The sequence below is a fragment of the Vipera ursinii genome (genome assembly GCF_947247035.1).
Source record: "Vipera ursinii genome assembly, chromosome: 2".
Lineage (NCBI taxonomy): Eukaryota > Metazoa > Chordata > Lepidosauria > Squamata > Viperidae > Vipera > Vipera ursinii.
Genome location: NC_139513.1, coordinates 106,872,323 through 106,994,439, shown reverse-complemented (window position 1 = coordinate 106,994,439; position 122,117 = coordinate 106,872,323). Strand labels below are relative to the sequence as shown.

The 122,117-nt window shown below is 41.6% G+C and overlaps 5 protein-coding genes and 1 long non-coding RNA gene across 10 annotated transcripts; 3 read left to right on the top strand and 3 right to left on the bottom strand.

Moving 5' to 3' along the window:
• The first annotated feature begins 2,003 nt into the window (after positions 1-2,003).
• LOC310633839 (RING finger protein 11-like) lies at positions 2,004-11,700 on the top strand. Its single transcript, XM_083351753.1, has 3 exons — positions 2,004-2,196; positions 6,356-6,525; positions 11,463-11,700. Exons 1-3 carry the CDS (start codon positions 2,071-2,073, stop codon positions 11,632-11,634), a joined length of 468 nt encoding a protein of 155 aa, XP_083207879.1. The 5' UTR covers positions 2,004-2,070; the 3' UTR covers positions 11,635-11,700.
• A 5,341-nt stretch (positions 11,701-17,041) lies between these two features.
• TRIR (telomerase RNA component interacting RNase) lies at positions 17,042-20,820 on the bottom strand. 2 transcript variants are annotated; one of them, XM_083351755.1, is made up of 3 exons: positions 20,443-20,820; positions 17,855-17,978; positions 17,042-17,275 (listed from the first exon to the last, which is right to left on the bottom strand). In XM_083351755.1, the coding sequence occupies exons 1-3, from the start codon at positions 20,701-20,703 to the stop codon at positions 17,262-17,264; spliced, it is 399 nt and encodes a 132-aa protein (XP_083207881.1). In that variant the 5' UTR covers positions 20,704-20,820; the 3' UTR covers positions 17,042-17,261. The 2 variants fall into 2 exon arrangements, with proteins under 2 accessions (XP_083207881.1, XP_083207880.1); XM_083351754.1 differs by having other exon boundaries at positions 17,855-17,932.
• A 21-nt stretch (positions 20,821-20,841) lies between these two features.
• GET3 (guided entry of tail-anchored proteins factor 3, ATPase) lies at positions 20,842-33,552 on the top strand. Of its 2 annotated transcripts, none has more exons than XM_083351751.1 (8): positions 20,842-21,004; positions 21,295-21,455; positions 24,774-24,921; positions 26,454-26,602; positions 28,539-28,689; positions 29,023-29,130; positions 30,900-31,097; positions 32,591-33,552. In XM_083351751.1, exons 1-8 carry the CDS (start codon positions 20,948-20,950, stop codon positions 32,720-32,722), a joined length of 1,104 nt encoding a protein of 367 aa, XP_083207877.1. In that variant the 5' UTR covers positions 20,842-20,947; the 3' UTR covers positions 32,723-33,552. The 2 variants fall into 2 exon arrangements, with proteins under 2 accessions (XP_083207877.1, XP_083207878.1); XM_083351752.1 differs by lacking the exon at positions 20,842-21,004 and adding an exon at positions 21,074-21,078.
• Positions 33,553-53,091: 19,539 nt separating this feature from the next.
• Positions 53,092-69,038, top strand: BEST2 (bestrophin 2; the record flags this gene model as incomplete). Its single annotated transcript, XM_083351575.1, has 9 exons — positions 53,092-53,243; positions 53,823-53,917; positions 54,746-54,979; positions 55,353-55,507; positions 56,600-56,677; positions 65,064-65,216; positions 67,212-67,292; positions 67,527-67,681; positions 67,987-69,038. The coding sequence occupies 9 exons, from the start codon at positions 53,092-53,094 to the stop codon at positions 68,582-68,584; spliced, it is 1,701 nt and encodes a 566-aa protein (XP_083207701.1). The 3' UTR covers positions 68,585-69,038.
• On the bottom strand, positions 54,836-66,821 carry LOC310633710. Of its 2 annotated transcripts, none has more exons than XR_014491080.1 (3): positions 66,441-66,821; positions 65,072-65,280; positions 54,836-55,039 (listed from the first exon to the last, which is right to left on the bottom strand). It is a non-coding gene; the product is annotated as an uncharacterized lncRNA (long non-coding RNA). The 2 variants fall into 2 exon arrangements; XR_014491081.1 differs by having other exon boundaries at positions 65,072-65,276.
• A 3,359-nt stretch (positions 69,039-72,397) lies between the features above and the next one.
• HOOK2 (hook microtubule tethering protein 2) lies at positions 72,398-107,809 on the bottom strand. 2 transcript variants are annotated; one of them, XM_083351317.1, is made up of 22 exons: positions 107,699-107,809; positions 97,796-97,881; positions 96,332-96,404; positions 95,439-95,489; positions 94,640-94,772; positions 94,078-94,145; positions 93,741-93,803; positions 93,186-93,266; positions 90,401-90,558; positions 90,164-90,304; positions 86,471-86,672; positions 85,071-85,181; positions 84,797-84,884; positions 83,446-83,515; positions 82,454-82,621; positions 81,171-81,258; positions 79,651-79,685; positions 79,344-79,429; positions 78,909-79,012; positions 78,080-78,187; positions 75,251-75,322; positions 72,398-74,532 (listed from the first exon to the last, which is right to left on the bottom strand). In XM_083351317.1, the coding sequence occupies exons 1-22, from the start codon at positions 107,744-107,746 to the stop codon at positions 74,395-74,397; spliced, it is 2,172 nt and encodes a 723-aa protein (XP_083207443.1). In that variant the 5' UTR covers positions 107,747-107,809; the 3' UTR covers positions 72,398-74,394. The 2 variants fall into 2 exon arrangements, with proteins under 2 accessions (XP_083207443.1, XP_083207444.1); XM_083351318.1 differs by having other exon boundaries at positions 82,454-82,591; positions 107,699-107,807.
• Positions 107,810-122,117: the final 14,308 nt, after the last annotated feature.

Here is a 122,117-nt window from a genome sequence, read left to right as displayed (position 1 = left end):
CTGTACTCTTTCTAGAGTCTCGACATATTTTTTACATCGTGGTGACCAAAACTGGATGCAATATTCCAGGTGTGGCCTTACCAAGGCATTGTAAAGTGGTATTAGTACTTCACGTGATCTCGATTCTATCCCTCTGTTAATGCAGCCTAGCACTGTGTTGGCTTTTTTTGGCAGCTGCAGCACACTGCTGGCTCATATTTAAGTGATTGTCCACTAGGACTTCAAGATCCCTCTCACAGTTACTACTATTGAGCAAGGTACCCCGTATACTATACCTGTTTATTTGTTTTTTGTTGCCTAAATGTAGAACCTTACTTTTTTCACCATTGAATTTCATTTTGTTAGATAGCGCCCAGTGTTCAAGTCTGTCCAGATCCTCCTGTATCTTAAGACTGTCTTCTGGAGTGTTGGCTATTCCTGCCAGCTTGGTGTCATTGCAAATTTAATGAGTTCCCCATCTATCCCCTCATCCAAATCGTTGATGATGTTGAAGAGCACTGGGCCCAGAACAGAGCCCTGGGGCACCCTACTACACACTTCCTTCCATGTAGATGCAGTTCCATTGAGGACCACACGCTGAGTACAGCCGGTCAGCCAGCTATGAATCCATCTGGTGGTGATGCTATCTAACCCACATTTTTCTATCTTACCAAGTAGTAGGTTGTGATCTACTTTATCAAATGCCTTACTGAAGTCCAAGTAAATTATATCTACAGCATCCCTCTGGTCCACTAGTTTTGTCACTTGGTCAAAGAATGCAATAAGATTTGTCTGGCATGATCTGTTTTTGACAAACCCATGTTGGCTTTTAGTGATAACTTTGTCTGCATCAAGGTGTTCGCTGATTTGTTGTTTGAGTATCTTTTCCAGAATCTTCCCAGGTATTAAGGTCAGGCTGATAGGTCTGTAGTTTCCTGGATCTATTTTTTCCCCTTTTTTGAAGATGGGAACTACATCAGCTCTCTTCCAGTCCTCTGGTAGTTCCCCAGTGCTCCAGGATCTTTGAAAAATATAGTTCAGTGGTTCTGAGATCATGTCTGCCAGTTCCTTGAGAACCTTGGGGTGTAATCCATCTGGTCCTGGTGATTTGAACTCGTCTAGGCTGGACAGGTGTTCACTTACCATTTTCCTGCCTATCTTAACTTGTGTTTCTATTCTGTTTTTTATGGCACTATTTTTGATAGGTTGGTCTGTTTTTTCCCTTTGTGTAAAGACAAATGTAAAAATCGAGTTAAATAGTTCTGCTTTCTCCCTGTTGCTTGTCACCTTCTTGCCACTTTCACCCACTAATAGTCCAATCATTTCCTTCACTTTTTCTTGTTTTTTACATGTTGAAAGAAGCTTTTTTTTGTTATTTTTGACTTTGGTCGCAAGCCTTAGTACATTTTGAGTCTTAGCTTTCCTCATTTTGTCTTTGCAGGCTCGGGCTATTTGTTGATATTCTGACTTAGTTACGTGCCCCTCTTTCCACTTTCTATACTTGTCCTTTTTATCTTTCAATTTATCAGAGAATTCTTTATACTGGTTTCTTTTGAGAGCTGTTATTTTTCCTCTTCGTTGGTATTGTGCTAGACTGGGCTTTTATTATCTCACTTTTCAAAATTTCCCAAGCTTCTTGCGTTGTTTTCCCCTTCCCAAGCTCTAAGTTTATTGAAATTAGCTCTCTAGTTTGACTACATCTAAAAAAATCAGAGAGATGGGGGCTGTTCAGTAGCTTTATCACTACTACGCATAAAACTACATATTTTAAACACCATACAGTAAGAGCAGATTATTTATTGTAGGGCGGTTCCTGTCTTATTCAGCATCAGCTTGAAAGGAAAGGAGGCAGTAGCGTACAGAACAGTACTACGCCTCCCTCTCTACCCTCCCTCTCTCCGTCTCCCTCTCTACCCTCAAGAGAAAGAGGTCTTTATCGCAAGCGCAGACTTCCGCGGAGCTGAGAACTACATTTCCCGTCATGCTAAGCGAGGTCCCCCCCTTTCCCCTGCCGCCACTCCCCCCTCCCTCTAGAGCTGGTAGACGGAGGTTGGCTGGGCCGGTCCCGGCAGTGGCCCGGAGCGGGCGGGCATGGGGGGCTGCCTCTCCTCGCAGGCAGCTGATGATCTGTCGCTACTCAACGATTCTACCGGTGATGGGGCGAGTCTTGGGCCTGGAGACCCAGCACCCCTCCCTGACCCGCCGCCCCCCTACCAGGTACCGCGTGGGGTGGGGAAGGGAGCCACGAAGCCCTGGGGCTGATGATGCTCCCATGCTCTCGCCAGTTGGGGTCAGCTTTGAGTAACCCGCGAGGGGCTGGCGTGCAGACGAGAGGGAGGAATTCGGGTGACATTCGGGAACGTCGCGACTCGGGGGCAAGTAACGCGAGATGGACTGGGGGGTGGCCGGAGCCATGATGGAGAACTTGACTCGGTCCATGAACTAGACCACAGGTAGGCAACCTCGGCTCTTTTATGACTCATGGACTTCAACTCCCAGAATTCCTGAGCCAGCTTGGCTGGCTCAGGAATTCTGGGAGTTGAAGTCCATGAGTCATAAAAGAGCCGAGGTTGCCTACCCCTGAACTAGACCGTAGAACATAAGGACAGAGGTTCCTGCAGTGTTGACCCTCTGCTCATTCCGCAGATGCTACAAGGATGAGTTCATTTAGTGAGGACCGGCTTTGTTGCACAGCATTGACCATGGCTTGGAAACATGGTTTTAAACTTGGGGTGGCTCTTAGAGGAGGCTTTTCTTATGCAGTTGTGGTTCTACCTTGTTTGGGAAAATTTAGACTCCAGAAAATGACGTCGGCTTGTTGTAACCTTCCTGTGTTTTCTCATTACTTCCTGTTTTACCCCCTTATTATTAGGGTGTACCTTTTAAGGAGAAAAATATAAAATATCACCTGCACAATACTGTTTTTGTGCTATGAACCATCAGTGTGGAAGCTCCCTTGGGTGAAGAGAAAACTATTGCCTTGTTAACACTTGGGCCGCTGTGAGTATAGGCCAGTCTATATTTGGACTCCTGTAATTACTCTTCCTGATCAGAAAAAGAAATCCTATGAAACATAAATTAATGGAATTAAGCTAGGTAATGGTCAATATTCTAAATAAAGAACTGGGAACTGTCATTCAGCTATGGAAAAACACTAACTTATTACAAGAAATGGAAAGCTGTTGGAGTAATTTTTTAGACAATGTAATGGACCTTTGCGGTGGGGGCTTCCAGATAAAGACCACCTAGTACCAGCTAGTAGGAACTGTGCAATCATTTTGTCTTTTATTTTTTTTTTAATATATTGTATGTATAGGGGAAAAAGGAAGTAGAAAACACAGGAAACCCAAAGGTGATTTTTCAAAAGGCAAATGGACTTTGTTTTTCCTTGAACATGTTTCCCTTCTCATCCAAGAAACTTCTTCAGTTCTGTTCAGTTTCAAAGAAAAACACAAGTCCAGTAGCCTTTTGGAAAAGCACTTTTGGAACAACCGTGACCTGGACGACTGAGACTTTCTGCATACAAAACACAGAAAAGTTACAAAAGAAAGCTGCTACTGGATTTCCTGTAACATGAACGAGACAGGAAGAAAGACAACAAATACACACACACACACACACACACGTTCATCAAAGAATCAGGCGTGACTGCAACTGCATGAATATATATTGCTAGCAAACCTAGGTTAACATATCGAATGGTCTGCACTGAACTCATAATCAGCATAAAATACTCAACATGCAGGCTGTTTATGGACTAAGGGATATTGTGGAAGTATAAAACACAATAAAAAATCTGTTTGGAGGAAGAAGGGAACAGCTACACTAACTTTACTGTCTTGTTGAGTGAAAGCATTTGATCTTTTTCATCTATGGAGAGACAGCTTTTTACTTAAAATTATATGTGGAGATGTAGGTGTCTAGGGTATGAGGAAGAATGGGAATAGATTAGGTCATTTCATTCAAATTAAGATACACCTTTCTGTCACCATTATTCCCTTATACGTGGTATTTGGAGGCATGATGCCTCTGACCCACATGTAATGTTGAATTTTCATAAAAACTGTCCTCCATGAATTTAGTCAATCCCCTTTAAAAAGTGTCAAAGCTAGTGGTTGTGTCACCTTCTACAAATTATATATTGTATGAAATATTTGTTTTTTCTGTCTAAATCTCTTTCATGTCAGCAGCATTGGATGACATGGTATTGGTAAGGCCACACCTGAAATACTGCATCCAGTTTTGGTCACCACGATATAGGGAACGGTTGCTGGAATTGGGTATGTCTAGTTGAATGAAGAGAAGGGTGAGGGGTGACATGATAGCAGTGTTCCAATATCTCAGAGGCTGCCACAAAGAAGAGGGAGCCAAGCTATTCTCCAAAGCACCTGAAAGCAGGTCAAGAAGCAACGGATGGAAACTAGTCAAGGAGAGAAGCAACCTAGAACTAAGGAGAAACTTCCTGACAGAACAATTAACCAGTGGAACAACCTGCCTCCAGAAGTGGTGAATGCTCCAACACTGGAAGTTTTTAAGAAGAGACTGGACAGCCATTTGTCTGAAATGGTATAGGGTTTCCTGCCTTAGCAGGGGGTTGGACTAGATGACCTCCAAGGTCCCTTCCAACTTATTATTATTATTATTACTCCTAAATGGTGTCTCAAAGATGCTTTTTTCACGAGGCACCTGGACTTCCTTGTTTTTTCTTTGAAGACCTTTCACTTCTCATCCAACTCAGAGCTGAAGAAGCTTCTTGGATGAGAAACGAAACATCTTCAAAGAAAAAGATGCGGGTTGTGATATCTGAAATTAATCAGAAAGAAATGGATAGTTGTCGACTATTGTTGATTCAGGGTTTGAAGCTATGAAGAAGGTTAAAATTTAATGGCTACAACAGTGGTTCTCAACCTTTTCTTCCCCACAGACTCCCTTTAAATGCCTTTTGTGGCCACAGACCATGACCACGGACCACCAAGACTTAAAATTCAAATCATAACATTTCTTCAAGCTTTCACAGACCTACTGCAATGACATTGTGGTCCCCTACAATGTACTGGGTTACAGTACATGTTAATTCATGGTTACTTGATTCACAGCTTACTCAATTGACTGGATTCATACAATACACTAAACCATCCATTTAATTATGGGTCATGTTCATATTACATCTTATGCCAAAAACTAACCATTCCCTTTAAGCAAGGCATGAACAATTTGTGCAGTAAGTAGCAGGGAATGGAATAATGCAATAACTCCCTTTACATTGTTTATAGTGGATGTTTAAAAAGAGACTGTACATGTGAGTAAGGATTTACAAGGACAATTCAACATTCAGCTGAAATAAATAGGCAGAGATTAATAAAGACTGATGTTTAAAAAGACGAAACCCAAGCCAGTTCTGTGGAATTCATTACTGCATAATTGTACAGCACAGATTCCTTTTTTTAAAAAATACATTTTATGATCCCGAGGGTTCAAATGCAGCGGTTGTGTATGTCAGCCTTTTCCAGCTTGTTACCTTCCATAATTATTAGGCTGTGTCTCCCATGATTCCCCAAGCCATGCTGACTAGTATTTGTGGAAGCTGTGTTCCCATATGTTGAGAAGACATCAAGTTACGTGTACCACATGTTGACTGCTAGTGTATAGTTGCTTTTGATATTCTTACTGTGTAAATTTTAATTAGTAATTATTGGACCAACTACAAAATTAAGCTGAATGTTGACTTCAACCAGCATTGTAATTCTTGTGTCCTCCTGAAATTTTGAATGGAGTAGTGCTACTTAGGATTTCTGTGTACGATATAGAACATTTTGTGCTTGTTTGTTACCTAATTTGCCTCATAAGTTCAAAATAAAGTGATTCAGGAAAAATGCACTTATTAATACCAGAAAGAAATTGGGAAATTATCTTTGTATGCTAATAAAATCAAAATGTTTGCTCTAAATGCAAGACTAGAAAACAAGTAGGGGATCCACTCATTAGTGGTGAATTAATGGCTTGCATGGTTCATAACAGATGTGTGTACTATAGAAAAAAAGGAGCTTTTCTGACATTTGAAACAGCTGACTGTCTGAAAAGCTTCAGACAGTCATTAGAAAACTTATTTTAGCCCATCTGGCATACCACAATATTATCTTACAGTCCAGCCCTCTTGTGTCAAAACGATAAATAGCTGTATGTGTCCGTGTAGGATTTCTCTGGATTATTTTCATTTGTTACCGTGGGAGCATGTTAAAGGAGTATTTTAAATTTTTTAGCAATCTGAGAGAAAAGGGAATTGTTGCTTGTATTATGACGTGTAATTATGAATCCATGTAACAAGTTACTTATGAGAATAGTAAATGTTCAGCCACACTGTTGTCTGACTTTCTAGGATCACACTCCAATTCCAGTGTATCATCCAACGCCTAGCCAGGCACGTCTTGCCACACAACTAACAGAAGAGGAGCAGATCCGGATAGCTCAAAGGATTGGACTAATTCAGCACCTTCCTAAAGGAATATTTGATCCAGGCTCAGAGCCATCAGAAAAGAAAATCAAAGAGTATGTTTCCATGCACAATGCTTTAAATGTATCTTGTAAAGTCAGAACAAACCTTGAAAATATTATAGTAATTAATTGCTAATGAATGCAATAATATCCTTTAGAATTTACTGACTTTATGCAGAAATGGCCCTCCCAAATGCGACAGAAATATGCTGTGCTTTGTTTTTATTAATTTATTTACAATATTTATATAGCTGTTCATCTCACCCAAAGTAACTTTGGGCAGCTTACAAACTTTTCCTGCTTTGTTTCTTTTAAGAAAACAGATTACTGCTTCCCTAAAGAAAAACTGCACTTAATATAGGCATTCTGCTAGATAACAGAGGATGTGATGCGTTGTGAATCTTTCCAGAAATTGTACTTAAGCTCTTTATTCCCAAAGTCATCAACACAGCAGTGCTTCATTATAGGTCTTATGCTAAACTCTTAATAAATTATTAATTACAGGTAATTCTCAATTAGTGACCACAATTGGGAGTAGCAACTCCATAAGTAAGCTTACAGTCGCTAAGAGTAAAATCATGTGACTGTGATGGGCTTACATTACTTTTCATTTGGTCATTAAGCAAATCACCCCAGTCTTAAGCAAGACATCACATGACCACAACTTCCAATTTTACCTGCGTATTCTCCATTAACTACTTGTGAGAAGCCAGTACTGAAGCAAGTCAATGCTGATCATGTGATCACTGTACATTGTAATGGTCAATAATGCATGCCGATTAGAAAGTGCCCCAATGGTGATTGTGTCACCATGGACATTGCAACAGTTATAAATACAAGGATTGATCAAAAAGCTGTTTTTTATATCATCATCATTTTGAATGGTGACTATACAAGGCAGGTAAGGTAAGTGACAACCACCTGTAATGAGCTGCATGTTTCTGAACTTTCTCTGTTAAATTTGTTGGAGTATAATTCTCATCACGGACAGTCAAAATGATCCAGAAATTTGAACTGTGCTTTTTTTGCAGAACAGTATTTATTTCAGAATCTGAAAACGTGAAGGAAAATTTGATGATGGTATATTTGAAGTGGGGGAAAAAAGCCATTACTACTATTATATATACGTTAGCTTTGATTTCTTAGATATGAGTATACAGTAAGGCATTTTTTAAAAAAGGTAGAATATATTAACTATGGTAATAGGGACTGGGACTGGACATTGTCAAGTGATGTCATAAGGCATGACTTCATGTGACTTAACAATTGTCAGCTGCCAAATCCTGCATAGTCACAGCATCCCATGGTCATGGGAACATCATTTGTGATCTCCTGACAACTTTCCCATTGACTTTGCTTGAATTGTGATCACATGACCAGGGGGACACTGCAATGGCTGCAATTATGAGGCTCCATTGAAAGTCCCCCTTGTTCAGCAAAGTCATAATTTTGAACACTCACTGAGTGGCTATTCAGTGAAGATTATAAAGCAACAAGTTTTGTTCTTAGTTGCTGAAGGTGATGCCCATAGCATAGGCAAAGCAAGTAGTCCTCACTTACTGACTGCCTCATTCATGGTTACACCACGATGAAAAAGTAATGTACAACTTTTGTGGGTCTGTAAAACAAAGGAAAGCTGAAGCAATGTCATAAGCATAGTTGTGGTTTCACTCATTTAATGCCTGAGTTGCCAGCCCTAATTGTTTTTTATCTTACGTTAGAAGATTTCCTAACATATAAGGACCTGTTGTAGAATTACTTACACTTCCCAGTCAGGCTATCCCATTGGAAATGCCTCAGACTGTATACAGGAAGAACAAATTCAAGTTCAAAGTACTATTCTTGGGAGTGGCCTTGGTATCCAGGGTATTTACTAGAGAGATGGCAATGATGGTCCCTCATTTTATCTTAGAATGAATTGTTTATCAGAGTACCTTTTGTAGAGAAACCAATTAACAGCCTGATATTGATGCTTTGATACCTCCACGAGCATGATTTCATGGTGAATTTCACTAAGAGCTCATTCATATTATTAAAGCAGATCACAATCACCAGGAGGGAGAGAAAATACTTGTCTCAGGAGAACACCCTCAAGGTTTGAAAAGTGTAAGGGCTAACCTATAGAAGGCCAACCCTCAGGATGCTGGCGAGATTACAAGGATAATAAACTCTCGATTCAGTACCGTAGGCCCAATTCCATTCCAGATCACTCCAGTTGTTCCTTCCAGCCTAGACCCAATTCCATCTGCACAAGACAATGCCAAGCAAGGTAACCCAATCATTGCATTGGTGGCTAATCATAAATTGGCAGAGGGAAAGCCATTTGGCTTTCTGATCAAATCATCAACAGAAGCTATCCTAATGAGGTGGGGAGCCTAATTCTCAAATAGGTTAATGCAGAAATTATGGTCCCATCATAGTTTAGTATTGTTTACTAACAAATGGAATAAGATTATAGGAATGCCTCTGAAGGCATTTTCACACTAGATAAATTGGTGTCATATGGACAACGTTATGACCAAAGCCTATATGGGATGGCTAGAAATCATGGGGCTTCTGAGGAAGATGTACAGCTACTGTAATTTATTATTTATTTATTATTTATTAATTCCATTTATATCCCGCCCTTCTCCGAAGACTCAGGGCGGCTTACAAGCTTAGCAGTAGCCTTCATTCTATGTATATGCCTGCTTATTAGAGCTTTCACACACACCCCAAGCGGCATTATTACAAAGTCAGCTTAATTGCCCCCAACAATCTGGGTCCTCATTTTACCTACCTCAGGAGGATGGAAGGCTGAGTCAACCTTGAGCCTGGTGGGATGCGAACCTGCACTAATTGCAGGCAACTGGTGTTACTTAAGGAGGCATTAGCCCACTGCTCCACCAAGGCAACAAATATATATCTATGCTCTATATCAGCAGAGATTACTAAACAGTATAACCAATTCATCAGTGCTTGAATTAAGGGGAGTGGATCCTTTACTGAGATGTTTCACTACAATTTACATGAAAATCCCCCTTAGGTGACCTGTTCATAACAGTGAACAACACACAAGTGAAATGTTCTTCCCAATTTTCAGAAAATAGAGCAGGGGATCAGTTTCCTAATGGCCTCTTGATCAGAAAGGCTACCTATGTTTGATTGATATTGACCCAAATTATCTAGAGTGATATTCAAGGTGAATATGCACAAGGTATTGGGTAATTTTTATTCCATTCTGGCCCAGGAGATGCAGTTCTCCACCCAAAAGGGGACTAGTAATGATTGCATATGACATCTCTTGAAAGCACGCTAGCATTTGAAGTTGATTGCCTAGTTACAAACTAGCTACAATTTTGCATCAAGAAATTTAATGAGAATCCAGTTACGACTAAATCTGTCAACTGATTTGGTCTGCTTTTAATAGGTGGTGTAAAATAGTTGTAGTAGTAACACAAATCATAGAAGTATAGAAATTCATACAAAGGGGGCCGAGAGAGGTTTTGCGTATACTCTGTTAATTCAAAGTGTGCTAAAACTGGGTTCCTGTTTCATGGCTAAAGTCAGTTCCAAGTTTCACCAGGCATAAAAAACTACCTGTTTTTCTGCCCCAGACCTTTCCACTCCTAGAGGACTAACCAACACTAAACATCAATAGAAAAATATATATATATATATGTACCTCAGTGTTGAACTGTTGAATCCTTTTCTTGCAGACATTTCATTACTTGACTATGTAATATCAGTGCTAGTGAGACTGGGGTTTCCTCCTGTTCATATACAGTAGCAGCCCTGCCAATGTTGGCGGGATGTATGATGGTAGGTAGGACAGACAGGCAAAAAACTAGCAGAGCACATCTGTGAACACCAACCAGAGCAGTCAGAAGACACAATGAAAATTCCTTAATCTCACAACACATTACCAAACTCAACCATAGCTTCAATTGAGAAGCACAGCATTCTAGATCAAAAACTAAGGAATTCCTGGAAGTTTGGTATTCTGATAAATTTCTGGAACCTTGGTATTCAGCCATCAGTAGACACGTAGAGATAAACCACTTTTACACACCAATCAAAAGAGGCATTAAAAAGGAAACAGAAAGATTAGAACATATCCTCTCCAGCAACCAATACCCAAATAAACAGAGATTAACTCCAGACAAACAAGCAGAAAATAATACTCTAATTGAGGAACTACCAAGGGAAAAAACCAACAACCCCACTAACAGTGGCAGGGCAAGCTATTGCATATAAATAAGGCAAACCCTACACTCGCTAGCACTGATGATTTTACCTAGCGGGGTAGTGAAATATTTGGAAGTAAACAACCAAACTCAAGTCAGCAAACACAACAAAAGTAGCTGTGTGCAGGAAAAGGCACTAAAAATATATCAAACATACTTTACTAGTATGGAAGATTAATAACCAATTTGCTTCCTATAGAGTAGGAATTCTGGAGAGACAAGTTAAACAGTCCATCAGCTAGTAAGCTAGAGTATATTGATTGCTCTGGCATTTAAGCCAGAGTTGGGTGATACCTGCATCAACAGTGTTAATTGCTGTTTTGGATAGTACATTTGTGGTTATTGTGACACTGATATGGAGAATGGGATGGGAGTGGATTAAACCAGTGATGTTCTGATCTCCTGGCTAACAGAGTAAACTAGAAATATAGAACCCTAATGACGTTAAAAATCTTCATTCTTTGTAATTTTTTGTGAGTCTAGAATATGTTGCTTTTACATGGAAGAAAGCAGCATAGATCTTGCAAGTTTCCACCTGGGAAAAATAACAGGGGAACTTTGAAATATCATAAATTAAATTCAGTGCAGGAGGTTGATGTTATACTTTAAAGCTGAATGTATGGCAAAACAATATAGCAGCTAGTCTTTTACAGTTGTATTGAAATTTACCAAGCAGCAAATTGGGCAGGAAATAGAAGCAAGATGGCTGGGGAACCATCTTGCAACCTTTGTATTAGCATTCAGTTTCTCTTTTTACTTCTCTAGGTGTGTAATCTGTATGCTGGATTTTGTATATGGAGATCCCATCCGATTCCTGCCTTGTCTACACATCTACCACGTAAACTGCATTGATGACTGGCTGATGCGCTCATTCACATGTCCTTCTTGCATGGAGCCAGTGGATGCTGCTCTGCTCTCCTCCTATGAGACTAACTGAGGTGGCTTTGGGCCCTGCTCTTGTTCATGCTTCCAGGCTGTTGCTATATTGGGGGCCTGGGATGTGGGACATTATTTGCACAATTCTGGGTACACCAAAGAAACCGGTCCCAGCCCCTACGGACACATGCAGCCAGGCTGGCTGTATTAAAGGATGATTTGTGCCATATTTTGAGTGTTCTATCCAGGTTATGGGGGGGGGGGGAAAGGTTGGAAGGAAACAGGGAACGGCAGAACTAACACTTTCCTTCCACTCTACTCACAATTTAGTTTTGTAGAAAATCAAGATTCTTCTTTGACCCAATTATCGACCCTCATACCACTGTAAGTCCCTGTTTAAGCTATTGAGTACAGTTGTAGGAAACTGTAGTGGAATTCTTACGTGTTTGTGATGCTGAAGATGATCTCTTAAGGTTTTACAAATTAAGAGAAATTCTAAGGCTATTATACCAGCTCTGGTCAGTTCATGGGGAAAAACCTGGGCATTTTATGTTTGGGCCACTATTGAAAATTCATCTATCAGTACCAGTACGCAATGCAGAAAACAAGGCTTAGAATCTAGTTAGCTACTTACCTAGGGTAGCTTGAAGCTGCAACATTTGCTAGGGAAGGAGACTGAACCTGTTCTTGTTGCTTTCGGAAGTGCTTCGTTTTAAAGATTGGTGTTTTAGTTAAGAGAAAAGGATACTATTTCCTTGCTCTTTTCTCCTCCATCAAGTAAGAGTTTTATCTATTTTGAAGAATTGTATGGTGCCTCTTCTCAAACCCCTGTAGGGCAAGCAGATACTCCACCTAATGCTCATTCACCAGACTAGGAGAGTGTGACATAGATATGACAGATTTTGAAAGCAATAATTTCACTCAATCTTCATTAGGGTGAAGTTCACTGGAAGGAGCAGGGATGGGCTAAGTGCAGATTATTTGTCACCATGTGAAATTTCTGCCTTTCTACTATTTGGAAAGTGTTGACATTTAGATATATATGTATATAGCTTGTTTAAAGTGAGAAATATTTTTATGGAAAGTTTACGATTCAGTATGGCAAGATCCTTTTAGATACTGGTTGTGAGTTAAAGCATCCATATATTCTGAAGAGTGAAGAAATGTTTATTTGTAGGCAATCTACTATTTGCTTAAAGGTTTTGTCCGATAAGAACCCATTAAGGCAGGCTGTTATGATGATGCAGCAAAGCCAACATATGAAAAGGCTTTCCTAAATCACATTGTTTATTGCCTTGCAAGTACAGAAATGTGAAAGTGCTTTTCTGATTATGTATTGTCCATAACAAAAACAGATGTACATTGCATTGAAATGGAAAATAAATAAGATTGTCAGCAGTGCCTTCTAAAAGTACATACATTGGCCAAAATGACTGTAGAAATCTTTTCTATTAGTGAAAGTGAGTAGAACCAGAGAATGAGGTACTCTGAATCAATTTATCACCGATTCAGTTTTCTCTTTTACCTTTAATAAATTAGAAATTAGTTGCCATTTTTCCAATCAAAGCACAATTCTGATATTGCTATTGTATGGTCCTTCAGAAGTTTCTGAACGGACTACCCAGCAGACCTATGATATTGTGTAAGGAATCTTGGAAATTGCTATTTGGCAACAAGAAAGTCACATTGGGTTCGGTAATGAAATCATATCTGCTTTCTAAGCTATACTACAAATCTTTTATTTGTAATTCCAAAACTGGCAGGGAAGAAACAACTCAATGCCCCAAATGATGATTTGGTCTTAAAATTTAAGGGACAAATAGGGGCAGCCTAGAAATCAGTTTAAGGTAAAAATTATTAATTTGGAGGTTCCTTTGGATGATAGTAAGGGGCTACATGTCACTATCTTACCCTTCCCTTTGATTCTGTTTTCTCAATCATGCAGCCATGACCCCCTCTCCCCCCAAGAAGCACACAGTGAAAGACCACAATAATCTCAAAGCAATGTAGGCTTTCTTTTCAAATCGAACTGCTGTTGCTAATGAGTTATGTGGTTTGTGTTTTCAAATAACAGTGCTTTGAAAGGGCAAGTCCCATTAAGACATTAGCCCTCAGTGGATGCCTCTTCATCTGCTCAGAGGGAGAAGAGGTAAGGTTTTCCTTGGCCATGATACCATTTCTATGATTGAAGTGAATAGAATCCATATTTTGAAGGCAACGGTCTCCGACCTTTCTGGCTTCGTGGACCAGCAGTGGTATGGGGCTGATGGTTTCGCACGTGCTCGCCCACCGCTTGCATGGTCCAGTTGCCAGTGGGCCATGAACTAGTAGCAATCTGTGGGATAGGGGGTTGGGGACCCCTGTTTTAAAGTACATTGCTTTGTCTAAAAGCCCTTGCCCCATGTTATCTCATTCCTTGGTATCGCCTGTATCTTCATTTTCAAGTTCACCACAAAAAAAGTGGCAGAAGTAAAGATGGAGCACACTTGTTCTGTTACTAGTATACTCTAGCCAGCAAGTTCTGCTGCCTATTGTCTTACTGCTGTTTAGAGATACTAGGATTGCTTCATGCAGACCACCGAAATCTGTATTTAATAAATCATAATACTGAAAAAATTGGAAAATAACATGGCATATCTTTCAGGCCAAGCAGACTCCTATAGAGTACAATATTGTGCCCAACATTTCACTTCATCTATGAATTCTCTGAAGCCACTTAGAACATTGGAGCAGGAAATATACAAATGTCTTAAAAAGTGGCATAGCCACTTTTAAGACATTGGATTACTATCGAGTGTTGCGTGTAAGGATATTTTTTCCTTACTGGTTTGGAAAATCAGAAAGAAAAAGGGGGGAAAAATATAAGTACAGGAAGATGGGTGCCTACAATAAGGGACTATCACTTGAAGTATCAATTACAACTTCTATTTTACATCCCAAAGAATCACTTGGCAAGGAAATTGCTCTTATTTAATTCATAAAAAGATAAAATCCACAGAACAGAGGCACCTTCAATTCCATGTGGCTAATATGACTGATTAAGCCTAATAATATAACCCTAAATTGTAACTTTGATATGAAAATACCTTGGGCAGTAGAAATGAACTCATTTATGAATAGCAGTAATCATTTAGTAAAAGATATGACATTTCAAAATACAAAGTACATGCAATAGTCAAAGTACGTCTGGAAAATATGAGCAGTTGCTTGTGTACTGTGAAAGGAACTGTTCTCATACTCCACTTATGGTTTTTACCTGCTCCATTAACTGTTTATTTTTTTCAAAATATAACTCAGAAAAGGGCAAATGCATTTTGTTTTTTCACTGGTAGCTATATAATTATAGCTGTTTATGCAACGTGGTAAGCTTTAACATGGATTGTCTCATTTGGTCTTAGCACAGTTCATGAACCTAGTAGTTGCTATGCATGTGCAAACCATGACAATTTAGAAATAAACAACTTTATGGATGTTGTGCACAATTGCAATAAGAAAATTAATCCATTTTTCTTTTTACCATGCATATTTAGGAAAATAATTCTAATCAATTTAAGTGCAGACAACTCTTCATTTATCTTTCAACCTCCTGATAACTCTTGATGATTATCACGTGTATTTAAAGAATTCTTATTACCCCATAAGCAAAAGGAAATCTGGATGCTATGGTTGTACCTGCAGTAAACAGTTTTAATGATTGTATAATGTATAAATAATGCCATTTAGAAAAAAAATATATGGGAAACATATATCAATAAATATCCACAACAAAATTTTACTATTTAAAAAGCTATTACTGTATTAGGGATGATTATTAGTACTGTAATCTAGGCTGTGGAAGTTAAAAGCAATAAAGTAGAAAGCCTGATCAAGCGTGTAACAAAGAAGAAAATTGCCACCACTTTACAGGAGACTCGAAATAAAATACCAAACCTTTATTTATTTTTTTCTGACGTTTTAACAGCAATCTCTCATGATATTATGAGAGGCAAAGACAGAATATTTGTCTAACCACTCCCTTACCATATTCAGAAGTAGCTCCTACATGCTCATTGTGCATGTGCATGAAAAAACCTGTTATGTAATGAGAATTCTTAGTTACACGAAAGAACACTCAGATGTTTTATGTGAAATTCCGGCAAAAAATGCTTAAAGAACCCCAATATAAAGAAAGCATTGTTCTTCAGATGCATTACACAAAGGCCCAAGATATATTGGAAACCAATGGCCTTTTCGCGGCAGAAACCTATTTAATAGATCTGGTCCAGTGATGAACAGGGTTGATTGAAGAAAAAAAAAATAGACCCAAACAGTAAGATCAAACCTCAGTTTGTTTTGCTCCAGAGTACGAATCCATCTTTGTGAATATCGCATTAATAAGAGCAGCTCAAAAATCAGCCCAATCTGTTAAAAGGAAATGGCACAAACTGCATAACATTTAGAAGTGAAACCCAATTCCAGCATAACAAAAAACAGCTTCTCCCTGCCAGCCAGAAAACAGAAGATCTCATTAACATTTCCTGACTTGAAATCGATTGCTGGGAATGCACCGTAAGCCCTTATATCAAATTGTCATGCCCAGTTTCAGGACCATGTTAGGTGCTTTCCATTTTAACAGTATTTTATGGAAAGAAATCAAACTCAGCGTAAGTAAACAAGTGATGAAAGAGCATAGGTCCCATCCATGCAACAAACCATTATCAATACAATGGCTATAGACCCAAGTTCTTACTTTCAGAGCCAAGGACCTCTGGTCATAACACCTAGGAGCAGTCGAACGTTAAAATTATAGTATCTAAAATCAAATTCATCGCAGAGAGCACCTATGGTAATTTTAGTGATTTTTCTCAAATATGTAACACTCGGTACAAAAACAGACCAAGTGTTTTTCTTCTTAGATAATAAGACAGGCACAGGATATCCCCCCCAGTATTTGATTGGAGCATGCATAGCAAAAGGCTAGGAAAAAGCTTAAGCAACAGCTGGAATTAAATACAAAACTCCATAATTCACTGCAATATGCAGTGAAATTGGAGTAGGGAAAAGAACAACATGGGCAAAAATGCAGCTACAGAACTGTCAGACATTAAGTGAATCGAGATGCAGATTCATTTGTCTTTCATAGTGAATAGAGAGGGATTACTTCAAGCTCTGGAATTATTACAGTCTGCAGTACAGATTGACTATTTGCAACCACATTTTAAATTTATCTTCATCAGTAAGAGGTATTTGATAAAGAGAACTTCTTAGCATGTCCTATAGTAGAAAGTTCAGGTGAAGCAAGGACTCAATGCTGAAAGTTTTATCAGCAAAGGTATGTTTTTGCCTGATGATTCTGGGAAAGAAATGTCAGACCAATTCCACTATTTAGAAAGAGGGTGTTACAAATTAAAAATCTGGCAATTAAGTCAAAGTTCTTAGCTCTCAGAAGAAGGGGGAAACAATAAATGAATCAGTGAAGGAGGCTCTAAATTTTCAAATATAAAAGTATGGCAAGTCTGCTGCCATGGCAGCATTCAGTCTTGTGGGACAGCACTACTCCTTTGATATTTTAAATAATTATGTACATCACAGACAGTCCAGGCTGGAGATAAAAGTTATTTCACTAAAGGCCGGGTTTTATCATCATCACTGCACTGGTGGGCTTTGTACTTTTTCACTTCAGCCATATATTTCGCCCATGCATCTCCTTTATTTGTCAAAACCTATAACAGAAAAAAAAGGGAACCAGTTATGGAATAATACACATTTAAACAATTGAACTTAAAAACATTCTTAGGGTACCGGTTCTCATGAACATCAGTCTACATATAAATCTAGGGAAGCCATTCAATTGAAACACAGAGATCATCGTAATTTTACTGGCGAAGTCAGCTACAATACTTACAGTCAGCTATAATACTTCAATTACCCTGTTCCATTCTAATTTGCTACACAAAGTGCAGTTAGAACAACAGGATATATACATTGCTGCTCTGATCTTTTTGGAGCTAAATTCATTTTATACACCAAAAATAACCTTCAAACCTTACAACAGATTTAGGAGATGAATCCGAAACACTCTTTTTACAAATGAACAAGAAAGAAGTCACTTTTTTCCCAAGCCCACAAGGACACACCCAGCCGTCCATTTTAAACTAGGGTAGCACGAAGGCAGAACTCAATTTCACTTTCTAGAATGCTGAAATGGAGACCACAGTGCTACTTTCTTCACAGAAACTTTTAGGAAGCTCCATGCTGCCCCTCTTCTCTCAATTTATTATTCCTGATGTATCCCAGCTTACCTCCTCCTCTGTCTTTTGTTTCTTGGCTACCACTCCTGTCTTCAGGGCTAGCTTGCTGCCCCCTCTCCGCTTGCCCACCTGGGTGAAGGGATAGAAGACTGCAACCGTTATACGAGCCTGGGAGCTGCAAGGGGAATGTTGCCCACTACATAACGGTATAGGGAGTCCTTCAATTAGATCATCTTAGCTCGCCATCACACCTGTCAGTCTGTACAGAGCTGCCGAGCGTTACCTACACCGCTGTGCTAGGAGGGTAAAAGGGCACCTTAGCAGTGTTCACCAATACATCTGTACAGTTAAGCCCAAACATTAAAAGACATTAACAAGCAACAAGAAATGGAAGTATTCCAATTTCTTTTCAGGTTTGCTGCCTGGTGGGAAATAGGAACACCATTCTATTTTTACTTTTATTTCCCTTCAATATAACAATCTGGAATACATTATGTGAAGAACTTTTATTTCCTCAAAATCATGAAAGCAATAAAGTTAGCAGAACCAATACAACATTAATTCAAAATAAATAATTATTTTTATGGACTTGGGAAGTGTGTGTGCTAATATAATAATCTTAGATACAACTGCAAAGGCCTGCTGCATACATTTAAAAATGGTATTTCCAATACCATATAAGCATGTATGTGATTCAGTTTTTATGCTGAAAAACAGAATTTTTGATCTTCAGTTGAAGAGGACAGTTTAAAATAGAAAATGTCGATTTCAGTTAGCAACAGACAAAACAGGGATTCCAATTACCACTTTTAGATGGTATAGCACTCCCTCCCCAATCCGTTTTTAGAGCAATGCCACATGCATTGCAAGTACAAATTGTTTTATATATGGTGATGGAAACATACATGTTGGAAAACAGTTTATACTTAAAAACTTCCACCCAACATTTTAAAGACTGGAAATAAAACATTTTTATTTGTCATGTTTAGGCTACAATGCCTACAGATACCTAGGAGTAAATTCCATTGAACTCAATTAGAATTACAGGTCAATAAATATGGCCAGGATTATCATATTTCATTGTAATGCAGAACAGACTTTATTCCTCATGTTCAAATTTATAATTAATGGATGGACGAAGTCATACTTGCAATATTCCCTAGCCAATGCAAATAAAAATGATTCAGTATATTTCAGACTTATTGTATCACATTAACAAAAACAAAAAAGATTTCATTTGGGTCCCAAGAGTCACACTGATGACTTTTAAACTGTGAATACAAAAAAACAATGTGCCAAGAAATATTTGTTACGACTCACTAGCAACAAATGTGTAAGAGAGCAGGAAGCAATTTCATTTCAAAAACATTTTTATAGAGTTTTAATGCATTCCACTTCATTTACTTGTGCCTCAATAAAAGGCTGAATCAGCCTAAAATGAAGTTTTCCAAAAGACAACTAAAAGCAAAGCATATTGTATTAGGTACTAGCAGATCAAAGTGTTTCCATTTCTATTGCTTCCATTTTAAAAAATATCTGCATTATATGCATGTCAAGAATGGCAGCTTCACGTTCACAAAAGGCAAACTCAGTTGGGACATCTGTTACCAGAGACTCTTATCAAATCAAGGTTTCGATTATGGCACAGAGCAGAGGTCCCCAACCTTTTGGGCACCAGGGACCGGTTCCACGGAGAGGTTTTTCCATGGACCGGAGGGGTGTGTGTGTGCAGATTTGCAAGCTGCTTGCATCCTGCAGATGGGGGCTTCTTTGTTTTCGGTGGACCGGCTTCTGGCATATCGCGGACCAGTACCGGTCTACGGACCTGGGGTTGAGGACCCCTGGCATAAGAGTAAAATTATTCAGCCAATATTACGAAGCCCACAAACCATTAAACCTGCCCAGGAGCGAATGGTGTCAAACCATAGCATCGCAGTCCTGTGAACAACTGTGGGATAAGTTCATTTTCTATTCGTTTTTTTTGGGGGGGGGGAAACCTGACATAGTGAGGAACTGGGAGAAATGTACTAAATAACTACAGGGCCCCCAGACATGCTTAGAAAAACGGGGTCCAATATAATGCCTTTCAAAACAGAGGAGGGGGAGGAGGGAGGGGGCAAGGAGTTCAGAAGGAAGAAGAAAATGTAACATTGCTCCTGCTAACGTCATATTGCTTTAGTAAAAAAATAAATAACCTCTTTTATAAGGGGGAGCAGGGATGCAAGTAACCGGGGGGGGGGTGTGTGCGGGGGGGGGGAAGGAAAAAGAAAGGGAAGCGTATAATAGTCTAGATCAGGGGTCTTCAAACTTGGCCCTTTTATGACTTGTGGACTTCAACTCCCAGAATTCCTCAGCCAGACAAGCTGGCTGAGGAATTCTGGGAATTGAAGTCCACAAGTCATAAAAGGGCCAAGTTTGAAGACCCCTGGTCTAGATAGGCGGCTAAGATGCGGCACCTGGAGAACTACTGCCTGTGAAGCTATTTATTAAAAGACATCCTACGGTTGCGAGAAAGCAAACTGACAAAAGGGTTCTGCGCCTCGGTCCTTCGAAGAAGGCCCAGGAAAAAGGAGAAACAAGGGGAAGAAGAAGAAGAACCAAAAAAAAGAAAAGAAAAGGTCAGTGCCCAGATCCCTTACGAAGCTGAGGGCGCTCCCGCTCCGCTTCTTTCCCGGTGGCTCTTGGTCCCCGGGCGGCTCTGGCCGCGGTTCGATCTCTTTCCGTTTCTCGGCCCCGGCGGCCGCCGTTTCTGATCCGCTCTTTCCTCCCGACCTAGCGGCTTCCTCCATGCGCCGCTTGAACAGCTCAAGGAAGGAACCGTCGTTGGCGAACACGTTCACGCCGCCCGATCCGGCCGCCTCGGAAGCCGGGCCTTCTTCCCCGCCTGGCACCCCGGCCATCTCTCTCTCTCTCTCGACTCGCTCCCTTGCCCAGTCCGCGCGGCCCGGAGAATGACGGGAAACGATTACGAAGTCAGTCCGCCGCAAAGCACGGCGGGAAAGCCTCTCGTTTGTTAGGTTGGCCGCGCGGATCGAAGGGGGAAAAAGGTTTGCGGACCTAGGGGGTCTTAGGCGCTCCGACGGCCAAGAATTGACAGCTCTTCCGACCAATCAAAACAGGCTGTTTTTTGCGTCGCCGCTTAAGATGACTCGACTTTTGCCAATCGGAGGAAAGGAGAGATTTGAGTCTTCTTCCGCTCAGGTGAGGCCAATCAGGAAAGGAAGCTAGCGACCAATCGGGCGAAATGTTAAGATAGGAATATACCAGCCGTTCAGGTAGGGGTGTTGTTGTTTTTTCTGGCGTCAGATCTGTTTATGACGCCAGTGATTTGAGACGAAGGTGTTAAGCATTAAGTTCAAGAGGAGGCCGCAGGAGGGAGCGGAGCGCCGTTTCTTCTCCCTGTGTAAATGCTGATACGCCGGTTGTTAAAATTAAGAGCCTCACTTTAAAATGGTGTAGCCTAGCGTCTTGTCACGTGACTTTGTTCCAAGATGGCAGCGGTGGCGTCTGGGCTGTCGGCCGAAGCGGACGAGTTCGAGGACGCGCCTGATGTGGAGCCGCTGGAGCCGACGCTGAGCAACATTATCGAGCAGCGGAGCCTGAAGTGGATTTTCGTTGGCGGGAAGGGCGGTGTGGGCAAAACGACTTGCAGGTGAGCCAGGAGGCGTACGTAGGATGGCGGTCGCCGGTTTTCTCTTTTACGCGGTGGGTGGTGGTCGTCTCCTGCCCTCGTGAGTTGTTGAAGGGTCAAGATGAAAAAAAGCGCTGCCGCGATGCTTGCTGTTGAGAATCCCACTTTTTTTTTAATTGCTGCCTCGTATTCAGCTGGCAGAAGAAGCCGGACGGCGGTGAGTGGTGTGGGACCTTGCAGTAAATGAAAATGTGAAATTCTTGCAGACGAGAGAGCGGCTGAAGAAACCGGAGGGTTAAGGAAGCAAGGGGCTTGAGAATAATATATGCCGGGTAGCAGGGTTGGCGTCATTTCCTCCCAAAAGAGCGTTGGCTGCATTTGAAATCGGAAATAAAATTAGGGATTTGAAATTTCTTTTTAAAGTCAAGATTTAAACTGTTTTTACTTAGGTTTCTGTAGCTCTGGGTTTCCTTCCTCGATGGCCTTGAATGTTTAGCGCAGGGGTCTTCAAACTTGGCCCTTTTATGACTTGTGGACTTCCACTCCCAAAATTCCTCAGCCAGGCACGCTGGGTGAGGAATTCTGGGAGTTGAAGTCCACAAGTCATAAAAGGGCCAAGTTTGAAGACCCCTGGTTTAGCGGCTCCTGATTGGAAGTTTCTGTTAGAGCAGGTTGAAAATATTTTCTGACGTGTATATAAAAGTTTTCAAATTGTAACTTAGAAAATGCCCTTTTTTTAAAAAAAAATCCAAGATTAATTAAGTTAAGACCTGGCATTCTCTCTCCTTCGTTCTTCATCCATTTGTTGAACTCTGCCAACAGAGTTTTTATACTTTCAGGGACAAGCAGTGTGATTTGAGCCTTGGTGGAGCAGTGGGCTAATGCCTCCTTAAGTAACACCAGCTGCCTGCAATTAGTGCAGGTTCGCATCCCACCAGGCTCAAGGTTGACTCAACCTTCCATCCTTCCGAGGTAGGTAAAATGAGGACCCAGATTGTTGGGGGCAATAAGCTGACTTTGTAATAATGCCGCTTGGGGTGTGTGTGAAAGCCCTAATAAGCAGGCATATACATAGAATGAAGGCTACTGCTAAGCTTGTAAGCCGCCCTGAGTCTTCGGAGAAGGGCGGGATATAAATGGAATAAAAATAAAAATAAATAAATAAAAATAAAATAAATTTGCAGTAGATTTGCTATTGTGGAATATTTCTGTTCCAAGTTGTCTTGGAATCATAAAACAGAATTTGTGATGGAAACATTGAAAGGCATTGGCATGTAGTGTTAGATTTAAATGTGGGTTTTTAATTAGTCTAACTGTACAGCAGTAATTGATAATTGTTACATGCTGCACATAAATTATGTACTGTATGGCTCATAGTCAATTGTTAAATGTACTGTTTCTCATAATTAATTTATCTTGAGATTGGTATGTGATAGGTGATATATGTGATGTTTAGAAGTGAGTTTAAGAGGACTGTTTTTATCTTAAATGATTAAAGTTGCATTCTTTCAACACTGAAAGTTTTCCAGTGAATTTGCCAAAGCACTGTTTTGACTTAACGTAAGATTATTTTACAATATAAAACAAGTGTCCATAGGATAATAACTTATTGAAATCAAAATGCCATCAAAGGTAAATAAACAGATGTTTCACAATTACAATATAGGCAGTCCTTGATTTAATGTTCATTCAAAATTACGATGTCGTTGGAAACAGTGATCCATCCTTGAAGTTATGAACATTGCACCATCTCTACAGTCACATGATTATAATTTGGGCACTTTGCAACTGCCTCACATTTATGACAGTTGCAGTGTCTTGTCATGTGATCGTGATTTGTGACCTTTCTAGCTGTCAGGTGCAGACAACCAAAATGGCTCTGAGGCTTAGCTTTCTTTATCGTTGACTCAATTGTACGTAAGAGTCATGCCAGACTGCCTACTTTCCCCTGGAAAAGCCAGAAATATATCTTAGTGCCTTACCTCAGATGCTTCCTCAGATCTGTGGAGTCCAAAATGGAATGTTTCTTAACTACCCAAAAGGGACTTCTTTCCTTTCAGCTGTTGATTCCACCATATTAGCAGGCTGTAGGAATTATTTAATGATCATGTGATTTGCTTAATGATGTGGTAAAAATGATCATAAAATCAGGTCTGGTTGCATGATGACTTGCTTGAGACTATTGCTTAGTGGCAGAAATTTTGGTCCAATTATAGTTGCAAGTCAAAGACTATCTGTTTTGATCTGATAATTTTAGACTGTTAATGTGTGCCATAATGACTTAACAGTGTGTTTACTGAGTTAGTCTTGGATACTAATAAATCTTTAAATCTTTTTACAAGGTTAACATACATATGAGGTACGGACACGCTTTTTAATATTTTATTGAAATCTTGTTTTCCTGCATTTCCTATCTTTCTGATTGGTAAAATTCAAATTGTCTTGTTAAGATTATGAACTTGCAAACTGCAGGCAAATGTATTGAAAACGTATACAGGTAGCCTTCGACTTATTTAGTGACAGTTCAAAGTTACAGTGGCACTGAAAAATGTAACATGACTCTTCACGGTTAGAACTTTGCAGCATCCCCATGATCATGTGATCACAATTCAGTTGCTTGCAACTGGTTTATACTTATGACCGTTGCTGTGTCTCAAGACCATGTAATCATCTTTTATGAGCTTCTGACAAGCAAAGTCAATGTGAACGCCAGATTTACTTAACAACTAGGTTACTAACTTACCAACTGCAGTGATTCACTTAACAACTGTGGCAAGAAAGGTTGTAAAAGAACTTAATAAATGTCTCCATTAACAACAGAAATTTTGGGCCCACTTGTAAGTTGAAGACTACCTGAATAGCAGAAAAAAATTAATCTCAAATACAAATAGAACAAAATATTGCAGTATTTATGTTCTGAACTATAGCACTGTATTATATAGAAACATCCACAACTTTTGTAGCAGAAAAAAAGCTTAAACTCAAACTTATGTGCATAGTAAAATGTTTCAGATTATTTCTAATATATAATCCTATTTTTGCAAATTGCCTTGTTCAAAATCTCAACTGTTTGTTTTAAATAAAATAATTCACAAGCATAATATCTATTACAGTATTATCTTTTTCTTTCAGATTAGTTTCTTCATTTAAAAAAAGCATGAAGTAATCACTTGCAATTTGTTAGTTTACGTTTCTATTTACTAAATAGTTTAGATAAATCTTAAAAGTCTTGCATATAGTTCTTCAGTACAGGGAGATCTGAATTTTAGAAGCTTGTCCTATTTGTTAGTTTGTGTGCGTGTATTAATAACTGCTTCTTGCTTTTATTTTGTGGTCCAGTTGTAGCTTAGCTGTACAGCTCTCCAAAGTACGTGAGAGTGTCCTCATCATCTCTACTGATCCTGCTCACAACATCTCAGATGCCTTTGACCAGAAATTTTCCAAGGTTCCCACCAAAGTAAAGGGTTATGATAATCTTTTTGCCATGGTGAGCAGAGAGGATAAATAACTTAAGATGTTTTCATATGTTAAAATTGTGCATATGTTTCGTAGAAAGAAAGATCTGGACCAAATTTGTTTTTCCTTAGTTCTTTTATCTTAAATAGTACGCTAATACTGAGAAATTATTTGAAGAAAATGCTATTCCAGTTACTTCATCTCCTTATTAGAAAAGGCTTTTCCTCCTAAAAGTTTTGTAAGTGGGTATTCTCTTAAAAAATGGACTCCCTTATTGCAATTATTTTATTAATCACAAAGTATTACTCTGGACAGTGTACAATAAGCAGTAAAAAGGCATTTAAAATATAAACATCAATGTTAAAAATAAAGTTTAAAACTGAAACATATACAGATCTCGAACAGAGAATAAGTACCTCCAACCTCAACAGTGGATATATGATTCCTATTCAGTCATATGAAACAGGGCATCCCGTTGAAATTTTTGACTCTTGCAACATATTTCAGCATATATTTTATCTTTGTTTCAACAATATTGATAAAGGAAATCTAACACTACTATTTACATGTAGTAGTCCTTTGTGTAATAAATATAAATGCAAATTTATCATATGGAAAAAATACGTGCACATCTACATTTATTTCTGCCTCAGTGCCTTAAAATGAGAATCAGATTCAAATGATTAGAACATCGATCATATGTTCAAAAAGATAATTTCCAAGTGGAGAAGATTTCAAATACCGTAACTGCCAGCTTGTTCAGGCCAGGCTATCCTACAAATTCAGCCTGAGAGCAGAATGCAAGTTGCTGAAAGAAAAGTCTAAGTACCCCAAAGTTTCATCACATGACCTACAGATAGTTTTTGTCACTACATATGTAAAAGAGTGTGAGTATCATTAGGAAGAAGTTGCACAAAAATATCTTCATGGGAGGTGTGTGAGAAGGTGTGTTTGCTTTCTAGAAAGAACATCGGGGCAACACTAAATTTTATTTCAGAACCTGTAGACAAAGATCAAGACTTCTGCAACATTGTGCTCTGGACAAACAGGGCAAAGATAATCATTTGTCCATAATACTAAGGGACATAATTGGCAAAAACCAAAAACAGCATTTGAACAGAATAACCTGATATCAGCTGTAGTGGAAATGTTATGCTAGGGGGCTGCTTTGCTGCAGCAGAGTTTGGGCAGCTCACTATCATTGAATCCAGTGTGAATTCTTCATTGCACCAGAGAGTGCTTGAGGCATGTATTTGTGTTGGTTGCAGTGTTCTGGGGTCATGTGATCACATTTTGCAACCTCCTGACAAGCAAAGTCAAGGCGAAAGCCAAATTTACTTGACATCCATGTTACTAACTTAACAACTGCAGTGATTCACTTAACAACTGTGGCAAGAGAGGTCGTAAAATGAGGCAAAACTTAACGAAGTTGAGGACTAAGTGCAGGTTATTTTCATATGGTAAATTTTGTTGTTTCACTCGAAGCATTCACATTGAGTGGCTTAATGATGCAGCTTCTACATGCTGGTGTTGAATTCTATTCTATCCGTAATTTATTATTAGGAGATTGATCCTAGCTTGGGTGTGGCTGAGCTTCCAGATGAATTTTTTGAGGAAGATAACATGCTAAGTATGGGCAAGAAGATGATGCAAGAGGCCATGAGTGCCTTTCCTGGTATCGATGAAGCAATGAGTTATGCTGAAGTGATGAGGTGAGAATTGTGAACTGAAGTATCGGGCTAATCATTCCCCTGCTATGTATTTGAAACTGCACTTTGGAAGCAAAGGCTGAACTTTTTTTTTTTATTGAAAAGTTTTACAATACATTTTTTTAACAAAACAAAACCCCTCCCAACCCCCTCCCCTCTCCCCAACCCTCCCCAACACCTCCCTCCCTTCCCCCTCCCCGACTTCCCAGAGCCAAATACAGGGTATAAAAATACAAACAATCATAATCTACCTTATGCAAACAACAATAAACTATTAAATCTATCGCACTTTAACTCTTATAAAATAACTACAAGCAATATAAATATCACATCAATACTTATTCAAATGCTAGATGAAACTTTTTAGTCCCATATTTATTCTGGATATAATCAATCCATTTTTTCCACTCCACAATATATCTCTGTTGCGAATGGTCTTTCAAGTACGCTGAGATCTTTGCCATTTCCGCCAGGTCGGAAACCTTTAGAGTCCACTCTTCTATAGTCAGCAGTTCTTCCTTCTTCCAATATTGCCCTACTAAAAGTCTTGCTGCCGTGATTAAATTCATAAGGCTGAACTTTTTTTGCCTGCATTTGGCAATGTAACATGTAATAACAGTTTTCCTTAGCAGTAGTCCGATGTGGATGTGGAGTTCTCATTTGTGATGCTAATTTCATTTATGTTACAGACTTATGGCCTGCTGTGAATATACAGGGCAAAAAAAAAGTCACTACTATAACTGAAAAGGTCATATGTGTTGCAGACTGTGGGCCTGATAATACGTACGGATAGTTCCCGTTTACTGGTGGTCTTTGGGATTGGGAACTCTTGAGCGATGCTCATAAGATATTACCTCGTATGTCCACACCAGCTTACAGCAGCAATTCTTGCAGTCCCATTGATGTCATTTGGTGAAGCTTTCATTGTCGCAGTTGTCTTATGGTCACATGATTACCATTGTGGCCTCCTAGTAGCCCCCCTGTTGATTTTGCTTGTCAGAAATTGGCAGTGAAGATCGCAAATAACAATCGTGGCTGCGGGATGCCGCAATGTTATAATTATGACCCAGTTGCCAAGCACCTGAATTGCAGTCAAGCGACCCCAGGGATGTTGTGACAGCCACACCTGCACGGACCTATTGTAAGTACAGGTAGTCCTTGACTTACAGCCATTCATTTAGTGACCCTTTGAAGTTACACAGGCAGTGTTAAAAAAAAGCAACTTGACAATCATCCTCACAGTTAAAACCATCACAGCATCCCCAGGGCCATACGATAAAAATTCAGGCACTTGGTAACCTGCGTGTATTTACAAAGGTTGCAGCGAGTGTCCTGGGGTTACGCGATCGCCAACTGCGATTTTTCCCGGCTGGCTTTCGACAAGCAAAGTCAGTGGAGGAAGCTGTATTCGCTTAACAGCTGCTTAATCCACTTGGCTTAACACCAGGTGATAAAATCCGGCACAACTCACTTAGCAACTGCCCTGGTTAGCAATGGAAATGTTGGTCCCAACTGTGGTTGTAAGGTCATGGACTGCCTGAACCCTCCTTCCTTCAGGGATATCTTTGAACAGTCACCGGACTAGCAGATGATAAGCCAGGACCATCGGGATGCTGCAAAATGAACAGAGGCCAATACCATATTTTACAAAACACCCAAGAGCCTTTATAAAATACAGCATTGATTCTTGTATGTATCTTGTGTTTGTCTAGTGACCAGAACTCAAATTGATAAGATGCTGCTGCAGCCCTTAAAAGAACACAAGGATTATTTCCTTTGATGGAATGAAAAAACAAAGATTCATATTTATGGATCTCATTCAATTTGTGAGAGAAAGATTTGTAATGTATTTTAATTGGTGGCCATATCAGTAGGAATTAGCAGTCTAGGAATGCTGTTTTGGAGGATGCTGATAGTGTTCTCTCTCTGGCCTGAACAGGTTGGTGAAAGGAATGAATTTTTCCGTGGTGGTGTTCGACACAGCACCCACAGGACACACATTACGGCTGCTCAATTTCCCCACAATAGTGGAGCGGGGGCTGGGTCGACTGATGCAAATAAAGAACCAGATCAGTCCCTTCATATCCCAGGTAAAGGAGAATCGTCAGCAACATAAAAGCATGAGATTTTATTGTTAAAAAGTATTATGCTATTATCTGACTTGAATTCTACCCGTGCTCTGTAGGAAACAGTATATAATTATTAGCTTTGGTATGTGACATTGCTTGTATGATGGAGTAGAAATCAAAATATTCTGCTGGCAGCCAGCAAGATGCAGTAGCAGCCAAGTATATTGATGTGCTTGATCATTCTGCCCTGAGTTGGTTAGCCTATTCAGTTTCTCTTTACTTGCCATACACTATAATTATGATTTGCCCTCTGTTGGATGTTACCCATCATTGTAACTTTTTGTTCTTCACTAGATGTGTAACATGCTTGGCCTAGGAGACATGAATGCTGACCAGCTGGCTTCCAAACTGGAAGAAACACTTCCTGTCATCCGCTCGGTCAGTGAACAGTTCAAAGATCCAGTAAGTATATGGCAAAAGGAGAGGGAATAGTGAAAATGTATTCTCTAGGCATAAGCAGGTCTTAAAAGAGATTCACCTCTTCCTGGAAATTGCAGAAACATATACATTTTAGAGGTAGTGAGGGAAGGTAGATGAACTTTCCTGCATCTAGATTCTCAAAGAATAATTGTTATTTAAACCAGAACCGTTTTTATTTACAAATGTTTCACTAGGTTAAATACAGAATGCAGAATATCAGAGTTGGACGGGACCTGGGAGGTCTGCTTGCATTAAAGACAAAATATTTCGGAAGGAATAGAACTTGTCAATATTTCTCCTCCTTTTGGAGAAAAATTGATAATTCTGGTCAAATTTGAAAATGTTCAATTTATGGTTAATAGAGACCTTCAAAACGGTGAGCTTAGTTTGACACCTCGTGAGATTTACCTTCTTTTGATTTATTTATTTTTTTAAATTATACAAGAATTTAAAACAATACACAATTGGCAAAAAGCAAAAAAAATATTTTGATTTATGAAAGTTTTAAACAGAGACTATTTGATATGTTGATTAATTTTGCGGTAAGATTTGAAAAAGAAGTATATAATTAAATAACATGCTAGTAGAAAATGACTGAAACACAACTAAACCCATGTTAGGAACTGAGGCTTGAAGGTTGCAAATGGACACTAGAGGGAACTAAAGGACCAGGCAGAAAAGAGTTAAAATGGCCAAGCAAGCTATAATCTTTTGGAGTGAAGTATTAATAGCTAATATCTCAAAAAGTATACAGATGTCAGTGGATAAATTTTTAGAAGATAAAAAAGTAGACATTATAGTGTTTGAAGGCATAGAAGACAACATTGAGATAACTAACATGAGAATACGAAAGACAAATCAAGAAAAGGGTCTAGATGTGGAATAACTGACAAATTCTGGATAATGCCTCTATGGGAACAATAATAATAATAATAATAATAATAATAATAATAATAATAATAATAATAATAATAATAATAATAATAAAGTTGGAAGGGACCCTGGTGGTCATCTAGTCCAACCCCCTGCTCAGGCAGGAAACCCTATACCATTTCAGACAAATGGCTGTCCAGTCTCTTCTTAAAAACTTCCAGTGTTGGAGCATTCACCGCTTCTGGAGGCAGGTTGTTCCACTGGTTAGTTGTTCTAACTGTCAGGAAGTTTCTCCTTAGTTCTAGGTTGCTAGATTTATAAAGTTGAATAAAGCTGGTGAAAGATTTGAAAACTCGAATGATTGATGAAAGATAAAATCCTACGATGCCACTGGAATGACTCAAACGTCAAGATTGTGAAGAGCAAAAAGAAGAACTATAAAGCAGGACCATTTGCTTAGGGATAAATTACTTGTTCAATATTTTTCACTACTCCTAATAGACTTTTTGCTGAATCAGTACTGAAAAGATGACAATTAGGCTCTGGGAGAAGAGTGTTTTATTTGTCATTTTGTTTTTCTTCCACGCCTTCTGAACTTTCCTTTTTTCTTTTGGTTTGCATTAGTTTTCCCTACGTTTATTAAAAGTACAATAAAACTTAGAGTGCTTAGGAGAAGTTTTTTCTGCTCTGTTTCTGTTCTTCAGGTTTGATTTCTGGCATTGACTCTTCTTTTCTAAAACATGACGTAAGACATGAGAGGGAATGGAAACAGAGGCAGCTGCACTGACATTGGGTTCTGGGAAGAGCGAGTGAAGCAAAACTATAACGTGCGCTTCTTTTCACATCACTGAAGTAACTGTATCTTGTCTGTGTTACAGGAACAAACCACTTTCATCTGTGTTTGCATTGCGGAATTCCTATCACTGTATGAAACGGAACGGCTTATCCAGGAGTTGGCCAAATGCAAAATCGATACCCACAATATCATAGTCAATCAATTGGTCTTTCCTGACCCTGACAAGCCTTGCAAGATGTGTGAAGCTCGGCATAAAATCCAGTCTAAATACCTTGACCAGGTATGATTACAAGCACTGCAAATTCCCTGATAAGCTGGGAACATATTAATATATATCAGGCCTGCATAGTCTTCCAGGCAGCCTTATGTGATAATAAATTTGCTGCCCCTGCGCCAAAAGACACTGCCAAGCACCTCGGTTTTTCTAGGCCAGCACTAGTTCTAGTACTGCTGCTGCTGCTGCTGCTGTGGAATCAGCACTCCAGGTATTTCTGCAGCGTGTTGTGATTTTAAATTTGTCAGTGCAGCCCTTTCCCCTCTACAGGTTGTGCAGGCCTGATCTGTAGAATAGGAGTTTGCTTTATATTAGGAATGATTGAATAGCCAGGAGTTAGCAATTCTATCTCAGCCTTCAAGCCTTACGTATCATGCTTTAGAACATTCTCAGCATTTGTTTCACAGTGAACATTGGATGATAGGTTTTTGTCATATTTAAATAAGGGTCGAGTTGCCTATATTTGTCAAACTGTTCACTGTTTCTATTCTTTTTTCTTGACCTTCTGTCTTTTTTCTTTAACTTAGCGTCATCATTCTGTATTTTTTCTTTTTTATTCTTTGATTTCTTCACAGCTTTCAAGGGATGTTTTCTATCTCTTTTAATCCCAGACCACTTTCCCTTCAAGTGTTTCTCTAATTTAACATTTTTTTTTCATAATTTCATCCCTACTTTATATGACTTATTTCACTAAATATTGCTCTGAGGATGACTGACTTGAATTTCCTTGAACCCAGCATTTAAAGCCCAGTTTTACTCTGAAAGGTATAATAATCATCTAAACCTCTGGCTAACCTAATAATAACTGATTTGACAATGCCTGAGGATAGTAGAATACAGCACAAAGAATTGGAGAAAATCACAAAGTATCAACATCTATAAATTCAAGTTGAAAGATTATGGTATAAAATGGCTGTGGTAGCCCCAGTGGTATGGCCCAGCGGATGACATACCAAAACATATTGGACAGCACTTAAAAAAGTTGCGCATTGGCAAAATTTCCGTCAGTCAATTCCAAAAGGCCACACTGTTTGGATCCACGTATATTTTCACCGATAATTATGATATCCTAGTTTCTGGGAAGAATTCAGTGTGTATGAAGGCCTAATCAACAAAATGAATAGCAGCTGTGACTTCACATTGTTGCAAATAAATAGTAATAATACAAAGAATCATCTGCTTGAATTAGTTGTATAAGTGGAATTGCACTAGGCTACAAACTTTAGTTCCACAGAATAACTTGCACAAAAAAAATAATCTGCTATAAAAATTGTAGCAAAGCTCAAATTTAGCATGCTTAATGTATTAAAATGCAAATTATATTTAGAATTTAAACCTACTATTGAATTAAGATGATAAAGGATACAAAGGATTATAAAGAATAAACAGTAAAACTTTCTAATCTAACGGGATAAATTGAAATTGAAAATGCTGCAATTCTTAATCCTGATTTCTAGGTTCTTAGGATTGTTTGACTGTGTTTTTTTTCTTTTATCCAGATGGAGGACCTTTATGAAGACTTTCATATTGTAAAGTTGCCACTTTTACCCCATGAAGTGCGAGGAGCTGATAAAGTCAATACCTTTTCAAGTCTTCTACTGGAGCCCTATAAACCACCCAGTGCAAAATGAACACCTATGGACAGACTCCCCCAATTGCCCCCTCTACCATTCCATGCCTGCTCTTCCCTGTTCTTTTCCTGATGGAATTCCATCTTTTCCATTGACTTCTCATCTGTTGAAATCGTACGACTGACGAAGCTAGAAGAAGTAGAATTGGCACTCTCACGTAACTTGTGTTCTAATACGCTGATTATGTAACTCCTTGGGACACCTCGAAAGAAACTACAACGTTGAATCCTTTCCCTTCCTGGACCAACTACCTAAGTTAAATGTGTGTCACTTTTTTTGTTTATTTCTCTGTCACTTGGTTTCTCTTTGGTTCATGTCACCTGGGATTAATGTCATTCTGACTGAGGTGCCAGTCAGGTACTATGATGATGATACAGAAGCTGTCAGTTCATTTACAACATCAGGGTCATCAGCGCTAATGGGAAGTATGTAAATAAATTGTAAGAGAAATAATTTCAGTGCTTCTTGTCACTCAAACTGTCAGATTGATTTTTATTGGGTATTGTCAAGAACTGGAGGCAAAACATGGAAGTTATTTGACAAGGGGATGCTTTAGGGGAGTATAAAACCACTGAGCTTAAATTATTTGTTTCCTTAAGGTTGCAAAAGTATTGATGATGAGGTTGTTTTATCTTTCTTACTGGCTTTCTGACGCTGTAAATCATAAGTGTGGAAAATGGGTGTAAAAATGGGGAAGGGAATAGAGGTTTGGAGTTTAACAAATTATAGGTCTTTGAAATATTTGGATATATGAACAGTTCATTTTCTAGTCCCCAGTTCCTTCACTCAAAGAAAACTCTTGGTATTAAAATGTCAATGTATGCACTGTTTATGAAGTTCATATGTGTTTGTGTGCTTGAATATAAAAGGAAAGAGAGTGTAAATTGGAACAAAGCAGTTCATGGTAGAGCTGGACTTATTGCTATGAATTATAATGGAGCTTTTCCAGAGTTCTGAAGTGTTCTGATACTGTAGCTATGGAATAATTTAATTCTATGAAAATTAGAAGGGAAATTACCACATCACTTTGGAATCTTTCTCTGGGTACAATGTAAAATGGGGGGAGTGGGAGAGGCTAGGTATTTGTAGTCCATGGCTTTAATTGGGCACATCCCTTCACTTGGAGATTTGGGATATGGTCTTGATGACTTAGTTAAGCATGAGTTGCCAGTACAGGTAGTCCTTGACTTGCAGCACTTTGTTTAGTGACCATTTAAAATTACGGCACTGAAAAAAATGACTTACAACCATTTTTCATACTTATATCCATTGCAGCATCCCCAGGGTCACATGATTTACATTTGGATGCTTGATAACTGGTTCATATTTATGACAGTTGCAATGTCCCTGGGTCATGTGATCATGTTTTATGACTTTCTGACAAGCAAACTCAATGGGCAAAGTAGATTCACTTAACCGTGTTACTAATGTAATTTAGTGTTAAGTGATACACTTAACAAATGTGGCAAGAAAAGTCAAAAAAGGGGTAAAACTTAACAAATTTCTAGCAACAATTGTAGTCAAAAGTCAAGTACCAGCTATACTTTGCAACTCTGAATCATGGAAATTTCCTTTTGTAAAATAAAGTAGATTCTTTTGCAAGCTTTCATTCATTTGTAGACAAAGGAACTTGTGTATTTGCCCCCACAGTACACTGATTTTCCAAAGACATTGAATTTACGAACGTAGAACAGATCTTTAAGTATATTGTATTTTCTTTGATAATAGGCTTCACCTTTAGAAAGCAAGGAATTGTGGAATCTTTTTCTGGCTTTTTTAAGAAGAATGGGTGAATTAAAGTGAAAATGTGTGTGGCAAAGTCTGAATTTTCTCACTGTGGGGAAGAAAAATTTTCTGTTGCAGAAACAAGTGGGGATACCTTTATTTTTAAGTTGCAGGCTTTAAATTGTATAAAACATAGTACAACAAATGGACGGATAAGTAGTACTTACAGAGAAGATATCTGTAGAATAACATTACTAACCTCAGTTAATAGATAAAGATAGTCAAACTACTGTAATTTTGAAAGCCTTCCTAATAAATCTTTTCTCTCTCCTTTAACAGTTTTATAATGTTATTATGAAAAACAATGAATCTTGAGCAATGTTTGTGCTCAACTCTGCATCAGAAATGTTTTTTTAGAGTTAATGCAGCTGTGAAAAGAATTGCCAGAAGTGTGTCAACTGCAATTTGTTGTATATAAACATTTTTCTGATGGGAGGAAATAATTGCTTTTTCGTGGACCAAAATTCAGAGGTTTTTATTTGGGGGTGGACCAAAGCTTTGAAGTTCCGAAATTCTCTCCCTGGCATTCCTACTTAGAAGAATTAAGTAGATGGTGAATGAAAGATCTCTCAAGACCCTGTCAAATTGAAGTTGATCGTTTTCATTCCAAGGAGCTAAAAGTCTGGCTTGGGCTAAGGCAAGCCAGACTTTTAGTTCATTTATTTTTTTCATCCACATACAGATATTTTGGAATTACTGGATGTAAGTTCCCACAATCCTACTTTCCAAAACACAGTTTACATATTTTGCCGATATAAATACTAAACTGTACAGGTATATCAAAAAGTATAATTTTAGAGGCTGAACCTCTTAAAATGGTATCTGAAGTTCGAATAAGTCTAATGTTAAATACTATGCACATTGCTGGATGTGGAGTAACTCCATTCAATGCCCAGTTCTATAGTCTGAAATACCTACGTGAACTTTACAGATGGAAGCCATAGGTGGCAGCTTGCCAGGAGTTCCACTGAAGAGATTTAGTCTGTCATACTTGTGCTTGTTTTTGGTATTTCAGGGTTCTATATTCCCCCAATTAATGGCAGAATACAGTGGTAAAAGTTTGTGAACCCATTGAAAATTTGTGAACCCTTTGAAAGTATCCATAACCCTGCAGTATTGTGGCCTATAATGTGATTTGAGCTTCATCTAATCTCTATTAGTAGATAAAGAGGTTCTGGTAAAATAATCTCTGTTGCGTGTCATGTTTTTTGGACCCATTACTTTTTGTTGGAGATGGCGTGTGAAGCTTTAGGTATAATTTATGGCATCTCGTTGACCATTAATAACTTCAGACAAATGTTTCTGGTATCTTTTGATCAGTGCTGCATATCAGCTTGGCAGTAGCTCAGCCCATTCCTTTTTACAACCTATTTCTTTTTATACCCAGCTGAAGTAAAAAGCCAGCTTTAGTGGTCTGATATGGTACACCTTATCCTCTCATAGGTTAAACTGAGGGGCTCCAGTGATGTTAGGGGTCACCAATGTTGCTGACTCAGTGGGTTCAGGAAGTCCAGAGGAGATTCCAGCTGCAGGGCTATTTGTGATCAATCACTTTGGGAGTCAGGCAAAGTGGGATGGCCATTTGCAGCGAGAAAGTTTGGGATGACTGGTTTTGTGGTCACAGAGGGAGGATGCCCATTGCTATGGATGTTGATTGTAATAGAGGGTGCTGTTATTTAGCTTGAGTGGTTCTGCTAGCTGACCATTTGGTTGGTTGGTGGGGAAGTTGGGAGGAAGTCATGATGGGTTAATGATGGAAAGGGCCTGGAGCTACAAGAATACAAAGGAAATCAGGTCTTGTTTGTGTTAGACAGGGACAGAGTTGAAGGAGCTCCCTACAGTCCAAGTTTTAGAATAAAGGAAACCATTTCATTGATAATCTCATTTTCACTCTAGTGAACCTGGCCTCAAATTGCTGATCCCAAACAAATTCATTTGCTATATATTTTGGTCATTTTCTGAGCGTTTCATGGACAAATAGGCAGACATAATACTCATTGGCAAATCTTGGATGAGCAGAGGTGGCAATATTGTCAGAAATTTGCCCTTCTTAGTTTCAAAGCCTCAATGTAAAGGTCAAGTGGGGCTGGGGTTGAGATGATAATTGACCTTTAAAGATACTTCAGCTTGACTAGGGACTTTGCTTCTGCAGTGATGGAGTATGAATGCTGGGGGATAAGGACAAGACAGGAAACTTACCGGTGTAACCATCCTGCCCAACTGTTGGCTAGGAGAACTGAGGAATTCATGACTTATATAAAGGTTTGTCACACATAGGAATACACGTTAGACTTCATATTTTCCTTGGAGCAGTTTTATGAAAGTCATATGGAAGGTATCAGCCCTTTCCCTAGTCGTATTATGTCCTGGTCCAGTTCGTTGCGACCCACGTCTTTTAAGATGAAAGAGCTCATTCCAATACTCTCTGGTGTCTATTGGATCCAAATGCTTTTCAGCAGATGCTTGCAGTGCCTCTCAGTTATCTGGGCATTTCTGCCTTGTCGATAAAGACAAGTAAGAGGCTTCCTTGGCACTTTAATTGCTCTCAAACAATCTTTTTCTATTAGCTGATCTTGGAAGTCACCTTTACTTAGGGCAGGGGTCGGCAACCTCGGCTCTTTTATGACTCGTGGACTTCAACTCCCAGAATTCCTGAGCCAGCATAGCTGGCTCAGGAATTCTGGGAGTTGAAGTCCACGAGTCATAAAAGAGCCGAGGTTGCCGACCCCTGACTTAGGGGCTCCAGGAGAAGGTGGCAGTAAAAATCCCCGGAGCACTGGTATGAAATGACTCTTGACTGGTCACTAGGCACAAGCACAAACCAAATTCAGGCCTACATTGTGGGAACAAGGGGGGTGTCAAAGTTTCTTCAATTCTCTTCATTGAATTAGCAGGATATTTTCCAGCAATCTTGATAGGAAATGGGAAATTCCATTTTAGCAAATGGAATAACACGTAGATCTGCTTGGCCCAGGATTTTGCTGATCATATCACACAGATAAGTGGCTACTTACAGAGGGAAATCTTAAAGCAGATAAGAGGGAAGAAGAGAAGGGTGTTCAATGAGAATTTGATTCCTTTGCAAATGTTTATATTCCCTCACATTTGTTAAATCAACTCTGCTTATTATTATTATTATTATTATTATTATTATTATTATTATTATTATTATTATTATTATTATTTTTGCTTAGTGAACAAGAACAGGTCTTAAGGGTTGTTTTTCAGGCTTCCTATCAAGAGGAAAACTTCCCTCCCTACATGGATAGTTTAAGTGTCTGGCTACCACTTCATTTCTTGTTCGCCTTCCATGCAGATTGCTAGCTTAGGCCTTTCGCTCCCAGAACTGCCACTAGCATACAAGCCACACGGTTATGAAACGGCATCCTGTGGGCTCAGACGGGTGCCTGGGGTGGTGGTGGCAGCAGCAGCTGTTGCGCTGTTATGTAAGTGGCGCTCAGGCGATGTCTGGAACAGTCTGCCTCAACCAGAGGCTGTGGAGCTCATTAGCAGCCGCTCAGCCAAGCATCTGAAACCAGTCCAGCATGACTGCAGCTGCACGCTACAGCAGCAGCTCCAAAACAAAGTTGGGGTGTGTGTGTTTTTTTTTGTGTGAGAAAGTTTTTGGCTTCCATGGTCCAAACATGTCCTCCTAATCCTGCAGCTGCCTCTTCCAAAATGTTCTCATGCCATGTGATGCTTATATGGAAGCTTTCGTTAAACTCTAAATAGCGTAACTATAAATAATCCTTTAGATGTGCATACTGAGGGGAACATTTTTTAAAAAAACACAGGTAGTCCTCAGTTTATGATCCCAACTGAGCCCAAAATTTTTATTGCTAAGAGAGAAATTTGTTGGGTGGGTTTTGCCCTGTTTTTATGAGTATTATTTATTTATTTATTTATTGCTGAATTTGTTAAGTGAATCACTGCAGTTTTTAAATTAGCAACACGGTTGTTAAGTGAATCTGGCTTCCCCATTGACTTTGCTTGTCAGAAGGTTGCAAAAGGGGATCACATGACCCCAGGACACTTCAACCGTCATAAATGTGAGCCAGTTGTCAAGCTTCTGAATGTAAATCATGTGACCCTTCGGATGCTGCAACGGTCAGAAGTGTGAAAAATGGTCATAAGTTACTTTTTTCAGTGCTGCTGTAACTTCGGTCGCTAAGTGAACTGTTGTAAATTGTGGGCTACCTGCATATAGTACAGGTGAAAAACTTTGTGGAATAATATGGGTAAGTTTCTTGACCTCCAAAATTGCCAAAGGGTGGAACTGTTTCTCTGGCCCTTAAAGTAAAGACACCTTCAGGATCCCTGTTTGTGCTGAACTAATTATATTAGACTGGGATTGTGGAAATGTCAGCATAGATACTTCCTTAGCTATGAAATCAATAGCACTGCTGTGGGAAAACTAATTCAGCTCAAGCTTCTACAGACCTTCATTGTAGGATAAAATGGAAGTCATCCTAAAGTGATTGGAAAAACTTTAGAACACATATTAGAATACATCATATGTAAATATGTAACAGTTATTGCACCAAATCCCTCTTGTATGGTGCTGGGCTTCCTTGGTCATTCAATCATAAGTCCTCTGTTAACCTATAGAATCATCACTGTTTAACATTATCTAGAGCAGGGGTGTCAAACTCAATTTCATTGAGGGCCGCATCAGCATTGCAGTTGCCCTCAAGGGGCTGGGTGGGCGTGGCCTACTGGGTGGGCATGGCCTACTGGGTGGGCGTGGCTACAGTGCGTATGGCATACTGGGTGGGCGTGGCTACAGTGCGTATGGCCTACTGGGTGGGCATGGCCAGCTCTATATCGTTCGCATCAAGGGTGCCTAGGGGGGCCTGGGCAGGAGTGGGACAGATCTGAGGGTCTCTGGCAGAAGGAGGGTCTCTGGGCCAGGGCCAAGGCAGTGGGGGCCGTTCCCTCACTGTTTCCAGGGTGGCTTTGCGGGCCACATGAAACCACTTCGCGGGCCGGATCCAGCCCCCGGGCCTTGTGTTGACATGTCTGATCTAGAGATACTGTTTTTTAAAGTACAGGTTCAGAAAATTTGCATCTGAAGGAAAGTAAAAGATAGAAATCTCATGCATTCCAGAGAGTCATTTGGTCTTAATTCTAGAATGCCCCTCTGCCACCAATCTGAGGTCACCGCTTGAGGAAGGATCATTGTAATCCTGTGGTTTTTTTGAAACATTCTTTCTGAAGGTTTACAATCAGTTGCTTATAAATATATATTTGCCACCAAAGATACATATGCATGTGCTGTACAAAACGCGCACTAGATAAGTAGCTTGAGAAAACTTTAGAACTTGAAACATGCTCGATAACATTCCTAGAATATATTAGAGGCATGGCAAAAAAAGTAGATTTGGAATGACAGCTGTATACAGTGTATATTTTATATACTGATTTGATGTATGCTGATAGAGTGGTATGTCTGGGCATTTCAACATGAGGGCTGAAAGCAATTCTGAGCTGCTGTGATCTCACAGGGTCAGCTAAATTCAGTGGCTGAATCCACTGGAGTCAGGTAATCCCAAATGCAAACAAACTCAAACCTTATTCATTCATTCATTCTCTCTGCAACAGTGTAATTCTGCAGAGCAAGTGGGTAGTCTCAGGTCTGTAACCCTGATGGAAGATCTTGATGAAGACCCTTGCCTCATCATTCCCCACCTGAGCTTCAGCCACCCTTAATTGTCAGCAGACTTATTAATACTAAGTTTATACTTTTAAAGCAAAAGGATAAAGGTGGGTATCTTTATGCATGGTTGAAAAAACATAATTATTCTCCCATTATTCTGTCCAAGTAAGTAAAATATAATAGATAAGAACCCAAATACAGGATGGAATGCAAGGTTCAATATAACATACAGAGCAAGAAGCAATTACAATAAGGGTCAGGGTATATGAACTGCATTTGTGCATATAAACATTTCAACTGAAGAATAAAAACTGGCAAAATTCATTCAGAAAATAAGTCAAATTATACCATCAGATTAATATTCTGTAAATATTTTGCTATGAACATAAAATCTTAATTTTTTCAGCTTTATCTAAGATTCTGTAAGTTACTGACACGGATACATTACTAGGCATGAGAATTTAATCTTATCAAAGGTTCTTTTAATTCAACCATCGATATCTCTGCTTTCTACTCTTCTGAATATTTTGTATTCAGCATTAGCACTCCTTAGAAACATACACACCCATGGACATTTCCACATATGTTCTGTCATATAACTACAAATATACATTGTTGATATTTTGGGAGGTTGCCTAGTTTTGAGCCAATGTACAAATCACAAAAAACATTCAAGTGGAGCTAGTAATGACAGATTATAGCATCATATTGTGAAACAGAAAGTTCTGGCACTGAATCCAAGTAATGTTTGTTGCAGAACAGTGGGCAGAAAAGCTTACATAAGCAGAGGTTAAGGCTGTTCAGCTCAAAGGCAGACATTGTATGAAAAGCAATGTTAAAGATGGGGTTAGAGTTGGTAACCAACCTTCCCCAATCTGAACAGACTACAAGCTCCAGAATTCCTACCTGTCCAAAATATCTAGAAAGCACCCAACTGGGGAAGAGAGGTCTAGCCAGTACTCTAGCACAGCCAGAATTTATAAGCCAGGAGGAGCATGTCAGTCTTAATATATAACATTTAAGCATAATTTATTACTAGTAAACATAAGTTGATGCAATGAGTATAAACTATGACTTATAACCAAAGTGGTTATTTTCATCCTACATGTTAAGCCAGTAGTAAGTAAGCCACATTATGGCTTGTTGCAATGTGTGAAGCCTCCCACAGGTTTAATACAAATTAAATAAGATTTAAGAGTGGATTCTGTCATGCATTGACACAAGGAATGCTCAGTTACGATGGTAATTGGGACTGGGAGTTCTGTCACTGAACAATGCATCCTTAAAGGGTGATGTCACCTAACTGCATCGCTTACCAACAGCAGTCCCAGCACTCCCAGTTGCCACTGTAATCCTGGGACTGCGTGACTGGTTTAGCAAGGGTCTCACCTGATAGTAATGTAGGAAGAGGTAAGAGTCTCAGGCAAGCAGGTGGGCAGGCAGGATGACACAGGCAGGTCTGTAGAGTGGCAGATGTGATTTGCAAGCTCCTATGGCTTTCCCATTGATTTTGCTTGTGGGAAGCTGGCAGGGAAGGTCGCAAATGACAATCCAATTACTATGGGATACTGCAACAGTCATAAGTGCAATCCAGTTGCCAAGCACCCTGATCATCATCACATGACTGGAAGGAGGTACTGGGATTAGTGGTGGGATTCAAATATGTGAACAGCCGGTTCTCTGTGTGGATGATGGTTCCAGGAGTCCATTCTGGGCCTGGGCAACAAAAAATTAGCTGCCGGTTCTGCCGAAGTGGTGCAAACCGGCTGAAGCCCACCACTGACTGGGATGGCTGGAGTTTCAAGGACTAGTCATAAGTCCCACTTGTTCAGCACCATAGTAACTTTGAATAGTCGCTGAATGAGTAGTCATACCTATAATTGCAAAACAGGGACTTTTCTCACCACTGTTTTCTCCCTGTCACATAAAGCATTTTAAAATCAATTCCTTGATGTCTTCACTATATATATGACCAATAGGAGGGTGGAACAAATATTGCATAATCTGTTTCCTGTCACCTGAACTACCATGCTGTTTCTTCCCCCTTTTTTAGTACAGTAGTCCTTGACTTACAACAGTTCATTTAATGACCATTCAAAGTTACAACGGCACTGAAAAAAGTTACTTATGACCATTTTTCGCACTTGTGATTGATGCAGCATCCCTATGGTAATGTGACCAAAATTCAGACACTTGGCAACTGACTCAGATTTATGACTGTTGCAGTGTCCCTGGGTCATGTGATCACCTTTTGAGACCTTCTCACAAGCAAAGTCAATGGGGAAGCCGGATTCACATAACAGCAATGGCAGTGATTTACTTAACAACTGTGGCAAGAAAGCTCATAAAATGAGGCAAAATTCACTTAATAAATGTCTCACTTAGCAACAAAAATTTTGGTTGCACATCGAGGACTACCTGTACATTAATGTTTATCTAGTAGTTTACAAAAAACATTCATTTAGTTGCTATGATAGCAATCTATACCTGCAGAAGAGACAGTGGAATATGAAAAACGTAAGCAAAATCTCCTGAAGGTTTTCTTTGATGCACTTGTAAGTCTCTGAATTGGAAAGATGCAATAATTCATACATTTGGCAATTTGCAATTTGGGTGCTTTTTTTAATAACTGTGGCCATGTTTGCATATCACTGCAGCAGTTGGGGAGAAAGAGAGAAGTAAACTACAATGCACGCAGGCAAACTTGTGTTTGTATGTGGAAGGATAGATGAAGCAAATGTTCCTGCCAAAGGAAAAATGGATTATGATAAGGTCTGCAGAGAAACAGTAAGTCAAAATAAAATAGCTTTGCTGAAGTTCCAATAAATCAAATAATTCGATTCAGCTCTGCTAACAGACATTTAGAGATTGCTCCGGTCCAGAGCCAATCCTAGAATTTTGCACAATCCTGATATACAGTGCTCTTATTTTACTGATAAGGCCTGTATACTAGGTAAAATGCTAAGCAGTGCAGTCTAATTCCCTTAAACCAATTAAATCAATTATATTCTACAGGGAGTGCAGAATTATTAGGCAAGTTGTATTTTTGAGGATTAATTTTATTATTGAACAACAACCATGTTCTCAATGAACCCAAAAAACTCATTAATATCAAAGCTGAATATTTTTGGAAGTAGTTTGTAGTTTGTTTTTAGTTATAGCTATTTTAGGGGGATATCTGTGTGTGCAGGTGACTATTACTGTGCATAATTATTAGGCAACTTAACAAAAAACAAATATATACCCATTTCAATTATTTATTTTTACCAGTGAAACCAATATAACATCTCAACATTCACAAATATACATTTCTGACATTCAAAAACATAACAAAAACAAATCAGTGACCAATATAGCCACCTTTCTTTGCAAGGACACTCAAAAGCCTGCCATCCATGGATTCTGTCAGTGTTTTGATCTGTTCACCATCAACATTGTGTGCAGCAGCAACCACAGCCTCCCAGACACTGTTCAGAGAGGTGTACTGTTTTCCCTCCTTGTAAATCTCACATTTGATGATGGACCACAGGTTCTCAATGGGGTTCAGATCAGGTGAACAAGGAGGCCATGTCATTAGATTTCCTTCTTTTATACCCTTTCTTGCCAGCCACGCTGTGGAGTACTTGGACGCGTGTGATGGAGCATTGTCCTGCATGAAAATCATGTTTTTCTTGAAGGATGCAGACTTCTTCCTGTACCACTGCTTGAAGAAGGTGTCTTCCAGAAACTGGCAGTAGGACTGGGAGTTGAGCTTGACTCCATCCTCAACCCGAAAAGGCCCCACAAGCTCATCTTTGATGATACCAGCCCAAACCAGTACTCCACCTCCACCTTGCTGGCGTCTGAGTCGGACTGGAGCTCTCTGCCCTTTACCAATCCAGCCACGGGCCCATCCATCTGGCCCATCAAGACTCACTCTCATTTCATCAGTCCATAAAACCTTAGAAAAATCAGTCTTGAGATATTTCTTGGCCCAGTCTTGACGTTTCAGCTTGTGTGTCTTGTTCAGTGGTGGTCGTCTTTCAGCCTTTCTTACCTTGGCCATGTCTCTGAGTATTGCACACCTTGTGCTTTTGGGCACTCCAGTGATGTTGCAGCTCTGAAATATGGCCAAACTGGTGGCAAGTGGCATCTTGGCAGCTGCACGCTTGACTTTTCTCAGTTCATGGGCAGTTATTTTGCGCCTTGGTTTCTCCACACGCTTCTTGCGACCCTGTTGACTATTTTGAATGAAACGCTTGATTGTTCGATGATCACGCTTCAGAAGCTTTCCAATTTTAAGAGTGCTGCATCCCTCTGCAAGATATCTCACTATTTTTGACTTTTCTGAGCCTGTCAAGTCCTTCTTTTGACCCATTTTGCCAAAGGAAAGGAAGTTGCCTAATAATTATGCACACCTGATACAGGGTGTTGATGTCATTAGACCACACCCCTTCTCATTACAGAGATGCACATCACCTAATATGCTTAATTGGTAGTAGGCTTTCGAGCCTATACAGCTTGGAGTAAGACAACATGCATAAAGAGGATGATGTGGTCAAAATACTCATTTGCCTAATAATTCTGCACTCCCTGTAGATATTATCAGTGATACTCTAGATAAGAAAAATAAGTTGTCTGGATTACATAATTGTATGTTACTCATCTCCCTCTTTCCCAACTTCTAAATTTTATTCAACTACTATTTCTTTACTAGGTGGCTTCGATCAAAATTCTATCTTGCTATGAGAAAGAATTATTTCTTTACAATAAATTATGTGATGGAGTATCATAATCACAGAACGTATTGTATATTTCTACCTTACGTGCCTTAAACGAGTCATATCCCAGTGTGCGGCTTTGAAATTAGAGGTTGCCATGCTAGTTCAATCACTTAAGAGTATTTATCTGGAGTTTGCATCCATTCAATTGCTAGGGTTGGGCTTTAGCAGGTACCTGCCCAGTTTATTTTACAACCAGCTAAGCTTCCCATACCACACTGAATACAGGAGCTGTTGAATGCAGATGATGCATCTCTGGAAATTTCTGTAAGGTTTGTAATGGGCATTGGGCATGGATTAGGCCATAGACTGTGAATGGCTGGCAAAGCAAGGCTTGCTTCTCATTATTGTCTTGTTGCTGGGTAGAGAATGCTGTTTTTTTTTTCTATCCATAGGTTTACTTAGGTCAGTTCAGATAGATTGGCCTTTGACTCTCTAACTCTCAGGCAGTACAGCCTTGAAGTCCGATGTATCTAGTGGGCATCACTGGGGACAAAGCCTTCTAGAGCAAAACAGTAGCTGTAAGAAGAGAGTTCATGTCATTTCTAGAAAAAAAATCATGTAATTGGTATTTGACAAAAAAAAGGCTTTATATGGGATATAGAACACAAATTGTACCTCAGTGACAAAGTTTAGATATGATTCCTTTTAAAACTCAGTTCCTCATTTATAACATGGAAAGAATTGTGATTTAAGGCTAAGAGCTGGGAGATTAATATTTTAATTGTTAGCTTGCCCCTAGAGTCGAACACGACTGGATAGGGGAAACCTGTACTTTTTAAATATGTATTTGACTGTATGATTTTACTTTTTACTCCTCGCATAGAGTTTAAAGTACTTTTATTGTTGTGTTTGTTATTAATTTACATTAAAATTGATCCCTGAGTTTGGAGATGATAAATTCTGTAGCAAGCCAAGAAAATATAGTTAGAATAGCTGTTCAGCCTGATTCAAAACAAGGAACTTTATAGGTTTGAACTTGCATGTAACAGAAACATGTCTTTTTGAATTAACCCATTTGCCTGGTTCTCACAATATACCGAACTATTAAACAAGCCATACTGGTTGGGCTTGCACAATATATTGAATGACGTACTACATCATAGTGTAACCTAGTATATTATGCAAATTCTATGAGTAATACTTCTTGGTTGACTAAAATGCTGTCTATTTTGCTATAAAAGACTGAGAACAGTCTCATTCTGATAGGCTCTAATGATCTTTTTAAAGGGTTAGTCTATCACTGGCATGTCTTCCAAGAAAGAAAACTAGGCTACACTGATTTTGTGGTGTTTGCATTCTTCTATCAGACTCACAAACCATATGGCTATGGCAGTCTGCTTCTTTGAAGGCCTACTGAGGGAGCCAGTATAGTATGGTAACTATGGTAAGACTAGGATTTGGGAGAACCAGGCTCAAGTCTACTTTCAGCCATGAAAACTGAATTGCTGACTTTGGCCTATCACTCACTCTCAGCTCCATTTATCTCATAGATACGTTGTGACGATGAAACTAAGGAAGATTCCTCTATCAGTGTTTTTCCTGGAAGAAAAGCTTGATATGAATCTAGTAAATAAACTCAGCAACCTGATGCACACCAGAATGCAGCTGTAATGAACTATCTAATAGTATCAGGTGGAATGGGCAAAGCCAACCACACAGATATAAGAAATACGTATGGCAGCTTCAGTCATCAAGGAGATAACACATCACCAGAATCACTACAGCTGGCATACAGCTCTAACTAGAAATGTTTTGAGAGAACGTAGGCATGATAATTTCCATCTTCCTATTCAATATCTAAATCCTATCGTAAAGATGGAAAAAATGCAAAAGAGATGGGAGGAAGTATATGCAAACGCAAGGACTTAAATGTGCTTGTGAGAAAGTAATTCCTTTGCCTCGCCTCTTTATTTTTCTGTCCTACTTTCCATGGCAATGTAGCTGTCTGCATGGTTCATCTTTGCTCTACAAACCAAACCCTGAAGGTATTGACTTGTTAAACACTGAAGGAGAAAAAGGCCCAAAGGGAAGAATGATTCCATCAGGTTTCAAGCAGAAAAAAAAGGATTATATATTCTTTCACAAGCCTATTATTGGCTGTTTTTAAAACAGCCTGAGATTGTTTATAGAGATCCAACTTCCATATGTAGCTCATTCCCAAACTAAATCATCAGTGCAGAAAACCAATTTAAAATACTGTAACCGATGAGGTTAGAGAGCTGAATGGTAAGGATTCAAGGTCATGTCAAGTTTTCCTTCCTCCAACTGAACTCTTTTTCCCAGATAATTTTCAGACTATCATAACATTTATTGCTGAGCACAGTGTGAGAAATTGCATGTACTAGGGATGGGTTTAGTACATTTAAGAGTTGGTCTTCCATCTTATAAATTTACCCATCCTGTAGCTGTCTTTAAAGTTGCAACTGATACTACTTAATTAGCAGTGCAGGTTTTGGAATTTCCTTTCTTGGGATTTGGTTTTCACCTTTGAAGTGTTTGTATGTAGGGTTTTTTTTTTGTTTTTGGTCATACTGAGGGTTTGACTGAAATAGATATTCCTTATACCTTGCTTGGTTTTACTGTATACTACCATGCATCTTTTTGTTGTTCGGCTCTGTTTTTTTACATCGGTTTAAATGCATCAAATGTATTTCATGTTATATATTATAAATATTCATATTGTTTCCTAATGACTGTCTCTCTTCACTCATCCTAAAATTTTTGCCATTCTGCAGTTCTTTCCCCTTCCTCTTAAAACTGACTGAAAACTAAATGCAGGCCTTTTTGTGCCTGCAACAACTCTTGGAGGCTTTCAGTTCCCATTTCTGACCTCTCTCCTCTCAATCCAGGTTCAGATGCCTAGCAATCAAAGAGTTTACCTGTGGGTGGGTTGTAAAAGGTCAATTCACATTTCAAAGGGTTAGATGTGTAAGCATTTAAAAACCTGTAAGGGTTGCCTGAGCTGTTCCCTTTTTGGCACCTTATCTTTAACACTTGCATCGTCTAGTGAAGTTTGGATCTGAAAATCATTGTCAGGGAAGTTTGCAAACCAGTCTGTTCCTGCAGGTACCCTGGTTGAAGGCAACTGCAAAACAGCAACAATTTTTTTTGCACAGGTTACTATTGAAATGGTTTGTTTGGGGTTCCCTGTTCCTGCAAGGAGCTGGTTCTTTTTCCTTGCTTTATAAATTTTGAATCCTGTCAATGTTGTTACAAGCTGATGGCTTCTTTAACAGCTATTGCATGCTGAGATAATTTATAAAATTTACCTACAGATGTTTTTAGTTGGCCTTCATGTGGTTTGGGATTGGAGGCTGTAAGGTTTAAGTGCTTGCCTTCTCCTCTTTCATCAGTATACCGGTAGGGTCAGAGTGATAAACCTAGAAAGACTTCTCCTTGGAGGCATGTATATTTATTCCAGTACTGAATTTTGGCCTGAAAACTGGAGATAAGTCCTGTCTCTTCTTTGTAAATTGTCAAACTCCAAGCTAATTGTCAATTAGCTTGGAGTTGTTACATTTTTCTAGTACACTGTTTCTCAACCTTGGCAACTTGAAGATGGATAGAAATCATCTCCCACTAACCCCCAGGTATCACGCTTGCCAAGAAAGAGAAACAGTGCTTTAGCCTAGTGAGTCTGTGACCCTGAAAGTTTGAATTTTATAGGAACTGTATTAACTCAGTACTGATACCCATTCTAAAGATGCTTTAAGCAATAAGGATGGGTGAAATTATCAGACTGTTTGTAGTCTAATCTACACATATCTAGCATGACAATATATTTAAGATCATTCTAAAATTATTTTTGCAGTCCTTTAATGTCACCTTCAGAGTCTGGTGCTACATTTGCAATGACAGGCTAAGGACAGTACTTATTGCCTGAATTGTTCACACTCACACACACACACACTCCACCTCCTTGGAACTGGTAGAAACTGTGTTCAATGTTTCTCTTGAGGCCATTTTCCAAGGGCGAATTACACTGCAGTAGATTCAGTAAAGAATATACTATATCCTTTGGTCTATCAACAGCTATGAGAGTCTTTGTGCTTTCCTGTAGGGACTTAGACAATATAAATCTCAAAGGAATGAAATGTTTCCATTTCCTGAGTTTTCCCATTAATTGATGCAGCCTGCAGAAAACTTACCTGTGCCTGAGGTGATTCCAGACATTAGGATCATTTAGACTTTCTGACTCTGAGAAAGAACTTTCGGCAAGTACTGTATGGGCTCTAGCATAGTTGCATGCAGACCAAACTTGCTAACCAAAATGCTATTGCATTATCTCCATTTTCAAGACATTAAGACTCATCTCACCTAAGAGCAATGTTTTGGTTTGAAGAGTCAGTCTTCTCTTACTCATATTTTCTGTTCTTACATCCCCCAACTGCTCCTGGGGGGAAAAAAGGAAGGAAAGAAAGAAAGAAAGGAAGAAGGAAGGAAGGAAGAAAGAACACTCCGGGTTTTTTGGTATTTGTTTATGGGTTGAATCTCAGTAAGTGGTCAGTTGTACCACAGCCAGACTTTAGCTAAGGAAAAAAAAATTGGCTAGCATTTACTCATTAATGAAGAACTCATTTAGATAGTCTGGGAAGTTGCCCTCCTTCAAAGGCTTTACCTTCCACTGTTAATCCAAGAAGATTTGATTGTTGTCCCCTCAGGGGAAGGCATCTGATTTCTCAATTCTTCTTGGGATAGCAAGTAGGGAGGGGAAATCTCTGAAAAGAATGTACCAGATGAGAGAAGCATTGCTGGATCTGGACAAGGTAAGGTTGTGCATGTGAAAGATTAAATCAGACGCCCTTTAAGGTATATTTAGAGGTCTCTTCTTAGAGTTCGAGGGCTTGCTCTATTGGCTTGAAGGAGCAACTAATTAACTCAAGATAAAAAGGGAAAGGGCTACAGCTGTGCCCCAAGGTTTTGCAAGAGAAGATCTTCTGATGAATGCTACATATTTTGCCAAATGCAGAACTCCTACCAATAAAAATGTCAATAATCCAGCTAAATTGCTGTACTGCCATATGACCGAAGATCTTTTATTAGATTTGTAGCCTGCATTTTCTTGAGGAGCATAAAGTGGCATATCCTGCAATCCTACATCTTGTTTTCTCCCCTGCAATAGTCTGGGTTGGGCTTGGAAGGAGTGATTGGTACAAAGTTGCCTAGCAGATGTTTAGTACTTTGATCCACCATCTGTAAACCAAACTGCTTTAAACAAAAAGCTGAGGTATTGGCAAGGTTATCTCGGTCCAACAAAAGAGTGCTGTGGGAATCCTTGCAGGTTTTGTTTTACATCTCTCCTTGCTATTGTATATGGCCAATAACTTGTAAAGGACTGCTTTTTACTCTTTTGAATTATTGTGTATTAATGTATAATGTATTAATTGTGGGAACGTTGCATATTTTCCTCCCATCTTGGGACCTTTACTTGATTGAGATTTGATTATAACACTTATTAAAATGTTTGTATTTGAATGCTGTACTTACTGTACGTTTTTCCATTATCCACAAATTTTCTGTTGGGAATAGCAGCCCTTCTTTCTCTTGCCCACAAGAAGGATGCCAGCAGGAAATGCTCAGCTAACAACACCTGCAGAGAGATAAAGCTGTTCAGTTGTGGGAGGGCCAAACTTAGCATGTGGCACCGGATTCAAGAAGTGATGGTCATTGGGTCAGTCACTGTTTCTCAGCCCAGCGTGCCTACTTCGTAGGATGGTTAGGAAGAAAAGGGAGTAACAAGGCAATCAATCATTGTAGGTAAAGAAAAAAATATTTTAAAATGAAACAAATAAGACAACTTATTCCAACATAAGGGACGCGGTGGCTCAGTGGGTTAGGACACTGAGCTTGTCAATCAGAAGATCGGCAGTTTGGTGGGTCGAATCCCGAGTGCCGCGTAGCAGAGTGAGTGCCTGTTACTCATCCCAGCTTCTGCCAACCTAGCAGTTCGAAAGCACGTAAAAATGCAAGTAGAAAAATAGGGACCACTACGGTGGGAAGGTAACAGCATTCCGTGCGCCTTTGGCATCTAGTCATGCCGGCCACATGACCACGGAGACGTCTTCGGACATGCGCTGGCTCTTCGGCTTTGAAACGGAGATGAACACCGGCCCCTAGAGTCGGAAACGACTAGCACGCATGTGCGGGGGAACCTTTACCTTTACCTTATTCCAACATATGGACAGTGCAGAGAGAAACTCCCGATAGCGCCATTTGAATAAAAATTGCTATAAATAAAGCAATATATTCAAATGAACACAGTTTATAGTATCTATAGTATCTATAACACCGTCAATACGCATAGCAGTATAAGAAGATGTGCTTCTGCCTTGGGAAGCACATCATGCAGTATTTGATACAGAGAAAACCACATAGACTATGCAAGAGAGGGCGGCATATTATGCAGCAATATAAGATTGTTTCCAATTGCATCTAACAAGGCTAATGCACTAAGGCATAAAAACTATCAAGCTTAGAATAATCATTCTGAATTTTTTTTTAAAAAAAATGACAGACCCACATTTGATGCATAAAAATGATTAGTACTTTTTGATCAGGTATTCTGTGCTTCCCATTATCCCGGGGTTCCCAACCAGGGGTGCTCGCACCCCCTGGGGGTATGAGACGATATTCCAGGAGGTGCGAAAACCTGGGTTTTCAAAATTATAGTGAGTATGCATAATTCATTGCCATTATTTTGAACTTTTGTAAGGGGTACGAGAATATATCAGAAGCTTTCTAGGGGTGCGGGGATATAGAGAAGGTTGGGAACCATTGCATTATACAGTAATGTCTGATGCTGAAAGCTTTTAAGCTATTTCAGTGAGGATTGTTTAAATTCAAAGCAGTGGTCATTCCAATAGTGGTTATTCCAACTGGTAGAGCAGGACTGATATGCCTGCTATTCTTTGAGGAACCTTCAGTAGATCAAAAGGTGCCACTTGATGTGTTGATGAAGGTGATGGTGTTGCCTACCTGAATCTGTAACCTTATTAACACCAACTTTATACACAGCAGAATTTGATCAGCAATGTGGGAATAAACGTTCATCTTTAAGATGACATAAACTTTCCTTGCTTTTGTCTATCTGTTGTAACAAATAATTGTGCTTCCAGAGGTCATTTTCTAGGATGTGCTCACACAAGTTGTTAATCCAGACTACACTTTACTGAATTAACCCTCAACCATAAAGTAGCCAACCACATCTTAGCCTAAGGTGTTCTATGTACCCTTTATTATACAATCTTCTGCAAATGCTGGTACAACTTTACACGATCATTTCAGCGTTCAGATAATGTTATCTTCCACTTGCAATCTTGTCTTTCCCTGCCATTTTTAATGTTCAGTGTTATTTTAAAAGGAATATATATATATATATATATATATATATATATATATATATATATATATATATATATATATATATATATAATTGTTGCTTGTCTTTTGATTTGCTAGGTATTGCTAGGAACATTTTTGATTGCAAGGTGGAATCGATTTCTCTGTGCCATTGTAGAGGACATAAAAGAAGAAAGGAAGATGCAAATCAGAGCTATTCTTTTTAGCTGATAGCTGAACTACCATGGAAAAATGGCTTGAGGGCCTGACTCTCCTACCCAGTTAAAACCAGCAGTTTTGTAAAAGGGAGGAGGTTTTTTTTTAATCTTCTCATTGTAACAAGTATTCTTCCTTGTATGACAATTAGCAGTTTGGATGTTGTAATAACTCCTCCCCGGTGATGCTACTCCCTGTTCATAGCTATCACTTTTTCCAATGGAAAAGCACTTTTGACAGGGGCTGAGGCAAGAAAAGCTCTTTTACAAACACACCCATTTGAAAGTCAAGGGAGTGATCTCAACAGAGTATCCTACGAGTTTTTCAGCAAGCGATTCTCCCCCGCAGGGTTTCTCCTTGTCATTGTGGGAAAGTGTTGAGGCAAAAGGAATCAATCTGGAAGGCATCAGGTTGGGGAAGGCAACTTAAGTTCTCAAAGGTGAGGCGGCGGCTGTGTCCAAAATGAATGAATGGCTCTGAAAGAATCTAACATTTTCTTTGCTGTAAGTCCCGTTGTGAGAAACAGAGAAGGTGAGGGAGGTTTGTATGTACTAAGATCTAATTCTGTGTCTCCTTCATTTGCAGGGTCACTGAGCTGCCTTCTGCCTAGCATGACTGTTACATACACAGCTCGGGTGGCCAATGCCCGCTTTGGTGGCTTCTACAAATTGCTGAGCCTCTGGCGTGGGAGCATCTACAAACTGCTGTACAAGGAGTTCCTGGTCTTCTCGGTTTCCTATTTGGGATTAAGCCTTACTTATCGGTAAACCAGGATATTAGTAGGCGTCCTTTTCCTCCTGTTTTCTCAGGACAGCCCAAGAGCTTGGATTTGTCATTAATATTCCACCTGCACATTCGGGGTTTTATGCAATTCCTTTTCTAATTTGAAGAGTTACTATACAATACCATACTAAATTCCCAAGGACATTGTTCATTCAGGAAAGTGTATTTTGGCATGAGGATATATATTGTTAAAATAATTCTTGTAAAAGTTTGCTATTAAATAAGGTGTTGCCCATTTTCAACAACAGTGTAATTAACCTGATTCATGAAATTTCATGTGTCAATTATAGCCTATTTGAGCAAAAGAGATTTCACTTTCTCCTGTTTGGGGCGCTGTGTGAATAGGTCTGTATTTTTCTTCCTAAGTGAACTGTGTTGAGACTGAAACGTGAGTAAGCCAAAGGTAGATAATTAAGAAATGTGTGAAAACTGTCCCTCATGATGTGTTATGGTGGATACATGGTGCCTTCAATTATTCCAATTTTCAAGCCAGGTCCATGGAAGCCAGCCACTGCCAAATAATAATCTTCCTTAATCTGGGTCTTCTTTCTATTTCTAGGTTCGTCTTAAAAGAAGATCAGAAACGGGTCTTCGAAAAGGTGGTCATTTACTGCAACAAGTATGCCAATCTCATTCCTGTCTCCTTTGTTTTGGGTGAGATGCTTGATTTCTCAACCTCCTCGTTTGGCTATTTCCATTCCAACCCTTTATCTACTCCTCATCTGCTTCAAGGATAATGGGCAAAATGCAGTGATTTTTTTTTTACATATGAAATTTTCCCAACTCTCTAGTTTTAGACTCGAATATGAACCTCCGTTGTTCATTTTCCTGTTCTGCCAAGGGAATGGCACAGTAAAGGATACCGGTTATTAAGCAAATTACAGTTATCTCTAAAAGCAAAAAGCAAAACCTTGGGCAAGATATTGGAATTTTCTTAATTCCAAAATCTTGGCCTTTGCTCGGTAGTTAGAGGAAAACACAGGGCATCTACTCAGGGAAATGTACATTAGCAATGAATTTTATTGCAGGATACGGATTCTTATGAAATTATAAGAATGCAGTAGGAATTCTTGGATTCCTAATGAGTAAAAGGAGTAAAAGGAATTACAAATAGAAACTTTAAAAGGAATGGGATCTAAGAGAGTTCAGTAAAAGCTGAGAATGCTAAGTGGGCATGAAATGCTGAACTGACTATTGAAAAGAGAAATCAGCAATGTGGAATACAAATAATGCAGTGGCTAAAAAACTGAATAAAAACACTTCACACATTTTGTTATAACACATTTGTTATAATTTGTTGTTTACATCTTTGGATGGCTGAGTTTTGGCTTTTAGAACCTGTTTTGGGTTTTATAATAAAATAATCCTACCTCCTGTGAGACTTGGAATGTGGAAGTAATATTCTAATGTAATTTGAGAAGAAAGGCAGAATATAGTTTTAATAAATGAATAAATAACTTCCTATCTCTTGGATTCACTCAGGCTTCTATGTAACACTGGTAGTAAACCGCTGGTGGAGCCAGTATACCAGCATGCCTATGCCAGATCGCTTGATGTGTGCCATTTCTGGAAATGTGCATGGTGCAGATGAGAAGGGACGGCTTTATCGACGGACACTCATGCGCTATTGCAGTCTGTCAGCAGTCTTGATCTTGCGCTCAGTCAGCATTGCTGTTTTCAAGCGCTTTCCCACCATGGACCATGTGGTAGAAGCAGGTAAGTGTAACAGCAGAGGCCCATCTTCTTGTTGACCTAAAGCAATTACATGGGAACATTCTGAAAAATGGAGAAAATAAAAGTAAGCTCTGTTTAGGATATCCTTTAATTTGGAAAGTGTTGCCAGTAAATGCTATTGTAATGCACTGTTTTCAGCTTTACTCAGCCTGGTACAATCCAGATATATTGGGCTACATGGCCATTAACCATAATCGGTAGAGCCAATGGAGACAATGATATTATAGACCCATACACCCTCAATATCTTAGGGTATGAAAGTCTGCATGAGAATTGATGTTGTGTCTCCTAAAGAATTCCACCAATTGTGTGAGTGGCATTATATATAAATCTGCTTTTTTGCATCTGTTTCAAGGGTTTATGACTCGTGAGGAACGCAAGAAATTTGAAAATCTCAACTCTTCCTACAATCGATACTGGGTCCCCTGCATATGGTTTACCAACTTAGCTGCACAGGCACGTAAAGAAGGCCGCATACGTGACAACTGTGCTCTCAAATTGCTCATGGAGGTGAGGTTGGGAATCTTAGCATTTGGATTATAAACTTAAATTAAGTTTAATAGTTATTTCCACTTCCCAGAAACTTCAGGTTTCTGAAGTTCTGACATTTGTGAGCGCCTTCTCAGCCATCCATAATGCTTAAAATTCTTCTATAACAGTAGAGACCTGGCATTTTAGAAGGATCGCATCAGTCCCCTTCAAGATGGCCAGCAGCATGGAATTGTTGGAATTGTAGTCCAAAAACATCTAGAGAGCACCAGGCTGTCTGTTTCTGTTCTATAGAACTAGTGTTGCAAAGCAGGGCCAGGAGAAGTTTTCTTTGAGATGCATTGATAACCGTCACTGAGCCATCATCACCAATTCTCATCCTAGCCATCATTTGCTTTGTCTCAGATGAGGAGAGTGACATCCAAAGTAGAATATACATGTTCATCTGGAACAAACAGTAGATCTTGCATCCAGGTTCCAATTAGATTTTAAATGGACCAAAAGGTAGGAATGTTATTTAAGTTCCAAGTCTATATAATCTTAGTACTTGGGAAAAACACAGAGTAGATTATAAAAAGGGAACTATGTGAGAACCTTGAAAACAATGTGGTAATCACCAGAAATTATGGATTTGTCAAGGTTACTCCTGTAAGATATTTATTCTTATTACATCTTTCTACTTGATAGTGGTAGTGCTATACATATATATAATTAATTTAATTAAGCAAAGCATTCAACTAAGGACTCAAAACTAGGTCCTCTCTTGACCCCTCCTTCCAGCCTAACAGGCAGTTCCCAACATCTACAATTTAACTACCACAAGACTGCTGAACAATATCTTAATGCCACTTTCCAGAATTAGATGATGGAGCTACTGAAACACCAATGCTTCCAAGTTAGAAGATATATAGCCAATTTTTTTTCTGAAGTCGCTGAGAAGTCCAGGAGAATCAGCGGATCACATTTCTCTGTCTCATTCCAGAAAAAGTCATAGTCATTTTATGTATTTGAGTAAAGCTACTCATATGCCTGAAGGCATTGTGGAAAGCCATATGTAGTTGTAGAAAGTTCTCATGCCTCACACAAGTAGTGATGATTGCACTCTCCCCCCAGGAACTGAATCAATTTCGTGGCAACTGCAGCATGCTTTACCACTATGACTGGATCAGTGTACCATTGGTATACACTCAGGTAAGCTGTCAGATACTGAGTACACAAATGTTATTTCACTGGTGAATGATTAAGCATATCCTATTGTTGGCATTTCTGGTTTGTGTGAACTTTTCCTCTTGTTTAAGGTATTTTTAAAGGCTTATGACCAGACTTAAAAGAAAATTGGTAATGGGAAGGTTTACCATGTCTTGCATCTAGCAGTTCTGTTTTGTCGCTCTCTAGACTATCACACGTTTGTATCCTAGGCAACCAATTGTTTGTCCAGGTTTCAGAGAGCAGTTGGAAAGAACATTCTTATAAATGTAAGGGATTGCATTTTTAAGAGAAAATCAGTAGACGGGAGAAAAACAATTAAGCTTATCTTCTACTCTCTCTTTGCTAATGCTCTCATTATATATACTGGGACCGGAATGTTGGGAATTCCCAATGTATATGGTCATTGGTTAGGAATTCTGGGAGTTGTAGTCCATATCTAAGAAAACAGCATCAGAGTCTCTGCAGCAATGTATAGAGTAGAAATCAAAGGTTACTATCAGATTAATGAACAATAGAGATGGAATCTCTGTAGAATTCTGTTCCACACAAATAGTTTTTGTACATAGCATTGATGTTTAATTGACTGACAGCCATACCAAATAGTGTTTGTGAATGATTCTGTATCATTCTGAAAGGAAGTGTTAAGTGGCATCCCCAGAACTCGTATCATCAGCTCAGTTCTACTTTACAAATTTGATTTGAAGAATGAGATGGAAAGGATGCTTGTACATTTTGTGAATGACACCAAGCTAAAATGATTGGCCAATTAAGAGTACAAAATCATAAAAATTACCTCAACAGATAGGAGTATGTACAACTGTGATAACTAGGATAGTGAAAACTATACAGTATAATGGATCTAGGACTGGAGAAATGAAAATTGACAGTAGGGCACAAAAGAAGAATTTAGGTATAAGCAGGGCTTTTTTTCTCATAGAACGCTCAGAATGGAGTTCCGGCACCTTTTTTAGATGGAACCTTGTAGGGTAGGCAAGGTGGTTTGTATGACATGTGTGAGTTCCGGCACCTTTTTCTTTTACAAAAAAAGCATTGGGTATAAGAGTACCCCGATGTTTGAACATGAGCAAATAACTTAAGGTAGCAGCTAAAAAACCAATGCGCTGTGCCTAAATAATAGGAAATAACAGTTCCCTTATACCTTGTTGCTGCTTAGATTGCATTTGGAGTTCTGTATTAAGAGCTGATGCTTTAAAGGGGATATGGATAAGCTGGAACATATTCAGAAAGAAGTGACCTGGATGATAAAATATCTAGAAGGGAAGCCCCATGAAGGAGAGTTACTGGAGCCAGGAATAGTCAGCTTCTAAAAGAGAAGCTCAACCGGAGCTTAAGGGAGGAGAACTGGGGGAGTCCCGGTTGGAACAGAGGGATGTACGAATGACCTGCAAGAACCCTTCTAACTCATACATCCTATGCTACTAGTATCATTATTGTTGTATATATTATTATATGTTCACAACAATGTCAAATCACAGCTGCTGGTTCTTTAGCTATGTTGGCTTTCATATGCGTCGAATTGAGGATCTTGTAACGTATTATGTAATATATGTGCGGATCCAAGCAATGGATGGACAGATGGATGGACAGATGGACATTTTGTCAACACACACATTCTCTAAGTGCCGTCCAAGATTTTTTGGTATGGCATCCAGTCTGCAGATAATTTAATTTTAATTTAATTTAATAATATTTATATACCGCCCTTCTCCCTGAGGACTCAGGGCGGTTCACAGGGCAGAATAAAATACTAAATACAAACGTTAAAACAAGATTAAATAATTGCCCATATTAAAACAGTTGGAATCAAATTCTAAAGTACCAAGTTAAAATTAAAACACAAGAATAAAAACCCCACCAATCCCCATCAGGCTAGGCCGGCTTGAACAAACAGAAACGTCTTGAGATCGCGACGAAAGGAGCGAAGATCGGGCGCCATCCGGAGCTCTACCGGTAGCTGATTCCACAGCTCCGGAGCGCCCACAGAGAAGGATCTCCCCCTGGGGACCACCAATCGACATTCTCTGATCGGTGGCACCCTGAGGAGGCCCTCTCTGTGGGAACGCACAGGGCGCAGGGAGCTTGATGCCGGCAGCAGATGTTCCCTAAGGTACTCCGGCCCCATGCCATGAAGGGCTTTAAACACTGTTACCAGTACCTTGAATCTCACCCGGAAGACAACTGGCAACCAATGCAGCTCACGGAGCAGCGGTGTAACGTGGGAGTATCGGGAGACTCCCAACACAACTCTCGCGGCTGCATTCTGTACCAGTTGGAGCTTCCGGGTGGTCCTCAAGGGCAGCCCCATGTAGAGAGCGTTGCAGTAGTCTAGACGAGAGGACACGAGCGCATGAGTGACCGTGCACAAATCATCCCGGCTAAGATAGGGCCGCAACTGGCGCACCAGGCGAACCTGGGCGAAGGCCCCCCTAGTCACAGCTCCTATATGGTCTTCCAGGGTGAGCCGTGAATCTAGAAGGACACCCAAGTTGCGAGCCCTATCTACGGGGGGTAATAGTTCACCCCCCATAGCCAAAGGTGGAACATCCGAATAAACCCGGGATGAAGGTATGCAAAGCCACTCAGTCTTGTCGGGGTTGAGCTGGAGTCTGTTCCTCCCCATCCAGACCCGAACCGCCTCCAGGCACCGGGACATCACGTTGAGGGCATCACTGGGGTGGTTTGGGGTCGAAAGGAAAAGTTGGGTATCATCAGCGTACTGATGATACCCAACTCCAAAGCCACGAATGATCTCACCCAGCGGTTTCATGTAGATGTTGAACAGGAGAGGCGAGAGGACCGACCCCTGAGGAACTCCACAAATGAGAGACCTCGCGGTCGACCTCTGTCCTCCTGCCAACACCGACTGCGAACGTCCCCGGAGATAGGAGGAGAACCACTGTAAAACCGTGCCTCCCACTCCCAATCCCCTGAGACGCCGCAGCAAGATACCATGGTCGATGGTATCGAAAGCCGCCGAGAGGTCTAATAGGACTAGAACAGAGGAATATCCCCTGTCCCGAGCCCTCCAGAGATCATTCACCAGCGCGACCAATGCCGTCTCCGTGCTGTGCCCGGGCCTGAAACCCGATTGGTACGGGTCTAGATAATCCGCTTCATCCAGGACCAGAGGGAGCTGATGCGCCACCACACTCTCAACAACCTTCGCAAGAAAGCGAAGGTTGGAGACAGGACGAAAGTTGTTTAATACAGCTGGGTCCAAGGCAGGCTTCTTGAGGAGAGGCCTCACCACCGCCTCTTTCAAGACAGCAGGGAAGCAACCCTCACTCAGAGAAGCCGATATAACTGCCTGGAACCAGCTGCGTGTCCTCTCCCGGGCTGCATAGACCAGCCAGGAAGGGCACGGGTCCAATAAACATGTGGTGGTGCTCAGCCTCCCCATGATCCTGTCCACTTCCTCCGGAGTCACAGAATCAAACTCCTCCCAGATGATATCGACAAGACCGCCAGTGTCCTGATCGTCAGACTCTGCCCAGTCAGAGTCCAGACCGGTCCGAATCCGAGCGATTTTGTCCGACAGATGTTGGTTAAACTCCTCGGCACGACCCTGCAAGGGATCCTCCCTCACCTCCTGATTTAGGAGGGAGCGAGTCACCCTAAACAGGGCGGCCGGGCGATTATCTGCGGACGCGATAAGGGTGGCGAAGTGGTTAGACCTCGCCTCCCTTATCGCAGCGAGATAAGACCTAATATAGGCTCTTAGTCGCAATCGGTCGGATTCGGATCGGCTGGACCTCCAACCGCTCTCTAGGCCCCGTCTCCGACGCTTCATCTCCCGAAGCTCCGCAGAGAACCATGGAGCTCGACGGGATCTGCACCGGGTCAGGGGCCGCAGGGGTACAACTCGGTCAAGAGCCTCAGTGGCCGTCCTTTCCCAGGCTTCCACTAAGGCATCTGCCGAGCTGTGAGCAAGGGAGGCAGGTGGGGACCCCAGCGCTGCCTGGAACCTCTGGGGATCCATTAAGCGTCTGGGGCGGTACCATTTAATTGGTTCCAAACACCCACGGCGGGGGGTGGCAAAACGGAAGACCAGCCGCAGGAGATGATGATCGGTCCATGACAGGGGCATAATAATTGGAGAGCCCCCACCAACATCATCTAACCACCGTCCAGATAAAAAAACTAGGTCAAGGGTGTGGCCTCCCTCATGAGTCGGTCCCGAAATTACTTGCGTCAGGTCCATGGCCGTCATGGAAGCCATGAACTCCCGAGCCAACTCAGATGACCCTCCCAGCGATGGTAGATTGAAGTCCCCCAAAACTATAAGTTTCGGGAACTCAACCACCAGCCCAGAGAGGACATCGAGCAGCTCAGGCAGGGCTGCTGCTGCGTGACTAGGAGAAAGGTACACCAGCAGCAAGCCCAACTGCGCACCAGGGCCGCATCTCAAAAAGAGAGACTCACACCCGACTATCTGAGGAACAGTGGCCTCCCGCGGACACAAGGTCTCCCTCATAACAACAGCCACACCCCCACCCCTACCCTGAGCCCGAGGCCGGTGCAGCACCCGGAAACCTGGTGGGCAAAGGTCAACCAGAGGAATCCCGCCCTCTGGGCCCAACCAAGTCTCCGTGATGCAAGCCAGGTCCGCCTGCTCACCCTCGACCAGATCACGAACGAGAGGAGCCTTATTAGAGACGGACCTGGCATTCAAATACACCAGCCGGAGCTCAGGGGGCTGCACACCCTCACTCCCGGGACCTTGGGGTAGAGCCAGAGGGTCGGAGTGCCTCACCGCTTGTAAGCAGCGGAGAGGCCTTCCCTGAAATCGATACGGCCCTCTGCTCCTACATCTGCTGCCATTCCCTGATGTCGTGGGAATAGGTAGCCCCACGACCAGCCCTGGAGCCCCGGAGGTGACCGACCCCCGCTCCTCCCCCCTGCGATCTCCATCGGCCCTAGCCAGAACAGCGGTAGTTGGATAGCCCCCCTTATCCAAACAACCAAAAGAACCCTCCCGCCTCCCTAACCCCCTAAAAAATTTTGAAAGAAAAATAATCAGGGGCCTCTTATTAGGTCTACGTCGAAGGCCCCTACCCGTGCCCAGCCAACTCTCAGGGTCCCAATAAATGGGCCCTTCCTCGAGGTTATAATCGGCTGGCAAGGCGGGTCGCACCCAGGAGGGGGGAGCACCCCTGAGGGCGCACAAGTCCGTGGAAGAATATTTAAAGGAAGGCATAAATAGCAGTCCGGATCGCAGGCAGTCCATAGATAATAGTCCATAAGGAGGATCTATTCAGAGAGGGAGTCCCAGGCCTCCGTCCAGCCGCTGCCACTCAGCTGGATAAACCCCCCGGGCAGGCCTGCCACCGTCCTCTCACTACGGCCACAGAGCCAGTTCTCGGGGGGGATGGAAGTCTGGAGCAACCGCACTGGGTATGGCCTGCCCCATAGAGCTCTCACCTCTAGGGGCAGCAGATGTAAATTCGGCCATCCTCTCACAATGGCTAATACCCAGAGTTCTCTGTCCTTTGGGGTATAAGGGGCAATGCGCAATCGATTGTGAAAACAAAAACAAGCCATCATAGTCAATTCTGGTAAAAGCCAAGTCCCCCGTTGTCCCGTCATTCCTAGAGGTTGTAACTGACCACCAGTCCATAGGCCCTCAGTTCCATAATTATTGGGGCCTTCCAGACTGTGGTCAACAAAGATTGGCTCCCCCAGGTCCATTAAATTCCCCGCCGGTCTTCCAAAGTCCTTCAAAATGGCCCAAGTCCACAAGGCTCCGCTGGGCTCCACCGGAATCCACCGGCTAGCCCAGGAACCTTCAGGGCCATCAGAAGCCGTGGGGGTGCCAACCCATCTGGGATATGCAGAACCAACCGGGGGGCTGGCAAACCGGCCATAACGCCATCGCTGAATCATCGAAGCTGCTGCCGCTGGGCCGCTATGGACACCGCCGCCGCCATCACCGTAGCCACCGTAGCCACCGTAGCCACCGGAACGCCACCAAGGTCGGAAACAATCCGGGGAAAGCCACCGCCTCCGCCGATGAAAAACGGGCCAAAAAGGCCCAGGGGGCAGCGGGACAAACGGTTCGGTGAAAGCAGGCCAGACCACAATAGTCGATGGTAAAGTGGCCCGCAAACGGCCCGGGAACAACGCCGTCGCTGCCGCCGCCGCCGCCGCCGCCATTAGGATATCCCAAAGCGTCGTTGATGCAAGCAAAAAGCAGGCAGAAGGCAGAGGCAGACCGGTTAAAAGGAAAACGATAGAAAAGGCGGGCCAAGCAGCTCGCAAACAGCTCCGTCGCCGCCGCCGCCGCCGCCGCAGCACCGCCGCCGCCAGCCGCCGGGAACTCCAAACGCCGCCGAAGAAGCCAAGACCGCCCGACATAGCCGGAAACTCCCGACGACCAGCTGAGCAGCTGAGCAGCTGAACAGATAACAAAACCGGCAGCCCTGCGAAACGCTGGTAAAAAAACCCTAGACAATTGCAAAGTTCATCGCTGCCACCCTTCCCCCAACCCAGGGCATAAAGGAAAAAGCCCTGAGGGGCTCCTAAGACGCCTATCTTCTCGGACCTGCAGAGCTCAACCTCACACGGCCGCCCGCACGTCCGCCATCTTAGAACGATAAGCAGTGGGACCAGCAAAGTCGGTTTCAATTTTAATTTTCACATTTTGATTCTTTCTGATCTTTTCCAATTCTCTACTCTACTGTCCCCTGGTATTGCCACATCAATTACCCACACTTTCTTTTCTTTTTTTCAACCATAGTTATATCTGGTGCGTTATGAGCCAAGACATTGTATTTGGAAATCCCACAATATTTTAACCTGCCCATTTTTACTACTTTTTTCAAGTCTATGTTCCCACCAATTTTTCATTATTGGTACACGGTCATTTTTATAGAAGCTCTGTGAATCATTTTCCTGAATATGTTATGTTGTGTTTATAATCCGTTTGTGTGATCTTGTATGAGCTGAGCATATGATCCACTGTTTCTTCTTTGTACAATCTGCACTTTGAATCATTTGACAATTTTTCAGTTCTGGCCTTGATTTTATTATACCGTAGCTTATTCTTGGGTAACCAAAATCATTACCATTGTTTTAAGCATAATTAGTTTGTTGCTGTTATTTTAAAAATAGACTGCTTTAACCTTAGTCAAGTTTGAATTGTGAATTATTGACACAATGATTACATATGTAAAGTAGTATTGCTTTATTTTATTTTATTTGATGTAACTGCCTAAGGAAGCTTTTGCCTTGAAAGATAGTGTATAAAATCTAAAACCAGCAAGCCACAAAAGCCACAGCTAAAATTGGCCATAGGGCAGAGTTGGTACATTTAGAACATTTTAAAACTCTCACACTTTAAGATGTGAAACAACAGGTGTGTCATGAGTTCTGCGGATAATATATTCTCTGTGTCAGAGTACTTGGCTGCACAATAACTTTATCAGAGCAGATGTTCCCTTATGGCCGACAATTCTTTCTGTGGTATGTTTATCAGGACACTTAATTTTGGTCTGCGTACTGGTTAATTACATCCAGCCAGTGGCGTAGCGTGGGCGGTGCAGGGGGGGCCGGCCGCACCGGGCGCAACATCTGGGGGGGCGCGCTCGCACTCGCAGCTCTCTGCGCCTGCCTGGCTCACTCACTCTCTCTCACTGCAGTGCTGGCTGTGCGAATCCGATCTGAGCCGCCGGGTCGCCGCCCACTGTGGAGGGGGGGGTGCCAGGCGTGCGGTGCGGTTAGGGGGCGCAAATTACTTGCCTCGCCCCGGGTGCTGACAACCCACGCTACGCCACTGCATCCAGCAACCTAACATCTTATCTACAATGCTGTCCTTTACAACCTAGTAATCCAGGATATTTAGTTACTCTAGAATAGCCATACTTTAACTGTTTGTTCGCAATCACTGCCTTAAGAAATGTACTCAGGATGATAAAAAAAAGTAACTAATGGTACTTAAATTAGTGCCTTTCTGCATTAAATTATTGGTGGATAACAAGTGGTGGTGGTGGTGGGGAAACTTTACTGTTCTATTTTTCAATGTTACATGAGATATAGTCCTAATTCCCACTGGTAACTAAATAGGGAATGGTAAATTATCTTAGGGTTTTTAAATGATCACGGAATTAAATGTACAACCTGAAAATTAGAATCGTCATAATTTCTTATATTAACATTGACCTAAAAAGAGACTGAAAATATGTTCTATTCCTCAGCAGTCCTAATTCTCTGAATGACAGATGATTAAGCAAGGATTAAACTGCGCTCCAAATTGCATCCTAAGTAATTATTGTTAATAAAAAACACCCCCTTTCATCTGAGCAAAGAAGCTCTCCGCTTTTTCATTTTCCTTTTCCCTTTGCTCTGATAGGTGGTTACCATTGCTGTATATAGCTTCTTCTTTTCTTGCCTAATTGGAAGGCAGTTCCTCGATCCCGCCCAAGGTTATGAAGGACATGACCTAGACCTGTGGGTTCCTGTTTTCACCCTGCTTCAGTTTTTCTTCTACTTTGGATGGCTCAAGGTAGGACAGGATGGAGCTGGTTAATTTGCAGTGGTTGCTGGAGCATTTTCTTCTTAAAAACTTTCTGAAAAATCCACCATATTTTTATCCAAAAGGCTTTAACATTTTTACATGTCCACCATATGTGATAATACGTTGCCTCTTCATTACCACATCTCCAACACTTAGAGGTGGTTGATTTGGATACATACATGCTAACTTTTTAGGATCTAAATGCCATCTATAAAACATCTTGTAAAAATTCTCTTAGGTTTTGTGTGTTGTGATTCAGGGTCAGCCTGTGGGTTCGGCAGTTGGGTCGGACGACTCAGAGGAGGAGGAGGGGGGTGTTGAAGAGCTTGCTGATGAGGCTCCGCAGAGCCCTCAGCCAGGCCCCTCCCACCTGGTGGAGACCCAGCTGTGTGAGCCTGACAGCGTGGATGAAGATGACCCACAGCTGGCCCTGTTCAAGGACGCCCGACGTAGGAGGCAGTCAATCAGGAGTAAACAGAGGAAGGCAATGGGGCACCTCAGAAGGAGGCAGAGAGAGGCCACGCCCTGAGCTGTATTTAAGGGGAATGTGTGGGAGGGCTGGTTTGCTGAAGGCAACCGCTTAGATAGTTCCTGTTTCATAGCTCCTGTTTCATGGTTGGTGTTTTATGTTAATAAATTTGGCAGGCTTTATTCCAGCCTCTTGCCGTTTGTAAAGGGGTTGTCCCTGCCTTTTCTGCAGGGCCAGTAGCAGGCTGGTACAGAACATTGTGCTTGTGTAAATTTTACATTTCTAACCCAAATCTTTTCCCAAGTATCCATCATTATGGGCTCTTGAATATTCTGAGCCCATTTTATGTTGCTGGAGCATTTTCTACATCGCTTTCCTCAAGCAGATCTTGCCCAGATGTGTCGAACAAGAGTTCTTGTCTATGGAGATTCTCAATCATCCAGGTCACGGTTGTTCCAAAGGGGCTTTTTCCAAAAGGCAACTGGACTTCCTTAGGTTTGTTTTTCTTTGAAAACTTTTCGCTTCTTATCCAAGAAGCTTCTTCAATTCTTGGATGAGAAGCGAAATGTTTCCAAAGCAAAAAAAAATATCAAGGAAGTCCAGTTGCCTTTTGGAAAAAGCACCTTTGGGACAACAAGAGTCCTCATTATCTCCAACCACTGTGGCTGCCAACCAGTCCTTTCACTATTGAGAACCAATATGATTAATGGTTATCTTAGGAGGGAATGACTGGAATCCCTTACCTTGGAAGGCTGCTGTAGAATATTGCTCTGGGATGATAGGCCAGTGAATACGATTTGGGGCAGAGGAAAAACAGCTAAGAGATAAGAACAGAACAATAGGAGAGTTGGAAGGGACCTTGGAGGTCATCTAGTCCAACCCCCTACTCAAGCAGTAAACCCTATACCAGACATGTCAAACACAAGGGCCAGGGGACCAGATCCGGCCCGCAAAGTGGTTTCATGTGGCCTGCGAAGCCATCCTGGAAACAGTGAGGGAACAGCCCCCACTGCCTTGGCCCTGGCCCAGAGACCCTCCTTCTGCCAGAGACTCTCAGATCTGTCCCACTCCTGCCCAGGCCGCCATAGGCAACCTTGATGCGAACGATGTAGAGCTGGCCATGCCCACCCAGTAAGCCATACGCACTCTAGCCATGCCCACCCAGTAGGCCACGCCCACCCAGGCCACACCCACCCGGCCCCCTGAGGGCAACCGCAATGCTGATGCGGCCCTCAATGAAATTGAGTTTGACACCCCTGCCCTATACCATTTCAGACAAATGACTGTCCAATCTCTTTTTAAAAACTTCCAGTGTTGGAGCATTCACAACTTCTGGAGGCAGGTTGTTTGGCTGATTAACTGTTCGGACTGTTAGGAAATTTCTTCTTAGTTCTAGGTTTAGCTTCTTCCCTCCATCTATTTGTATAATTGGCAGAAGATTGGGAGGCTCTGTGCAAGGTTAGAAACAGAGACTGTGAGGGGAGCAATCTTTGTCTCACTATGGATCTTTGCAGGTGGCTGAGCAACTCATCAACCCTTTTGGAGAGGATGACGACGACTTTGAAACCAATTTACTGATCGACAGGAACTTCCAGGTAACCCCCAACCTCTCCTCTTCTGCTAAGAATTGACAAAGCAATGTTCAGTGGAGCTGAATTTTTCAATGGTCCAATAGTTGTAAACCCACCCCGTCCTACAGTTGAGACTCTTATCCCTCCCTACCCCAGTGCATACATATCCTACCTAGACACATATTGACAAACAGACAGGCAAACGCCAGTACTGTCTGCCTGCAAAAGGGATTCTTCATGTTTGGTTTTCTTCTGAAGGTCTCCATGATGGCTGTGGATGAGATGTATGGGGATTTGCCTCTCCTGGAGAAGGATAGATATTGGGATGCCTCAAACCCACGTGCCCCCTATACAGCAGCTACAGTTTTTCTGTTGCAACAGCCGTCATTCCAAGGCTCCACTTTTGATGTGAGGTAAGGATTTTTTTCTTTATGCAGAGCAAAAATTAGTAATAATAATAATAAATGATTAACTGGTAAAGAAGCAAGAGCGGAGCACAAGGGGACGAACCTTTTGGGTTTTCCCTATTTGGGATAGATCAACAATCTTTTCCCAGTGTGCGTGAAGCTCCCCATTGCTGAGACTGTAATTGTACAAACACCGTGACTATGCATTTCCCACTTGAGGGAAACCCTGCTACTTTCTAGTAACGGAAGTATCTATGGTTAGTGCAGAATGATTGAACAAGTTCCTTCAACCGCTTCTCCTCGCTTTCCAGATTGGCCAAGGAGGATATGCAGTTCCAGCCTCTGGAGGAGATTGCCGAGAGCCTTGAAGAGAGCCGCCATGTGCCTGCCCACCTCTTGAACCGACTGCTCTCTACTGCTCCTACCCCAGGAGGTTTTGGACGCCGTCTCTCTCTGCTGAAGCGCAAGAGCAGCTGTGTTTCAGAACCATCAACTATCTACAGCTGCCTTTGTCAGGACACGCAGGCCCTTGACTGCACATGTACCCCACCTGCCAGTCAGCAGATGCGCAGTAACAGCATTCCCTTCTTCCCTGAAAGGGTGGGAGACTCCGACCATGATAACAGCAGCCCAGGAAAGGAAGCAGAAAGTGTTCTTCCTGATTCGCACATTGTTGAGCTGGGTGAACTTTCTCAGAGTGCGTCAGGCCAGGAGAATGTTACAGCTGCCCCCCATGATCCAGAGCCCCTTGTGGATACATCAGTTAATACAAATGTCTTGTCCTGGCCTCTCCTAGAACATGACTCTTCAGACACTTCCTTCTTTCGCAACCCAAAGGAGGTGCCCAGCAAGGGGGTCAGCTATCCCCCATGGCTGCAGAGCCCCATTGAAGAGGAAAGTACGGCATGACCCAGTTATTGGGTATCCACAGCTGAGATGGAGTTACTGCCGGGGACATCTTGTTATGGTGATCTTATTGGAAGAAGGCCCTGAAAGGAAGGACCAGCAGAAGTGAATCTACTTTTGTAAAGAAACACCTTTGTGGCAGGGGCTTGGGGGAATTTTAAGACAAAGGTTGTTGAGACACTCTTAATTTCAATACTTTGTTTCCACCAAAGAAAATGCTAGTTTTAAACCTTGCTTTTAACTTAATAGACTACATAGGAACATAGAGTACATATGAATATCATACTGCTTTGCAGTGTTGGTGAAATGTTTCTCATTCTTTTTTTCTCCTCATGATAAAACTGAGAAGGAAAAAGCCAAGATGTAGATGAATTCTGTGGCACCTTTTTTCTTTCACAACCCTGTATAGTCAACTGATTTAAAGTTTACGTTTTTATGTTTTATTAAATGTTTGTTTATAAAACATTGAGACTTTTAAATGCTTTAAATCTTACCGTAATTCCTTACACCTTTAACAAAGTAGTGGGTAACTTCATTCTGACAAACGTTTGTCATTTTAAAATGTTATTCTGGCCTCTGGAAAGAACGGGAAGAATGGCAGAGATGTATTGTTTGTATTGTTCATGCCAGAGACACTTTCATTAAATAACCTGCATACTTAGGTCTCTACCACCCTTTAGAAGATTTACATTAAGACTGACTGAAGGAGGCAGGGAAAACTAGACTTTAAAGGGACTGATTGTAAACCTCTAGTATTCCTAGGGCAATACAATTGTCAATAGATGCATTATTCAAATGTCTAAGACACAGGTCGGCAACCTGCGGCTCCCAGCCGCCCGGTGCGCGTGCACCTCTTCCAACGGGCAGTGGTGCGCGCGCACCTCTCCAAATGGAGAGTGGCACCGCCCGTTTGGAGAGGTGCACGCGCACCTCCCCGAATGGGCGGAGGTGCGCGCGCACCTCCCCAAACCTTTGGAGAGGTGCACGCGTACCTCCGCGCGAATGGGCAGCGGTGCCGCTCTTTCAGGAAGCTGCCGCGGCCCGTCTGTGAAGCTGCCGAAAGCGGCAGCTTAGCAGACGGGCCGCGGCAGCTTCCTCAAAGAGCGGCGCCCCTGCCCATTCCAAGAGGTGCGCGCGCACCTCTCCGAACGACCGGAGGTGCGTGCGTACCTCCGCGCGAATGGGCAGCGGTGCCGCTCTTTCAGGAAGCTGCCGCGGCCCGTCTGTGAAGCTGCCGAAAGCGGCAGCTTAGCAGACAGGCTGCGGCAGCTTCCTCAAAGAGCGGCGCCCCTGCCCATTCCGAGAGGTGCGCGCGCACCTCTCCGAACGACCGGAGGTGCGCGCGTACCTCCGCGCGAATGGGCAGCGGTGCCGCTCTTTCAGGAAGCTGCCGCGGCCCGTCTGGCAGCTTAGCAGACAGGCCGCGGCAGCTTCCTCAAAGAGCGGCGCCGCTGCCCCTTCGCACGGAGGTACACGCGCACCTCCGGTCGTTCGGAGAGGTGCGCGCGCACCTCTCGGAATGGGCAGGGGCGCCGCTCTTTGAGGAAGCTGCCACGGCCCGTCTGCAAAGCTGCCGAAAGCGGCAGCTTTGCAGACGGGCCGTCGCCGTCGGGCAACCGGGAACCGGTTCCATCTCATTTTTAAAAAAATGGCAGCCGCGTGCGTCCGCGCATGCGCAAAAAACCTTTTTGCGCATGCGCGTGCATGGACACACGCACGCGGCTCCCTCTTTTTTTAATTTGTGATGGAACCGGTTCCCAGTGGCTCTTTTTCTTTTTTAGGTTGCCGACCCCTGGTCTAAGAATACTCATCAGGCTCAGGTGCTTTTCCTATTTTCACAGGTTTGGCATTTTCTTGAAAGAGATAAATGTTTAATTAAATATACAGTTTGTTCATGCCTAAGCTCTAGAATAGCAAATAAAATAAAAAATGATTTTAAGAACCCTTCCAATTTTAAAACTATACCCTCCTATTGGAGTACATTATTTATATTCAAATGAGCAATAGCAGCGGTCCTCAACTTTTCCAGCTCTGCAGACCAGTTGTGGCAGTGTCCTGCTGGGGATGGTTTCACGTGTGTGCCCACCACTTACACAACCTGGTTCCCAACAGGTCACGGACCAATATCACTGTGTGGACCAGGAGTTGGGGGCTCCTGAGCTATAGCATATGAACCCTGAGCCTGAACACTTTTAATAATAGGGCATTGTGGTGATTAATTTCATTTAAGAAGAGCTATGCAACTAGGGATAGCCTAATTTAGCACAAAGCTGACCTATTAGATGATGAAATTGGAAGGAAAAAAAGGACTTGATTTGTACTGGTGCAAACAGCAGCAAGAACACACTGATTATTGTGGTCAAAGAAGTAAAGGGATATATAATTCAGTAACCTTGCTGAAACCGACCAGGAAAGCATACTAGAACCTTGTGTATGGGACTCTAAGTTCCATTATAGAAAGGAAGGAAATGCAAGTACTATATTAATCTTATGCCATGTATGATACTGCTAAGCAAAACATTTCAATTCTAAAATATCACTGGGAATATTTCAATGACAATGTTGAGTTGTGAAAATGCCAGGTTGGTGCTCTTTCAGTTTGGGCAGAACAGCTGTTCTAGGCTTGGGGCAGGGTGTGTTTCAAATTCAAAACGTTTGGTGCGTCACAAACATTAGTCTATTATAATATTTATAATCAAACTTGATATAAAAGATGAAGATTGTTAAAGCTAGTTGCACTGTTCATTTCAAAGCTAGATAATTTGGCAAAATATTGTAGTTTGTACATAGCCCAGAAAACTTGAAAAATCAAGACTCTATAAATATTAAAGTTTATTAAAGAGAGCTTACTTCTCAGATTACGCTAAAGGGATGCAACAAACTGAATTTCTTATTTAAAATAAATTGTTTAAAAGAAACAAAGCTGGGAGTCCAGTTATTATAGGATGAAAAAGACTTTGGAGACTTCCAGAAGGTCAACATACTCTGCTTGTTTTAATCTTTCATATATCCTCTAAGCCGTCTAGAGTTGTCAGAGTGCTGCAATGATCTAGAGCAGGGCTTTTCAACCAGTGGTACAGGTACCACCTGTGGTACATTGGCACCTGGCAGGTGGTACATGACCATCCTAGAAAAGTGGTAGCGGGGGAGGGGAATGAGCTGAACCAGTGGCAGCACTGCACAAGCCTGAGCGAAAGATGGCTGGAGCTGCAGGGCTGTCAGGGCTCAGTGAAAGCGCCAGGACCAGCGCCAGGCTCCAGCTGGAGCTCGGTGCTGATCCCAGCACGTCTGCTAAGCCCAGAAGAAGCGCCGATCAGCTGGAATGTTGCAGCATCCCCAGGGTCTTGTGATTTACATTCAGACGCTTGGAAACTGATTCATATTTATGACGTTCACAGTGTCCCAGGGTCATGTGAAGTAACCAAAATCTGCTGCAACCACCCAGCAGAGGGGGTGGGGAATAAAAACCAAACACCCCCCACCCCACCCCTGCTGCCAATTCTCAACAGAAACAATGGAAACCTCGGACAGGACGAAGAGCACCGCCGGGCGGGCAGGCAGGTGTCTTGCTCAGCTGTGGCTTGGGGGGCACTTTTTTCAGTGCCACTGTAACTTCGAACAATCACTAAGCAAACTGTTGTAAGTCGAGGACTATCTGTACTTCATCTTTTTTTTTTTTAGTCATCAAGTTCTTGACACCTTGCAGGGGGACTGGTGGTACTCAGATGTTGCCATATCCTAAAAGTGGTACAATGGGTGAAAAGGTTGAAAAGCCCTGATCTAGAGACGGTACAGACAGAATTCTTCAGGACACTGTTTCCCTTAAAGCAGACAAATGTTTTTATTCAAATCCTATCTGAAAGGCAAGAAGAATTCTCATTTTCCTTATTACGTCAATAATTTACTATATTGAAACAAAACAAAATTTCAGAAACACCTGTCTCTCAAAATATTCAGTACTCTTATCACAGAGGTCCCCAACCCCTGGGCCATGGCCCGCCACTGGGACTTGAGCCGTTCAGAACCAGGCCGCAGAAGTGGCAGGCATCCCCACTTGTGCGAGCAACGAGAGTGCATGCCCATCCTCGTGCAAATGGAGCTATGTGCTCGCATGCTTGCCCACCACTCACACAAAACCATCCCCTTCCCCCTGCCGAAGCTGCAAAGCCAAAAAGATTGGACAACTCTGCTCTATCAAATATTTGTCAAACATTTTGCAGTAGGCAATACTACTGTTATGGTTTTATTGTAATTCTCCCTATCAAGAGAGTTAGCATTCTCTTAACTAAGAGTTAATATCAACAGCAAGGTTTTTCCGACACTGGATGCCTTGGAAAGCCACACTGCTGCCAAAAATAGTTCATGAAATTCTTTAAGAGATATTTCTTGTTGCTTCTCAATTGAAAATAACATGCTCAGAACAAAAAATTACTAGTAGTGACTATGTGGCAATAATAATGGTTGTGTGAATGGCAATAAAAACAAAAAAGGGTCCTATCTTGGAGTTTATCTGATGATAATATATGACCTTAGATCCTAAACTTCAGATTCCCCTCCCCCAAAGACCAGACCAAAGGAATATATACCATTTGTTTATTTTACATAGAAAGACAAAGGTTTAATTTTAAAATAATTCCTAAGGCATGGTATAGGAAGTTAGCCTTTGGGACATTAGCACTACTAGAGGAATAAGATGGCAAAGTACATTTTAGAGCCTTTATTTGTAATGAAAAGATCCTACAGGCATATTCTGTCACCCTCCCCTAACATTGCATGCCAGGTTTCTGTCCAATAGAAAAATAAAGAGGCAGAGACCTGCCCAGATGAACAAATTGCTTTACAAAATGTATAATTTACAGCAGTAAAACTATATTTACTAAAAAATAAAAAAACACCAAAGAACAGATTTTAAAAGGAAACAGCTTCTTACAACTTCCAGGATAGAAGGGTGATCCAAAATTAGACAAGGCATACTAACAGAGTAAAACAGAGTACCTTTTTTTGTTGTTAAGTAAAAGCACCAGACTCTAAATATTGCTGTGAAAACAGTATAGTTACAGGAATACACTCAAATGGTTCATGGGCAGGACTGCAAGCTTCCCCTTTTCTTTAAGTCTGTATCTAGGTAGTGTTTATAGAGATTCAACTTGTGTTTTTTTCTGCACTAATCCCTTCTTGGAAGGTAACCATTAAGCAAAGCTATGTCTCATGAGCTTTAGGTGCTGCCACAATGGAAGGAGAAGGTGTCGGAGCTGCTACTAGTTGTCACAGGACTTGATCCCTAATCAAAAGTCCACACTCAGAGCTATTACCTCACCCTTGAACATTCAATTCTCAAGAGAGCCAATCTACCAGAAATTTAAAATATCCTTCCTGTAGCATGAAATAAACTTTTTAATTTTTAAACATAGCACTCTTAAGGCTATACAAATGTCACACATCATGTAAAATGTGAGAGGAGGGTTGACCAAGTAGTGGTGAAGAGCACCTCTCTAGGGGACTCGTTTTACAACAGCTCCTAGCAGTGTGTAGTAAAAGGAAAGTCAGGTCAGAGTTTATATTTGCTGGAGAAAAGTCAATCCATGGCTGCCCCGGGCCATATTCACCTAGTTTTAGAGGCAAAAGCTCAGGGGAGAAGGACTCTTGAACAGCAGAAAATTATTTTCAGCAATATGGACGGAGGCTGGAATCCCCAAACAGACACCACTGCACAGAGTAAGAGCTCAGATTCAACCCTGCTTTGGGATAAATTCAAAGCACACATGCACTAAACAGTTTTTCCAATCACAATCTGTAAAGGCGACTCATCTGTATCAAAGCAACAAGGGCTGAGTTCGGCTCAGGTGACCCCGACGATTATTGGTAGCCAATCTTTGCTGGGCCAAGAACGATTGGACTGTTGGAGGATTAGACGATCGCTTTTCTGTAGCTCGTTGGTGCAGTGTTAGGCCCTGTAACAGGGGAAAGGAATTGACTTGCGTTGTCAGACACCGGGATAACAATTCTCTAATATTCTTTTGAACTGAAGAAAATGTAATTATGTCAAACAGCCCAGGTATTTAATAATATTCAGCGATGCTGAAAGCTAGACCTGAATCAGCATGTAACAATTGTCTAAGACCCTTAAACTGCAGAGGGGCCAATAAAATACTAAGTGCTCAATTGGCACAGTTAAATCTAGGTTAAATGCTAGGAAAAGCAAATTTATTTTTCACACAAGCTCAAATCCCCACAATGGAGAATCGCAGAAACTCCCATTGATTTTAAGATTCTTCTCTCAGAATTGCTTGTTGCTTGCAAACTAGCACTGCCATCTTTTTGCTCCCTCTTTTTTTTGCTATTCAGCACAGAATTTAGATTATTAGAAATGTCAAGAGGTGAGGAAAACTCTTGATCTTACTAAATGTATTGTTCTCTTTCAAGTTAATAATGATGTGCATGCCCCCACAGCATGAAAAGATTCTCTCCTTTTATATTTTTATCAAGAGCAAACTCTGATTGGCCAGAAGACAATTAAAAATTCTGGGATAGTAAACTGGGTATTGATGACCTGCCTCTGCGTATGGAAATGTGAGCCTGCATCTATATCCAGGATAAACTGCTTCTGTGCGGTGACAGTTCTGTGGCTACTAGATATCATTCAGGTTCTCAAACCCAGGTCAAACTCACCATGTTGTACCAGGCGGTGATGATGAGTTTTTCTTCTTGCTCCTGCTGAGATTTAGTCTTCTCAAAATCAGACTAATACAATGAGAAAATGAGAATACAATCCCTTCAATACCAAAGAATGTCAGAGCAGCTGGGAACATTACAGGTAAGATTAAAAAAATAAACCCTTCAAATGTTATGAAATACTTTCCCAAACAGTGTGCCCTAAACAGATGGATACTCTCTGGAGCAACCAAGGATGATGGGATGAAGGGCACCTACATGCCTCTCCTCCTTCAGCATCTGTAGAGGGATTCAATTCCATTAGATCAGACATGTCAAACACAAGGCCCGGGGGCTGGAGCCGGCCCACAAAGTGGTTTCATGCGGCCTGTGAAGCCATCCTGGAAACAGTGAGGGAACAGCCCCCACTGCCTTGGCCTTGGTCCAGAGACCCTCCTTCTGCCAGAGACCCTCAGATCTGTCCCACTCCTGCCCAGGCCCCCATAGGCAACCTTGATGCGAACGATGTAGAGCTGGCCACGCCCACCCAGCAGGCCATACACACTCTAGCCACGCCCACCCAGTAGGCCACGCCCACCCTGGCCATACCCACCCAGCCCCCTGAGGGCAACCGCAATGCTGATGCGGCCCTCAATGAAATTGAGTTTGACACCCCTGTATTAGATCTTCAATTTTAAGAAGACTCCCTTCAGGGCAGGGGTTTCAAGCTGATTCTTTGATCAGTTAAAAAAAAATAATTCCCCAAATCTCTGATCGAAAGGAAAACGATAGAAAATTGACTGCATCCACATGAATTACTTTTTGCCCTTAAGTGTCTCATGGAACCCTCAGATTTTTGCAGAAGCCTAGGGTTCCATAGGAGATTGAAAAAACCCTGCTTTAAAGCACAACTTTGGCCTTTAGTTTCAGTATTTGTTTTCTTTCACAACATTCCACAATCCAATTCAGGAAGGGGAGAAAAGGAAAGAAAAACAATTCCTCGATGTCATAAAGATGCTGAAGATGATTTGGAAAGACTATATCAAGGCAACAGGAGGATGGCTATAAAGCAAAGTGAGCCTCCAAAAAACGGCAGGATGGGGAGGAGAAAAATACCATGAGAAACCAAGAAAAAAACAAAAGAATCAGCAAAGCAGACTGAGAAGGGATTATACGCTCTACATGCGCTGATGATCACAAAGCGGGGGGGGGGGGCAGTCCCAACATTTGTGACTGAAGATTGCCTCAGAAGAACGTGGGCTGTTCAGGATGCTTTCCAAAAATCCCACAGATCAAAAACTGTGATCAACCTACATTTATTCTTGAGCAAAATTAAATGAACATTCAGCGCAAATAAAATAAAATAAAAATAAATAAAGCCCCTGATTTACTAATAGAAGGTTAGCAAAGTTTCTGTCAGATCCTTGCTTGCATTTTAAAAAACTCTTCATCAGAACTGCTTAATCATTCCAGACAGTACTGTTTGGCCTGGTCCAACTAGTTTCTAAAGAAGAAGTCCTTAGTATATAGTCATACATACTAATTTGTTGCTATACTAAGACATAACTGTAGCTAGTATTTTAAGACCAACTTAAACAGTGGGTGAGATAGAAAGGACATTCCTTCAGTTTTGCTGCAGATTCCTAGTCTGCCAATTAAAGAAGAAGAAGCTTGCAAGAAAAAAAAACAATTTCATGAGGTGTAAAGAAGATAGAGAGTCAAGCCACGCAGATGTGAAAGAATTAACAGCCTGGTAAGGCATCTGCAATAGACCTTTGCTAGTTTCATTAGTCTTATTATGCTCCCTGCTTCGGGGAAGTGAGACTGGGAAGTTAACAGGGCAGAAAGTAGTCACTATGTGCTATACACATGCCCAGAGGGAGTCAAATGGGATGGACAGAACAACCTCATGTATGGAAAGTTGAACTATTATACTGTCCATGACTACAACACGTATGGGTAATTATTACTGTAAATTACCCCAGGAGGCCAGGAAAAAAAACACAATTTCTAAAATATTCAGATAATTTAAATATGCAACCTGATGTAGTTCTCTGAACAAGATGCCTTTTTCCATGCAATATAAAACATGAGATTAGTGTACTCGGTAAATCACAGTTTATCTGTTCACATGCCATACCAGGTCAAGCCTAAAAAAATATTAACATTTAGTGGAAAATATGAATCTAGCCAACCTATAAGGAAGGCTGCAATTATTGTTCTTTAATCAGAGGTGGCAACCTAAGGCCAAATGGCAAAAAACCTCAAGTCCATTCTACATATCAGTATGATGTAACTTAAAAAGATTAAAGATTACAGCCTAACTTTCTCTCAAAGAAACAATCTCAATACATCCTGGTCCCCATTGATTTCATAGCATCCATCAAATCACCCATCCAAAAATATTTAAATGGGCCCCCTAGCCATGAGAATTGGGACGCGGTGGCTCAGTGGGTTAAGACGCTGAGCTTGCCGATCAGAAGGTTGGCAGTTTGGCGGGTCAAATCCCGAGTGCCGCGTAACAGAGTGAGCGAGCACCTGTTACTCGTCCCAGCTTCTGCCAACCTAGCAGTTTGAAAGCACGTAAAAAATGCAAGTAGAAAAATAGGGACCACTATGGTGGGAAAGTAACAGCGTTCCGTGCGCCTTTGGCGTCTAGTCATGCCGGCCAAATGACCGCGGAGACATCCTCAGACAAGCACTGGCTCTTCGGCATTGAAACGGAGATGAGCACCGGCCCCTAGTCGGAAACGACTAGCATGCATGTGCGGGGGAACCTTTACCTTTACTTTTTTTAGCCATGGGTAAGTTGCTTACCCTGTCCTTAACAAAGGAAGAGGACCTCACCTCAAGGTGGCTTATTTTCTTATCTTTTTCTTGCAGCTGGTTCTTCAACGCCTGAATCTCCAAAGGAACTACGTGAGGCTGTTGCTTGGGGTCTAGCTTCTTGATGACCTGTAGAGGAAGTGAAGCCTCTGCCATCATAACTAAGCCTCTGAGAACGTGGACTAGTAGATACTAGAAAAGCTCAGAGACAACATTCTTGATATGAATTACCCTCCATTACCAAACAGCATATTCACAAAGTTATTGGTCTGGTTCACATATGTGCTAAATCGTGACTAGTAGTTTATTTTGATTGACCATGACCATTATGCCTGAATTTAGAATCCTGACATATACTATTACTTGTCCAAGTTTTTTTCTAACTCATGTATGTGCAAAATCGGAACAGCCTGAAAATAAGAGCACCCTACTGCATTTTCTCACTATCCCTAGCAATCATATAGTTCTCCTGACTCTTTAATGAGTACAAGCCAAATGGAGATATTTCATTTCCTCCTCAGAAAAATGCACACAAGTAAAAGAGAGAAAAACTCTCAAGTGTCTTCAAGAAACCCTACAGAGTAAATGGTGCTTTATTGCTCTTAGGACCCTAGAGATACCAGTAAGATAATTACCAAAGAAACAGAAGATGAACAAATCAAGAATTAGTTAGACAAGTCATAACATAATTTGCTTAACTAAGAGACAGCCTCTTATGACCTCAACAAATCTTGGCTGAAATACATCTTGCTTCAGCAGTACAGATGAAGCCAGCAAATCCACGAGATTTAATAAACACAGTGTGTATTGCGTTCCTATGTAGCAGTGCAAGTACAAAAGCCTTGCTTACTGTGCAGGCTTTATCCATGTAGCGTTTATACCGCTCCTCCATAGCTTTCATATCTTCATCCTTTTTCTTCAATGTCTGCTGAAGTTCATCAATTTTCTTGGCAGCTGTTGGAAACGGGAGAGACCCGGTTATCTATTCTCTAGTATGCAGTTTGGAAGTTTGCGGGGGAAGGGGGAGGGGAAAAAGAATTTTTGTTCCAAATCTCAGGAACTTCCGGGTATCTCAGCTGAGAATTTCATCCTGGTTACAGAGCACCTCTTCTCATTCCGTGGTCAAGAAAACTAGGCCAATCTGTTATGCACCTAAAGCAGGGGTCTTCAAACTTGGCCCTTACTGGCTGAGGAATTCTGGGAGTTGAAGTCCACAAGTCATAAAAGGACCACGTTTGAAGACCCCCCTGATCTAAAGCTATAGAAGCAACTTTCAATCACTTACTGCTGCTGCTGTCTACTTTGGGTTCCAGCTCATCAAGGCATTCCTTCTTCTTCTGAAGCTCTGCATGAGCCTCATGCAATTTCTCTCTGGACAGAAGATGAGACAAATCGGAATGTGTTACACAACTGTTTTTGTGAATAACAGCCAGAAGGTCAAAGACTGTGGTTTGGAAGTGCCTTACAACCAATAAGATTCAAACAGTACTGCTAGAGGCTTTAACAGGCTGACAAATATGTACTATAGGAAGTCTCTTAGGCTTTATATTCAGAGAATATAAAATACTGAAATACTGAATGGAATCACTTACAGGTGCTCTTCCAGTTTCTTCTGCAGCAGGGAAGACTGAGAGAGAAAAAAGGAAATGAGTGCTCAGAATTGTGTTCATGCTGAGAAAGCAGACTGGAACAATCTAACATTTTCTCATTGCCCATTAGAAGGAGTACTGCTATGCTTGGAATATATGGCACCCAACATTAAAACCTATGTACATTCAGCACATAAAGTCCTGGGAACCTGTTGTACATATACACTGGCTTTAAAAAATTCACTTTGACTGGATGTTGGCAAGATTAAAGTACAGATTTATGATCACAAACTAAAATAGACAAGGTTGTTGGGATGCTCCTGAATTCAAATATATTATGAAGACAAAGCTGGAGAGTTGCATTCAGCTCCATAGACACCAGATCCTCTAAGGGGCAGTGCAGAAACCGACAGATAGAATTTGTAATGAAACTGAGCGAATAGGGTCTGTTGCTGAACACAGAATCCTGTATGTAGCTGAAAAGGCTACTGACTGGGTAAGGGAAGTTGCAGCTCCTCAGAGATATCTTATAATACATACAGTAATATATTGGTACCTTTAGATCATCAGTATGTAAACTGGAACAACTAATTTATATTTATTGATCAGCACATTTAAATTCTGTCTTTCTCTTGGAAGCCCAAGCTAGCACTTATTGGAGTCTCCTTTCGTCTTCATAGTGCCATGATTGGGTAGTAAGACTGGGCTGAGTTCAAAGATGTGTAAAGAGCAAACAAGCCAAATGTCTTCCAAATCCCATTCCAAATGTTAAGCCACTAATAATTCTAAGCAGACCTTATAAGTGCTTGGTATGGAAACCCACATAACTACCCCTTGTTAAGGCACACACAAAAAAAAAACTTTGGCAGAAGAAAAACAACAGTGCCTTTTAGGAATGAAACACAGATTATGAGAGCAATGCAGGATATGCAAGTACTTACAATGGCCTAGGCAGGACAGCCAGCAAGTCAGAGGGGAGAAAGAGAGGGCTATTAGTACAGTGGATTGGGTATGTGGGGACCCAGGAGAAAAACAGAGGTCAGCCTAAGGATTAATGCTGAATTTCAAGAAAAGACATGGGAAAAGGACATTAAGGATAGCAACACAATATCCAGGCAAGTATCATTCTAGCCAAATACCACTCTTTGTCCAATATGGCCACTTCAAAATCGGGGGGGGGGGGGGAATTCTCTGCCATCCACATGAAAAAAACCCACCATTGTAAGGTTTAGATTTCCATTTGTTCTGAAGCAAGTGGTAGAGAAAAACAGGAAATATACAATTGTCCCAAACTTATATTCAAAATTCAGCTCAGAATTAAATGGTGGAGTACGGGACACGTTTCTTTTAAAACAGCTCTATAAAGCTGGTAGGTGGGGAATAACAATCCCATTACTGCTTTTTGGTAAGGAACTCTGCACGGAGGCAGGGAGTGGATGGAATATCAGCTCCTATGAAACTTATTTCACAGCCTTCTGCAAGGCCCACTTAAGATGTTCTAAACCATTTTCAGAGAAACTCACATCTTCTGCTTTGCTTCCTTGTTCTTGGAGGGTACGCTGGAGGTCCTCCACTTGTGCCTTAAGCTGAGAGATCTGTTGCTGGCTCAGCCTAGACAGAGAAATCAAGATACCTCCACTGACAAAGCCCGGTAATGTAAAAACAGATTGTTCAAAAGTATCTTCACTTTTTCATTTTAAGTTTTTGGTTCTGTTGCTCACTTTCCCTGAAAGGAGCCTTCTTGCATACATCAGGCCTTACTTCTAAGCAGGTACATCTGTTACTACATTTCCAAGAGCAAGATAACCTTTATGAAATTCACACTAAATCTTCAGACATTATGCAAAGACATGGATGGCCCACTTAATCATACCGTCTTGAATAAATAACTTTGTACAATGTAGTATGCCGAAGCCAAGCAAATCATGGGAAGATTTGTTACAATGTGTGAATCAATCCATTGTACCCCAAATTATCCTATAACTGGTTAAACATTATACCTGAAAAAGAATTCCATCCAATTTCCAATCCTCAAAATGGCAGTTTTGTGCAACCAGAAGATTGCCCAAGCCCCTTTTCGTTGCAGGACGAATTTACTATCATAAAATAATGGGGCCTTCAAACTTCCATGACTTATGACTGTTACACTACTAAGATCTTACCAAGGCCTCTCCCAGCTGCAGAAAACTACCAAAGGCACCCCTGCGCAACTAAGGACTATAGGGGTTTCTCTACAGCCTGGTCTGCAATCATAAACATTCATATTCTTAAGTTACAAAGCACTGCTCCAGTGCTTAGAAGAAATCTTTTGAAATCTTGAACAATAACACCTTACAATTCTCTGTAATTCCCAGCTGCATATTATTTTTGAGCTTGTTGTATATGGATGGGAGTGGGGTGAATCAAAGAAACAAATAGCCAAGGCTATTTTCCATTTCTGAGTGACACCAATGCACACAGAGAAAATTGCCATTGCTATATAAATATGTAAGACGCATAAGGTAATTCTCTAATGTTATCTTCATACGGCATCAGGCACAGGATACTTGAGCTCAAGACACCCCCCCCCACCCCTTATTTAAATATAAAAGCTAAAATGTTGCTTCCCAGGATTGAAATAATAGGCCAACATCAATGAGCTTCAAAACACTAACACTGTGTTAAAAGTGCCAATTTGAAATGCTTAGCATGCCCAATACAGACCAATACATGGCATGCTGGCTTCTGTTTTAATAATAAAGTGTGGCAATTTCTTCAATCTCTGCCAAGGATTAAATAAGAAAAACTTTCCAGCTCTTCTGCATACCTTTGCTGGGCCTCTAACTGGTTTTTAGCCCGGTTGGATTCTTCCAGAAGTTCTTGCAATTCAGCCTGTTGTTGCCGGTATGACACCTCCTGAGCACATAACATCTTATTCTCGTGCTGTAGCCGTACAATGGTCTCCCTGGGTACAAGAAACCCAATTTCAGGATTTCTGAAGAAGGAAAACCAGATTTATCTGGAATTCTGGGCCATGGGGGAAAATTATGTTTCAGTACAATCCTTATTCAACCTTCTCCTTATTCCAGATTATTGTTTTCAGAGATTCACCTGCTTTCAACTCTTCGTGACCCGATGATAGCAGAAAACAGAATAGATTACTGTTTCTAAAATGCATCTAAATGCATGAGGAATTGGCAAAAATTCACACTGTGACAGATGGCCATGAATGATGACCAAGGAATTAATGACATCGTTGGGATCAACAAGTAGTCCTCACTTAGTGACTGCCTTGTTTAGGGATAATTTACATCGATGATGAAAAAGTAATTTTACCACCAGTACGTCAACCTTCACAGGTCTGTAAAGCAAAGGCAAGCTGAAATAGGATCATGAGCCTAATTGATTTCACCGTTTCACTTAACAACAAAGTTGCTGGTTTCAACTGTGGTCGCTATACGAGGACTACCTGTACTAGGTTGGAAAGCAACCCGGAGAGCATCTGCTCCTCATTCTCTGCACCAGGAAGAATAAAATCAATTCATCTGGCATGCTTCCCAGTGTGGATCTTCTAGCAACAGTAATGTACCTCTTTGGCTGATGGAAGGAGCCAATTATAATGAATTAAGGTTAAACCTCACTAGGATCCGGAGGCATTTACCCTTATTTCAAAGAAAAGATCCCCAAAGTAGTAACGTTTATTTTAGTATTATCCTTATTGATAATAATTATTAAAACCATCAACATCAAAAGATATCAGGATGGACTAAACAATCTTATATATATACATTTTGCATAATCAAAAAAACAGCATTTTACTTTAATTCTGCTGGCATGATTTCAGCTGCTAAATTATCCATTGGAGAAGAAATGTCTTCCAATATAGCATCTGCAATAAGGTAGGGAACAAAAATTATTATTATTATTATTTTCAAAAAAAGGGGTATTGGGGAGGGGGACTGTCAATTACCAGGTAAAAATTCAACCTTTTACACTTAACCACCATATACTACATTTATATTGGTGTAGCTGACTTTGTAATAATGCCGCTTGGGGGGGCCCAAAAGCCCTAATAAGCAGGCATATACATAGAATGAAGGCTATTGCTAAGCACATTGGTTTGTGCTTAAATTGTAAGCCGCCCTGAGTCTTCGGAGAAGGGCAGGATATAAATGGATTAAAATAAAATAAAAATAAAAATAGTTATATGGTATAGCCACACTAAGAATGCTGTAATGTAGGAGATAATATTTCTCAGAATGGGCAAGGGGGAGGAAATGCAAGTTGGGAAAAGATTTATTTAAGTTTAGATGTCTACGTTGGTCATCTTACCCAGCCTGCAAAACTAAATTGCCACACTTGCATGATAGCGAAACGTGGCTAGCTAGTTTGGTTTTGGGGTTCAGTGAATTCAGCCTTTACTTTGGTTAATTGATACTACAATATTGTACATGTCAAGAAAAAATTTCGCCACGGCCTCAAAACACTCCTTTTCCATCTGGCTGACCTAGACTGACAGGGATTTTAATTATGTTTTTAATTTTTAACTCTAATTTTTAATTTATTTTAATTTTAATTTTTATTTATTCTACAGGGGCCTTTAATTTTTAATTTTATTTTAACTTATGTATTTATTGTACGTTATTGTTGTTAGCCGCCCTGAGTCCTTCGGGAGATAGGGTGGCATATAAGTCCCAATAATAAATAATAATAAATACTTGTTCATACTTCCCTAAAAGTCCCTGAACACCAGTGTCATGAGATGGGGGAATCTCATTCTCAAGACACCTCCTAGCATAAATATCTCATCTCCTTCACTGCAGATACAACAGCATCACCTATTTGAATACTTGAGTGACGTAGTGAATAGATTACACTGTACTAAATTTACCGAATAAACCATTACTGGCTGAATCGTACATGCTAAGCCATTAATTATAGTTTACAGACCACAACTGCTTATTCATAAAACAAAGCTAAAACCGAACAAGCCATCTTATGAGTTATTTATTCTGAACATCAAGCCAACATGAGGGCAGATTCCCTCCCTACACTGTGGTTGTGCATTGTGATTTGGAACTGTTCCAAGAGATCAGCTCTGCTTCCCTCCCGAAGTAATACAGCGAAGCCTCTGAGAGAACAAACACTGGAAGTTTTTCTCTCAACTCACCTGCTTGGTTGAGGAATTTCTGCTGCACTTGAGCACATCGCAATTCCTCATTAGCCTCCCGAAGGGCCTCCCGCTCTTCAATCAGTCTCTGTGGAGAAATACTCTTAACTTCACTTCCCTCAAAAACTACTTAAAACCCGTTAGCCCGTTAATTCTTTCCTGAAGGGAGTACACAAAGCCAGCATGCCAAGGCACCTCTTCCCTCCAGATTTCTTTATCCTTACCACCCTGCCAAGGGGAGGAATACCCAACCCGAATGCCAATTCTGCATTACCTCCTTTTCTTTTACCAGCGCCTCAAACTTCTCCTTCAAATTTTTATATTCAAACTGCCACTTCTCGGCCTTCAAGGCTTCCTCTCCATGTTTGCTGTGGAGCTCTTGCACCTGAGTAGGAGAAACATGGAAATCTGCTTGGAGACTTTATCAACGGTCTCTTCTGCTTTCTCTTCTTCCTTTCCCATTTTGCAGGCATCAGCCCGTTCTTCCCAATCAAAGGTATGTCTATGTTAAATGCTTTCATATGCCAAAAAATATAATCAAGGCTATGGTCTTCCCAGTTGCAATGTATGGCAGTGAAAGTTTATTTTATTTTTATTTATTTTATTAAACTTATATACCGCCCTTCTCCCGTAGGACTCGGCGGTTCACAAGGTTTTTTAAAACAATGCAACAAGTTACAAAAATTTAAAACAATTAAAATAATTACACTAACCTTGAAATATAACCCAATTACAATGAAAAATACAGTTAAAACCCCAGTTAATACTCTCAGTCTAGGCCAGAAAGCTCGAAAAGCCAGGTCTTCAGGTCCCAGCGGAATGAGCGAAGGTCAGGAACAGTCCTAAGCTCTACGGGCAGCTGGTTCCAAAGGGCCGGCGCACCCACAGAGAAAGCCCTCCCCCTGGGTATTGTCTGCCGGCAATCTTTTACCGGCGGTACCCTGAGGAGACCCTCCCTGTGGGAGCACACAGGACGAAGGGAGCCTGATGCCGGCAGCAAGTGTTCCCTCAGATATCCCGGACCCAAGCCATAAGTTGGACCATAAGAAAGGCTGAGCGCCAAAGAATTGAGGCCTTTGAACTATGGTGCTGGAGAAGACTCCTGCGAGTCCCTTGGACTGCAAGGCGATCAAACCGGTCACTCCTAGAGGAGATCAACCCTGACTGCTCTTTAGAAGGCCAGATCCTGAAGCTAAAACTCAAATACTTTGGCCACCTAATGAGAAGGAAGGACTCACTGGAGAAGAGCCTAATGCTGGGAAAGACTGAAGGCAATAGAAGAAGGGGACGACAGAGAATGAGGTGGCTGGATGGAGTCACTGAAGCAGTAGGCGTGAGCTTAAGTGGACTCCAGAAGATGGTAGAGGACAGGAAGGCCTGGAGGAACATTGTCCATAGGGTCGCGATGGGTCGGACACGACTTCGCAGCTAACAACAACAATGCCAAAAATTATACTGACCATAAAGCTGCAGTTGTGATAACTGTTCTGTCTCCAAAGCCGTAATAAGAAAGATACAGTTAAGCCGTAGCACAGATACAGTCATCTGTTTACTTCTAATCAAATGACTTTTCTGCAAAACATTTTTACTTCTCAGCAGCCCTGCCATAGCGGCTTGCTGGCCTTATCAGTTCAAGGCTTCCAGCTGATCAAATAGGACCTCCTTCCACCATACCTGTCTTTTATGAGCTTCTAGTTGTGCACGCACAGCATTGGCCCGCCTCAGCTCTTCCTCCAGCTCACAGGTGCGCTGCATATAAACTGTGTTTCGCTCTTCTAGCAGGCGGACCTGCCGACGTAGGTCCCCCAGATCTTCCAGTTTCTTTTTGTAAGAATCTACCATGGCTTCCAGCCGTCCCACCCTGTCTGATGAGTGGCTGTAACAAACGAAAATGGCAGTGTAACACTTTTCACATATTTTAACATCAGATCGGTTCCAGTTCTCATCTAACTGCCTGCTTTTTATCTAGAAAAAGTAACTCTCTTGGCTATTGGAAGCATCAGTGTAAAGCAATGATATTGCTGCACAAGGTCAGTATGCACCGCTGACTGAAACAGTAACGGTGAGAAACAAGTGTCCCATTCATATTAATCCTAATGCTTCTATGTTCTGACCACCAATTTGGCCTTAAAGCTGAAAGGGGACCCAAATGAGGCATTCCAGGCATAGGACTCAAAATGTGACGGGATCAAAAGCCAGTAGGATTCTATATTTAACAATAATGTATTTATATACAATCTCTGACAAACCAGTTTGTATGCTGTATTTTTAGAATGAAAGGAAAAGCCCCAAAGCTTAAAAAACAAACTTGGCTTCTACAATTTGGAACACAACATTTGCAACAGATTTGCAACTTTGTGCCGAGTTAAAATTCAAACATGGGAGAAGGGAGTAGAGAAATGTATACAGCCACCACAAATGCTGACAGAAATACAGTTGCAAGAAAAAGTATGTGAACCCTTTGGGATTACGTGGAGTTTTGCATGAATTGGCCATAAAATGTGCTCTAAACGTCATGTAAGTCACAACAATAGAAAAACACAGTCTGCTTAAAATAATACTACACAAACATTAGCTGTTGTCATGTTTTAATTGAACGTAAGATGGAAACATTTACAGTGCAGGGTGGAAAAAGTATGTAAACCCCTAGCCTAATGACTTCTCCAAGAGCTAATTGGAGCCAGGAGTGAGCCAACCTTGACTCCAACCAGTGTGATGATATTGGATGTGTTGCTGACAGCTGTCCTGCCCTTTAAAAACACACACCTGTTTTGGGTTTACTGGTCTCAAGAAGCACTGTCTGCTGTGAACCATGCCTCGCAGAAAAGAGCTCTCAGAAGACCTACGATCAAGAATTGTTGACTTGCATGAAGCTGGAAAGGGTTACAAAAGTATCTCCAAAAGCCTTGATGTTCATGTGTCCACGGTACTGTCTACAAATGGAGAAAGTTTAGCACTGTTGCTACTCTCCCTAGGCGTGGTCGTCCTGTAAAAATGACTGCAAGAGCACAGCACTTAATGCTTAATGAGGTAAAGAAGAATCCTAGAGTGTCAGCTAAAGACCTACAGAAATCTCTGGCACATGCTAACATTTTTGTTGACACATCTACAATAAGGAAAACATTAAACAAGAATGGAGTACATTGGAGGACACCACGGAGGAAGCCATTGCTGTCCAAAAAAAATATTGCAGCACGTTTGAAGTTTGCAAAAGAGCACCTGGATGTTCCACAGCACTACTGGCAAAATATACTGTGGACAGATGAAACCAAAATTGAGTTGTTCGGGAAAAACACACAACACTATGTGTGGAGAAAAAAAGGCACAGCACACCAACATCAAAACCTCATCCCCACTGTAAAACATGGCGGAGGGAGCATCATGGTTTGGGGCTGCTTTGCTGCCTCAGGGCCTGGACGGATTGTTGTCATTGATGGGAAAATGAATTCCAGAGTTTATCAGGACATTTTGCAGGAAAACGTACGACCATCTGTCCGCCAACTGAAGCTCCGCAGAGGATGGGTGATGCAACAGGACAATGACCCAAAGCATACAAGTAATTCAACAAAACAATGGCTTCAACGGAACAGAATACGCCTTCTGGAGTGGCTCAGTCAGAGTCCTGACCTCAACCTGACTGAAATGCTGTGGCATGACCTTAAGAGAGTGATTCACACCAGACATCCCAAGAATATTGCTACACTGAAACAGTTTTGTGAAGAGGAGTGGTCCAAAATTACTCCAGATCGTTGTGCAGGTCTGACCTGCAACTACAGGAAACGTTTGGTTGAGGTTATTGCTGCCAAAGGAGGGTCAACCAGTTATTAAGTCCAAAGGTTCACATACTTTTTCCACCCTGCACTGTGAATGTTTCCATCTTATGTTCAGTTAAAACATGACAACAGCTAATGTTTATGTAGTATTATTTTAAGCAGACTGTGTTTTTCTATTGTTGTGACTTACATGACGTTCAGAGCACATTTTATGGCCAATTCATGCAAAACTCCACGTAATCCCAAAGGGTTCACATACTTTTTCTTGCAACTGTACATTAGCAGGTCAGCCCAAGCTGGATTCTCTATAAGAAGCTTATTCCATATTCCCATATGCAATTCCTTAAATTTCAAGTTACAGCTAATCCAAACTAGTACATTCCAGAGCTTCAAGTGCCCTTTTCAGTTTGTGGGCACATATTCAAGGTTCAAGGTCTTAGTGATGGTTTTTAAGTCCTTACATGGCATGGGTCCGGAATACCTCGGGGACCACCTGCTGCCGGCGTCGACTCCCCTCCGCCCTGTGCGTTCCCACAGAGAGGGCCTCCTCAGGGTGCCTCCAGTCAGAGAATGTCGGCTGGTGGCCCCCAGGGGGAGGGCCTTCTCTGTGGGCGCCCCGGCTCTGTGGAATCAACTGCCGGTTGAGCTCCGGATGGCACCGGATCTCCGCTCCTTCCGGCGCGGGTTAAAGACCCATTTATTTGAACAAGCTGGCCTGGCCTGATGGGGAGTTACTTAGGGTTTTAATATTTATATTTATTTATTTAATTTATTTATTTTATTGCATTTATATACCGCCCTTTCCCTGAGGACTCAGGGCGGTTTACAGGGAGTTAAAAATCGACCATACAAAAGTTAAAACCCAATTTAAAAAATATTAAATCAACCCTGTACTATTAAAAACCCCAATTAAAATGAATGTCTCCTCAGCCTGGGCCCGAGAGCTCGAAGAGCCAGGTCTTCAGGCCCCGGCGGAATGATCGGAGGTCGGGAGCAGTCCTCAGCTCCACCGGCAGCTGGTTCCAGAGGGCAGGCGCCCCCACTGAGAAGGCCCTATCCCTGGGCGTCACCCGCCGGCAATCTCTTACCGGCGGGACCCTGAGCAGACCCTCCCTGTGGGAGCGCACTGGGCGAAGGGCATTTGATGCCGGCAGCAGGTGTTCCCTCAAATACCCCGGACCCAGGCCATGTAGGGCTTTATAGGAGATAACCAGCACCTTGAATATATATATTTTCTATTGTTTTTACTTTGGGCAATAATTTAATTCTTTTTTAACTTTTGTATTTTTGTAGTTTTATGATATGCCCTGTTCACCGCCCTGAGTCCTTCGGGAGAAGGGCGGTATAAAAATTTAATAAAACCTAAACCTAAAACCTAAACATACAGGTCACAAATCATCTGGATTCTTGTTTGCAATATACTTCTTACACAATTCCTAAATGCCTTTTAAATGAGCAAAATCAGAACGTTTTAGAAATATGTAGCACTCAATACACACGTGCAGGTTTGACCTTTCCCAGTGCATCCTGGCTTGTTTCCCAGACCACTCGTAAATACACCTACAGAAATAACATTTTGGATCAAAAGACTCACCGAAGTACATCCATTTCATCTTTGAGGGCTTGTGCTTCCTCTGCCAGGCTAGTCAGCTCCTCATTACGGCGTTGCAGCTCCTGCACCTCCTTCTCCAGATCTTCACAGCGAACCCGAAAATCATCTCTACCATTTTCCAGCCTGGCCCAAAGAGACTTAGTTAAACAAACCTAGTTTCCTGGGCCCTAGTGATTTAGCAGAGTACCAACTCCCCCTCCCCACAAGTACCTGCCCTACCGGAAGTTCTCCTCTTGCAGCTGTTCTATCTGTGACTGAAGCAAAAGCAACTTCTTGCCAGTGAGTCCAGCAGCATCTGACTCCAGGGAGCATTTTTGCTCACGAAGGGTCTTGTTCTCCAGTGCCAGTAAGTTTTTTTCCTCCATTAAAATGGTGATCTAAAGGGGGAGAAGACAGCAAGTGCCAACTAACATGGAACAATGAGGCCTCAAGGATCCAATACTGTGGCCATCAGGGTTTACAGCTAAACTGCACGGGGGCTTAAAGCCCTCAAAGTCTGAGCTCTTTAAGCTCTTCTTATAAGTGCGCTAGAAAACAAAGAGGCGGGCGAGGTTTGCTATTGCCTCTCTGCCCAGGCTCAAAAATGGAAAAGCCAAACTTCTCCTTAGTCACACCCATACACGAAGCTATAGATAGTTACTTGCTTCTGCATTCTTGGATTTTGTGCATTAGGAAAGTCTGCGGCTGGTAATAAAACCAGATCAAACGACAACTGTGCTATGCACAAGACCTCCTATCCCACACCCCAAAAAGAACACAGTTCCTCTTGCACTTCCTTCTGGGTAGACTTCTATGATTCACGCTAGAACTTCTAGCTTGTAAGCGATAGTACAAGGCAAGCAAGAAGGGCCGTTTTCTCCTTCAGAGCTAGTGAGATCTTGCTGAAGGTTGTGACAACAATCTATGGCTTTTGCATCGATTAAATACGACCGACTGAAGAGCTGCAATTGTTACTTCCCCTCGACGTAAGCATGTCAAGAATCTTTAGAGGCAAGTTTGAAGCTTAAAGAAATCATTGTGTGTTCAAAAGTAAACTGTTATGAGGTCAGAAGCATCTACTCTGCCACACACACCTCCCCCGACTTTGTATGCCTCCCAATCCAACCCCAAGCACTCTCAAGTAGCTGTTAACAATGGTCAGCATTGTACATGCTCATGCAAGGAGGTTAGGCAGGCCCACCAGGCATGGGGCTTTGGTGTTGGATAAGCATTTCAATTATCATAAGCAAGAGCTTTGGGGAAAGGGAGGACACTTACCTGCTGGAAAGGGACTGCATCCCCAGGGGCACTTTAGCACCTTGGAGGAGTAAAGTGGGAGGGGGTTTAAGGGAGAGAGATCAACCTACCCTTTTTCAGATCCCTCACCACCCGTTACTATACTCCATTACTGCATAATAATAATAATAACAACTTTATTGTCACTTTGGATGTACACCAATTGGCATACATCAAAATGAAATTTTGTTTCATACAGCTCTCAAAGGGTCACCACCTCCGATATACATTCCTTGTTCGTAGCCAGCTCAAGTTTCAGAACATCCATTTAAGTCTCTCCTTTCCTTTTTCTGATCCTGTCTCTTCCATCTTTTCCTTAAAGAGGCCTCGCTTCTTTTCGCCCCTGGAGCACGCTGCCTGCCGCCATCTCCAACTCCTTCAAAAGCCTCTCTCCCTTCCTCTGGGCCTGCCGACAGCCTCCTCCAGTTCCTTCGCTCCATAAGCCCTCCTCTACCTCCTTTGGAAATAGCCCTTCAAGAGCCAATGCAGCCGCAGCCATTCCAGGCGCCGCCATTTTAGAATAACAATCCAAATAACTTCTCAATTACAGCAAGTGTTACAGTGTAGTTCTATAGAAGATGGACTTATTTCTACTGTTGGATGTGTGCAAGAGGTACAGGCTGTGGTCACAGACTGCACTGGGCTATAACATAGTTTGCTTTTATAAACCCAATCATTCTGGAATGTATAGCACTAGCAACAGCCCTTAGACTTATATACCATTTCATAGTGCCTTGCAGCACAGCCAGGGGTGTCAAACTGCCGGCCTCCCGGCCGGTTGCATCATACACAGGCTGTGCCCACCCCAGCTCCAGCAATGTAAAAAAAGTCACGATACGTCGTGACATGTCATGTGACGAGGCGAGTTTGACACCCGTGCTCCAAGCAGTTTACAAAGTCAGCCTACTGCCCCCAACAATCCAGGTCCTCATTTTACCAACCTTGGAAGGATGGAAGGCTGAGTCAACCTTGAACCGATCAAGATCAAACACCTGGCTGTGGGCAGAGTCAGCCTGTAATACAGCATTCTAAGCACTGTGCTACCACGGCTCTTACCATGGTCTATGGATTGGCATTTTGAATGAACCAGGTCACAATGGCTTGTTAAACAAATTATGATTTAATGTGATGTATGAATTCAGTTACACAGTAACAAACCTGGGTTACAGGTCACCTGACAAAGTTACCAGACTCAGGGTAGCCTCAAAACTTCCATGCTGGATTTGCTCTCTATACAAAGAGTGGAGAAAGAGAACAGCTGAGCACTAAGAGGAAAGGTAGGAGGAGGGATACACCACACTGCAGCCACACCCAGTTGGTTCCATGCAGCTTAGCAAGCCACACGATTAACAAAACATTTGCACCTCAACCCGAAGTGTAGTACTGGGGCTTGTGAGGAGAGACAGTTTACTTTCTCCAAGGCAGAACCAATTACTCAAGTCCCCAGAGCAGAGGAGGTGCCAAAACTCACGTTTAGGAATATATGAATCAAAACTTTCCCAAGCCATGAGTAATCATTCCCGCAGTGCACCAAGTATGGACAAGGTCTGCTAAATTAGCATACCATGCAAGCCATTGAGATTTTCCATCAGACTGAGAACTACTGAACTTACAGAAGATCAATGGCACCTCACTGTAAGCACCTGACACACATTTTGGAATTGTATCTGGAAAGCAAAAGTAGAAATGTATTTATCTATAATATACCTGGCCTCCAAAAGGAACCCACCTGATGCTCCAAGTCATGACAATGTTGGCGCATGTCATCTGTCTCCTCTAGGTCATCACTGAGGAAGTAATACTTTCGGGACTGTAAATCAAGGCAAAGGAATGAATCAGGGAAGAACTACATGATCATTAGCACACTCAAGTAACTCAATCTAATGCATGTTTTGCCTCTTCTTCCTCATCACAAAGAAAAAGGCAGAGCTCTCTATTCCTCAATGAGTATTATGCATTACTTTGCCTAGTTAATGCCTCCTTAAGTAACACCAGCTGCCTGCAATTAGTGCAGGTTCGCATCCCACCAGGCTCAAGGTTGACTCAGCCTTCCATCCTTCAGAGGTAGGTAAAATGAGGACCCAGATTGCTGGGGGCAATTAAGCTGACTTTGTAAAAATGCCGCTGGGGGGGGAAGCCCTAATAAGCAGGCATAGACATAGAATGAAGGCTATTGCTAAGCACATTGTGCTTTAGATTGTAAGCCGCCCTGAGTCTTCAGAGAAGGGCGGGATATAAATGGGATTAAAATAAAAAAAAATAGTTATATAATTCAGTGGGATACCTGACTGTCGAAGTTCATGTATGTCTCTGAACTTAATGTGTCTGATGAATCTTTGGTCAACAGCTGCAAGAGAAAAGAGTATCAGTGTAGAATCTAATTACATAGACATAGACACATTATTTTTCAACAGACATAAATTAACTAAGAGACTTTGTAAGGTCATCCTGGAGGAGACCAAAACTATTTGGGCACTACTCATTTTAATTAAAACTATAGTGAAGCCGTTGGTTGGGAGGTAGTGTGATTGAGGTTTGATAATGAAGGGAAGTCAAAAGAAGGCTTCCAGTTCCACACTGAATTATTTTCATGCCAGATGGCAGTCCAAAACCACGCTTACCTCCTGAATAGCTGCCATAACGACATGCTGAACCGATTCTTCCAAGGTCATGATTTGCTGGATGTAATCTACAAACATATTAAATTAATAGCTCAAAATAAGATTGGACTTGTTCTTTCCTTTCTTCACTCAACTCCCCAGACTACCCTTTTATTTGAATTGTAATGCTATGATAGTTGATCAGCATTACATTAGAGAATAGGGCTAGAAAGGGGTAGTGGGTAGAGCAAAATATCAGATGTTAGCACAAAGAGTTTGCTTCAATTTTAAGCAAGTGACATCCCTATGGAATCAAAGGGGGGAAGAAAAGGAAAACTAAAAGAAGAAGAGGGAAGCGGGATCAGCAGATTCTGTAACTTCTAAACTTAGTGCTAATGAAATTCCAAGCAAGTTAAGAATTTACTGTAAATAGGAAAGCAACACCACATTTTGGACAGCTGCTTGCTAGCCTCTCCATACCAATATTTAAAGTAATCACTGCTATGATGTTCTCCTAGCATAAATGTCTATGCAGCCTTATTATCCCCCCCCACCTCCGTACTATCAAATTGCACACACATACCTTGCTTCTTCTCACAGCTGATGGCACAGCCTAGTACCAGCTGTAGTAATTTCCCAAGCTCAGCTGAATCCGACAATTCTCCAACCAAGGCTACATCAGGCAACAGCTGCTCTGGGACTTGGTGGCCCAGCACCTTAGGGATATGTAGAGAGCAGTAAAAAAAATACCTCCTAGCTGCCCATGGGCATTCTAGCATTCCAGCTATTACTGTCTATTTCACTGGCCTTACCTGGTGGAAACACAATCCTTGTCAAATAGAACTGAAGGTAGGGCAATGGATGCAGAAGTTGGAAAGTTACACTTTAAGAGCATTGATTGTGTTTTTTTAAAAAAAGCCACTTGCCCAATAAGTATGACAAGCAACAACAACTGAGATTGACATATGTGATCTGTTCCTCAACCCTTCCCACTTTCATTCGTCTATAAACCCTCTAGATCATAGGACCCTGGATCAGCGCGCTAAGAAAGGATCTGAACCAAGATCTCACTAGCTAAAACCCATTCTGAGTCTCAACAGAGTAGGAAGTGGGAAACCAACCAACCTGCATATATGTAGAAAATGAAACATCATATTCAACATATCTGAAGTAGTGCTAAGCGACAAAATCTACGGATACAAAACAAGGGATGCAGACAGAAGCTAGAAACCCGTACTTTTTAATGCTAACTTTAATGTGTGTAAAATGGATAACCTGAGATTCTTCATTTGAAAGCATACCCTTGCTTATTTAATGTCTCAGCAATATTAACAATTATATTGCCACTCTACCAGCAAACACAGACTATAGAATATACTCACATCCTGGGAGTATTCAACCACACTTTGCAAGATCTTTTTCAGGTTGCTCACCTGGGTAAGAAAAATGGCAAAGATATGTGTAGACTTGCCCAAGTATTCCTGTTTTCAGCTATCTTCAAGATAGCTGAAATCCAATATTCCCAGTAATGAGATAGGAAGAGCAATCATGCTACTTAACAAGCTTCAATGCTACCTTGATAGCAAGAAGAGTCGTGACGATTTAGTGGAAAAGAAAGCATGACACAATCCAAGTCAACTGCCACTGCTTGGTGAAGATGGCTTGCTACTACATGCCACCTTCATTTTCAAGCCAAACACCTGAGTCTATCTGGACAGCAAAGTTCTGCTGTCATCATGATGTCATCATGTTATGAACTTTCTATAGTATCTTTCAGTCATCTGGCCCCATTGCATTTCTTCCTCCTCTCCACTTTCTATAAAGCTGAAGTTATATTGCATCATCATGCAATCAACTCATTTCTGGAAACCTCATTGCCATTTAATGATCTCCAAATAAATGTTTTCTTTTCTTCAAAAGCTTTACTTCACCCCTTCCCATTTCTCTATGAGCATTTAAAGACATTAGACTTTAACAATCCAAATTATATGCACTTGGCTCTTTGTGTTTGGCTTAACAATGCTAACTTGAAATTTGTTTTACCACAGGGATATAACGCAGCAAGACAAAGCTAGAATCGAGTAATGGATAATTTCCCTGTTATATATTCAAGTTAAATCTCTTTATTAGTCATGTGCAAAAATGGAAGAATGTACCAAACACTGAGAAGTAGTCTATCAAAACAGTTAGAAATACAAGCACCCAAGAAGAGAAGACTATCTGGGACAAGATGCTTTGGGGACATCAATTCACTGAATCACAATATATACGGTACCTTCAGTCTCCAATTTTCACCACTGTCATCTTTAATCCGTAGGAGCCATGTTTCATTGAACCAAGATGGGTCTCTGGGAAGGAAAAATGCAAAGTTTTTATTTGTGTTTATATGGGACAGGAAGTAAACTCTTTACAGCAGATCACAATATTCAGTAATCCAGAATTAATAAAAAACAGTTTTATAGTAGTTACTCAGATGTATGTTCTGCCTACCTTTCATCCCAAAAGCAGAATATTTTTCTCATTATCCCACCATGATAAAGAAGATAATTACCATGGGAACTTGTTTCCCAAGCTGTAGGCTATATGTCTGATCTGATCTAACCTAGCAGTAAAGTGTCCAGCTATAAATTGTGCAAAAGGAAAAAAATGTATTGAAAGTGTTTAATTTTTTTGGAGACTTTATCTCAATATAGAAAAATGGGTTGGAACAGAAGCTGCATTATTATCACTTCTCTCCTCACATACAAATAATGGGGTGTGACTTGGCTGGGAAAAACCTCAGACAAAAAATACTGAATTTGATATGTCGCAACCAAATTGTAAGTCATAATTACCTAGGTGTTTGTATCTGATAATCATACCAGCATTCCAAAGAACGATGACACTCTTATGCTATAATGCCCTCAAAGGAAGATTCCAGAACATTACAAATGATAAACATCTTTGACACTCTAAAACAGGACGAGTAAAACAATAGTCCAAAGGCTTCTTTATTATCAATTCTAAGATAGTTGAATCATTTATCACGTTCATTAGTTCACACTGTCTCTTTTTAATCACAATTGTTTTACTTGACCAGAGATGTATTCTTAAATAATCAAAGTTTGTTTAACCAATAAGATTTGACTATGAAGTTTGATTTGATCCATATTTAGCATATTTATTGTTTACACATTTAGTAAATAATCTGTTAATCCAGTTTTATCTATTTCTAGCTACATTTAAAAAGGTTTCTTTTTTCACTGAAATGAGTTAATAATCTCAGGGTTTAAAGTGATTTATCTTTATTAAGAAAGTTATACTTCACTAGCCATGTTCAATTTATCTTTTTATTTCATTTTATCTTTTATCATATTTTATTTCTATATTATATACACCATGCACTTCAGCGTTTAGTCATGCTGGCCACATGACCGCAGCAGTGTTCCTGGACATCATTGGCTCCCTCGCTAAGAAATGGAGATGAGTACCGCCCCCTAGAGTCGGACATAACTGGACAGGGAAACCTTTACCTATTTTTGTTTCTTAAGGCTAGTCAATAATCAAAATAAAGTATTTTGATATTGGCATTCAGAACGCTCACTGAGTGCTTTCAGGTTGGCAGTTTGCAAGACACAGGAACAGAGAACAGACTGTGAGGGGATAGTTGAGGATTTTCTGTTAGACTTCCCCATCATTGGTTTTGTGAGAATCGCTTTAAGACACTTCCATCTTCCACTAGGTTCTTCATAAAACTCACATCTTGTGTAGCACCTGGGCAATTGTGACCCCACTAGTCAAATCCTCCATCTTGATACATGGTGATGGAACATGGAAAGTTTGCATCTGGAAAAAATAAAGTCACTTGTTAAGTACAGACAAAAGGCAATTTCCTTTATTTAGAAAAGGGATAGTCTATTCTGAAACAGAAACCATACCCTTGGATTATACAACATCATTAGGTGACCCAGCATGGTTCTATTAGATATAGTCACCATATAGTCACCAATGGTGACTATAGAAAATATTTTATCACTTTCTTATAATTTCCATTTTATAAGTAGATACAAAGCGTAAGAACTCTGCTATTACACAGAATGTTATTTTTGATCAATTAAAATTGTTTGCAGCGTCCTTTCCCCATCTGGGTGCTTTCCAGATTGGTATACTTCAGTGCCAGGAATTCTCAGCCCCAGGACCGCTGTTGAGAATTATGAGAACCAATGTCCATACAGCAAAGATATTCTGGTTGGAGAAAACTGCTACAAAGAAATAGATGTACTTAAAACCAGTGATCTGCTTAAGACCAGTATCAAATCTTTACCCTTTCTCAAATCATAGATCTTAAAATCTATGCTTATAAATCAGTGATGTCAAACTGGTGGCCCACAGGCCGGATGCACCACATACAGGCCACACACACCCCGGCTCCACAAAGGCAAAAAAAGTCACAATGCATCACATGATGTGATCAAGTTTGACACCTGTGCTATAGATCAATGGGTAGCACGACAACAGTATCCCATAAGCAATGCGCAAAAGGCAAGTATTCCCACATCCCAGCGTGCCATTTTTATATATTTCCACTTTCTAAATGGTTTATCTTATTTAGACTATAGCAGTGTTTCTTACACATTTTGCTTTCAGGGCTCTTTCTCACTGTTAAAAATTATGGATGACCTCAGGACTGCTTTGCTCATATGGGTTACATTTTTCAATATTTTGCATACTGTATTAAAAAGAAATGGATAAGATTTATATGGCATTATAAGGTGTAATGTCTCAACAAAATTATTTCACTGAAATCTTTTTCCCCCCCTCATAATGTTTTCCCATGAATCCGGAGTTCTGTTTCTTCAGATCAATTGAATGTTGATCCATTGCTTACCATAAAAATTGACAACTGGTTTGTCATCGTAGGCTGAAAAAGAGTGATTGGCTGAAAGGCACCCAGGTGGCTGTCATGCCTAAGGAAGGACCAGAATTCACAATCTCCTGGATTCTAGCCTGGTGCCTTAACCACTAGACCAGGGGTGTCAAACTCAATTTCATTGAGGGCCGCATCAGCATTGCGGTTGCCCTAAGGGGGCCAGGTGGGTATGGCCAGGGTGGGCGTGGCCTACTGGGTGGGCGTGGCTAGAGTGCGTATGGCCTACTGGGTGGGTGTGGCCAGCTCTACATTGTTCTCATCAAGGGTGCCTATGGGGGCCTGGGCAAGAGTGGGATAGATCTGAGGGTCTCTGGCAGAAGGAGGGTCTCTGGGCCAGGGCCAAGGCAGCGGGGGTCGTTCCCTCACTGTTTCCAGGATGGCTTCGCGGGCCACATGAAACCACTTTGCGGGCCAGATCTGGCCCCCGGGCCTTGTGTTTGACATGTCTGCACTAGACCAAATGGCATTCTCTAATGCCCTGTAGCTTTTACAATTTTAGCCTTTGACATCAGACTTCATGAGGTCCCGTTAGGTTTAGGAGTAGGATAACTAAATTTGTTAGCTGAAACTAATAGTTTATACCAGGGTTCCCCAATCTTTGCGACTTGGTGGCCTGGCTGGGGGGAGGGGGGAAGAGGGAAACTGGGCCACGCAAGCAGTGGGACAGTGTGCATGCACATGCAAACGCAGCTCGACTGCAAGTGGAGCTGCATGCACATCTGCGTGCCTGCCACTTGCACAAGATGAGCTGTGCATGTACTAGCCCTTGGCCCAGTCAATGGGAAAGCCAGCAGGAAATCAAAAGTCAAGGCAAAAACTAGCTTAGATTAATTTTAGTACAGCTCTTGCTAATGAACATTTATTCAGCAATTGTTTGAAGTTACAATGACAATGAACAAACAGTATTTACAACCAGTCTTCAGAGTTATGGCCATTAAAGAGTCCCCATGGTTACATGATAAAAATTCAGGCAGTTGGAAGCTCCCCCCCCAATTTATGCTTTAACTCCCTCCACCCACCTATCTCCCTTCCAGTTCTGCCCTTTTGACCCCTCTGCCCTCTAGTACCCCTGCCACCCTTGGGAAGGTCTTGCAAGGCCAGCAGCTACCTTGTGAAGGGCCAGGATGGGTGCACCTTGTCAAAAGCAGGAGGGTCAGAGTGCAGGGTGACCAAGAGACAGAGGTGAGGGGTAAATATACAGGTGGGGGAGTTGAAGCAAGGCAGCACCTTGGTGTGACAACTGCAACCCTGACTACTCTTGTTAAACTGTGTGGTCATATGATTATGTTTTTCCTAATGTCCATGATGCTTAGCAATGGAAATTCCAGTCCCAATTAGGGTTGTTAATTGAGGACTATCTATATACAACAAAAGGGCAGAAGTTTGAGTAATCCAATTTAAGAAATGATTGTTTCATATTATTCTTAAGGGCCAGAAATCATATCAAGTTTTAAATATTTTTATTTATTTATGCATTCATTTATGTATCATTCCATTTCAAGATTCAAGTGTCTGGGTGGTTTATAAAGATGAACGCTATAAAATAAAAATCATTTAAAAAATTAATAAAATCAGAAAAAACAATTAAAGCAGAAAATTATGTGCACAGTGACACTACTAAAATCCATACTAATGAAAAATCACAAGTAACAATCACAGATTAAGGCTTCCGATTTACCAAGTCAGCTGACATAGACGTCTGGAGGACGGCTCTCGTCTTCCATGTCCAGTTTTGCATCACTGGGGGGGGGGGGTCCTAAAAGGGCCGAAGAGCTGCCTTGGAGGGGCGACCAGATAGAAGGGGCTTTTGCAGAAACGCAGGGGAGCCACAAACACCCCCCCTCCCATTATTGCCTGCATTCCCTTTGTACCGGCGGACGAAAGACTGGCCATAGTAATATAGAAGTCAAACTTACCATCAGGCAACATTAAAGCAGCGTGAAAGAGACGGGGGTAAGATTCCTCTCTTATACCTTAATCATCTTCTTTTCACCTAAATAAGCTGCTAACTACCTTCCCCCCGTGGAGAGGGAGGGGGGAATTCAACCCTCCCTTCAAATAAGTGGCAAGCAAGCCCAAGGGTATTTTTTTAAAAAAAAGTTGAAAAAAGAAACAGACTAAAAGAAAAGAATTTTCAAAGTACTTGGGGGACACCCAGTGGCTAAACCTGAAATTGCAATCTGACTTTCTCTTTAAAAAAATCAAGAAAATATTTAAGAAAAACAAGATAAGATTAACCTTGAACACCAGATGTGAAACTTCACTATGGAAGAGTTTCAAAAACAAATCTATGCTATGTGGGAAATATCTTACCAAACTTATCAGTTCCTTTCTTCAGCTGGCAATGAAATAAGAACTTTTGGAAAAGAACTAGAAAGCATCTCGAAGAAACAAACTCAAACTGTGACTACAACTAATGTTTTATTGGGACAGAACTTAACAGAAGAAATTGAACAATCAAATACATTGGCAGAAGAATTAAATATTCAACAAATACAGACTTTTGAAGATTATGATGGAAAAAAGGTGGAAAAAAATCTATTCAGACCAGGACAATTATATCAAGAGGTGAAAATAATGAGCAGATTTGGTGCTGTTAACAGACTCCTCAATCCTTCAAAAGTGGAGACTGGAGGGCCACTTCGATATAACAACACAAGAATGCTTTGATGATCCTGAGGCAAAGAAGCGAAAAATGACATGGCAAAGGAAGAAAGCAAGAATAAGATTGAAGAAATATGGACATTCTTAAGAGGCCTGAAATAGATAATACCAAAATAGACAGGACTGTACTTGGATTACGAGAGATTGTTTTGATGAGTAGATAAAAATACTAATTAAAAAAAATAAAAATAAAACACAGATGTATGAATACTAACATTGAAATATTGAGTTTCTTAAATGATATGGATTAAGATGTATATATGTTAAAAATGATAGAATGTAACTAATATACTTGGATGTAGTGACATGAGAGGATGTATTAAATGTTGAAACGGAAGAAATTTTGGTTAATTTTTAATATGTGGAAACTATAAATGAGAAACAAGATTATATTGTCCTCCTCCTCTTTTTCCTCCTTGCAATTGGTATTCTAATGACTACTATTCTAATATTGTACTACTAATATTGATATGGAAATGAGATAAATAAGAAGTGTATTACATTACTAGGTATTGGAGAAAATTGTGTAAAGGGAAAGGAGGTTATTTAGCAATATGAAAATGAGAAATTTTAAACGTTTAATTTTAATATCAATGTAAAATTAAAGCTAGAAAAATAAATAAGGTGTTTGATGTTTTAAAGATGGAATGTTAAAATATAAAATATACTATTGATAAATATAAGAAAACTATTAAATGACTGATGGATAGCAATGAGAAGTATGTTAATTTAGATAAGAGATAGTATGTATTAAAGGAAAAAAGAGAGAGGAAGTATTGGTTACAACAATTTGGAGATTTCTAATAATATGTATTTGTCTGAAATGGAACTACTGTAACCCAGACACCACGTTGCTTTTTAAAGATACTATTGTAATATTGGAAAACTAATTAAAAAAACAATCACAGATTAAATCCTGCCTAAACCAAATAATCATTTTACGAAAGACAGATAATAAGATGGCCAGGTGAACTTCCAGGGGTGTGATGCGGAGATGGAGAAGACACACCTTCGGGATCATAATGGCCTCACCTCACCAAGGGAATCTTTCTCTTGCTGCCTGCTGGAAAGACAAATGATCACCACAGTGGATTCTAATGTATACCTTTTTCCACTTAAGGATGATTCTACGCAATTCCTTTTTTCCTGGAAACAGGAAGGAAAGACATTTTAGAAGACCACTCCTAACATACTCTGGTGCTGCACCAAGTCAGGTTTTATAGGCTAAAGAAGTACATTTAATTGGTCTCAGAAAGCTAATACTGTAGTAAACAGTGTAGCAACCAAAATATCCAATATCAGTTCACCTAACAACATGGCTGATATATTTGGTACAATTTTAATTCTGGATTGTCTTCAAAGGTGACTAGACATACATCATATTACAGCAATCCAAACATGTCATGATAATGGCACAAATCACCGTCACCAGAACTTTCACAAGGAAGGACTATAGTTGGCACTTAACAGTCTAAGATGGCCAAAAGTTCTTTTTACCATGGCTTCCAGTGGCTCTTCTAACAGTAGCCATGAATACCAGAGAATCCCCTCTCTTCCCCAAATACATCCTTTGGAAACTTCAGGCATATATATTTATAATAGGACATATTTATAGTAGGATTTTTGGTTGTATTAGCTCCCCTAACAACAACGCCTCCAAGTTGTAAGAATAATACTGCCTTGCACTGCTAGACAGACAGTGCATTTGACAACTCCGGGAGTTCTGTTATTACAACAGAGCTACGCCGGACAAGACCTGATAGGAGAAAAACAGTACATAATACACAGAATAAGCGACCAAACAAAGAACAAAGCAATCTAAGGAATCTGGCTTTAGACATAGAAAGAGCAGTGAGTGACCTAGTTTGAAACCAAACCAGTCCAGAAGCTTCTTGCTTAGTTGCTTGGAGGGATTCCAATAAATGTGTGAGAGCGCTCAAACAAAATTTGGCTATACAGTATTATATCCAGAAAAATTAATGAATGTCAGCACTTCAAGACAGATCAGACTAGAAAACCAAAAGCCATGTAGGTCAGTACCGTACTATTTTTCTCATAAAGCTGTAGTAACAGAACCTTGCAAGTCTGAATGGCTTTCTCCATTCCTTTATTTTCTTGTGAACTAGAGAGGAACTTTGTCTGAGATATTTATTCATGAAGGGTCCTTGGTGCTCTCTGAGCTTGCTTGTTTTCTTGCAGACATTTTATTACTCTAACTAGGTAACATCATCAGTGCTAGTAAGGAGTGCTGTTTGCTGTCAGTTTATTCATGTTTATTCCTGTTAATCTCTTGGCCAGCCCTCAGGCCCTTTTATTTGACCATTGCCTTGCTAGTGGCTATTCCTCCTGTCCCTCAAAGGCATTTCCTCTGCCCTTTACAGGAGTTAATGAAGGGTTATTAGTGTGTTGTCTTGTCACTTAGTATAATTTATTTGCTTGTCCTCATTCCCTAGAAGTTAGCCTCTTACTGAAAGGTGTGTGCGTGCTCCCTATATTAGGGCTTTTCAACCGGTGGTACACATACCACTGTGGTACATTGGCACATGGCAGGTGGTAAACGGCCCTGCCCAGCCCAGCCCAGCCCAGGGTAGCGGGGGAGGGAACGAGCCAAAGCAGCTCAGCTCAGGACTTGCCGTGACCGAGTCTTCAGGAGCTGTAGGGCGAGGCAAAGGCCCCAGGATCGGCACCTCTGGCAGAGAAAGGAGGAGGAGGGGGACAGAGACAGGAAGGAATATAAAAGGTGGCAGTTTGGGCAGGAGAGGGAGAGAAAGAAAAAAGACACAGCCTTGGGAGGAGGAAAGGGAAAAGGGAGGAGGGGCAAGAGAGGACACAAAACAGGCGGGACGTGCACACAGGTGGCAGCGAAAAACAGGTAAGAAATGCAGCTGGGGAAGGGCAGCAGCATAAGAGTCCACGTTACCTGAGCCACGCCACCCAGCCCCCCCCCAACCTGCAATTTCGGCAGGCAGCAGCACGCTCTCCTCACTGTGTGGAGAGGTTGGGCCTTCCTTCCTTCCTTCCTTCCTTCCTTCCTTCCTTCCTTCCTTCCTTCCTTCCTTCCTTCCTTCCTTGCCCAGGAAGAGACAAGGGGAGGGGTAAAGGCTGTCAGCATGGCTGGTGGCTGTGCTGCCAGTGGCCATGGCTTGTAAGGCCACTGTAAATTGCTGGACAAGAGCCGCACAGCATTAAGAGCAGAGTGGCAGGAAGATATTTGTAATGAGGAAGGGAGAAAAACAGACATCCCCTGAAGGAGATCAGCAAATGACCCTCGCCCTCTTCACACACCCGTGGACTTCAGGGGAGGGGACACTGCGAGCAGCATGAGAGTCCACGTTAACTGCGCTACACCGCCCAGATCCCAGCCTGGCTTCAATAGGCAGCCGGGCAGTCTTCTCACCGCATGGAGCGGCTTGGTGAGGTGAACCGGCGACATGCTGAATGAACCTGCCTCTGTGCGCACAGAGGCAGAGGAAAGCACATGCGCCTGTCATCCTGGGCGAAAGGGAAGCACTAAGAATGCAGTCGGCCTGCGTGGCAAAACAGACAGGTTCGGCATGTTGCCGGTTTGCCTCTGCAGGCCGCTCCATGCGGTGAGAAGACTGTGCAGCTGCCTGTCGAAACCAAGCTGGGGTCTGGGTGGCATAGCGCAGGTAACGTGGATTCTCATGCCACACAAAGCATCCTCTCCCCCAGCCTGTTTTTTGTCCTCTCCTCTCCCCCCCTCCTTTTCCCTTTGGTGCAGCTCCAGCTGACTCTTCCTCCTCCTCCCAAGGCTGCGTCTTTTTTTTCTCTCTCCCTCTCCTACCCAAACTGCCACCTTTTATATCCCTTCCTGTCTCACCCCTCCTCCTCCTCCTTTCTCTTCTGGGTGTGCCGGAAGTGCCGATCCTGGGGCCTTTGCCTCGTCCCAAGCAGCCCTGCAACTCCTGAAGACCCGGTCATGGCAAGTCCTGATCTGAGCTGCTTTGGCTTGTTCCCTCCCCCGCTACCCTGGGCTGGGCAGGGCTGTGTATCACCTGCCACGTGCCAATATACCACAGGTGGTACGCGTACCACTGGTTGAAAAGGCCTCGTTTAGAACAAGCGTAATTGTAATCTTCTACAATATCAAACCAAAGCAAACCTGAGGGAAAAAAAGACAGAATAGGAATATTGTATTTCAGTGGTTCTCAACCTGTGGCCCACAGACCCCTTGGGGGGGGCTATGAAGTGGTCACAGGGGATCTGTGAAGGCTTGAAGAAATGATGTGTGATATATCTTAAGTCTTGGGGGGGGGGTCTGTGGCCACAAAAGGCATTTAGAGGGGGTCCATGGTAAAGAAAAGGTTGAGAATCGCTGCTCAATTTGGAAACCACTTTTGGACTTTGTGCCTGAGGTAGAAAAAAATGAAACTTTGATTTTGAATTTTGCTGATTAGATAGGTTTGTTGTTGCAGAAATGGCTAGTATATATTATTATGTAAAAGGTTGAAGTTGTATGTTATTATTCTACTTATTCTACTGTGCCAAAAAGAGTCAACACTTTCCTTTTTCTTTTCCTCTCCTTTCTCCTTTCCCGTTTTCCCATTATTCTCATTTTTCCATTTCTATATTTTATATCTTGAAAAACTAATAAAAAATTGTAAAGGTTTTAATAATAGGAATACAAAGCACATCACAGCTGGACTCTGTCTGAATAAATGGGGACAGTGTAGTGCCTGGGCATCAATACAAACAAAGCCTGTCACTGAAGCCTGTTAGTACCAGGTGACAGTCTGCAGGTCATAGTTCAGCCAACAAGGCTTCCTCCACTAATCTCAGACATCAGCTCTTTAACAGAACATGGATCCACCTGGTAACCTGACCCCATGACATGTTATTTAAGGCTTTATTATGCGAGTCTCAGTAGGTGGCAGTATCTGGCCAATCTTTTCTAGACTCATAACTAAGGAATGCTACAGGCCAGTTAAAAAATACATCCCGAAAAGGAAGCAATGACAAAACACTTCCGTACAATATAGTTAAGAAAAATACACAGGTGTGTCTCACCAGGAGTTCAATTCAAATAGATCTGACCTCGAATATTTAAGCAGGTTTAAGAAGATGTCTTTTGTATTATACAGAGCCATAGACAGTTTAGCTGCACATATATTGTTGGCTTTTAACTGTTTTAGCTGCACATATACTGTTGGCTTTTAACACACCCTTGCTAATCCATCGTCCTCACAGAAAAGCAGGCGGGACATAAAACTAAGAATCCCGAAAGAGCCAAAAACTCCGTTTAAAAAAAGGCGAGCAGAGAGAAAAACCAACTAACCACAGAGCGAGGGAAAGAAAGTGACTACAAAAATGTCCCGCTGAGCCAAGCAGAGGCTACAAAAGAGCGCGATCGATGCGTACGTGAAGACTAGTGGCAACGAGAGACCTTCAAGAGGTGTTTGGTGCCGAGAGGTCCTCAGAAAGGTTGAGACTTCTGCGGCAGGAGGTCTACATACACCAGGGGTCTTCAAACTTGGCCCTTTTATGACTTGTGGACTTCAGCTCCCAGAATTCCTCAGCCAGCAAAGCTGGCTGAGGAATTCTGGGAGTTGAAGTCCACAAGTCATAAAAGGGCCAAGTTTGAAGACCCCTGACATACACGCTTCTACACGCCCAAGCCAGCATTGCTCCTTCCTCACGCACGCTCGCTTTGAGGTCTCCAAAAACAGGTGGATTTAAGAAGCCCTCCCCGACCGACACGGATTGTTTCCCTCTCCACGTTTACCACCCAAGCAGGCCAGGAACTGCGAACCGGGAGCAGGAAAACTGCGGCAGATACAAGGGTGCAAACAGCAGGTGCTCTCGGAATGGAAAGGTTAGGATGGCCACCGCCACCTTCTCCTACCGGGGCAGCTCCAGGGGCAAAAGCTGGGTGCGGGGCAGCCCCGGAAAAGGGACACCTGTTGAAACACTTGCAAAGGCGGCGGCGGCTGCGGCGCAGGAGGCAAGCGTCGGGGGGAACGAGGGAGCGAGAGACGGCGCGAGGATGCGGCGAAAGCAGCGCCTGCCCGGGCGCCCACCTCCTCCTCCCGCGCCCTATCGGCGGCTTACCCAAGTGAGAAGCGCTCCGCACCGCTCGCCGGGGCCCATCTCGCCCATGGCTCCGCCGCGGCAGGAGCCCGTCTTCCAAGAGCCACGCCTCCTTCGAGCGGCCCTCGCGCGCTCGTCCTGACGTCACCGGCGTGCAATGAAGGCGGAGGAACTGGGGGGGGGGGAGAGGAGGAAAAAAAAATGCCTCTGGAGACGCTCTAGGAAGTTAGATGGGATTATTCCATTCGGCGAAGGAGGAAGCGCTCGGAGGCGGAGTTTGTTTGGCTCAGCGCGTCCTTTTTATCTGTAGGAGGGGCGGGTCCTCGAGACCTCCTGTGGGAGAGGCAGGTCTGCGGGTGGGCGGTGTAAGTATTGATACACTCTATACATGCCCAGAGGCAAGATCACTGCAGATGGGGACTGTAGCCAAGAAATTAAAAGACGCTTGCTCCTCGGGAGGAAAGCCATGGCAAATCTAGACAGCACACTAAAAAGCAGAGACATCACCCTGTCAACAAAAATCCGTATAGTCAAGGCTATGGTCTTTCCAGCTGCAATGTATGACAGTGAAAGCTGGACCATAAGAAAGGCTGAGCGCCAAAGAATTGAAGCCTTTGAACTATGGTGCTGGAGAAGACTCCTGTGAGTTCCTTGGACTGCAAGGCGATCAAACCGGTCAGTCCTAGAGGAGATCAACCCTGACTGCTCTTTAGAAGGCCAGATCCTGAAGCTAAAACTCAAATACTTTGGCCACCTAATGAGAAGGAAGGACTCACTGGAGAAGAGCCTAATGCTGGGAAAGATTGAGGGCAATAGAAGAAGGGGACGACAGAGAATAAGGTGGCTGGATGGAGTCATTGAAGCAGTAGGCGTGAGCTTAGATGGACTCCAGAAGATGGTAGAGGACAGGAAGGCCTGGAGGAACATTGTCCATAGGGTCGCGATGGGTCGGACACGACTTCGCAACTAACAACAACAACAACAACGTTCCCGTCGTACGGAAAACCATTTGTAAGAATTGTTTGGATTTCAATTTCTTGGCCGTCTAGCCATCTCACCGGCCCTCAACAGATACCCGCCCCCACCCCACCCCGGCACTCTGCATCAAGTAACGTGTTAGCAATAAACCGGTTCACCACGGGATATGTTGAAATGCCGAGGGATCAAGTCTGTCGAAAGGGCGCGCTCCGGAGAACCAGGAGTTGGATAGTTTCTAGTAGGAGAGTCCCCACTAGGGGGTAGCAGCATGCCTCGCTTTTGTGCTACTAAGGAGAGGAAATTTGATTTTGACGTGAGCGATGAGTCTTAAGGAATGACTTCAGTGTCCCAGCTAGCGTTTCATTTGATACGGGCAAATAAATAGAAAAGGCTGATTGTTCCACAGTCTGGTTGCTGAACTCCCAACTATTAACAGCCTGGAAGAAAGAGAAAAACAACATTAAAAGGTGGCCTGTCACATTTTCTTGCAGACTTAATGGAGCATGCTGTCCTATGACACCTATGGAGATCCTCAGCCATCCAGGTCATGGTTGTCCCAGAGGGGCTTTGGGGGAACTGAAGAAGCTTCTTGGATGAGAAGCGAAAGGAAAACAAAAGTCCAATTGCTATGCTATGGTGCAATTCATTTGGCTCAGCTGAAATTCTGTGTGTGCCTAAGCATGGCACAATCATGTATTGAATATAGCAATTTTGTCTTTAGTTCACACATATTTATTTCACACACACGCACCCAGTTCACAAAAAAGAACCTTAAGTGGGTAGTTAACTACACTGATATTTTATCTCTTATGCTGAAACCATTGAAGACAGCCAAAACAACTCTTAACAGAATTGTTACACATTACTATAGTGGGAAGTCAGGGCAGCAACTGAGAACAAAGGCCCTTAACAAGCTATGTGATCACAGGCATTGTGACTTGTAAACCATCTTTTTGTAAACCATGTGAACCCAACCAAATATGAAATAGCTAAACGATGGTTTAGCACAATATGTGAACTTCTACCTTCATCTCACTATGTTCCTTAGCCCCCACCAAGTCCCATGATTTTTAGTCAGTCATGTTTGTTTTAGGTTTTCAAAGTCACACTTTTCCAACAATGTTGCTCTGTTGTAGAAATTCTATAGTTTTTAGCCCCAATCTACAGAAGTTGCATTAACAGCAGGATTCAGTCAAGATCATACCACTCAGTAAGACCACACCTAGAATACTGCAACAAGTTTTGGTCACCATACTATAAAAATATGTTGAGACTTAAGGGCAGAGAAGAGCAACAAAGCCTGGAGGCTAAAACACATGAAGAACGGTTACAGGAACTGGGCATGGCTAGTCTAGTGAAGAGAAGGACCAGGAAAGACATGATAGCAGTGTTCCAATATTTGAGGAGCTGTCACAGAGAGGAGGGGGTCAACCTATTTTCCAAAGCACCTGAAGGCCAGAAAAGAAATAACGGATGAAAAGTGATCAAGAAGAGATTCAACCTAGAAGTAAGGATAAATTTTCTGACAGTGAAAACAATCAACCAATGGAACAGATTGCCTTCAGAAGTTGTGGGAGCTATATCATTGGAAGCTTTCAAGAAGAGACTGAACTGCCATCTGTCAGGAATGATATAGGGTCTCCTGCTTGGGTGGGGGGGGTTGGACTAGATGATCTGCAAGGTCTCTTCCTTCTATTCTATTCTATTCTATTCTATTCTATTCTATTCTATTCTATTCTATTCTATTCTATTCTATTCTCAGTGCTTTTTTGTAAAAGAAAAAGGTGCCGGAACTCACACATGTCATACAACCCGCCTTGCCTATCCTACAAGGTTCCATCCAAAAAAGGTGCCGGAACTCCGTTCTGAGCGTTCTATGAGGAAAAAAGCCCTGTCTATTCTATTCTATTATTTGGAATATTTAGGGCTGCAGTAGTAGATATTTATTTAGTAAAATATCCTATTGAACATAACTAGATCCATATTGAATCATTATATATTATATTTTCATCCCACCTTTTTATGTATAAGTCAATGTGATGAACATACAGTATCTAATACTTCTTCTATTTTTCCCCACAACAACAATCGTGTAAGGTGGGTTGGGTTGAGAGAGAATGACTGGCTCCACCTCACCCAATCAGCATGCCATGGGAGGCATCAATTCAGAATCTCCTGGTTTCTATGCCAGTACCTTAACCACTATACCGAACTGGCTGTCAAAGTGGTATAGTCTAGAAGTCTAAAAACCTTATAATTCAAGTAATAACAAGCATGCCAGACATCAACTTTAATTAGGTTACTGATAAATTTGGGACTTTTAAAAGAACATTCTTAGACCAGAGAAGCCCATAGTTTTGAGTGAGTTATATATTTCTTTATGATAGGCATGTAGAATCTTTCCTTTTACGATTCCTAAGAAGATTTCAATCAGTTGTTTTGGGATTGCTGCTCCTAGAATGACTGACCAGTTTCCGGTATCTCTGGGAATTCTGAGGGTTGTGGTCCCAAAAGATTTTGTTGACACCCAGCTAGAGAAGGATTTCAAGGTATATAAAAATGTTTAATCTCAAAGACTCAAAGAGTGAAGCTGAAGGTAGTAACTTTTCCATAATGGCCCATAACGATTAGAATCTATATTTTTTGCCTTTAAGCCCAACCCACTCTCTGCTGTGCCAAGCTGACTACTTAGCAGCCTTTGGCAAATATATATCTCACCAGAGATCAATGTGTTTTATTTTTTCATGTCCTGTGCTCCTTGTAACCACTGAGATGGAAAACAAACTCCATGTGGGAAAGTTCCCAGCTGGGTTATTTTGGCTACCTTAGGTGGAAACGTGTTATTGGCCTCTCTGACTCAGGAGCAACTCAGACACTGTCTGCTCCCAGCTTCCCTTCCTAAGACTGTCTAGTATTAACCCATATATTAGTTTTTCAAATTTGTTCCAAATGATGTGTACATAAAAAAGTATGTTCTTTTTGTGATTTTACTGATTAGGGGGTCATTTTCTGTCACTGCCATCACTGCTACTCTATTATTCCATCTCTGTTTTGCAGGTTATGCTGAACAGTTATTTATTATACTGATGATATTTTAATTTTTTCTAATAAGTCAGGTACTCCAGATCAGTTGTGACTAATTTGATTACCCACCTGATATATTGGGATTAGAAATCCCGCAAGTCCTAGATAGTGTTATGAATTGTCTTTAGATAGGTTGGCTGAGAATTCTAGGAAGTGCAATGCCAATTCATCTGGAAGGCAACCTAGGATTACAGCATAGAGGATTCCTGATTGAATTTCCACTTCAGCCATTAACATTAGGCAACCTTACTAGTTAGTGTTTTTTTAGCCTTCCATCTGCGGTACATAATGTGTATGTGAAACACTCTTAATAATCAAAAAAAGTACCATAAATTATCATGTACATATCCCTTCCTAGCAGTCCTTGATTCAATTTTTTATTTCCCTTCCTTGATATCCCATCAGCTTTGATGATAATCTTAATTCTCAGTAGGATTGTTATATGACCAATATGGTTTTTAAGGATCAGCCTTTAAAAGCTGGCCTTTTTAAAATATGGCATCTTTTAAAACTGGTGATCTAATTTCTTTTATCTAACCTTGCTGAATATATTTCTATTAAGACTCCCTCTGTCACCTTTAGGACTTTTTGCTGATAAGGAAATCTGCCCTGAAACAAGGTGGAGATAAGAGTGTTTAAAATTAGATTTTCTGGCAGTCTTTTCCTACATACGGAAGAGTAAAACTGAATGGCATTTATTTCTGTTGCAAGGCAATCTAGTCAATCTTGTAAACAATACAAGAATGATATTATTTTATAAGGTTTGTGTTATGATCCCACTTGTCACTTGATGTGGATGATTTGTGGCACAGAAAAAAATAAATACTCCATACTGTAAATACTCAGTAAATACTCCATACTGGATTCTTATAAGTGATTCTTATTGCAAGCAACCAGGTGAATGGGAATTTACTCACTGGCATGAAATACTACTATTACTGTTCCCTCCTCAAACCACTTACATATGCTCAGACAATATCATGCCTACACTTTTCATCTAAAATTTCTTAATGGACTATGTAAACTTTCATGCTTTGTAATAGTTTCCAGTATGCTAGGTTTTATATCATACTCTTTAAAACTATGAAAGCATTTTAATTGGACAGCATATGTGGAAAAGTGTATTCTTACACACTTTTCCACATATGTTGTCCAGTTAAAATGCATTCTACCTCACTTGCTTGAACTATGCTTCTGCTCTCTACAAATTTGTACAATGTAAGCAAATCATACTAACACTTGATTCAATCCAACAAATACCTCATTTGGACTCTTCATCATCCTCTTTCACATGATCCTATATATCTCTGCACACACCCATTTGCTCTCTGCTCAATGCATCCTATCACAAACTCTGTACCACATATATCCAGCCTCTTATTGCACGTACACACCCTGTCTCTGGCGTGCGGTTGTTGGGCAGCTGTTCTGCTCTAGGCACGTCCTGGTTGGAGAAGCCGCCCACAGTTAAAAACAGATGATTTCACAGAAAAGCAAACAGAGGAGGCAAGAGAAGGATATTTAGAAAAGGGAAGGAGAGGTCAGGAAAAGAGTATTTTGTTGCCGATTTTCTCTATTTGGGGGTAAAAATATGGAATGGGGTGACAGTAACACTAGGAATTAGGGACTGGGCATATTTAGTTACACAATAAATTCCTTTGGTGTCTAGAATAAAGTGTACTACCCAGTCCAACAGCATGGGGATAACACCCAGGTTTGAGGCAGGACATGATTAATTCCAGGAAGAACAACCTGGGAATTTTAGTGATCAGGCAAACAGTAAGTTGGCATTGGGTCAGAATTCTCTGGTTTGCTCCCCAGCTTCTGTCAAACACATTTAATTAATACACGTGAGATGAGAGGTGATTCTAAGGTTATAAGATTAGGAAAAATACGATTTCACATTTGTAAAATCTTCATGAGGAAGTTGAGATGTGTTGTCATTCATAGTAAATATCTACCTTTCCCCACAGTCTACATAATCCTAATAGAATCTAAGGAAACAAGTCTATTCTGCTTGCATCCACCTTGGTGGAAGCACTGGCCATCCATCTATGCTTTTTGATGGTATTCTAGTATTTGTCAAAGATGTAAACAGGCAGGTAAAAAAGCCAACACCCCAAATGTTGTGGCCAAATTGTTTCTACCTAGTCATTAACTCCCAGTTTGTTAATGACCTTTAATAACTGGTAATTACAGTTTGGGTAGGGAGGAACCAGGCAGGTGCTTGTGTACAGATCAGACAACTCCAAAGTAAATTTATGGGCAGGAGAACATGTAGCAGTTAAGAAAGATGGACATGTACAGTAAAAAGTAGATCTGATGAAAAGCAAAAATGGGAGCCCGATTATTGAGTTCCCTTGGGGGGGGGCGCATTTTGATGTATCCAATTGAATGAATACAGACTTCTGCTTCTGTCCATTATTGGAATTTCCCAACTGTTAATAAGGGACAGGCATGTTCTGTGGGACTGCCCCCCAAAAATCAGATAATTACAGAATTACTCCTTTAATATGTATTTTGCATGTCTGATCCATTTGATATCCCTGGGGTAGGTTAAGAATGACACATCCTGAAGAGGGTCTTTCCCTTGAATAGTTAAGATTCCTTCAACCATGAATTAGGCATACATCTAGGATGACTTCCAGGGCCATGTTTGTTTGTGGGATGGGTGGCAATGATGGCTAGCTAATTTGCCACTTCCTCTCAGCCAAAAAGTCTGACATTTAGCCCTCATCAGTTGGAGAAACGTTTTGGTGAATACAGGGAAAGACAACCTATTATGCTCTCAGACTGTAGAAAATATGATGTGTGAACTGGAAGATCGATTTGCACATGGTCTCCTTCCCTTTTAGACAAACAGCTGTTTTCTCCAGAGACTTCTTTCCCACCCTTGCCAGTGGCCACTTCAGAGCAGCCATGGCTTTGACCCTAGCGAGTACAGTGAGCTTTTCCCGGCAGGCAAGTGGCTGAGCCCTGGGCCCTGCTGGGAAGGGAAGTCTGCTCTCTATGACTCATACACTGGGTGAGGCAACCCCCTCCTTTCAAGACCGCAGCCACCACAAGACTCAAGTCCAGATAACAGTAAGGAGGGAAATGCAACTCAGTATGCAAGCACACACACACACACACACACACACACACACACACGTACACAAACACAGACAAGCTTAAGTAAATACATTTATCTTTATATTAGGGAAATTTGTCATGGAGCATACATGTGTAGTGCCAGAAGCGAGTTTTTCATAAACACATACTTTTTTATTGAAGCCTGTAAGTTTGTGCTATTTGTACAGGCAACATGGTGATAAATGCATACTTGTTACAGATTGTGGGTATGGTAAAAAAATAATCTTCTCCAGGATGATGCTGTCCAGATGTTTTGGCCTACAACTTCCATAATCTCACTGTCAGAAAAGATGAGTAAGGCAGAAGTATAATATATTGTGTATTCAACATTAATCGTCCTGCGGTGTGACAACTGGTAGCTGAGTTCTCCCTGATTAGCATATATATATATATATATATATATATATATATATATATATATATATGTATGTATGTATGTATGTATGTATGTATGTATGTATGTATGTATACTCGTACATACCCAGGCTACTATTAGTGCTCAGTTACTGCAACACTATGCTATACTGTATGTTTGAATGAAAATCTTTTGGCTGCATCTTTGGTTATCTATCTTTATTATGAGGAACTTATTTTATATATTGATTTTATTTATTGTAGGGCACTATGTCACACATATTCTATCCCTTGTGTCTTTTGGGAAGTGGTTTGTGTGCATGTAAGCCTGTCGCTGTTGTGCAGCCCGAGGTATGTGCACCTTAACTATGGGTAAAGGCAAGTGGTGAACCTGGTGACCTTGTTTACTTCACCCTTTGCTGTGTGGAGTACAAAGGGAAGCAGTCAAGACTTGCAATGGGAGGAGATCAAGGAAAACAGACTGGTAGCACATTTCCCAGTTCCCATGACAGCAAGAAGACTGCAAATTGGGACATATCTCCACACCCATTATGGCGCAAGGTTTGCTTCTGTCCCACGTCATTACCATGGTAGCAGCTGCTTCCTGTATCGTCTGGCAGATTCCAAGGCCTCAACAATGAACTTCCTGTCAGAGAAGGGAAAGCACATCCTAGCTGGGGATGGAAAAAGAGTAGGCAGAGCTGACTGCTGGGACATGGGACTGAGACTTTTCTACTTGCAGGGCATTGGGTTCAGCAGCCTCTAGATCACATGTCAGTCCAAAGCAACACAACATCCACCTAACTGACATAACCACTGGGCTAATGCTCTTCTGTTCATAACACATACACCATAATCTTGCCTTATTTTCAGCCTAATAACTGTCTGGATAGCTCCTTAGATCCAGCCAGATCCCTTCTGCCTTAGAAATCATCTCTCTGCAGGAGGCAGGCTTGATGCCAGTGTGGGGCTTGATATCTGAGAACACCCCCAGCTTCCCTCCCTTTTCTGGGCTTGGTCTAGCGCAGCTGCTGGGAAAAGGAGTGGAGTGGAGCTGACGCAGGGATGGGGTGTGGGGAGCAGCTCCCAGGCTTTGGAGTGCCGCCCAAATTAAATTAACCCTTCCCTGGGCATCTGTACAGGATGTGCCAATCTATGGAGGAAGCAGCCCATCCTTCCAGTACTGTGGGCAAATTATAGTGATTCATACAGGATACAGACACTCTCCTACCTATCAGGAGCCCAGCTATATGTCTTCACTGTATAGATGAGGGAAATAGCCACTGGGAAGGCAGAGCCGGAGGCTGGGGCAAAGACAAGCCATTTGCAACAGTGAAACCAAATTTGTTATTGGAACCCCACATGTACTCTCAAAGTGGGGAAGACTTCGCACACCCCATATTCTCACTTACCTGTCATACTTTAAATTAGGTACAAATTGCTCAAAGAATATTTAGCCTGGTATCTTCTAGAGTATACTGTATCAAAAGTGCTCCTGAAATAAATAACAAAATAATATTGGTTCAGTTTGTGACCTTGTACTTACCATGTAATATGGGATATATGTAATAGATGTGATAGTTTTCATAAAAAGGAAAGGATTTGGAGGAAAGGAGTTGAAATAGAATGGGATGAAAACCAGTTCAAGGAGAGGAGGGTACAAAACATATTGGTCTCTTAGCAGAATTGTGGCAGAGATTCTGTTTCTTTTATTTCTTCTCTTAATAAGGGATGTGATCAGCTCATAAAAATGGTTCATGGTGTGAAGTACAGGTATGTATTTTGCTGTGTACCGTATTTGCACAGATATATTTCCTTGGAGTAAAATAATTAACTGTTCATTTCTGTAAACCAGGGGGTCTCAAATAGTCGATCAGGATCCCCTGGATGGAGGTCACCATTTTGGAGAAAATGTGATTAGGCTAACAAAATTAGCTGAATTCTCCACATTTTTCTTTATTTGTTTATTGTATATTAGCATATTCATGGTAACCACTCCATGTACAATATTGAAAAACCTAAGCCAATGTCCTTGCATACATTGTTTTTCTTATTCATGTCAAATACACTCATGTAGGCACATGTAAGATGTAAAACAGTCCTCATAGAAAGTATTAGTGAGCATGAATGTAGATTTTCCAGACTGATTGTGGGGGGAGAAATTCCCACTGAGCTGATCCAGCCTTATACGCCCTATCTGGCTCAGCATGTCCTTCCCTGCCTGGGCCCTTCCTCCACCCTTTGCAGCTGTGTAGCCTCCGGCTTGAAGCCATGTAGATTTTGCAAGTTAAGCAAGGTCAGATCAGGGGAAAATGTGGAAGTGACAGTCCTAAGGAAAGAGTAAGGTGCTGCATGGGTACGCTTTTTGGCATCAGAGCCTTCTCCATCATGTCATTCTAGTGCCAGGAAATGCTGTGATTCAGGAGGTAACCCAGAGTAAGAGCAGGCTCAAGAGAAGCTTCTTTTGTATCTCCTCTTCCTCCTTCTCTTTCTTATCACCACCATCACTATCACCATCTACCCTAGCCCACTAATATGGTTATACGTTGCTGGGCTGCAGTATAAAATGCCTGCTTTTGACAACACTGACATGCAGCCATTTGCAACTATTCAGTTTGAATAATTCCAGACACCTCCTTAATTTCCATTCCTAAATTGCCCTACAGGGCTGTTGGGTGGTGATTAAAGAGCACGGTGTTCTCCATCCTAAAGACAGCTGCATTTTCATACAGGTGTTTCTTATATTAACAGCTGCCTGTACCATACAGAGAACTGTATTCAGCTCTTTGGGCAAGGAACAATAATTTAATTCAATGTTTTGTAGCAGACAGCATGTTTTTTCGTATCCAGTCTGAATTCAAACAGAATTGCCTTGAAATACTTTATTTTCCTCTCTTAATTAGCCCTGGCCTCTGTTTTCTTCTCCTTAAAGATCATTGTGAATCTTAAAATTGGTTTCATGATGAACCAGTTTGCTTGATTGTATTGAATAAACTGCAAGTGGCTGTATTCACAAGATATGCTACTGTAAGCTATAAACAGTGATTTATAGATTATCACAGCTCTGTTTGCACAAGCCAACAACTCGGTTAAAGAATGTTCACATTATGCATATGTAATTGCATAATAAATTAAAACCATAGTTTTAGGCATACTGTTTACAATCTGAGCAGAAAATGTGGATATTTGTCTAAACGTAGAATGGATGATCTATTGATTTTTAAACTTGTTTTAAAAACAGCAGGGAACTACAGTGTTAATAAAGAAGCATTCCATGCTCAAGTTTTGGGGTTAATATATTATGTGAACACAGGCATAACGGAAGTGGTGGTTGATTTTTTTTTCTATTCTAAAACAATCAAAAGGAATACAGTCACTCAACTCACAAGCTGATAGAAGTCTTTGTTTCTTATTGATTTTCATTATGCTCCCGTTTGAAATGATGGGGCTTTCTTTCATACACATTGATAAAGGCTGTATGGTATACAACAGACATGTCAAACTGGTCACCCGCAGGCCAGATGTGTCACGCCAAAACTGTGCCCACTCCATTGCTGGCAATGGGAAAAAAGTCCTAATACGTTGCATGATGTCATGTGACCTCACGAGTTTGACATGCCTGGTATACAATACTACTATAGTGTACCTATAAAAAAGCTTTTCCAAAAATCAGTTTTATATTCTCTGTACCTACAGGTAATCCTAAGCTTATGATCACAACGTGGACCTTAATTTGCATTGCTAAGCAAGGCTCTTGTTAAGTGAGCCCAATTTTACAATCTTTTTTTGCCATAGTTAAGTGAATCACTGCAGTTGTTAAGTGAATTAATGGTTGCTAAGCACATCCAGCTTCTCCCATTGACTTTGCTTGTCAGAAAATGGCTGGGAAGGTCACAAATTGTGATCACATGACCCTGGGATGCAGCAACTGTTGTAAATACATACCAGTTGCCAAGCGCCAGAACTTTGATCAAGTGATTGTGGGAATGCTGTGATGGCTGTGAGCAGGGCTTTTTTATGTCATAGAATGCACCGGAATGGAGTTCCGGCACCTTTTTTCAACAGATTTGTGCATGGTAATATTAATAGTATTAACTTACCTTGAACAAAATCCTAGTCTTTTAGATACAATAAAAATTGAAGTTTTCTTTTCAACTACAAAGGTAAACCTTGTAAACCCGCCTTTGGGTTGTATGACTTGTGTGAATTCCGGCACCTTTTTTTTTTTTACAAAAAAAGCACTGGCTGTGAGTGCAAGAATGGGTCATAACTCACTTTTTTCAGTGCCATTGTAACCTCCAACGGTCACTAAACAAATGGGTGTTAAATCAAGGATTACCTGTATAGCAAATGCCCAGTAGCTAAAATATTCATTCAGCTATATTTCACTTCTATTTTCTATGCTATACTAATACACAAATGGAACTGTGTGAATCTAGGCTAAATTAAAAAAGGTTTTCACAACTTATCATGATTTGGGACTACAAATATAGCTGATTGCTTCCTGAAATGGGGATTTGATGTCCAGAAGAGCCAAGACTAAGAGAATGTTAACTGTGGGACTGACATAAAAATCAGATGTTCTAGGCTTCTTTTGGAATTCTTTTGTCAGTCATTTAGGCCAGTTCATCTAGATTAGCTGCCTTTAGCATGGAGTGGGCAATCTTTTGACAGCCAAAAGCTGCCTTTAATAATTAGGAAAAGGGTCACAAAGTGGGTGGGGCTGTATCATGCAAGTAGTAAAGGTCACGTTTTGCAGGAGTTTTTCATTTTCGTAATTATGCTGTACTTACAGTAGTCCTTGACATAAACGTGTAATATGGCTTGCCCATTAAGGTTGTATATTGTGACAGTTTTACATTTTTTGTGACGGTCATGAAACGAACAGGGCACTTGAGAAGCCAACTAGTGGTTTGCTGTGGATGCAGTTTTGCTGATGATCATAAAAGTGCCGGTTTCCAGCAAAACCACTGTAAAACACAGCCATGTGACCGTGGGATGCTGCAAACAGCTATAAATGCAGCCATGTTGCCAAACACCAGAACTTTGATCATATGATTGCATGGAGGTGACTGTCGAAACTTTGAATCTGGCTTGCAAGACCCCTTTTTCAGATCAGTCATAACTTTGAACAATCACTAAGTCAAGGGCTACCTATATTTGGGGACTTTTGATCTTTTCTACCTCAAAATTGTTCATATTTGTGCTTTTGATTTTCATTGATCAGTGCTTATATTCAGGAGTGATTTCCATGGGCTGGAAAGATGGAAGCCAGGAGCCATATCCTAGAGCCATTGGTAACCCATTCTTGCTTTAGTACTATTACTCCAGAGTAATTTAACCATATATTGCAATTTTGTGTGGTCTTCCCAGTCAACATGTTTTCTTTTGTTTTATATTTGACAAACTAGACTAAAGCAATTAATTCATTAATTAAGCAAGCAAGTAAGCAAGCATGCTAATGAGAGCATGTTTGCCCGCTTGCTGTCTCCCTATTGCAGGCCAGGCCACATGTTAATAAAGACTAAATCCTGCAGCTATCACAAACAGTACATCACAATCACGGCCCGAGGTGCTAAAACTCTAGAGGCAGGAATTACTTGTACAATTAAACATGGGTGTCAAACTCGCGTCACGTGACGTGTTGTGACGTATCGCAACTTTTTTCGGATTGCCAGAGCTGGGGTGGGCACGGCCTCCACATGACCAGCCCACGGGCCGGCAGTTTGACACCCCTGCAATAAAAGGAAAGGAAAAATTACAACATATATGGCATATGTTAATAACGCAACATACATTCCATTCATAGGATTTTCTTTTTTAACATTTTATTCAAACAGCATTTGGATTTGGATTTGTTTTCTGAACATAAACTGTTAGTTTTAAGAATGGTAGCATTTTTATACATATAAAAAATTGTTTGAAAAGATAGCCAATCAGAATAAGATCCAACCTATGTTCTACTGGCCACCACAAGAGCATTTAGTCAATTTAAATATTTCAGTTTGAGAGTAAAGAACAATGGTGTGGTTTTGGAACATTATTACAGGAGATGACCAGCATGAGACCGAGGGCAAGCTCAAACGCATCGTCATTCTGGAGTCCATATATCCCGTAAGAGACCTAAGTCCAGCCCCCCTTGAAGTCTGTGGACTCTTATCTGGCACCAATTTTCATTGACGGTTAATAGATCAGATTCCTGTGCATATTTTGCATGGAATAAACTCCTAGTGCATTTGAATTCTATCCTGACTCCTGATTCCTTGTACCTTACTACTATAGGACCTTTCTCCCCGCATTTCCCTTTGCGTGCAGTGGCGTAGCGTGGGGGGTGCAGGGGGAGCTGGCCGCACCGGGCGCAACATCTGGGGGGGCGCTCGACGGCGCCGGGATCCGGCAGGGCGGAGGCACCGGAGCCCCAGCCGGGAAGGGCCTGACGCCCCACCAGGAGGGCCAGAGGCTGGAATCCACCTTCGCTCCGGCGCTGGACGGAAACCTTCTCTCCCTCCTCCCCCCCCGCAAAGGAGAAGGCGGCTCCTGAGCGTGCACAGAGCGCGGCCCTCCTGCAAGCCCGGGGCTCCGCTGCGGAGGCTCTCCCAAGGCGCTCCCGGGGTGGCCAAAGGCGGGGGGGGCGCGGCGGGGCTTGAAAGAGGGTGGATTTCCCGCGGGGGGAGGATCGCTGCAGCGTCTCTCCGGGGGTTCCTGCTCTGGAACGAAAGCTGCGTCGGCAGGTTGCTGATCCAACCGTGCATCGGCGATCAGGACCGCCCCCCCCTGACACACGTCGCCAGCAGCGAGAGTTTCCAGCCAGGCCGGCGAATCTTTGGGGTGAGGTGCCAAAGAGAAGGAAGCGGCTTGGCTTGGATAAGCAGTGTCTGGGCAGAAAATAGGT

Bases quoted from the DNA above. Each gene is read 5' to 3' on its own strand.
- LOC310633839 (XM_083351753.1), top strand. From the start codon at position 2,071: ATGGGGGGCTGCCTCTCCTCGCAGGCAGCTGATGATCTGTCGCTACTC. The intron at 2,197-6,355 runs GTACCGCGTGGG...CTGACTTTCTAG, and splicing joins ACCCGCCGCCCCCCTACCAG to GATCACACTCCAATTCCAGT. The intron at 6,526-11,462 runs GTATGTTTCCAT...TTACTTCTCTAG, and splicing joins TCAGAAAAGAAAATCAAAGA to GTGTGTAATCTGTATGCTGG.
- TRIR (XM_083351754.1), bottom strand. From the start codon at position 20,703: ATGGCCGGGGTGCCAGGCGGGGAAGAAGGCCCGGCTTCCGAGGCGGCC. The intron at 17,933-20,442 runs GTAAGGGATCTG...CCCTTCACCCAG, and splicing joins GCGGGAGCGCCCTCAGCTTC to GTGGGCAAGCGGAGAGGGGG. The intron at 17,276-17,854 runs GTAAGCTGGGAT...TTTCTGTTATAG, and splicing joins AACAAAAGACAGAGGAGGAG to GTTTTGACAAATAAAGGAGA.
- GET3 (XM_083351751.1), top strand. From the start codon at position 20,948: ATGACTCGACTTTTGCCAATCGGAGGAAAGGAGAGATTTGAGTCTTCT. The intron at 21,005-21,294 runs GTGAGGCCAATC...CTTTGTTCCAAG, and splicing joins TTGAGTCTTCTTCCGCTCAG to ATGGCAGCGGTGGCGTCTGG. The intron at 26,603-28,538 runs GTGAGAATTGTG...TGGCCTGAACAG, and splicing joins AGTTATGCTGAAGTGATGAG to GTTGGTGAAAGGAATGAATT.
- HOOK2 (XM_083351317.1), bottom strand. From the start codon at position 107,746: ATGGGCGAGATGGGCCCCGGCGAGCGGTGCGGAGCGCTTCTCACTTGG. The intron at 97,882-107,698 runs GTAAGCCGCCGA...TATTTTTTCCAG, and splicing joins GCGGAGCGCTTCTCACTTGG to ATGCAAACTTTCCATGTTCC. The intron at 95,490-96,331 runs GTACCGTATATA...TTTCTTACCCAG, and splicing joins GTGAAAATTGGAGACTGAAG to GTGAGCAACCTGAAAAAGAT.